This window comes from Polyodon spathula, chromosome 1 (genome assembly GCF_017654505.1).
Source record: "Polyodon spathula isolate WHYD16114869_AA chromosome 1, ASM1765450v1, whole genome shotgun sequence".
Lineage (NCBI taxonomy): Eukaryota > Metazoa > Chordata > Actinopteri > Acipenseriformes > Polyodontidae > Polyodon > Polyodon spathula.
Window position 1 is genome coordinate 64725653 of NC_054534.1, and position 144179 is coordinate 64869831.

Genomic DNA, 144179 nt, shown 5'->3' on the forward strand with positions numbered 1-144179 from the left:
TTTCCCAGTACAATTTATTTTTTTTGTTAGTGTTATTTTAGCTGTCCGTTTTTGATCGTTACAATAATCACTTGCAGGTATTTGCAGAGTTAACTCTGCAAGGCGATGCCGACACTGCTGCTCACTGAGGGAATGTTTTAAACTGATGTACTCTGTGTGTGTGTGTGTGTGTGTGTGTGTGTATATATACACACACACACACACACTGTATATGTCACGAGAAGGCAGTGTTTAAGATAAGAACCTATGCAATAGTTAGCATGCCCACAAACAGCCAAGTAAGATCAATTTATGCCCGTGCTCAAATTACTTTGAAATTGCAAACACATATGCATTGCATGCCCTACACCTCACACAAAAAATATATAAATATTATAATTAGTATACTATTATTATTATATATAACATATACACAAATAATAATACATATAGGTTTGTTTCTTGGAAATATAGACTAATTTTTAGATTTGTGCTGCTTTTACATTTTTTTAAAGGTAGTTTTTTTTTTTTTTAATTTAAAACGGACAACCTCTGATTTTCTTCTCGACCTCCTTCTACTCCGAGTTACACACATGCATTAGGGCATCTGGTTTTTGTCCAACTTTTTGCTTCTCCTTTACGAGTTTCACAATTAACACATTTCTCAGTTTTAATTCAGGAACCAAAACACATTAAACAGTGCATATTTTAAAAGGAAAGTAGTTAAACATGACAAACACAGAAAACCAGATGCTCTCAATATATATTATTGCTAACTAGCAGTTTAAGCCTCTTAGTTTGTCAGATTATATTTTGAAATAAAAAAAACAGATTTTGAAGTGTTTTGATAGTTAAGACTAAATTAAAGTAGCTATTTTAGAGGTATAAAACTAACGCAGCTTCATAAAGGCAGGTTAAAGCTTGTCACCGGCCATCTTCAATGGTTGGGCCTTGCGAATCATGCAAAGAGCCAGCTCACGCCTTTTGGTTACAATTAATATGCAACGCATTTTTTAATTCATTTTCTTTGATATTGACATGTGTCCTAGGTTTCTACCTAAGTGAAAGGTATACAGCAACAAATCCCAAATGTAAATAGTTTGGAAACACCAAATTGTCTTTAGTTTATATGTCATCTCTGATTAGAATAGTTGCCCCGCGTTATACCGCCCACTTTTATAACATCACCCTCGCATACCGCCAGCTATTCTCTCTGAATAAATGTCACCAATATAAAAACAGTGCTGTTTTTAGCCTTTATAGTGCCACCCCACATTCCGCCATCTGTCAACTTCCCAAGCCAAGCAAACGTAAATATAAGTGTTGGAGTTTCCCTCATTGTAGCGACAGCTTAATAATCATGGTCAATTAAAACAACAGCATTAACCTTTGACTCAAATTCCTAAACATTCCTGAACGTTCATACCAATGTCATCACCACTCCCAAAGCAAAACAGAAATAAATAGATGGCATCGTTCAATGGGGAATAGTATTCAGTAGGCTTACAGTCGTGACACAAACATTAAAGTTCAAACAACCAGTACAGTAAAAAAAAAAAAAAAAAAAAAAGGTATGTATGCTTTTTTGTTTTTATGGAATTATTGTTTGGGTGATTTTACACTAAATGAATGTTTGTTTATTTATTTATTTATTTATTTATTTATTTATTTATTTAAAGTATAAACTGTTCCTCAAAAGTAGCCATGTATGTTTCATACAGATGGGAAAAGATGATAAAACATCACTAGTACACCTACAGTTGTGTTGAGAACTAGTACTGTAGTTTAAAAAAAGATTAATGTTTTATTAAAATGGCCTGGAGACACTGTAGTTGTAGAACTGAAAAAATAAAACGTTTGAATTTATTGCAAACATAGAAGGTTGTGTGTGTATTTTTTTTTTTTTTGGAAGCCCACTATAACGTCACCCTTGCTTATTGCCTGTTTTTCCCCATGGCCCTTGCCAGCGATATAAAGAGGATTGACTGTATTAACAACTAGGGCACTGCTGAAAAGCTTAGGAAGAACATAAATCACCAGGGGGCATCAAGCCAATGCTATAGAAGCCTTGGCAGTTACAGTAAAATTACAGAAACCCATTGTTGTGGGTAATATGAAGAACCCAGTATTTTCCACCAAGTTATTCTGCATTGATAGTAATTTGGTATAATACGGCATTATGGGTCTGAGTGTAGTTAATGATAAACAAATGACCCACTACCAACTGTTAGTTTTCTTATAAAATAGATTACATTTTGGGAAACCCCTGATTCTGTGAGACGGCCCTATTTTCATCACAGTACAGGGAAGGGGGCATAGGGTTACCATTCATGTGTAACCAGATGTCTGCCCAGTTGTGGGACACAAATAATAGCTTATGCTCCTTTTAAAAGGTATTATTTTCGTGTAAGACAACCCTTTGTCTACCTATAATTTAGGCAATATTTTACAAATATAACACAGAGTCTAAATCGCAAAAACAAAAAGCAAAAGTAGAAAAGTGTGATACATGAAACAGTTTCACAATTCGACAATTTTACTAATTCACAATTTATAGATTTATAAGATAGATAGCAAAATATTGAGAGGGCACCGTGTAGTAATGGACTGTAGAAATACTTACAGTGGAAGAGCCTGGAAACTTCTGCCCCCTTGTGTATTGTCTGAGAAATACCATTCCAGACAAAATAAGTATTTCCAGTGTTATGTTTGGGGTAACCTCTTCTGCCACCCATTAGGAACAGCATGCCTCCATGCAACAGCTTTTGTGCAGACGTTGGACTGAAAACGTTTGAACATCTAGGTATTACTATATACTATAGTAGGTGCATTTATTACTGTGGTTTCTTTAGTTTTCATGGTTTCTGCTAACTTTTGATCCCTGATACTAGTGTTAAATGGGCCAGTTTGGCTTTATGATTTGCCTATTACAACATCATGTAACCAGAAATGACTAAGCATTTTAGTGTTTTATTACCATTTATTTCCATAACCCAAGGCCCAAGTGTACATGCTCAAATAAGTGTGCCATGCTAATGGGTTTTCACATTGAAAAATGAATGTGAACAAATCGGTATTTACAGCCAAGTCTAAATGACTGAATGCTAACCCCTCATATACTAGTAAAAAAGACAAGGCATTACCATGGTATTGATTACAAATCATAACTTTACAAGTCAGTGAAGTGGCTTGTGATGTTTTATCAATCTGAGCTCAGACATCACATCAACTTACATCACCCTTTTTTCTGAAACTCTTAAAGCCAGTGTCTTTTGTAGAGCTCAATTCCAGCAAGTTATCAATGTTTCCAGACAAAGAAGCATGAATAAAAGAGTTGGACATTCCCGTTTGCACTACAGTAACTTTGCTTCAGTGTGTGTCTGTCGTCTGGTTAAGACTGTTCTGCAGGATTCGGCTCCATAAACTAGAAACAAACCTGTCTTTGCAACATTAGTCAAGGTAATACTTTTCGTATAAAATATATATTTTCCTAGAATACATTACTGTATTTTCCTTAAATGTGTCAATAAATGAGAGTATTTCAACCTTTGGCTACACACACACACTATATATATGAAATTGGAGTGTGTGTGTGTGTGTGTGTGTGTGTGTGTGTGTATATATATATATAATATACATATATACACACTCCAATTTCTTGCATGTGCAAAGAACAATTTGAAATTGATGAGGCACATTTGTGCCAAAACTGGTAGATCGCTTTGTCTTTTTAGAAAAAAAAAAAAATAAAGAAACAAATATTAATATTTTGAGTGCTCCATAAATTTGTTCTGTGCACATACAAGAAATTGAATGTATGTTTATCCCACTTCGCAGATAATGAAACAAACTTTCTGAAGAATGCTTTTGTTGGAGAACACCTGTAGCACAATATATATTTTCTTTCTTCAAATGGAGAATGTGTTTGCTGAAAAGAAGTTGACCTATTATCTTATTTTTTTTAATGGAACAAGCATATATAAATATATATATATATATATATATATATATATATATATATATATATATATATATATATATATATATATATATATATATATATATATATATATGTATTGTTTAGTGTCCATGGTGTATTGTCTCATTTCACATTATGTTTCCATCACATTAAATTATTTCATTATAGGTTATGTAATAAACAGTTGTATATAAACAGCTACATCACTGTGGGTTATTTCCAACTTTTTGGTTTAGTAAGTTTCTCTGTAGTATGTTTGTCTTCCAGAGCAGGAAAGTTGCCGCATTCTTACCAGTAAATGGTGTTCTAGAAGAATGTACTGTGTTGTAATAGGGAAAGCAACATGTCTATATCTTGCTAGTTTACTAGATATAACACTTCTAAAGGTTAAGCTAATTCGCTGGTCCTGTTTAGAGGTATTGTAGAGATCACTGTTGTACTGTGTAGAGCATTATTGGACGTGCGTGAGTTCCTCCTTTTATTTTATATGTGTCAGTTACTCTGCACTCCCTGTTAATGCTTTTTAGAATGTGTGTTTATTTTGCTCAATGGACAAAGTTGAACAAAAAAAAAAGGAATTCAGGAAACACCTGTAACATGTAATCTTCACTATTATGTAATCAGACTGTCTGTCTCAGGGATTATATCTTCCATACATTTAAAACGATGTTCCAGGCATTTAGGAAATGCAGCCTTTTACTGAAAGGTAAGATCGGCTACAACATGTTAGGCTACATATAATCCTCTCTGGTGTTGGTCCAAGATGTCATTGTAATCTGATGCATGTGCAAGAGCACCCTCTTTGTTAAAACCAGGAGAAAGCAAGTGTGTTTACTTAGTCAACTCTTTTTCCAGTCTGGCAGTTTCTGATGTTTATTTTTCTGTCAGAGTGTGAATCTGGTCTTTGAAAAAGACTAAGCCTGTCATCATACCAACTATTCCCACTGCTCTACCAATGGACTTTATTTTAAGATGTTCATAAAGAAAAGAAAAAACTAAAATAAAACTATGTATTCAGTTTTATACCCGGGAAATGGGGACCCTGTTGATCACATTGGCTCTTTCAGCTTTAATTTTCTAAAGCGGTTGAGTTTTGAGTTGTACATTTACTGACTCACAGTTGTTTGGACACCACATAGAACTGAAAAATCTGCAGCATACTTTATGGTAATGAAAAAGGACAATTCCCCAGGCAAGACATATCTAATATACTGTTGTTTGTAAAACCAAAGAAATAGTAAGAATTGGCAATTAATTTTCTAGGTTTGTGGTAAAATACCATTTTGTGATTTAAAAAAGTTCTAGTATGATTATCTTCTTTAACCCAAAGGAAAATCTAACTTGTTTTGTAATACTTTGTTGTAACTTGTTGTTATACTGTGTACTTTTAAAAATATCAATAACTTTATAGCAAGTGTATAGGCTACATAAATAATCATTTAATGGAATATATTTGGTAATTAAGTATTACGTGTGTGCAGAGAAGCCTTGTACTCGTACTTGGAGGTACACATAGTATTTGAACTCCGGTCATGCTGAAAATTGGCTGGGGCTTAAACCAGACCTTCCTTAAAAATTAATTCCTGACAGGGTAATCAGACATTGTTTTAACATTATTTGTTAATTATTTTAATAGTGTTGCATTCCTAACATGTAGTTTTACAACAGGAAGTGGCTGAGTAAAAAGCACAGGAAGCTTTATACTCATAAATTAGATACTAGTGACACATGCTTGTTCATACTCCTTACTCGGCACACTCATAATGTATTACCAGTTTGATATATCTTTGAGCAGATTCCAGGAATGAAAAAGTGGATTCTGTTAATGGTTTATTTTATATAAAGTGCAAAAGGCTGTGTTATGTGCACTTATGTAGGGAATCTGCCACTGACTTTCTTTGTGCAAACTGGTGCACTGATAATGATGCGTTTGCACCCAATCTCCACCCTGTCACATGAGCTATCCATTTTTATATGATGTATTGTGTAATTTTACTAGTTTATTGACTCAAGTAGCAACTTTTATTCTAGATAATATGATACTGTAAATTAAATTAAATTAAAATATTTGGAATAATAACAACAACAACAACAACAACAACAAATGAAAATAAGATATACAAAGTGGCATCAATTTAGTAATATAGTAACACAATTACAGATGTGACCACACTTTGATTTATTACCAGATTACAAAAGCCACAGTTCAACCTTCACGGTGTCACACGTGCATTCTTTTTAAATTAAGAACAATTTTACCTTACTTAAAAAAGCCGCCTTGTTGTTTTTTGTGGTCTCTTGCCTTTCCATGTTTAACAGACCTGCCTTGTGCAGGGTGGTCTTAGAATTTCATTTGTGTATTTTCGTTTTCAAAGACGGAAATAAAATTTACACACTCAAAGTAGTTCTGACTTGTTTTCAAAATTTAAATGGCCTGCTCACCTCAACTGATGTAACATATTGCTAATTCAAGTAGTGCTACCTTGTCTGTGGAGGAGAACGACACTTGGGTGAGATGGAGAAGTGGTTTACCTAAACAAACTCTTCTCCAGCGGACTTTACAAGCAATACTGTAACTGTATTCAATTGTATAGAAGTTGATAAATAGCCGGTTACATGATACTGGCTCTTAAACTATATTGCAGCTTCACTGACATTCTGTTAAAATTACAAATGTGCATGAATTATATGTTGAGCTAGGGATTTCTTAAAAACCATAACTAAAAATGATTTCCACTACATGAGAGTAGATGTTGAACTTCTTGCTGATTTGAACTCAGCTCTCGCCAAGATAAGCACCAACTAAGACGTAGCTTTGCAGTAAACTAGTGTGATCCATCTGTGTCTCCATCCATTTACATTGTTTTCCATTTGATGATGTAGATATCCTTCTGTCTGGTGTTGATTGCTGAAGTGTAATGCTGGCTCCAGGGATCAGCTCATTTTGCCTCCCCAGAGCATCAGCACACACAACAGCTGCGATGCTGGCTTCGGGGATCAACCCAGTGCGGTCTCCCCAGCGCATCAGCATGACAACCGTCTGGATTGAGCTAAGTAGGGTACATCTCTGGGGTCTTCAGGTGAGCACCTTCCATCCTCTGTGTTTCGTTGACTAGCCCACGACACCTCAAGAGGGCTCAACAGTGATTCTGGCATCCCAGCATCGCCCCCCTCCATCCCCCACTCAGTTCAGCCCAGCTTACTTACCTGTACTTCAGCGTTGCTTTATTTCTATTGTGCTTGAGATCCCCATCCAGAATCTTTCCTTCTCAACCACAGCCAGTTGCTGCTCCTTTCTGCTGCTTCAGATAAGTTCTTCACTGTGCGACGCAACTCTTGGCCACTGAACCCGACATCTCTGAGAAACCGGGTTGTAGAGTGTGCCACAAATCCTCGACAACCTACCTCCACTGGGTAAACTCGGACTCTCCACCCTCGCTGTTCCGCTTCAGCAGCTAGTTAAGCATACCAAAGTTTCTTCCTCTCATACGTCTCCGTCCACAACATCTTCCCATGGCACTGTTAACTCTACCAGATGAACAAGGCATGCTGATCCAGACCACAAGACAATGTCTGGTCGAAGGTTAGTGGTGGCAATCTTAGTTGGATAAATAAGCCGTTGACCAACATCTGCCAGCATCTTCCAGTCTCTAGCAGCTTCCAGTTGTCCTAGGCGAGGCTTGGTTTTAACACCTTTTCTTAGTGGTTGCTCTCCTGGACTGAGAAATATTGTCTTTTGTGTGTAATGTTTTGATGGAACTGGTGGCAACTTATTGGTCAGGTTATGCTTGTCTTCCAATGCTAAGGCCAAACATCGCAGCACCTGGTCATGGTGCCAAGTAAACCATCCTTGGCGATGACCCGCCTTACATCCTGTCAAAATGTGCCTTAATGTTGCAGGTGATGAAAACAAAGGACATGAGGGATCCTAACCCACCCAGAGGTTTAGGTTATGTGGTGATGGGAGAACATCATATGCTGATCTGATGAGGAAACTGATCCTGCTCTGTTCCATTGTCCATAGGTCTTGCCAGCCGATCTTGCGTTGTTCCACACTCTCCCATCTTATCCATTCTCCCTGCTTGGCCTGGGAAATGGTCTTTACACACCTGATCCTCTCCTCCTGCTTTTGTTCCATTGAGCTGAACTGAGACCAAAACCTCCTTTTCCATGCTGAACTTGCCCCATAATATCTCCGATTCGAAGGGCAGCCTTAGCATCTTCCACAGCTTTCTTTGCCTTCCTTTTTCTTCCAGTTTTCAACTTAGGTGCTGCCTCCCTTACGCATTTGTTGCGTGAATCTACTAATGTCATTTCCAGTCGGACTTTGGCGCACTTAAACTACTTGTTTAGAGCAGAGACTGGTAGCTGCAGAATTCCTTTACCATAAAATCCCACTCTGCTGTTCCTGTCTTATACCAGTGAAAACCTCTTATAAATATACCATTTTACACCATGGTCTAGCAGTTATGAGCATCATTATATTTAACATCTATATAGTTTCAATATACATGTACAACTGATACACAGCAGTATATATTAATACAAAATAACTATTTTTAGGTATAAATCAAGAAATGAAGATCCATTCCTTGGTGCTTCTGCTCTTGGGTTCAGCTTTTGCTGTCCCAGTAAGTATTTATCTCATTGTTTTCCTTTCAGTTTACATGTTTTATAATGACAACATTTTTTTTTAACATAATAAACTTACTTTGTAAATTGATATTGGAGTATTTTGTGATAGTTTGGAATATACAAAAGTATTATCATTATTATTGTTTCAATATCAAGTTGGCAGACTAATGGGGATGTAAGCGGTTATATCAAGCGGTTATATTATATCAAAAACAAGGGAGCATTGCAAAATTACTGCATTATAAGCAAAATGCTGACAGTTATGAACCTTGTAGAATGCAAACGCCAAATGAATATCAAACAGATGTTAAAAGAAAAATGAAATACACAAAAAAATACACGTTTTATGTGGGACCAGGTAGCGGTTTGGTTAATTGACAATCTGATTATTCCATTTTGTACTGTACAGTAGTTCACATAACATAACAACTTTTTTTTTTTCTTGAGGTTAAAGGCAACCCTCATGGACGACATCATATTGTGTCTAGTCTTCTGCTGCAGCAGCAACACGAGGTAATATGTGTGTGCAACATCCTGTAAACAGTACACTCTTAGAGGTCTATCTTAATGATCAAAACAATCAATGCATTTACATGAGCATAAGAATTCTGATTTTTCGGAAAACTAATTCCGATATCAAAAGTCAAGAAAACACATTCTTCAGAAAAACTTTAAACACAACAGTGCCTCAGCAAACTTTAAACACAACAAACCCTCAACAACAAATCATTAGCTTTTATTAGTACAAGCCTATTTCTATCATTCCCATAGAAGGACATTCACTTGTTTGTACTGTACTTCAGGATTCAGGATTCAAACACCTTCTGCAGGCATTTAGGTTTTCTCTGTGTTGCTTTTAAGTAGGCATCTTTTCAGAAAGTCTAAAATGGTTTGCCTTTGATTTAGAATTTTTCACTTTTTTTTGTGTTGGTTTTGGTAAATGTTCGGCTTTTTTGATAAGCGCAACTTTTCTTTCAAGAGATTTTGTGGACATTTAGACATTTATTTGCTGTTAAACATCAGCACAATTCAAAATGGCACAGTGGCACATGTGGGTAGAAACGCACCATCCTGCTTTTGATTTTTTTTTTTTTACACTGATTTTAAAATTAGAAAAGAAATGACAGCACCCAGTGCCAGATTACAGTCAGAGATTAAAAAATCATGTCAGATTCCAGAATAAGCAGGTCCATATTGTTGAGGGTATCACATAATTCATTTCAATTTCAATTTGTCAGGACCCAAAAATGATGCGAATTATACAGAATGACAGTTTGCAGAGGGGCGGGATTAGATTAATTTGAGGATCCTCGACCCCGTGCGACAGGTTGGAATTACATCATCCACACTCTTGCGACGTGTGTCGTACAGCCTTTTCTCATGTGTGTGCAACCTGAAATCGCATAGGGTTGGATAATGTTGAAAAAGTTTAACAGATGCTGCATGGTCGGAGTGAAGCTGCACAGCTTTTATAGCGGTCTGCACCTGACATATCACATTCATCTGCGACAGAAGTATGAACCAACTATTTCTCACTGATATGGCTTATATAGTGTTTTTTTTTTGTTTTGTTTTTTTAAACGGGACTGACTTAAATTTAAGGACAGGAAGTTACAGTAAAATGATTTTTGTTTTTTATTAATTACCAATTCATTAATTTTCTTTCTGGAATCCATGTATTGTTGCTATCAGTTAAGACTTTACTTTTAGAATGAATTATACTTACCATATTCACATCTAATTCAGTTCTTGTTGCAGTAATGTTATAAAAACAAAAACATACAGTGAACACATTTATTTTGACATTTTACTGGAATGTATCTGTATTTTTGAACATGAGATTACTGACAGTGAAGAGTTAGAGAAACCTAACATTACATCACTGAAGAACAGTAGTCAAGAGATTGAGGAAGAAGAGCTTGGTTATGATGATAATGATGATTTCAACAAACAGGAGGAAGGTGAGCCACTAGCACCAACTGACCATTATGCACTGCCTGGTCAAACAGACAATAATGGACAACACGAGAGAACCCAAGATGAAAGTCTGCTTGAAGCTGGAGAAAACAGCAAGAAAGTCAATGATGATAGCAAGGGCAGAAATGAAAATGGCTCCCAAGAAAGCAGTGGCATTAATAGCCATGAAGAGGATTCTGATTTGACTCAATATCAGGACAGTGATGCAGGGAGCCAGAAAGTAATTTCTAGTGCGGATGGAGAGGAGGCCAGAGCAGAACACATCAATGACCAGGACTTTACATCAAAGGAAGAACAGGCAAATGATGAAATTCAACAAAGTGATGATTATACCTATGAAAATGTGATGAACAGTACTGATATACAGGAGGAAGATAATGAAAGCCAAGAAGAAAGTCAGGACCAAGACGATAACAAAGGAACCAAGATCAAGGTAGAAGCGCAAGAGGATGAAAGTGGAAAGCAAGAAGACAACAGCAGCAGCCATCAAGGTGGAGCAGCTCAAGATGTATCAGACAGTACACAGGAGAGTGAGATTACCAGCAATGACAGTGCAGACCGATCAAACGACAATGTTAGCAAGAAAAAGAAAAATGTACAAGCAAAAAAACCTACCGAGCAAGGCAATGGCCACCAGGAGCTACAGAAGAGTGATCAAAAAGAACAGCTGGAAGCGAGTGACAACACAGTCCAGAAAAGCAGAAAGAGGAAATCTGGAAAACAGGTAACTCCTACATGCAATGTTGTTATCATATACAGAACTATCTATCACTTTGATCACTCAATACAATTAGTGAGTTATGTTCATTATCTATATATATATTCTTATATATATTATATTATATTATATATATATATATATATATATGTATGTGTGTGTATATATATATATATATATATATATATATATATATATATATATATATATATATATATATATATATATATATATATATATATAGTTTTAAATAAAATAGAAGGATGGTTTAAGTGATTTAAACAATGATGTATCAAATGCTGTCAACATACTCCAATGCACAATTACTTTGTCACAGAAAGTAATTTTTGTTGCTGTTTAGTTTAGATAATACATCTTTTTAAAGAATGCGCTGTTACAGGATATCACAGTTCCCCCTTTTCATGTCTACCTTTTGTGTGTTTTGAAAAGGTCAGCACACACAATTACAGTACATATAATATTATTGCCACCCTGTTCCTATGTACATTTAGGTTTCAGTAATTGGCATGAATCCCGTACAGATCAGAGCGACAGAGGATCTGTATCCCCAAGGTGGCCTTGCCAGGACTGTAAATGTGCAGGAAGCACTTGTCAGTGAGTATCATATTACAGCAGAGCCTGCAGTAACAAAGCACATTGTGGAAATGTGGAATCTGCTGACGTGTTTCATTTCATTTGAACCATTTTCTCACTTCACGGACTACCAGTGCATGCTAATGCTTTTTAGTCTTACACCTCTCTCTATATATATGATCTTGGTACAGTATTGTAGTGTTTCTGATTTCCAAACATACCTCTTACAGTAATATATGACGGTGAAAACAAAAGCAAAACAGTGGAGGTATACTTCAATGTGATTTAATGTCTTTTACACTATTTCCAGATCCTTGTGAAGGCATTCGCTGCAAGCGAGGCAAGACCTGTAAAGCAAATGAAGAAAACGAGCCAGTGTGTGTCTGTCAGGATCCTAGCACTTGCCTTCCCAGTGTGAATGAGTTTGAGCATGTGGGTACTGATACTGAGAATTAATCTACACACATTGTGTTATATTCCACCTTTTTTTGTTTATTATCCTGTTTATATTTTTTTTTATTATTGTGTTCAGGTATATTATACCAGGATATTATTATATATTTATATTAGTTAATAAATAGGTTATTATATATTAACTAATCAGTTATGTACTGCTTGTAAGCTAGTCTGTAATAAACAGAAATTGCCCCATTAAAAACAAACAACCGCTATGGCCACTGATTGAATTTACCCATGTGAATCCTTAAATTTATCTTTTAACAAGTTCTTGTACAAATATATATATATAGATATTATATAGATAAGATTATATATATTATTTATATATATATATATATATAATATATATATATATATTATTTTAGAATCTTGTACTCTTTATTATTTTATCATATGTTTTGATAATAACCACTCACAGTAGAGTGACATTCTCTTCCTTATTTCCTTTACTTAGGTGTGTGGAACTGATAACAAGACATATGACACTTCCTGCCAACTATTTGCAACTAAATGCAGTCTTGAAGGCACTAAAAAGGGACACAGACTTCACCTGGATTACACTGGGTCTTGCAAATGTAATCTACAAATATTATGTGCTGTGGGGAAAAAAAAAGTACTTTGGCATCCATGCCATGAATTTGCATTGTTTTTGCAAGTACTTTAATAGTAGTATATAGTGTATTCTAATATATACTACAATACACAGTCTCAAGTTATTACAGATGAACAAGATTATTGTAGAGTTACTGTAAATGTAGTATTATATTATATAAAAGCATCTTGGCATACTGTAGAGTGTAGTCACAGTTTAAAATGAATGGTAAGGTTCAGTTAAGAAATAATTGGTCCAAAAAATGTATTATGTTGGTTTTTGTGGCTGAAAATGCAGCAGTACTACTGGCTTTAAGTATTTACATAGATTTATGTTGGTTTTGTAGTGTACAGACATTGCTGGTTTATGTTGGTTTTGTAGTGTACAGACATTGCTGGTTTATGTTGGTTTTGTAGTGTACAGACATTGCTGGTTTATGATGGTTTTGTAGTGTACAGACATTGTTGCTTTATGATGGTTTTGTAGTGTACAGACATTGCTGCTTTATGATGGTTTTGTAGTGTACAGACATTGTTGCCATTTATGATGGTTTTGTAGTGTACAGACATTGCTGCTTTATGATGGTTTTGTAGTGTACAGACATTGCTGGTTTATGATGGTTTTGTAGTGTACAGACATTTCTGCTTTATGATGGTTTTGTACTACACAGACATTGCTGGTTTATGATGGTTTTGTAGTGTGCAGACATTGCTGGTTTATGATGGTTTTGTAGTGTACAGACATTGCTGCTTTATGATGGTTTTGTACTACACAGACATTGCTCCCTGTCAGAATGATGAGCTGGCACAGTTCCCTCTCCGTATGCGTGACTGGTTGAAGAATGTTTTACTGCAACTGTTTGAGTTTGACATGAAAACTCCTGGCTTTCTAACAGCAAAGCAGCATCTTAGGGTGAGTAATTAAACAGGGGTTCACATAAATAAAGAAAAACATATTGCATATTGTAGGTATTGGTGCTCATTCTCACAGTAATTTTTAGTAAGTAGTTGATTGAAATTTAAAGCATTTATGCTAGTCCTCTTCGTATCTCCTAAATGACCATGCCCAGTCGTAAGAGTTTTATATTTGTATCTCGTTTGACGTAAATATTTGAAAGGATCTTCACCTAAGAAACCAAATCTCTAATTGTGATGTTCATGATTCTTTAAAATACCTGTTACAGAAACAAATGTGTGTGTTTTTTTTTTTTTTTCTGCAGCTGTTTCTATTTTCTCATAACCATTATATTTAGTTACTTATTTATGTTCAAGAAAAAAAAAAAAAAAACATTTTACAAAGAAATGTACAGTACATGTAATACAGCGTTGCTTTATGACACTTTATGATAACACATTAATTTAGAATTATGCCAGGGTGTTCTGTGCATTACTACTGTCTGGGAGTTTAATTGAATAGTGGCACATAAATAATAGGTCACAAGTAGGCTTGCTACTATTTGATTTTTATTTTTTTGCCAAATCGACGATTAATATCAAAATCAGATTTATTTTTGGAATAATTTACTGTTTTGGTTTTTTTTCTTCAATTTTCAATTCAAGCAGAGAATGGGTGAAATCGACCTTTATGCTTTAGAAACCCAGGCTTTTTATGCGATTTGATAAATGGCTCATTTAGCGAAACCCCTTTATCATATCCAACATGCAACAAACCATGGTTACCAACATTCTAATTGAAATAATGTTTGGTCATAGATGAGCTATACGTTTAAAAATTGTCTCAAATAAACCATAGTAAATGCAGCATATGAAAGTGTAAAATAATATGCACAGAACAAAACATTAGATAACTGAACAGAACTAGCACTTATTATTCAGAGTCTGAGCTCTCCCTCTCCTGCTTCAGCAGAGCCGGACTCAGACTCAATGGAAGAAACATCTCCTACGATACAAAATCTTAGTTTTTTTTGAAAAGCTAAAACTACCAAAACTGTCACTGGAAAGCCATTTCTGAGTTACCTAATCACAAATCATCTGGAAATGATGGTTTCCCTGCTGAAAAGGCGTTCAGGCTCAATGGAAGGCAAGGCAGTTGGGCCTGCTTCGTCCTGCCCTGGAGACTTCAGCTGTCAGGCAGGGTATTGTGCACAATATTTATTAAGTGTTTTTCTCTTGTGCCCCATTTTCAAATCAAACTAGTAACTGTCACAGTATACCTAAAGCAAATGCTTACATACACCTTAACCCGCTAATTTCAAAGTAGGCGCTTTGAATGACAGGCGATGTAGCTGACAAATGAGAGCATTCTAGCACTGCTTCAGTCAACGAGATCTGTCCGAACAGGGTGAAACTATAATACTAACGGATCATTGAGATGATTGACAACGACGGCCAGCCATTCAGAGCGGAACGGAAATGGGACTGACAGTATAAAAACTAGAGATGATTTCTAAATGATTATTTTTGGTAAGAAAATAAAAAATAGCGAGTGATTTTACTGACGTTTATGGTGTATAAATTTATTTCAGTCAAACTCATATTTTTGGGGAATTCGACGTTTAACAAGCTTTACCTATTTAATATCGAAAAGTAACAAGCCTAGTCATAAGTCATGCTATTGTATATGTTTTCAAATTCTTGTATGACATGTTCAGCATGCAGTTCTACAACATTTTACCTTTGCATTGCACTGTGGGAGGAGTATACTTTACCGAGTATTGTACTAAAAATATAATGGATTATTGTTCTCTTGGTGTAAACTCCCAAATGCAACAGGATATCTAACACATGTTCATGTTTTTTGTTTCATTATTATTGTTAACCTCTCATTTTCATGCTCAATGGTAATCATTATGGCATGATTCCCCCAAATCAGACTGAAGCCATCCCACGATGTTTAATTCAAATCAACATTTCATAAAAGATATAGAAAGTAGAATTCAACAGATGAATATTCAACATACTATATAAAATCCTACATGTAGCAACTTGTTGCACAGCCAGTAAGTAAATAATAATTAAAATAAATATATGATTGAAATGTTAGGATTCTGAGAATTATCTTGTGATCTCCAAACAACAAATTATTTATTTTTTCCCCTCAATGAGAGAGTACCTTGCTGACCCTTAGTCAATGAATAGTATTGCATTTGTACAAATTCTTTCCACTGCGTGCTGTTAGTCACATTTACTAAATGCATCCAAACTGAGGTAAATTAACCACAGTTACTTCTTTGTTTATTGGGGGGAAAAAAGCAGAAGTCTGTATTTAACTTACTGATACGTGCTTATAATTTCAGTGGCTTCGAACTAAGGAGTGGTTGTAAACCAAAGAATATTACACACAGCTAGCTTTCAGGTAACAGCAAGTTTGATCCCACCTTTCATCCACGACCATTGAGTGATATGAAATGCTTTCCTTTCGTTTAAAGCCAAATTGGTCGGCCTAGCTTGGTTACGAAGGGTTGCGTATTATTGGAAAGCCATGCTAATCATACCTCCCTGCCTTTATTACAATGAAGAATGATACGTTTAGTACAAGCAGTTCCTTTTCACAGCTAAATGTGTGTTGTAGTTTAAATCCCAGCATTTTACACACTTTAATTCTATGATAACACAATCAGTAGACATAACTATACAAACTCGTTATTCTTAATTCTATACTGTAGGCCAAAAAAATATATGAGAGCCAGAGGCGCCTTCAAGCTGGTGAACACTCTATTGAGATGCTTGCCAGGGACTTTGAGAAAAACTACAACATGTATATCTACCCAGTGCATTGGCAGTTTGCACAGATGGACCAACACCCAGCAGACAGGTATACCGTCAGCAATACCTACAGTTGTGTGAAACTTTACTGTTAGGGTAAAACTCAGTCAAGAAGAGATTTAAGCTGAGGGACAGTGTCATTTTCATACAGGGAAAGTATTAGCCAAAAGTTTGTCAACAGGTGCCTGCTTCTCATAGCTATTATTTGAAGAAATATATATATATATATATATATATATATATATATATATATATATATATATACACATACACACACACATATACACATATATACATACACACTTTAGTTAGATTTATGATCAATTAAAATGTGGTTATGGAAGAACTTTACTGTTACATGGTTATCAAAAATAACATTTTAAAGTAATGTGGTAACAAATGTTTTTATTTGTGTGCAAATGTATTTAAAGTTTAATCTTGTATATCTTGGGACACACTAATTGAGATGCTATTGACTTTTGGGTCTGCATTCTATTTAATGTGTGGGTGGACTTTATTCCTTGCAAGTATATAAACAGTGGCAATCAAAATTACAGAATTTGCCCCTGAAAATATTCAATATTTGAATGTTAGGAAAAATGAATAATACAAATCTCACTTATTTGTAGGCACCTCAGTCACTCTGAACTGGCTTCGCTGCGTGCTCCCCTCATTCCTATGGAGCACTGTACCTCACGGTTCTTTCAAGAGTGTGATGCTGATAAGGATAAACAGGTCTCTTTCAAAGAATGGTGCTACTGCTTTGGGATCAAAGATGGTAGGAAAAACATAAATAAAACAGAACCTCAGTGTAATGATATTCCCCAGTCTCAACATTAAATTGCATTTTTTTGTAATGTTATATGTGAATTGCATATTATATAGCATTCATAACACTATCACAAAGGCAATATAACATTAAAAAGCTTTGTGCATAATCCTTCATAATGCTTTGAAAACCAAATAGATATATCCATATCGCTCGGTCATAAACAAAAAAAGACTAATTTAAAATGAAATGTTTCTGTGACTCAACACTATTGCTTTGACTATTCTTGAAATTATTAGTGTAGCAACATGTTCTGACAACAGAACTTCACTACCCTTAAACGTGCATTTAACAGGGCGAGGCCTTGCTATTTCTGAGCCAATAGTCATGTTTAATAATGCTTGCATTTTTTCTGTGTTGTGTTTATTTACAGAGGACATGGACGCCAACCTCTTATTCTGAAGTGCAGCAAGTCATGTCGACACAACTGCCATTAAATACAGCTTTCAGCATTGAATTTAAACTGTGTAGCCATTGTACTATGTGATTGTCAATAAGTTTACATTCGTTGTGTGGTGTGATATACATGCAAAAGACGATCAATAAAAATAAAGAGTTCAATAAAGAGTGGATGTCATATATTGGAAAATGCTGGAGTAAGAAGAACATCTAATTTATAGGTATATATTCTGAAGTTTTTAAATGTGCAGTTGCAGTGTCAATGGCTTTGTATTCATGTTAGAACACTTTCATTTCTTAATTAACTATTATTAACTAACCTGAGAATGAAGGCTAATGATCACAGGACCTGCTCTATTGTTAACTGTACATTCAGTTCAGTTGATACACAGATCAATAATATGAAGGCATATTCTGCATCTATTAACTAAACACACGGTCAACAGAATACGTCAAAATCTAAGATTGCATACATGTGAACTGTGAAGACTGTACATGCTTAAAATGTCCTGTGCTATACTTGTTTCTCCAGTCATGCTTTATTAACACTTCTAATAAAACATACTTTATTTAAAGTGTTTCTTTTATTTTGATTTATTAATTCTCTGAACAGTAGCACTATTTCTATGATGTTTTGTCAGAGCAGTGACGTAAGTCTGCTCTTTATTGGGTATTATATAACATCTCTATGGAAGGTGCAGAATGAAATCTGAACCTTTGATACTGCAAGTAAAAATTATACAAAATCTTTACTATTATCATAAAATAATGTAGTACCTCTTGTAATCCCATTCATCATCTGCAAATGCATAATAATGGAAGAACCAGCAGAAGCAAGAACATGCATTGGTTTAAAACACACTAGTCTCAGTTGTTCTGTTTATTTAGATGATTAACATTTCCAAGATGTAAGATAAAAACAATATTGTACTATAAGATTATAAGAGGTACTATAACATGCCAAAATAACAGTAATGTCATTGGACTCCTTTTGGCTAGTAAAATATGTGCCTGTAAAACAGGTTATGACTTTGAAGTCCTTTATATGTTGTGACTAATGCCAACTGCTTTATATACAAACATCCTGATGGACGTTATGTGTCGGTAAGCTTTCTTCTGGTTTTTAAGGTGCAGGGAATTTACTGCTAGATCCACACTGTTCGATTCTCAGAGGGACCTTTCTGTAGGAGATTTGATTATAAAGGAAGGGGTGTTTTCTATCTTAAACACAGTAAATCTGATAAATGAAGGGAAGGAGTAACAGTTCACATTGCGCACACTCATTTCGTTTTCTGCCCCTACGCTTCCATGTCGAAATAGTTGGACTCCAGATCCCGATCCACAATTTCCCAAAAGACAGCCTTCCAACTATTCATGCTATTTTTTCAGGATTGGAGCTGCAACCACAGCTGCTCAGCGAAACGTTGCTGCGCACGTTATCAAAAAGCATTAGGAGCAATATTAAAGACATTCTCATTACAGCACCTGTATCCTAATGAAGGACTTTATTCCAGGATTCAGCCCTACCGTATTCTTTGTTGTATAATTTTTTTTTTGTATTTTTTTTAATGTATTTTGCTATATGATGCCACCTATTAGTAATATGTATACTGTAATTATATTATGTTCGTGCTTTTTCTTTTAGGCCTGGAGGGGAGGCGGCTGAAGGTCTAGGACCCCCAGAGATTAAAATTAGATATCACATACTGGGCCCAATTTAGCAATGTTCGCAAAACCCCTAGGGCAATCGCAAAAACACTTTTGCAGACAGCACACCAGAATCAGGTGCACATGTAGGCAAACAGATTTTGCCCACCTATGTGATTTAGCAACAATGTTTGAGTGCCCATCCATCAAGTCAGGGTTAGTGCTGGACATGGGCTGAACTTTAGGGGAGTGTCCTCATTTACATACAAATGTAGTGATTTAGTAAACCATCAACAGTGTTAGCGTTTGCGTTCCAACTGATATGTTGAAACCAGGTCTAAACTGTGCGCAAATTACATGGTCGACTATAAATACCAGTAAAACTACCAGGGAAGCAGGCAAAGAAAAGAGAGAGAGAAAAAAGAGAAATAAAAGCAATATGGAGTGCGCACTGGATTTCTACGTGGCCAGACAAAGAGAGGAGGAGGAGGAGACGTCCTCAAATATTTAGAAGTTATCTGTCTTTTAAGAGCCTTTCTGACACACAATGTATGCAGCAATTTCGCCTGAACAGACAAACAATCACTGACATCTGCCAACTGCTTCAGGCTGACCTGGAAGGAGACATGCAGACAGCACACTGTTTCCTTGCAGCACTAAAATTTTATTCCACTGGCTCGTTCCACTGTGGGCTATACTGCAGGCATGAGCCAGTCAGCTTTATCTTATGCAGTGCAAGATGTAACTTCAGCTTTAGTAAAGCGGGCAGGAGAATTCATCCATTTCCCTGTCTCTCATGAGCTCTTGGTGTATTGTGGGAAGTATGGGTTTCCTGGTGTTCTGGTAGCCAACAATTGCACACATGTGCAGCTGTGCACACCAACACAGAATAGGCACCTCTACATAAATCGTAAGGGGACCTATTTTGTCAATGTGCAAGTAGTGTGTGATCTGTGATGCCAACATGGAAGCAGAGTGGTCCAGTGGTTAAAGTCCAAGGCTTGTAACCAGAAGCTCACTGGTTCAAATCCCACCTCTGCCACTGACTGACTCACTGTGTGACCATGAGCAATTGTATTGTAAGTGGCTCTGCATATAATGCACAGTTCACCACTTATACTGAGCACTGTGTGCACCGAACACCGGGTTACCTCTTGCACCGAGCACTGGTTGCAGAGATGCACTGAGTACCATGCAGCGCCAGGCACCAGGTGCTAGCCTATATCAGTACAGCAACAATGGGCACTGTGTGCACCGTGGTACCAAAGTAGCACGGGCAAAGTCTTACACACTGCGGCATTAAAAAAACACCGGGGCAGCTGTGCACAGTGCCTACCCTGACTGCGCGTAGCATACAACAGGGGGACAGAGCCGAAGCTGCTGCCAGCAATTGACTTACCCACACAGTAATAAAAACAGTTTTTACAATACAAAAAGGAGTTAAATATTAAAGGACAGATGGGGGAGAGTACACTGTCTGTAGATTGAGTGACCTACACCAGAGGTGAAGGCCCGCGCAGCCCACTTATGTCTCAACCCAACAGCATGGGAAGCCTCGGTGAGGAGTATATGGCTGGCCCGGCTGAAGCAGCCGCAGAGCAGCTTAGTGCTCTGCGCGAGCATGGGGACACATAGCTAAAATCAAAACAAGGCCCAATCGCGGCTGGTGGGCTAACTCGACAACGGGGACAAGGCAAGCCCAGTCCCGTGGAGTAATAGTGCTCTCCAAAGCAAGAAGTTTGTTGTCCAAACCTTGCAAGCTTTCTAATAAATCATTATATATATATATATATATATATATATATATATATATATATAAATATATATATATATATATATATATTTTTTTTTTTTTTTTTTTTTTTTTTTCTTAAATTTTAGTAAATGATTAACCATGGTTTTCTCCAGGTTTAAACTTTACAGGTTAACATAAAATCAGAGTCAGGGTAAGCATTTAGTGGGGACCCGACTGAGGAAGTCACCGCTTCTGCTTGTTGCAAAAGGAGGCTCTACAGGCCCACCATGCAGCCGGTTGGGTCTTGATGTTGCAGCTCGGTGTGCGTCGAGACCTTCGGAATGTCGTTCGGGCGTCACGGGCCAGTCAGTCTTCCAGCGACCACACGTGTGCGGTTCCTGTGGGCCCTGATCCCCAGGAGGGGGGCCGCTCGGCCAGTTGTGCACACGTGACCCTGCGTAGCGGTTGCACGCCGTCAGTAGACTAGGACCTGAGACTGGTCGTTAGGGTCCAGATATACGGACATCCTGCAGTGGGAGAATCCCTCGTGAGCAGCCAGCAACCTCCAGGCTATAGGGCACATCCTGCACCTTTACTGGATGTGTCACTCGGGAGCCCTCTTTTGTTAAATATTGTTAAATGCTAAAACTGCTCCAAGCTAAATATTGTCTTGAAGTGTCATAACCGTAGGCTCAACAGCTTATTGTTTAACTCATGAAACAACCTTATACTACAAGTATTTGTTTCAATGGACCACAAACTGAATGGTCTGGAGTTGTTTATGATCAACGATGGAAAAACATACATACCACAAGGACATCCAATGTTTTAATAGTTATTAGTATTGTAGTACAATGAGCACTGTTGTCAGCGATGTAAAATCAGCATTTAATGTACATGTTGCATTTTTATAATCGTCAAACATAACTGCAATGATGCATAAAATACATTACATACATTACATGAATTAATATATTTGTTTATGATCCCTTTTGTGTCGATTGGCAACAGGTATTTCAGCTGTAACTATAGTTTCACAGGGTAAGAGCAAGGGCTGCGGTAGGAAGGAAATGTTTTTGCAATTTAGGATTGGAGGCCCGGCCTCTAGAACAGGAGAGAGAGAGAAAAGATGGGCTGGACTCCAACTGAGAGAGCCTTCCCAATGGAGTCGAGACTAGCCCTATCGGCCTCCGGGCCCCTGAAAACACAGAGTCCACTGACTTCTAGGAGAGTCATTGTAGGCGGAGCCTTGCAACTGGGTCCCAGTTACCAACCGGGTTTGACCCTCAGAGGACAGAACGGGTCATACAAAGCCTTGACGTAAGGAAGAAAAGAGAATCTGAAAGAACACAAATAATTATTAGTTATGGGACTCGAGCACTAAGAGTATGTGAGCCACATCCTGGGAGAATAAAGGAGGAAGTAGGACAGAGCCTTTTTCTTGAGACAAAATACAGCACATGAGCTGTGAGAGAATAATGTGGACGGTGGTCCCCTCTGACCACACAAAGAATATGCAGAGTTACTGGAACTATACAGAGACACGCAAAAAAAAACAGCAGGGCTGTGACTGGGTTTAAATAGGGAGTCTATGATGATAGGCACGTGAAATTAGGATGGGGTGACAACTTGCCATTAACAGTCTACTATTTTACCATAAAGTTCAGGGACATTTACTTTCCCACAGTTTATTTCATGCTTGCTATTCTTTGATCATCCTTACAAGCAGGCTGTTCTTCTTATCCTGGTGTTGGAATTTAAATCTTCAACAAACATTCTCCAAAAAATATATTCTATAAAAAAGCAGTAAACACTTGAGGCAAAATCTAAAAAAGTATATAAGCCAAGGAAAATATAGTAATGAATATTTAACCTACATTTCTGTTAATATATAAACATTGTAACGTCTTGTCTATTTATTTGTATTATTATTATTATCCTAAATTTCTTAACATGTGCATTGACTAATATTTTCGTCATTTAAAGTGAGAGTTACAGTTAAGTATGTATAATACAGTTTTTAAAAAATTCTCCAAAAGGTGGCACTGGTGCACTACTGAAAACAGCAGGACATCATTCCCCAGTCCAGACATAAATATTTGCAATCACTTTTTTCCCTAACGTCAGACTTTTCAATTACCCTCAAGTACCACCAGCAGTCCAGGTTTTTGTTTCAACCTGTAATTAAATACCTGTTTCAATCATGCATTGTTTTTCCAGTGGGCACAGGACAGTGCTTACAGACAGCCTATGAGTCTTTAAACAGTTTAAGTAAGACTAAAGCGATTGCTGTGTTTATCATCTAACAGTGGCAGATCTAAATACTGCCATCTTTTAAATCATTAAAAGAAGGTGACCAACATCTTTAACAGTGTGGTTTGCTCTCTTAACTGTACAAAATGACATGCAAAAGTAAGTTACATTCCATGTTTAGTCCTACATTAATAAAGGTTTTTAAACATTGGCAGTATTTAGAACATCTGTTTGGAACTTTTCCAGCCAGCTGGGTCATTCTTCCATAAGAGAGCCTTTTGCACCTTGCAAAAACATTGAAAAGCAACATGTATTTTTTTCAATAAACTTTTTTTTATTTTTTTATTAGAAAAACAACATTTAAAACATACCAGTACTTTTGGTATGAGCTTAACAGCAGAAAACCTGTGAATAACAAGCCATAAATCCCGGTCTAAACTAGATTTTTCCATCAACTATGTTAAGGACATATAAGTAACAATCTGATAAAGTGTTCAAGCTGTTTAAATTTTAAATCAAACATTTTTTAGCTAGATACCATGTCCCTAAATGCAGTTCTTGAAACATAAAATTAACTGTTGTCAAAGAATTCACTTTTTAGTTTAAATAACATTGCAGAATCTACAAACTGCAGTTTGAAGCAATTACATTGGTAAAGAAATGTGTTAGATATCAGTATAATTTCTAGGGGTGGGCAACGACATGAAAATTGTATATTGATATCATACATGTATTTGGATATCGATAATCGATATTGATAATATTGAAGTCTTCCAAAACAAAGACAAATATAATAACACAATTGCAATATAAAACATATATACTGTATCACTAATATAGTGGTCCAAGAACTATAATTTCTTAACAAGAAGCAAGAAAAAAATGTCTGTGTTATTTTAATGTACATGAACTTACTGTCTGTAGGTTAGTAATGTTATTTGCAATAAATGTATCTTTTGACGGGAATTTAAAAATACATGTTAGAAAGTGCAAAAATGCTACAGTTACTTATATATCAGTAAATCTTCAATACAATAACTGGAAAAGAGTGCAAAATCTTTGAAAATAGATGCAATATTTAACTAATTACTACTGAGTCACTCACAGCACCAAACAAACCACAATGTAACCCATAATTACAGTGCTTATTACTTCATCCCTATTTCAGACAATTTTGCCAAATCATCTGTGTATCCAGAGGTGTCTGCCTGCGTTTTATTTATTTTTTTTTGGTTTTTCCTGGGAGAACATTTTTATTTGTTAGAATTTATGGAAAAAAAAAAAAACACTTAATATATGCTAATGGTGTGTACTATTTCTTTATTCTGTATTCCTTATATTATTTACCTATATTTGTTCAACTCAGATACTATTTTTGATATTGTAATGTAGGCATACAGTATACAGGCAATATGTTCTGGATTTAGTGAAGCACTGGTACTGGTGTCAGTATAATTACTTTGTGATATTAGTTTTGCAAAGCTTCTCTTGGTGTTTAGGTCTGCTCAATAGTGATGCAATCCCATGCGCCATCTCTTTTTGACGATTGACGATCGCGAAGTGGCGAGTGTGTCAGTGAAAGCGCAGTGCATATATTAAAAGTTTGCACACCGCTGCCCTATAGTACTCTCTTTATTGATTGCAGTTGTGACCCATCCAGGTTTATTAGAACTTATTGTACATTATTGAAGCTGCTTTGCTTACGCAGAGTTTCTCACCCATTATTACTGGGTTCATTTTATGGGTTCAGCTTATGTTTGTTTCAATTGTTTTTTTGTGTGTTGCACCCATAACCTAAAACGAAAAACTCCCAATGCTGTGTATAATTTACAAAAAAAAAAACACCAAAAAACATCATAATGATGTGTCTGTAAACTACATAATATCTGTGGAAGGCTCTATGCAGATAAATAAAAAACCTTAAAATGCATTGAAAACCAGGTATGATCTCATTCAAAATTGATTTTCATAATCCTTTGGTCATCCACATTACAGCATTACGGATGTAATTATTTCTGTACATTGTTGTTAAAATCTTTGAAAATCAGAGAGGACCTGTCACTGAGAATGATGTGACTTATCTGATGAATCACCTTGCAGTTCTCGGCACTCATTGGTTAGTTACCAACAAAGAATTGCTTAAAAAGGTGAGTTTTAGAGTCAGTTTTCAAGATAGCAAGTACAATCTGTTTTGAACAGACCATCAATCCATAAAACAACTGGTACTTGCAACTTAAAGGCAATTTGGTAATATGATTTGCAAGATGGCTTCAATTAGAATAATGTATGGTATCTAGTTATGTTGTAATGATCACATTTTCTAGTTACTGAATATAGCTAACTTAAGAAAAATTGTCACAGATTCATAACGAATTCCACAACAGCGATAACAGTCTAACAGTGTAGCAAGGAAGGAACATATCATTAGGGCAATAGCATTCTATGTGTTGTCATAAATATAAATAGAGACTATTTGTGCTTCCTGCATACCAAGATTGAATGGTAGTTGTGATTGTTTTACAAACTGAAGGATGATGTTCTCATTCTTTTATTTAAAGAAATATTTAACAACTTTATAATTTGCTTTTGTGTTAAATATTATATTAGTATAAATGACGTTAGTTATGTTTTTGCCGTTGACAAGTGTTGTTTTTACCAGGGTAAGCCTAATTTATGTTTTAAGAAAACACACAGCAATATTAAACTTGCTGCCTTTTTTTTCCTGTTTAGCAAGAACTCAATTTGAAAAATGAAGTTTATGGTTTTTCTAGTTTGTTTCTGCAGTGCAAATATTGTCTGCCAAGTAAGTATTATTATTATTATTATTATTATTATTGTTGTGAAACCAAATCAATGATAGTCTACTGAACATCTAAATACCAGTTTTGATTATTTTAAAAGCAGTTTTCTTGTGTCTCCCTTTCAATGTTAGGTTTATTCGCGGGATATATCTGCAAGCAGAGAGGTTTGTGTGATTGTTTTATATCTACACATGGTGATTTTAAACTTTTTAAAACATATTTCCTTATAGTTTTACTGGAGCAGATAATGTGGTTTTTAGACCACCTGCTGCTTTGTGTTTTACCTATAGGCTATTTAAAGGCTAAATATGTGTTAAAATGTTGTGTTTAAAAGCTGGCTGTGTAAGTATGTGATATATGTTAGCTTGTTGATATTGAAGTGGTTACTGGGGCCTGAAGAAAAAACACAGTCAGTGTTCAATGGAGTCAATGTTCATGCCCTAAATGAACTGTGGCAGGGTTAAAGTGTTTTTATATTTTTTAAATGGCTCTGACAAAATCAGAAATGGCCTGAATTGTGCTTTTATGCTCTACTGGGCACCATGTTGTAGCTTTGTGAGGTGCCTTCCCAAACTGGTAACTTGCTTTGTTTAAACTGCCCAGGTCCCTCCACTACATACTCCACCACCCATACACTACAACTAACATCACTGACAGAGAATTCTAGTGGCAGCAACACAACCCAATAACAGAAAGGAAACCGGGACTCATTTAGCAGGGGGACCCTTCCAGTTAATAACACGACAGCATGCTCCCAGGGTGGTTGATATAGTTCTACACCAACCGAGCCTGACAACCTCGTCCCCCTTTGAGAACTGCTGTAGCTACAGCCTCGCTGCCCTGTCCACTTACAATATTTGTTATTAGGCCAAACACGTTCAGAATGTTAGGAGTCTTAATCACATATAACATTTATTTTTAAAAGTGTAGCATTCATGGGTTCTAATTAATTTTGTTCTTTCAGAAATTAGGATTAAACGGAGGCATGGTAAATGGGCTGCCTCAGATGCCACAGGTATGCCTTTAGTATTCATGCTTTTGATTATTATCCTCTGCCTCTAAATTTTCTAATAGTTTGGACAAAACAATGGTTAGCCGTCATACAGGTGAATAATAAATAAATACCTAAATACATCAAGAACATCACAATTATTAATATAGTTAAATAGCAGTAAGCACCTTTTTTTTGTCATACATATTATAATGTTTACAGCTGGAGTTGTTTTGAATTCAGTTGCTCCAGTATTTCTGTATCACAGTTACTGGTAATATTACCTTATAAATAATGCTGAAGCTTGAAACTGTATTACAATTTCTTTGCATTTCTAATGTATAGTTGGGTACTTGCTTCCTCGTTGTAGGTGGTACCCGGTGTACCATTATTAGTTTTCCAGCAGCCTGGTGCTCCTAATGGGCAGCAAGGTCTAACAGGTCTGCCCCTCACACCTCAACTGAATCCCAGTCAGCTGCCTCAGCAGGCACTTGGCGTTCCACAACTTCAAGGGCAGCTTCTTCAGATACCTCATGGGGTAATTTTGTTCTTAACTAAAGTTTATTTAAAAGAAATGAAATCGATGAATGAATACATACGCTTTTGTTAAGGTGATTTATCTTATCTGTTCCTGCATTCCTTTTTTTCAAGATGCTGACTCAGTTAGGCTTTCCTCAACAACCTGGAGCGGTAATTCCATTTTTTTTTTTTTTTTTTTTTTTGTACTGTTTTTATGTGTTCCACCAGAGGTAGGCAACTCCGGTCCTGAAGTGCTGTACTCTTTTAACAGGAAAAATGAAACGATTTGTGCTTTAGGTCCTGTTTGGAGTTTACATTGGTTTAATCGAATAATTAAGGATTTGTATTTATTTGCAAATAAAGTGTACATGTTTTTCACTGTCCATTAAAATGCTGAATGATATTTGTTTGACCCAATAGCAGTACATTTTTGACTGAGTTTACTAATTTTAACATCACTCCATAGTCCATCATTCAAATACTAGAATCTGTAACTGTCGTGCTGGAGCGGCACGTTGTTTAGCCGTTGGCAGGCTTTAATACATTCCTTTAAACACGCACTGTATTATTCTGACCGACAGGGTCTGCCATACTATGTTATATTACCTCAATCAAATGCAGCAGGACTGCAGCAACCAGCAAACCCGGTCCAGCAGCAGGTGCAGTTACAGGTACAATCATTTTGATTCACGGCCTTTAAGTCAGAATAACACCAGGTTCATTGCTTTATTTATTGATTTTTTGTTAGTAATGTATTATGCAAAGGGAAATGTTCTTACCAATAGTGTGTAGCCATGTAGTAAAAAAAAAAAAAAAATGCTACACAACAGTACAGTGTGTTGCACAGTTGTTTCAGGTCAGGGGCATTTCATTATGTGAATACAAATTGCACGTCATAACAAAAACACGATTTAAAGGTGATATTAGTTACTTTCATTTTTGTTACTCCAAATTATATATTTGTTTTTTTTTTCAGAAACAAAACTGTTTTTGTGTTTAAAATAAGCATATTTAAATGTTGAAGAATCATGGAAAAGCCATGCCTTTGCTTATGAATTCACTATGGTCATTATTATTATTATTATTATTATTATTATTATTATTATTATTATTATTATTAAACAAAGCTGATAGCATTTTGATTTTTTAATCAGTTTGTTTGTTCTTTTTCCAGGGTCTGCCAGTCAATGTTGGAAACTGTATCCAACAACTAGCAGTCGCTCAGGCAGCTGCAGTAGCACAGGCAGCACAGGCAGCTCAAGCACAGGCAGCACAGGCAGCTCAAGCACAGGCAGCACAGGCAGCTCAAGCACAGGCAGCACAGGCAGCAGTGAAATCTGGAAAACGAGTCAAGGTACAGTATTGTACAAAGACTGAGATGTTCCAAATTAATTCGTAGCATCATACATGTTTTCTTTAATCTTTCTAAAATATTAGCCAAACTGTATCAGGGGTGCACTAACACGAGTTCTCCAGGTATCAATAAATAATTAATTTGTATCAAATAAGTAATTTAGGGTTAGGGTATAGGTTGAAAGACCAGAAGGGCTGTTGCAGAATTTGAGGAAGTATAAACATACACATGGAATCTTCTATTCAGTGTTTTAGACTAGGACAGAACCAAGTAAAACAGTCTACAGTACTGTATTACAAATTGCTCAATTTCTCAAGAAGTTTGTTGTATGAATTTAGATTTAATATAGTATATATGTTTTTCTGGTAATAATTTTTTGATGTTTGTACTCACCTGTCCAGAGAGTATTAGCGTGGACAAGAAGTGCAAAAACCTACACAGACATGTAGCTGCAAACAGGGGACTGAAATGGGGTGGTAAACATCAGAGAAAGGGGTGCTGACATCTAATATAATAATAATCATCTTTATATAGCGCCTTTCATAGTGGACCACCATCACAGAGTCACTGCAGTCACTTATAGCAACGTCTCACCCGAAAGACGAAGCACGAGGAAGTTAAATGACTTGCTCGGGGTCACACAATGAGTCAGGGGCTGAGCTGGGATTTGAAGCGGGGACCTGCTGGTTACAAGCCTGTTTCTTTAACCAGTGGACCACACAGCCTCTAAAAAAAAAACTCTGCACTTCTCGGCCATCGTAGCAATCCCCACAACAACCTGAAATGTTATTGGTTTAACACCTTTTTTTTGTTTTTTTTAGCACTCAGCATCTGGAATGGCTTATCCAATTGGAGAGGTATGACATGTTTGCATATAATACTTCTTGTAGAACAATTCTTTCAAGAATAAAAATATAATATAACAAGAAAGTTCTTATTTATATATATTATTTGTATATATGGTGTCACATATATATATATATATATATATATATATATATATCTACCACACATATATATATGGGTGATATATGTGTGTGTGTGTGTGTATATATATATATATATATATATATACATATATACGTGTAACGTGTTTATATAGAGAATGACTTTACTCAAAAGCTCAAAACTATAACCCAAAAATGTTCATATTTCATAGACATGGCACCTAATTCCGCTTCCCCATTTTGAAACATACAAACAATTTGCTTCTAAACATTTATGTAAACAGTGCCTACAATACCAAAAACATTATGGTAAGTTTAACAGCTTTTATTTTTAAATCATTTCTTGTTTCAGAACGCAGCACCTGAAAGAACTATCCAAACTCTACCAGTGATAGAAGCCCAAGAGGTATGCTATTAAAACACTTCATCACACTTACAGTATGTGCTGTCCGAGGTATGTGAACTCCCTGCTGTAGATCCCCACTGTGGTAGCTAGGGTTCACTATCACACTGACACCACGTGTGGAAAGATGGACCGAGTGGGACAGTCAGACAGGCAACACACACACACAAATGAATTGTAATTTAAGCACAGGGTGCACATGTTTAAAGCTAAACCAAATTAAATAATTTATAAAAAATACAAAACAAAAGTCAGTTAACAGCAGTTCATGCATTTAGATTTGTACTCTCACACCTGCATTCCCACTGAACTGAACTTCTAGGCTTGCTATTAGCCTTTTCAGTCTTTTAAAATCACCTGCCTAATAATCACCTATATTGACTAACTAAGCAGGGAAAAGAATTGGGGAGCCAACACACCTCCAGGGTCAGGCAGCTGAAGTAAACACGGGGTCTATTTAAGTGATTGATATGTTAATTATATTGTAATGGAATGTAATAATAGCTGTATACCCTCTCTCTTTTAATTATAGCCAATTCCTGGAACTGAAATGCCTGCGGTCACCGGGGAAGAAACACAGGTCCCCACAGGTTCAATAGCCACTGGGCCTGCTTCAACTGGAGAAGCAATAAACCCATTTTCAGTCTAGGCCCAGTTCATACTGTGTGTATCGGGAAGCCTGCATAAACTTAGGTAACAATTTGTTTCTTTTCATTTTCAATTGTTTCAAATGTAATGAGGCATACACTGTCACCCGTGTACCAGTCAGGGTACTGTATACCCAGCATGGTAAAACAGAACACACATTCACCCAATATTCTCCTTCTCTCTGTGTGTGTTCTAAAATAAGGCCTAAATAATTATTAACTATATTCTTGACTGCATGTGTGGAACTACGGTATGACTGGCTCAGCAGTCTGCTAATGCCCTGTTAAACAGGCTGTGAATTGGATATTCTTTGAATCGGATATATTAAAAGGAATAAATATGTTCTCTTTTTCTTTTCTTTTATCTCCTATAGGTGAAAATACGACAGGACATCTGTTCAATGTTTTATGCAACAAAATATTATTATCTGCTCTTCTAATTGCATGTTGCCAGAAGAGTAATTAAAGCAAAATGTAGACTGTGTAGAAGATATGAAGTGATTGTACAAAAATGCTGTTCATGTTTTAAGTTTCTACAGAATTACAATATATGTGAAATATGCTTTCATTTGTGTAACCATCTAATTCTCCCTGTATTACATAATTTCTTTCATGTTGCTAATTGCTCACATTATAATAAACATGCTTTTAGAATAGATATTGTTTGATTTCTGAATGGTTCAGAGATTACAATTGCAGTCGGGAAGACTTGATAAAGGCTGAATACAGTAAAGGTTTAATTCTAAATTACAGATTTGGCACAGTTAGTTGATAACCAGCATAAATGAACTATAAAGTTATTGCATTGCTCTCTACAACATCTAAAGCTCCCCATAAATATCCAATATAATATAAAAATATACAATATTTTAAAAAAGAAGACTTACAGTTCAGTTTATTGTATTCATGTTCTTTAAAGGTGTCAAAGCGATACATCCTTTTCTGGATGGTGACTCAAGCATAAGGTGAGAGTGCAGTTTTCAAATCAAATTCTAAAATGGAGGTTTCAGAAAGAGTCTCACCCAAGGATTAAGTACTTTATACTAACAGACATTATATGATCACTCTGTCACTGATTGTGCCGCCTCAATACATTTCTCACCAGCCTAAAATGGAGGTGCCTATAACCCCAGTTAGTCCCAGTGACTCAGTAAAAATTATAATAAGACCCGACAAGGTCTAGAAAATGGTTGACCAAAATGAAATCTCAAGGATATCCATTAATGAAGGGACTGAGGAGTGTCTGGGGTTTCTGTGGCTTCGGCTTACTTCCTTTACCATGGTAACCTCACGTGGGATTATGACATACCAAGTTTGTTTACACAGCACATAAAAACTATATATATATTTTCAAGCATTCTTAAGAGTTTTAGGGGAAAAAGTTGGACAGTGTATTATTGCTTGCGTTAATTATTATAAGTGGTACTGTAAGGATATGTCTGGACCATGAATCTTGCTTAAAATGTGAGGGTGTTGCTGTTTTTAAATAGTACTATGAAACTGATGTAATGTATTTAATCATTATAATATTGCTGAGATGTTAAAACTCCAGGTATCCAACAGACGCAGTAATGTAGGATCTTTATCACACAGAATAAATACCCCACCAACTCTGTAGAACAAAGAGTTTTATACATGTGTAACAAAACAGCAGGAACAAGGTCACCAAGAAAAATCACCCAAATGCATTTAAAAGACATTTATTTATTGTAAAATCCTGAAGTAGACACACATTGTTTGCAGGGTACTTGTTTAAGAGACAATCATTCTGTCCACATGTAGGTAATGAGATTTCAAACGGTTAAACAAGGTTCATATTAATGAGGTTATGTATTAAAGTGAAACAACGCTGCTACCCAGCAAATAGAGGGAATATGTTTTTAAGGACACAGTAAGCTAAAAACACTCAATCCGCTCACGTTCATTATTCAACACTAGCATATCAGTCCAATATTTAGTCGGGATGCTCCATTTACTGATCCATTTCACTCTCTCTTACTCGCCGTTCCAAGCTCCAAACGCTGCGTTCCCACTCCTGCACAAACAAACACAAACCCCCGGATGGCATTCCAGTCTGTAAAAACATGTGCTATTTATATTCAGGTACGTAAAACTGATCAATAATTCAATTAGTCAGTGTTCAATAAGGCAGATAAAGGGAAACGAGTGGAGAGGCCAATATGTGATACAAATCAATTAGAAAGTGTCAAACAACATAAAGCGTGCACTAAATCAATAAAATAACATTATAAAAACAATAAGATACAAGTGTAAAAGAAATGTGAACAGGGCATTCTTCACCCTGTTACACGTGAACAACAAGCAGTCTTCAGTTCAGAATCCCAGTATAACATTAACTAAATTGCTTAACTTTATTTCAATTTTTTTTTTTTTTTTACTCCTTTAACAGATGTTTACATATACAGTAGATGCCAGATCTTTCATTGGTATGACAGAGAAGTGGGAAATACATGAAATATAAACATTTATAATTAAACAGCATGGTGGCAAATTGCACTGTTAAGTTATTTTTCAAATCAATATTCTGTGTTTAAAATATTCATCATTGCATTATATCCTGTCACCAGACTAGGCATTTTAGTAACCGAGGCAGGCAATCATATTTGGTGGTCGTTAAGACTGTTGCTAATGAAATGACACATTCCCTTTTGTAGTACAGAGGCACATGAGATCTTCTGACTATACTGGTGGGGCACTGACAGCTGACAAGTGAAAACACTGAGAACCGCAGAACAAAATTATTACTCGACTGGCAACGCATTTAAGTCATTTTTCCGCACCCCCCATGGCTTTTCGCCCTGGGCGGCTGCCCTGCTCATCCACCCTAGTTAGTGCTTTGCCTGTCGCTAAGGGTGTGGATTCATAGACAGAACTTGTCCCCTCTTACATCCTCCTTCCCTAGAAATAGGTCACTTTACCTTGTTACTTTGGAATTGGTTCAATGGCAGGGAGGAGTGAAACTATCATTCTGCAGTGTACTAATAACCGCATCTGAAAGCCCTAAGGTTGACAGAAGGTCCCGTTCAGGGGTCAGACCCACAGATGGAGTCTGTCCGCTTCTGGGTGCCAGAGGGTGCCTTGCGTCTGACTGAAAGTCTGAAGGCAGTGCTTCAGGTCATCACGCGAGGCAGAGGGGATTGGAAATGTCAGAGTCACCGTGCGAGTAAGGCAGATGCCAGCATCTCGTTCTCTCCCATACCAAAGTACAGGTGGGAAGCATTGAGGCTACCTGCCGAGACGCCCTGCGTTCTTGGTGAGAGCGCTGCAGCAATTCCTCTACCACTGGTCCAAAGGTATGGTCAGGGGAGGTATGAGGCCGCAATCAAAATCACATTATGGTCCTCCTCAGCAATGCTTACAGTCGGTTCAGTAACATCTGGGCTGACCACCAGTGAAGGCGGGGTCAGATCAGGGTCTTACTGAACTGGGGCCAGAGCAAGAGCTTGAGCCTGCTGCCTGGCCAGGGGCTCCCAACGCCGTGTACGGCTCAGCCGTGCTAGCAGGGGACATTGTGCAGAACACGCAAGCATGGAATTTAGCCATGCTTGATGTCTGTATGGCCCCAGGGATGTTGTTTAAAAACCAGAGGGTGTAGACCTGTGTATTGAAGCACTCAGGCACCAAGGACAGAGAAGCACCGAGGACACTGAGTGAGGTAGAATACAGAACTGGGGTGCTAAAGTACCAAAGGACGGACTGTCTAAGCACCGAAGGCGCTGAAGCACTGAGGCACCGAGACACTGAGTGGCGCCTAGCCCTAACCGCTAGTAGTCAACATGACTCAGGGTAGCGCAAAGGCAGTAACAGAAAAAGAAAATAGAGGCTCACACACACAGCAATTGAGCTATGGGAGAACAGCAGTCACCACGCCAGGCGGGTAAGCTGTAAAATTGTGTTATTATTGTTATTGCCAAGCACGCCGAGTAGGAAAGCTTGGTAATAACAAGCCAGCAGATTCAACTCAACAGCACAGCGCAGGTGAGCTGGTCCCGGAGGAAGAATAATGCTTATTTTAATAATGTTATTTTATTTTAGACAGCTGAAGAAAAAGTATGATATAGCTGTACATTTTCTGACACTGTTTGAAATAAATACATTGAATAAAAAGAAAAAACAGCTTACTTGCAACTATGATGATACAATAAACCTGTAGTACTGCCATGAAAGCACAGATTTTTTTTCTTAATTTTAAAATATTGCATTTACTTTCCAGTTGCCCTTTTATCAAGGTCTTTAGAAGTGCCCTCACCCATTTTTCAAGATTTCTTTTTTGCGCACTATTGTTTGATATCGCACTCAGGTAGACAAGATTAATCAATCAATAATTTTTTAATCGATCAAAGCCTACAGGTGTGATTGATCAATTAACCTCTTATTCATCGTTGTGTGTACACACAGTTGTAGTCAAAAGTTTACATACCCCAATGGAAATTTATAATTTCTAGAAATGTCTTGAAAACAAAGAAATTTTGTAGCAAGTTTTGATTTTGTGGATGAGGAAAAAAAGTTACAATAGCTGTCTGTGGCTCCTGAGTGGCGCATCCAGTAAAGGCGCTCTGCGTGGAGTGCAGGACGTGTCCTATAGCCTGGAGATCACAAGTTTGAATCCAGGCTATGTCACAGCCGACCGTGACTGGGAGTTCCCAGGGAGCGGCGCACAATTGGCCGAGCACTGCCCGGGTAGGGAGGGGAATCCACAACTCACCGCGCATCAGCGACCCCTGTGACTGATTGGGTGCCTGTGGTTCTGCAGTGGAGCAACCAGATCTTCGTTGTCCTCTGGCAATATAGGTCTGGTGGCATCGATGTGGATCTGCAGTGCGAAAAATGTCAGACTGGCAGGAGCATGTTACAGAGGATGAGTGACCAGCCACCATTTCCCCAGTCGGCAGGGGGGTTGTGAGCGGTGAGCCGAGGATACAGATATAATTGGGCCCCCGCTCCCCTGCATCGCACAGGCAGGATTCAAACTTGTGATCTCTGGTTGTATGACTCACCCTGCAAGCCATGCCATATATAGTATTTTAGGTGAGCCATTCAGAGAGATGAGAGAGAGAGAGAAGAGAGAGAGAGAGAGAGAGCTAGAGAGATTTTTCCTAGAGAGAGAGAGAGAAATTTCTAGAAATGATAAATTTTCACAGGGGCAGTCCTGTTTTTTGATGCATGGAATGGTTGTTACTCAATGGCTTATATTCCCACATTTTTAAATATACATTGTGTGTAAAAGGTAAGGCTCTATAAACACATTTTCCAGACCGCTTAAGCCTGTAGCTTATGCTTGCCAATCTTTCACCAGTTTTTAAGGGATATTTCATATCATTTTCATTTTCTGAATATTTAGTTACCGGTACTTATATTTGCATTGGAGCAATTAACTATAGCAGGCCATGTTGCTTTCACTATTCAATACTTCTCAATGGTAAACAGCAATTCAAATACTTGGACTAATTATAATACAATAAACGATCAACTCCTGTACGCTTTATTAAATAACAAAACATGATCAGCTGCAGGTTTTTCAGATAAAGCTGGGAAGTCTTTGGGGGAATTTTTTATTCAGGGGTGATTTATTTAATTACTATGTGTAGTACTATAAAATACAGTGAAATGAGTTGTTTAGATCATTAAAATAGATCCCTATATTTGCTTGTGTCACTACTGTAACTGGGTTGTGAAATTTAACATGAATGGTTGTTTTGTTTTCCAGATAGTAACATGTATATCAACTCCAGTAATGAATGTACTTATAATAATATAGTACCCACCCAGCAGACTATGTAGTAATGTGGGGTTTCTGTCACACCTAATGAATACCCAGACACTTCGTAGTACTGATTGGCTGAATTAGATTCAAGAGAAAGTTTAAAATGCTAAAGAACAAAGGAGGTACAGACAACAGAAGAAGATTTTCTGAAGTCAGCCTACAGGTCCAGGCACAAGAGCTTTTGCAGCACACCTGTAAGTCAAATACTGTACTAACGTTTTTAATTTGTTGTCTACAGATGTCTTGTGTTTAGTATTTGTATGGAAATCTATGTATAGGTTCTGGGTACAAACATTTAAAAAAATGACAAAATGCAAAAGTTTTTTTTTTTTTTTTTTGGCTGTTTACAAAATTATTAAAATTATTTTAAAAAATCACTAATTTTAGGACATTTCGGATAAAAGCGCTTTCTTTAGCTGTGTAGAAAAGATAAGTCAACACAGTGCAGTGAATTCTGTGGATGATGTCATGCTTCTGTCAGAATAGAATGTTAATTCCAAGAGGTTCCAAAGTTCCTAATCTGAAGATAAACTTGTGTTCCCTTTGTTTCGGAGCAGGATAACATTGTCTTAAACATGTGCGCTTACTAAATTCAGTTTTGTTTTGTCATTTTTTAGTAAAGTGAACGATGAAGATTGTGATAGTACTAGCCTGTTTTCTAGGCAAACACAATGCTTTCCCAGTAAGTATATGATTCACTTTTGATTATTTCCCATGTTATTAACTGTTTAATTTACAGTAAATTAATATCAGCCTAGTAAAATCAAAATAAGAAAATCCATATACGACACCATGAAATGCTATTTAAAAATGAAGATTCAAAGTCAGAAAATTCCCTTCTTTTAACTATTGTTATTTTTTGTCAAAATTCTAGTTATACCTGAACAACTATGCAAGCAACAGTGTGGAGGTAATCTGTTATGCTCATTTCATCATTTAGATATTATAACATGTCCCATGAAAACTTTTTGCTAATGACATATTTCTTTGTTTATACCTTTGTTTTCATTTTTTCAGTTTTTGGGGTACTCTGGACTTGGCCACAATGTTGTTAGTTACAGACAACAGGTAACATTCTTTTCTTTTAGTCATAAATATTAATCATTCCTTATATTCCATCTGTAACTATCTACAGTCCCAAAAAATCACTTTGCTTAGCTTTAAATAAAATACCAGTTTACTTAAATGTATTTAAAAGTGCCTCAGTTTAAATGTGTAATAATGTGTATTTTTTTTATTGTTTTTTTTGACAGGCATTGCCATATGTCCCCTCTTATGCACCTGTATACCAACAACAACCAGGCCTTAGGGTGACACAGCAGGTTGCTAGGCAACCTTCAATACTCATGCCAGCACACGGACCAATGAATCCTCAAATAGTAATGCCAGTGCAATGGCCGATGGAACCTCCTAGCCTAATGCCAGCGCAAGATCCAATGAATCCTCAAGTGTTTTTCCACAATCTAGGAAACCTACCCCCTCAAGTAGTCCTGACTCCACAGATCAATCTAGTTCCTAATGGACCATCTCAGCAGGATCAAGCACCTCAGTCACCAAATCAGCCTCCTCAAGATCCTCAAATGCAGCCACAACAACCGCGGCTGCCTAACCAGGTACAGTACAGTGCTGGCAACTTTTTAATGAAACAGGACATGAATCTTTTTCCAGTCAGTGGCTTTTCATTCACAAACTTGTTCTTTTTATTTCAGGTGTTGCCTCGACAACATAACCAGGTACACCTTTAATCAACTAAGTCAGGAATTGCTGTCAGTCAATGAGAAATATATTTACATTTTCCATTCCAGATACCTTAATTTCAGGTGCTCAAATACAACCCTTCATTAGTGGCCCCACAACAGACAGGACATGTGATATTATATATGAAAAGTATTACTTTTTTTTTTTTTTTTTCTCACAGGGCTTTCCATATTACTTTGCATATCAATTCCCTCAGCAGCAAAGCCATCTACCAAAACCAACTCAACTGCCAGGGGAGCAGCAGACACAACAACCAACCAATCAGCCAGCCTCCGGGTCATTACAGGTAGATAATAATAGAAATAATAATTGATACAGGCATTTTCCCCAATTACACTCTTCAGAGAGAGAGAGAGAGAGAGAGAGCAGGACAGTACAGGTACAATATTATATAACAGAACAAAAATCAAGTCTTCTATTTTACAGGCTATGGAAGGCAGGGCAGTCTGAGCTGTTCAACATGGGAAAGAGAGGGTTGCCATGCTTTGTAAAATGTATCCGTGGAACCCCTGAGTGTAAATTAATGTAAATTATTTTTAAAGGGTGACAGTAAGGTTCTTATGGAAAACCATACAAGTTTTCTTACAGAGTACTTGCCGTGAGTAATTACAGTAAATCTGTCAGTAAAGACACTGGTATACATACTAAAATTATACAAATAAGTTAATGAAAGTATTATCAAACATTTTGAATGATTCTTTTTTGCAGAAAATATCACCTCTAGAAGGACAGGGCATTCTGTCAGAAGCATCTGTTGCACCAACCACTCCAGCATACTCTGATACCATCTGATACCAATACTGTTACTGACAAGGTACAGATTGAAATGCAATGACTTTTTAAAAACACTTGGTATTGGTGATTATATATATATATATATATATATATATACGTATATAAATTCAATGACAAATAATCCTTACTAAGTTTATTTTAGCATTTTTATGATTCGCAAAGATATCTGAAGGAAGACAAAGTATAAGAACATTATTAAAAGAAAAAAGGTAAGGAAGAGAGAGTATCAGACCATTATTAAAAATTAAATAGTTTGGTTTTAGAATTAAAAATTAGGTTAATGTTGCCGTGGGGCAATTGAACAAATTTAAGTTAAATTCCCACCATAATATTTTATTATTTACTTAGATTAAGTGGTAGTAAATATATTTTAAAAACAAACAAACTGGCATTTCAAAATCACATAAGCCTGATTTTACTTTAGTCAATTTATTTTTTTTTTTTTAATTAAAAACTTGTAACTTGTTCTTTGCTGATATTAATGTTCAGCTTTCATATCAAAACGTGTACTTAATGCCATGTGAGAGCAGGTGCTTATTGTTTCAACCTATCAGCATCAAGCATTTCCCCGCTATAGAGATTATAAATCACATATGAGAAATCAACCAATCAGAGCAGCATTTCCAAACATTCCTATACCTCTTACATTGTGTGTAAAGGTCATCCCGTGCATAGAATTATCAGTATTTTAAAAATAAATGCTCTAAATAAAAACTTATAAAATGGCTTGGATAAATGAAGTGCTGTGATTGGCTTAACAAGATCACATGACTGTGTAGCAGACCAACTTACTTACCTGATCTATTAATATTACTACGCCTTGATCATCTAAACAGTGTTTCTGTAGGTAAAAATGTCAACATAAAACTGAAACAGCATTTAAAACACCCAAAAATCCGTTTTTTTTTTTTTTTTTCATCTCTGTCACTAAGAATTACAGAAAAAATGGCAAATACACTGTGGTATTTAGACAGAGAACAGAACAAAGAAAATCTCTGTTGACACAACCGCTGGGCTTTTAAACAAGGTCGGGCTCGGAATGGAATTCTATCGTGCTCGTCGCGGACGGGAAGGACTGCAGCACTGCGCAAACTGACACAAAGTCGTTTAGTCCGCATATCATCTAATGCTGGTTTACAATCTAGGGAAATTATGACGGTTATCGGCCATCGATGTGATATTATTGGTCAATATATTATTGAAGAAAAAAAAAAAAACACACTAGGAAACGAATCCCTTGATGTCAAGTGCCAGTGCAGTGTTTGGCTGTTCTGTGAATCCTCCATGAGAAATCAATTTACTATAAATGGGACTGTTCAATGTAATGTTTCTGACAAATAAAAAAGTACAAAATATATGTATTCAGGGACTATTTTTTTATCAGTGGAAGGATACATAATACATTTCTAATTTCCTTAAAAAAAGCTAGTTTGTGTAATTATTTAAAAAAAAATATTGCATTTCCTGGGTAGTTGAAGGTACTCAGCCTGCGGTCTCGTGCCTCACAACAACGCACCCAGGGCGTGGGTTATTTCTTACATAGCAAACTGGAAAATCCTGTTATTAACTTCGACCTTTGTTTTAATTTGGATGAATTGGACAGGAGCTTTTCTGAAGAAAATATGACAGAAATTGCAACTAAAAGCAACTAATCAAATCCGAACCATCCATGGAAAAAAGTAATAGTCGTTTTCCTACACTAAAACCTGACATTACTAGAGGGAGTGACAACCAAAAAAAACACAAAATATCAACAAACTGAGTTCAGCAATGTCTGATGACAAAATGTGAAAACATTCTCTTTGGCATCCAGCACTACATTTAAAACAAAGCCGAGCAAGAACAGAACTATCTTAACAGTTAACATGTAACTGTCAATATATCTATCAACAAACAAACCATATTATAACATTTTGTACATGTTATTGTTTGTTTAGCACTTCCCTTTAATAAGCTGCATGTTGGTATTATAGGTGCTGTACAGCATTGTGCAGATATGCCACTGGAACTGGCTCTGCCATTTTGTGCTACTTGTGTTTGCACTTAATAAATGCTCAGTTAGTAGATATTCTATATTTTATGCTGAAACTCCTGCCCAATGTTGTGGGTTTAGATTGAACAAAAGATTGAACAGTAAAAATTAGGTTTATCAGGGTGTCTTAGCAACAAAAAAAAAAATGTTTGCATCATTTTGCTCGGCAGTTCTTCTTTACCTTTGCCCCCCCACTTTTAAACAGTTAGGTGCCCCTGTACAGTAGGTACATTAGAGATATATTCATGCAGCAGGTGACCTAAAAGACTTAGGTCATCAGTAACTAAACAGGAATGTCACTGCTTTTACTGTAATACTGTTTGAGGCTCATCTTAAAAAGCAGCTGCTGAAACTAATTATTAATTATTATTTATTATAAAGTCATATCTAAGAGTAGTTAAGGTGAGATCATATTACTATCTGATGAAAGAAACCCAACACTGGACACCTGCTTCAAACTGCTCTATTTACCTGATTATTTGTTATTGTTTTTAGGCCAATGTCATGAGCTTTTCAGAGCAACATAAGGTGTGAATTGTATGTGATATATACAGTTAACCTTTTCAATGACATGTGTTAGTTTTTTAATGTTCATATACATTTTTTTTTATACCACATGTTACCATATTTGTAAAATGATATAAAAAAAAAAGTATTTGTGCACATTTTAAAAATTATTATTATTTTTTTTTTGTTTGTTTGTTTTTTTTTGTGTCGTAACTTCTTGAATGATTACTAAACCACGGAACAAGGCTTCAATGTTTCTGTTGAATGACGTTTCTTCAACACAAATATATCTAATTGCACGATCTATTTAAAACACGCCTATTTATACTTTACGTATGTTATTATTTTTATGTTTCAAAATTCTTGGGAATGGTTGTATACTGTATGATATTTCACAAAAGTGTCTTGCGTGTGAAACAGGAGTAATACCAAAGTTATGAACACCAGATTTCCAATAGTGCAAATGAGTCTTGTTAAAACAATGGTGGTGTTAAGATCAACCACCATTTAGATCAACTGAATAGAGATCGATTTAAGAAAATACAAGTTTATGTTAAAATAATGAACTGTATATCACATTTAACACAAAGTGTGTGGATCTTTTTGGGAAATGTACTGTAACTCAAAAGGTTTGTTTACCCTAATCAAACACACTCTGGACTAGATTCTCACAGCCTTTTATTCCAAATTGTCATTAGCACAATTTTTTCAGATAATAGAAACACACCCACTAAAGTTACCAACCCAGAAATAAACAACTCTGACATTTAGTTTAGGAGCTTTTTAGGAGTGATTAGCCTAACATTGTTTGTTATGAATTTTAGAAAATGCGAATTGTTTTTTTCTATCTGATTTTTTTTTTTTTTTTACTAGTGACAATTCAGAGTAAACAGCTTTGAGAAATTAGCCCTCTGTTTTAATTTAACACTGATTCTGTTTGTTTTTGCCTAATATAAACATTGTTTAAAATATATGTGTATTTGTCAATAATAAAATCAATATAATTAAATTTGCTTGGCAAATGTAAACTTTTTTCCTACCTTAAATGTGTACAAACTGTAATGAACTGTTTGCAGTACTGTGTATTCTCCAGCAAGCCTGTATCAGAGACAGGGAACTAGGCTGGAACTAGGGGTGTGGCTTTGCCGGTCTTCCATAATATACAGGAGTTACAGTTTTGTTCAGTGACTTTCAGCACAGTTTTGTTGCTGTTGGTAGGCTATAGGCTAACTTACTTTTACAGTCTCAAGATGAAAATTAAATGAATAACACATTCTGACAAATTTTATTTATAAGGGGGTGTGGCAAAGTGGTGAATACGTGCAGGTGAGTGCAGTGCAGAGTGGATAAATGACACAGACGATGATATACAGGTGCAAGGGTGTTTATTAAATTAATTCAATGTCCAGAGCCTTATAGCAAACCTGCAAATAATAATAATGCTGGAAGTGGTACAGCGGCATGTATCACTTCTAATTTATAATACCACGGGTTTGACCTGTAACCCAAAGTCCAGTTCTTTCACCCACACAAAACACAAAACACAGACACAATTCCGACAGTGCAAAGAGAAGGTTCCTGTAGTGGAAAGGTGAGTGGTGATATCCGGGTTTTACACTGGCCTGCGGCTGCAGCTCCGGATCGTGCGCAGTACTCTTAGTGAAAACAACACAAGACAAACAGTGTTAATACATAAACAAGCAGGACACTCGCGGTTTCGGTATACAAACGGGCTCCTTATGGGTTATTTAGTGTAACCATCTGCAAAGGAACAGATCACAAACCCACGCCCCCCTATTTATACCCTCGCCCATGACCCCTAGGTTAACGAGTGCATTCACTCCTCCAATCCTCAGATGCTACGCCGTTTACCGTCCGGGTCAGTGAGCTTGGGTGCCGTAGCTCCGCCCCTTTCCTAAATGGCCGACTTCCACCTACCTTTCGGAATAAATTGTCTTGCCATTTGTTTAAGGTTACTCTGTTCCTTCTTTCTAGTGCCCTCACCGGTCGGGAAGGAGATCTAACACCAAGAGTCATTCGATCTCTGTCACAGCGGGGGGGGGCAAAAAATTGATACTGCGGGTTGTAATGTTTTTTTCATAATCCATTCTATTATGTCGCCATTCTGTAAACAGGTATTTTACTGAAGTTGTGCCATACCCACACGACATGTGCATACATTTCATAATCTAGGTGTTAATGGTCATTCATTTTCAATGTAAAGCAGTACGGTTGTACAAAGGTTAAAATGTGTGGTGTATTGTAGCAACAGAAAATTAGCATTGTTGCTGAGAGAACATAATCTGGATAAATTATCTTTCTCCTGACAAATGTTCCAGACTAAAATTTGAAAAATGTATTCGAGTGATTTTAAAACAATAAGATTATATTGTTTTAAATATATTGCTGTGATAAAGACAACAAGGGATAGAGCAAAGGTAATGTCTTTCTTGTAAGCACTGCAGGGTGCTCTGTAACACTTTAATATTGTAGCGTTTGCGGGAAATGAAGGCAGGCTCATACAGGTATTTCAGGTTCTCGAATGTAGCGGTTTATTAAGCTGGGACTCTACACTTCACAGGCAAAGTGTGCTGCTTTACCAGCCAGTGGTACAGCTACAGCTGAGCAGCGTAGTGCTACTCAGACTGAAAAGTAATAAAATAAAAGAAAGTTCTCAGTCCAACCCAATGTTTTGACCATGTGCTACGCCCAAACTAAGTGCAGCTCCCTCCTTAAAGACCCTTGTACCTGAGGGGACCACCAAAGTCCTGAAGTGACGTGGGGGTCTGCGTTGGCGTTGGGGTCTTGGGAGGGCTCCCTGCATCTGCAGGTGGCAGACTTTTGAGTCCAGGTGAGGGGGGACTGTCAGGCAGGGCCAGGGCTGAAGTGTGACGGAGTAAGACTGTCATGTAAGGGAGAGGCAGGTGCTGCCGTGTCAGGCTCCCATCCTCGGGAGGGAGCAAGCTAATGCCGATGGAGTACCACCCACCATCCTCTGGGCGAAAGCTGGATCCTATAGACAACCTCCCCGATGTACTCCAAGACCTGGCAAGGTCCTAGCCAGTGTCTGGAGGTCAATATGACGCTCCTAATATCCGGTAAAGGACCTTGAATGTTATAGATTAAACTTAAATTTAATCTCTGTTCCAAATCAGTCTGTCGGAAAAAATATGTAAATACAGCATTCATGTATGTATTTTACCATTTTTCTGCTTAAATAAGCCACAAGCGGACATTGATTCAAATCAACGCTTCTGATGTCATCTTGTTCCCGCTCTGAGGAAAGCTAGAAATCGAGTACACACTGAAATTCAGCAGGATCATTGACTCAAGGCACAGAAGAAGGGGAATGGAACACAAAACAAATGAAATATTCACGCACTTTATGCCGTGATCAAACAATTATTCAATAGTGAATAAACAAAATAAATCATAGTAATAATCTAAGTGATACTAAATGACAAACAATATTGTGAACGCGCAAATATAAACACATTAACATAACACTGTTACAAAAACCTTAAATGTTTTTTTGTTTGTTTGTTTTGTTTTTTTATGCAGCCATTTTGTAACAGCAAATGGACCCTCATAAGAGGGCCTCACCAGGCCTTTCTCATGAATGCCTGAGCCGAACAAGGTTGGCCTTACCAGACAGTAAAGACCTCTTTGCTTAATTATTACCTTTACATTCTGGGAACAGCACCGCAATGGGAACAAACTGATCACTTAATTATACCAGTCTTTATGTCGGAAATTAATTGAACAATGAGACACAAACACACAATCCATGATGTGAGAAATGGAGGACACACTTAACTCTCTCTGAAACAGCTGACAAAATGACTCAGGACCTACAAGATTGATTTCGTTAATCAAAATAAGCTTTAAGAAACAGTATAACACAGCATTCCTGTTATGCTAATATACTGCGTCAGTAATTTCAAGGTTGGTTTAAAAGGTGTTTTTGGTACCCATCAGCACAAACAACGCTGCTTCTATCACATAAAACATTTTCTGTGAAATAATGTAACTATTCCACTGAGATTCTGACTGCTGTTAATGTTACACCATCTCCCCCTCACAGTGTTAAGTATCAACCAGACAGACTTATCCCTTGTCCATTAAGTCATTAAATTTAATGCCAGTACTTCATCTGTAATGCTAGTAAATTTGTGCTTGCAAACCAGTATTTACCACACACAGCTGTCAGTCTGGCAAGTTAACTACAAGGAAGGTAAGGGCAGCCACATTTATATCATTTTTCAGAGTCAGAGGTATCACACATGTCCTGTGACTATGATGACTTAGTGAAACGGCCCAACGGCGCAGTGACATCAGCAATAATTATTCTTTCAGGGAGTATTCCTCCAGGTGAGTATTATAGAGGATCAAGTACAGATGATCCACCTCAAACCACCCCTAACCAGTCTAACCACTACAAATTCCAGACAGCCCCATGTGCAGCTTTAATTTTCATTTGTCAGCTAAAATCATTGATTCCATAATTATAAGCCGACAGCTTTTCAAAAGAGTTCCTTTCACAACAGATGTACCACAAAGTCATGTCTTTAAAGCAGTAAGTCCTGGTTCATTTATTTATTTTAAGTTAGCACTACTGTATTTTCAGTGTCCACTCCCTTCATTGTGATAGCGTAGTATAGCTTAGCTTACCTCAAACACAGCTGAAGAAACATCAAATTGTTTTGCAAAAAGCTTCGTAAAATCTTTTTTTGTTCCAAAATGTTTTTACACCTGAAAGATGTCATGTTTTTCACTCAAATACAACAGATTGTTTTCAGCCTTGTTTTCGTTTGTACTGTAGCTACTGCTTGCTCTGTTGGAGGATGGGAGATATAGATTACCAAAACACTGAACCACTATAAACTTGTGCTTACAGTCAGTATCTCTCACAAAAAAAGCTCCATGATTGTCTAGATGACTTTATTACTGTATATCTAATTTACAAAGTCAATCATCCACCCACTCTTTTCACACCTCACGCTGTAATTATATGATGTTTTAAGCAATATCCACAGTTTTGCGATAATATGGACTGCAAGAGTGATTTGGAATGTTTCTGTAATTATAGATATTTAGATCCATTGCCTACATACACTAACAGTTACTCAGTGCTACGTTTCCTTCAATGTCAAGTTTCTTTCTAAACAATCTATGGTTTATTGTATAATGTTGGATAAACAGCTTGGCCTTGTCTTTTCTTGTTCTGTGATAATTACAAATTTAAACATTTAGCGATATGATACAAGTTATTCCAGAAAGAGAGAACATGATTTTCTTAATTCTTAAGAAAACTGCATTAAGCCTACTTTACTTTATACTAAAAGAATGATAAATTGTACTCTATCTGGAAAAAATGCTGCTCTACCAATGCGAATATTGGACAACTTCACATAGAGTCATATTTAAATTGAATCTTAGATTCATTTTGGTTAGGTCAATTAACCTAATAACAAATTAATGTCACCGTGTGTTTAGCCTGTGCCCATGATTTACTATAAAGTAATTAAAAAACCCAGAACTATCTACAATTTCTAATGTAAACTATACAAATAGCAGCAAAAAGAAATATTTAAGATTGTTGCCATTAACAGGAAGTAATTTTTGGACAGTATAGATTAAGACACAGGACACCAACATGCTCCTTCTATTTTGCCATCTCACTTATCACAAAACAATGAAATATTGAGAACCGTAAAATGAATGAAGGACCCTTACATGGTAAAATATAGTACTTTCATAATTTACTGTCAGCATGGTCTAGCAGTGAACTGCCCAGATTTGTGAATTATTAAATTGTGAAATTTCTAGGGAGCAGTGTATTGTGGACAGTATATTGTATGTGCCTTATGCAATATTGCAATTTGCCTCACATTTGCCCAGTTAGAGAAGCCCCAAATCCCTTTGTATTAACTGTGCTGCGGATTCTGCGTCCACCACTCCCCCAAGTTTGGTATCATCTGAAAACTTGACAATCTTGCAATCTTGGTCTGAGTTATTTATATAAATGAGGAACAATAAGGATCCAAGTACAAACCCTTGTTGTACCTCACTAAGTCCATCCCCAAATTTTACACCACATACAATTACTCCCTGCTTTCTGTTTTTTAACTAGTTCTGTATCCAGTTACATGTTCTCCCCTGTATTCCTGCTGATTTTAATTTACGTATACATTTTTCATGTGGGACTTTGTCAGGCTTTTTGAAAATCAAGATAAATTATATCACAGGCATTGCCATAATCTACATCAGCTGTAACATCCTCAAAAAAAAAAAAAAAAACAAGTAGGTTAGTTAAGCAGGACCTCCTTCTTCTTAACCCATGCTGGTTGTCCACTATAATATTGTTGCTGTATAAATGACTGTATTCTGCCTTCTGTTATATGCACAGTATTATACAAAGCTTTACACATTTTTTTCCCCCCAAAAGGAATCAAGTACCAAAAACCTAGATGGGGAATTTCAGAGCTTCAGCACACATTTTACTTGTGTCCTGCCAGTTCTGTAACATTTTCTTAGCAGTTGAATCATTTTTTAAATTATTTTAAAAGTGTATGCTAACACAATTTGTTTTCCAAAGACATGTCCCTATCTGTGAGTAATCTGAATTATTATCATGTCAATCAGAAGACTATCATGTTATAAAAAGCAACTGAATTATATTTTCAAGTTTTGAAATATCTGGAACTAGACTGAATATTTTGAGGATTCTTATTTTTACTTGTGGTTGTATTGTTGTGTTTATTCAGTTACACTGCCCAAAAGGACCAGGATGTAGTTATGTTTTAATAATATTGTTCAAGTGTCTGAATCCACAAGACCCGGCAGGTGGTATAATTTGGGGTTTATGTCGTACCTTATGAATCACATTGTGCTTCTTGGAGCTGATTGGCTGAATAAGGACAGCGTGAAACTTTAAAGAGCGACAGACGTGGAGGAATTTCAGGAGTCACTGCCACGGAGACGGGAAGCCTTGTACCAAGAGTTACATTTGCAGCATACCAACAGAGGTATTTTATTATATAAAAATTATAAGATAGTACACTGAAAATGAAATTTTGTGGAAGAAAAGGTAGGGAAAAGGCAAAAGATACATATTCATTTTGTCCATGGTCAAGCCAGATTTGTACAGTACTATATTCATTTAAACATAAGTTGAAAATAGTAGAAACTATATTAATTATGTATTTATTGAATTTTTAGGGAGTGTTGATGAAGATGAAGACATCAATTATGTTTACCTGCCTTTTGGGTGCATCGTTTGCAGTACCAGTAAGTCAATATAGCGTATTTAGAAATTTGCAAACTACTACAGCAACCTCAATAGAATTGTCTGAGAAGCAGAAATAGTACTGTATATTTCCAATTGTTTCAGGTATATCAGCAACGACATGGATTATCAGCAAGTAACAGCAATGAGGTAAGATTATTTTAGTGGATTTAATCATCAGTTCAAATGTTTGTTTTTTAACATAAATTACAATAGCAATTAACCATTTCCATTAATTATGCTAATTACTAATATTATATTATTAACATTTCTATGTTATGTTTGCGTATTAAATATTCTCTGTACTATGCTTTGTTATCTTTGTTTAGTTCATGCGGTACAATGGAAATGCATACAACGGAGTTGGATATGGGCAACCACAGGTAGATTATTTATTTATGTATTTATTTATTTAATTTATTTTGCTGTGCATATTTAGCTGCAACACTGCTCTTTTTTGAAAATGCGCCATACATAGAATCTTTTTTAATTTCTTATTGTATAACATATTTGTTGACAGGTGCCGTACATGCCTCCCTATGTTTACCAGCAACAGCAGCCTGACATGGGTCTGCCGTCCCAGCTGCCCCTTAACCCTCAGGTAGCTGGAGGAGCCGGACAAGGACCCATGCCACCACAGGGGCCTCAGCCTCCTCAGGTATTCCTGCCACCACAGGGGCGGCAGCCTCCTCAGGTATTTCTGCCACCACAGGGGCCTCAGCCTCCTCAGGTATTCCTGCCACCACAGGGGCCACAGCCTCCTCAGGTCCTGCCGCAGTCCCCACTGCCTCCTCAGGGAAACATGCCTCCCCAGGTTCTCTTTCCACCCTACCAGAAGGACCAGTCACCTAACGCACCACGGCAACCACTCAACCCATGGGACTCTAATGCTCCTCAGCAGCCACAACAGCCCAACCAGGTACCCTATTTCTTTAATCCCGAGATTCTGCCTTCATACTACCCTTCTGTAGTATTCCCTCAACAGGCAAGAGGACAGCTGATACTGCAGATCCATTGTATAAAATTAGAATTTCATATCTGCATCATTGCTGATGTAATCTTTGTCACTTACAGGGCATGCCTTACTACATAGGCTATGGTTACCCACAACCAAACCATCATGCTGTCTGGCAGCCAACACAGGAACAAGCCCAGCAGCATCTGGAGCAGCCAACACAGGCGTCTCAACAGCCAAAGCAGGTAGAGTATAGCAGAAATGTGCTAGACATCGAAAACTGTGTTGTCGATGTGTTTTTTGCCAATTCAAAACATCATCTGAAAAATGCAATGATACAAGTATATTTTCTCTCTGTCTTTATTTTACAATAGAATGATTCACCTTTTAAAGGTGAGGTGTAAAGCTGACAGTAGCCCACATTTTTTTTAAAGAGTTTTTTCTTTATTTATTTTTTTAATTAGGAAAGCACAGGCAAACGGCCTCCCGTATTTGGAACAGAAACTATGCTTCCTACAACTGCTCCTGGACAACTTGAAGGGGATGTCAATGCTGTTACAGAGAAGGTATGCATTCGCATTGTTACTGCTTATTTCAGGTGTTAAGTGGCATGTATAATATAATATGCAGTTATTTATACAATGACCGGATATTGAGTTCACCATTACTAACTGCTTACAGCAAATCAGAAAGAAAATAAACTTTCTGTTATCTTTGTAAACAGAAAAGACCTCTCTCGACCAGCAGGTTCATGGGGTCATCTGTTTCAAATCTATTCATTTCCATATCCTGGGAAACTTTGCTGCCTGTTGATTTACAAAACAATGTCTAGGAATTAAAATATTTGTGTTTAAATCTGCCCTAAATACTGTTATACATTTGTCTTTTCTTTGTTTTGGTTCTTAGACTCAACCTGGTTTTGTACTTCCTTTTGAGCCATAGGTAATGAAATAAAAAAAATACAATATGCGCAAGTAACCTCCAGGTATGAATTGGTGCATTATTATTATTATTATTATTATTATTATTATTATTATTATTATTATTATTATTAGTAGTAGTAGTAGTAGTAGTAGTAGTAGATATCATTTACTTTAATTTCAATTTTGCTACTTTGATAAATGTCCATAAAATAAAAACAGGCTTTAAATATTTATGAAGTTGTTAATATCTATACATGTAGAATGTAATATGTATTTTCTTTTCCATTTCCCAGAACAAAATGCTGCAGATTACTTTCTTCAAAGCAAGCCAATGCTTTTCTTACCTGACCATACATTTTTTACTATCAGTTTTAATATAACAATAATTTTTATATAACTACATGTTTACTATTATGGTATGTAAAAGGGCAAAGAATCTTTCTTTATTTTCAAATAATAATGTTTTTAGAATTCTTTAAAACAGAAACAAAATGATGTATGATTTACACTTATGATTTGTTTAGAAGTTGCTTGAAATGTGAGAACACATGATATAATTGACTTTTTACTATAAAGTGTAATAAACATACTATAAACACACTTGGATTCTATTTTCTATTTTATTATATCGATCTCTGATACTGTATGTACTATTTCTGTCTCCTTTCTGGGAAGTGGATTAAGATAAGGGTTGTGCAAGACTGCATTGTACCTATATATATTTTACAGCAGGTTAATTATGCTGACAGTTAAAACCAGAAAAATTAAGAAAAAAAAAAATCCACTTCACCCTGTCCTTAACGAGGAGCTATGCTAATATTTCAGATGCCACGCATCATAAGAACCATGCAATATATTAAATGTGCATTGCAACTACTTAGTAAGATTGTAAAATTATATTATTCCAGTTTACTTACCTAGTATTGGCCATCCTGATTCTCAACAGGTGTAACTGGTGTGTTTTACTGGTCTCATGGCTTTTTTTTGTGCTTTTATGACAGTTAATTATGGCACACCAGGACCAATGGGCACAGACAAACAGCCAATTATAGGGGAGACACGGACAGCACCACACGCACAGGTTACATTTACACATAGACACAGAGACAGGGTTATACAAGCAAATGGCGGGAAATACAGAGCGGAAAGGGAATACAATACAGTGGGAATTACAGCACGCAAAACACAGTAGGAACACAGAACAAAACATAATTGCACAAATCACTACATTGCTCCCACCTTAGTCTCTTTTTGTTCCCAAAAAGTTCAACAGGGTGCAATGCCCAAGAGTCCAGCTCCACAGTTGGACCTGGTAGACCACCTCGCCCACTCGCTGCAGTATAGTACACGGCCCCACCCAGGGAGCGTCCAGTTTGGGTGATCGTCCCTTCTTTCGATGGGGGCTGTAAACCCACACCAACTCCCCCTGCTCTCCTGCAGGTCATAGTGTCGCCGCTGTCGAAGCTGGTCCCGTGAGCGCTATCCAGGCAGTCTTGCAAGCACTGGATGTATTCCATTCCCAGCGACTCCTTTTTCCCTGGCAGCTGCTCACATGGGATCGCTGCTGGCATCCACAGCTCCCACCCCATCATTAGCAGGGCCTGTGGTGCAAGAAGTGGACTCCAGCAGGATTAGTGGCAAGTGGAGGTTCCAGTACAGTTGGTCATCGCTGGTGGCAATGGCCAGTTGGGTGCAGAGCAAGCAGTTAAAACACTCAACTAAACCATCGCATTCGGGGTGAAGGGGGGTGGGGCGGGTCTTGCCAATCCCCAGTCGTTTGCAGACATCACTGCAGACATGGCGCAGCTGAGAGAAGGCGGCCTTGTGTTCACAAGCCCACTGGAAGGACTGTTGTTTGTCAAGGAGGTGGTGAAGGGGGCTAGTGATAGTGGCCAATCTTTAAACAAACTTCCTTGTACTGCCTGGGGTTGGCCACTGCTGACCTGGTGGCAAAGGAAGGGGGTCTTGTGCCTGAACAGGTGGCTCTTGCCCGGGTGCATTCTCAGCCCAGTGACTTGGATCCTCTGCAGCACCTGTCGCAGGTGGAGCAAGGCCTCTCAGGAGGTCGTTCCATGTACCAGCAGGTCGTCCAGGTACACCACACATACTTGTCTGGGGATGCCATCCAGCAACTTCTCCATCAGCTGCTCGAACATGGCCGGGGCATTGCACAGTCCGAACGGCATGACGTTGAATTGCCTCAGGCCCTGTCCGGTGGATAATGCGATCTTTGTTTTGGCATCAGGGGTGAGCTCCACTTGCCAATAGCCACTCTGCAGGTCTAGGGACCTGAACCAGGAGGATCCAGTGATGAGGTCCAGTGACTCATCGATCCCGGGGTGCGGGTAGGAGTCCTTCCTGGTGACTGCGTTTAATCGGTGGTATTCGACACAGAACCGCAGGCTTCCGTCTTTTTTGTTCACTAGTACCACGGGCGTGGCCCAGGGGCTGTTGGATGGCTCAGTCACCCCGGCTTCTTGCATCTCTCGAATGATATCTGTAGCCGCCTAGCACCTGAACAGGGGCAGCCGTGGGGTGGTTTCCGACTGGTGGGGATTGTCCAGTATCAGTTTGATGTTTGACTATTCCTGCCTGTCCTCCCTCCTCTGGCCTGACCACAAAGAGGTGCTCAAACTCTTGTAGTAAGGCGCAGAGTTGATAGCTCTCTCGTTCCCGGATCGCTACAGTATGTATGTTCAATGAGAGTGACATTCATATCAACTAAAATCTTTTCACATAAAAAAATGTGTTTGTTACACAAATAAAATGCATTTCTTTTTTTTTTAAGTTTGCAATATAAACCCTGTGTGAGAATCAAACCCAAAACATGCTTCCAATGGAGCTTGGAATCAGCATTCCCTCTAAGGCTATAATGCGCAAATTTTTCGCAGTAACTGGCAACAACCTTTGCATCCAGTTTACTAACTTTCGCAAGTTATTATCATAAATATCAACCTCAATAAAGACTTCACCCTATTGAGGTAAACCTATTATTCTGAGACCATTCTTACAAAGCATTAACATAAGCATAGCTGTGGCTGTCTTGCAGCTGATTTCCCTCTGTAAAAATGCACGTCACATTAGTGCAGAGCTCGCTTGGGCACCAGCGAATCTACAGGGTGGGCAAAGCAGTTTATAGAGGCATCTGGCGATTATGCCTTTATAGTCGAGAGTGCTGCTCGGTGCTGCACATGAACTTTACAGATTTGAACTTGTCATATAATTGGAGACTAAAATCAGTGAAGCACAATCTTCCTGCATTATTTAGATGTATAAATACTCTGGTAAACATAAATAATTTGTTTTGTTTTATTTCCCTTTTGAAAAAACAACCATTTCAGAAATCATCTCAAGCATTTTGAAACTGGTAAAAATGTAATCAGCACATTAGTAGAAAATACACATTTAAGTGTATAGTAATTGAAGAAGACATACCATGTCCATTTTTTTTTTTTTGCGAGTTTATTCACCATGTGACTTCACTCCATATCTCTGCTGAAACTCAACATGGCGGCTGTACCAACGAAGAAAAAAAGCAACGTTTCAGTAAGACAGAGCTAAAAGAAATCTGATTATCTATATAAGGATGGTGGCATAGTATTCTTACAGTTTTGCTGTAATTCGTGTGATCATGTATGAGTCAGTACCATTAAATATCATAATGATAGTCGTAAACACGTAGAGAATGAAAGCAAACAAGATGGCAACTATGGCAAAGTACTGCACTCAAGGCGGAGCTTTCCCAAAGTAAGTAAGCTAAATTAGTTGCATATTTCGTTCTTGTTTAGTTTATTTCTTTCAATGCTCTTTGCCTTTAATGAAGCTATAATTAGTCATTTTAAGCCATGGCCATTTCTTAATTGAATTATATTTTCTGACGATGAAGAAATGAGCTCAAAACTATTTTTCTAGCTATACAATCCTTAAAGGAAATTGATCACTTTACTGTGTAAAGGATGTAGACTCTACACTACACACCGCTGGTTTCATAAAGACATTCTGTCTGGAGACACGCCTCTTTAAATCTTGCAAATAACACTGCAGAATTAGGAAATAAACAACTGAGAGGATTAATTAAGCATTTAGATTAAAAGGGGCTCTACTTAAAATTACAATCAGGGAAATACATAGCAGTCAACCTGTTTTAGAGCCAGTCAACATACCTTTATCAGTGTTTCATATTTTATCCTGGTTATTACAATGCCAGTAAAAAGCTAAACTTGATTTGTGGAGCACTGTATATAGGGTTACTCTCACATGACATTGCTGGACTGTTACTAAACTCTTTCATCTGTTTGATTGTAAACTACAAACACCTTTATTTGTAGACTGAACTTAGTGAAAGACTATAAATATGATTCTCACAACTGTGCTGGACATTTGGTTTTTTAAACTGTTGCAATATAATTATTAGGTTTTCCTGCTTATTTTAATTCCAGCAATGAGCTAAGTGATGTCTATAAACATTATGATAGGTTGAAAGTATCATACGGTGCTTTACTTACTATTAAGTTAACAAAGCAAAAAAAAAAAAAAAAAAAGAATTGTGGTAATATTTGTTACATTTACTTATTTTAATTAACAACATTATATTTATGTTCAAATGCCATATTTAATTATTAATATGTTGACAAAGAGTGGGAACAAATGGAATTGGCCATTTTTGAAAAACTGGATTTGGTATTCCCAAGAATGGAACAGTTAGTAGCCTAAAGATGGTTACAACTGAAGGCAGTGCAGACGCCAGTGTACTATGCAGTAGTATAATAGCAATTTGATAAATCAGAGGCAGAGCCACAATAAATGTCTTGTTTAAATTTAGTAAATTGTAAAATTGTTGAGATACTTGTATTGGAATATTGTTTCAAAATTGTATAATGCAACAAACATATATTAAAAGGGTTAATGTGTGGCTGAAGGTTTCTCACTGATAATTTACCCTCTCAGTCAAAAAACGACAAGTTTCTCAGTATCTAAAAATCTTAGAGCGAACGCTGCTTGCAATGCAGACGCCACAGCTTTCACGCCACAAAGTTTGTCCTTCCATTTCACAACATTTGCAAGTACTATAGCAGTGAAGTTACAGTTTTAACAAGTAACGAGACAGTCAAGATTTCACAGCACCAAAATAATAGCCTTACATTGAGTCTTGGCCCTTTCCCAATAATACAGAAATATAAATACATATAAACCTTTCTAACAAACGACTTTCACCAATAAGCAAAACATTTAAGCAATTTGCAGTTACCTGTATAATATATTTCTTAGATTCTTCTCTAATGTTTTGACAGGACCTGTACAAGCCTCCCTATGTATACCAGCAACAGCAGCCTGACATGGGTCTGTCGTCCCACCTGCCCCTTAACCCTCAGGTATCAAGAGGAGCCGGACAAGGACACAAGCCACCACAGGTGCCGCTGCCTCCTCAGGTACTGGTGCAACCACAGTACCCACTCCCCCCCGGAAACATGCCTCCCTAGGCTCTCTTTCCACCCTCCCAGACGGACCAGTCACTGAATACACCTGTTAACTAGCTCATTAGCGTGAGTCATATTTTTGTGGATTACCCAGAATGATTAGCTCAATACAACAATTAATCAGTTTAACAGTAATGTTTTATTAAACTTCAATATCAGCATGATACACAAAAAATGCATTAATGTGCATTATTACTAATTTCGGAGGCCATAGAGTATGCAGTCTTCATTTCTTCTCTTGTCTAACACAGAAGCACTAAATAAGCTTTTCAGTACCTAACCCCAATGTACCTAATACCCAACTCACAATGCATGCATTTGACACACACCCCTGCTAATAAGATATATTACTACAAGAGACACGACACAGGAAGAGTACAAGACACCAAAAGCCTCCATATAATCATACCCAAATAATGAATGCGTCCTTATCAACAACCTTACACTGAGAACTTACAAAATTCAAATAGAAGAAATCGAAAATACACAGACAAAGCATAGCAACTTACAAAAGTGAAAAACATTATACCCTAAAAACATCTTATCTTTAACAGTCCCATCTTTGTCCACTAGATGGCACCACATTTACATACCGGTACATTTACATCTTGGCTGTTTTTCTTCAATTTTTCAAATTGCCTTGTCTTCAAATTTTCGATAAGTATTGTAAATAGCAAATAACGTTTGTCATTGTTAAACCTGTTACAGATTATATGATATCAAATAAATTAATAAATCAGGATGTATTAAAATGATTGTGTTTGGTAGCCCTGTCTGTACCTTTAATTTTGTTTAAACAGTGTTTCTGTTGCCAATAACATGTTGAGATTATTTGTTATCAATAACACAACTTGAGATTATATAAATATATACAGTATGTTAAGCTCTTGCACAAGACGCTGTTACTCCCCTAGGATTTCCCATTGCTCAATATTATAGGGTGAATCCACAAATATTATAGGGTTTTCATCCAAAAATCTAACCTGTTTCTTGCTAAAAAAATTTTAAAAAATAATAATAAGAAATATATATATATATATATATATATTATATATATATTATATATATCTATATATATATATATATTCTTATAATATAACCAGTTGGTCTTCTGGAGGCAAATATGAATGCAATGTATTTGTATGTAACATAGGTGATGCCATAGGGAGTTGTGAATTAAAACAATGATGCAAAATGTGAGGTATGGCTAGAGGAAATACTTGTATTTTTGTATTCCCCTGTAGATGCCACTGAACCCTTAATTTCAAGTGTTGTTGAAGTTTTACTTTCAGTAAAACAAAACTGAAACATTTAGCACATTTTTCATTTGTTTTTATATTTCACAAAAGCAGGCCTCTGAATTTTCAGATTCTGCCAACATGTCGTGGACTATATACGCAGACAGGCAATTCAAGAACACACAGCTAGCAAAACGCACCATACAAAGAAAGCAGTTAATATCATTTATATTATAGAATTAAAAATAGCATGGGTAGATATTTGCGACTATGTGATGAAAGAATGAAATCTCCCACCAACTTTTTATTTATTTATTTAAGTTCAAAGTTGTAAAATACTACATCTTAAGCTTTAGCAAAGTAGCAGAACCTAGTAAAGAATAACACTACATGGGATATTGTAAGAACGTACGCTGCCCTCAACATTAAAGTTTTGCCGAAAGAAACTCAAATAAAATTATTTTCTTCTATTTGAGATTTGATCTGTGTGCGTGTGCATGTGTGTCAGAAGGTAGCGAGTGTGAACAAAAAAATGCTGATTAAGAAGTTAAATGCAAGAGAAGGGAAGGTCTGTTACACTGTCGTTTTTTGTGACAAGAGGTAGGGTGACAAAGGCAAGAGAAACAGAGGCGAAGGAGTACAGGCAGTCAATCAGTTGTATATTTTATACTGGCAAGTGTATTTTTGTAATAATAATAAACAGCAGATATACAAAATGAAGTACAACACATCGAGATTGCTTAAAGGGACATGCAATATAGTACTTAATTGTTTTGGTCTAGTTTTGTAAAATTTAAAAAAAAAAATTACATCATTCCAAAAAAAATAAATAAAGTTAATTGAAGACCAGAGCAAATGAAAATATGAGCAAATAAGAATTGAGTCTCAAGTGTTTGTTTTACAATTTTTAAAGATTAAAAAAAAAAGTTGGATACATTCAATTTAAAGTATTTTACCTTTACATTGTTTGCTGTGGTTCTTTGTCCATGTCATGGATGTTTATATAAGCCATTGCTGTATTTCTCTGCAGATTTAAATTGCCTTTTTTATTCAAAAGTCAAACTTTGTGAAAAAAGCCCTCTCTTGATTTATTGTTTTATTTTTTTCTTTATAAAAATAGGAACAATTAAAAGTAGTAGTTTCTTTATATATTTTGCAGACAAACGAACAAAGAATACTGTGTTAATACACTGGTAATGTTTTACAGATCAGAGGCTATTTCTGAAGCGTCAATTGTGACACTTCATAGTGCTACACAATCTATTGCTAATCGGCGAGGCTATTCATTTGGATAGATTTCAAATCCTTTTAACCGGCATGGGAAAGAAACAAACATTAAAAAATATATATATATTGAATAGAACAGAGTTACATTGTAATTCAAGGGAAAGGTAAGTTAATCAATAATGTAACACGTGAGTAGCAGATGTAGGGACTATGCCATAGGATGACCCATCCTGCTGCTGTAACGTGAGTCCCTGATTCTCCAGTTAATTCATACAGAAAGATTCACTTCCACTTAATTTAATAATACTTCTGTTGGGACACCTGATAGTTTCACAATATATTGCTAATAGGTGCGTAATCCATTAAGTTGGTATGGTTAGAAACATAAAACAATAAAAAAAAAAAAAAAAAAGTTTCCTCATTACTTATCCTTGTTTATACTGGATCTAGTTAATTTTACTCTGTAACTTTAAAAAAAAAATAAAATAAAAAAAGGATACTTGGGTTTTTTTTGGAACAAAATGATCTTCTTATCAATCAGAAAAAAAAAAAAAAACCTATTTATTCTTACTTGACACATTATCAAGTTAACCAGTGGCTTTTGTAGAGGGCGTTTTTGGTCAAGACGTGGGCAAGGCTGTTTGATTCAGTTTAGAGGTTGCCAAGCCAATACAATTAATACAGAACTTTCAGCATTTTCCAATTACTTTTTTTCATGACAATAGCCCGAAACGATCCCTGAAAGAGAAGACGACCAACAACTAATACTTTTGGGATATGCCTGCCACAAGTGAGGTATTTGCTGAGCATTTTATGTCAAAGCTGCCGATAGGCCCCTCCGTGGAGTGACGTCCTCGGTCCCGCCCGCCGAGGGATTAAATAGTCACTACGCGGAGATCTCGTTCTCTTTTGCAACGGACCTGTGAATGCAAGTGATGAGACCTCGCAAGGTTTGTTGGTCATCTTCTCTTTCAGGGAACACGGTTCCATCCGTAACCTATCTTTCCCTCTCAATTCAAAGACAGCCAACAACCAATACTTTTGGGAAAGTATATCAAAGCCGTCGAGAGGGAGTGTGAGCGGACAGCATACGAGGGACACCTCGCTACCACTAGCTAGTGCTGGTGGTGCGCAGATACAACCTGAAGCACCCTTGTGCCTAATGAAGGCATAGAGGGATCTACCACAATGAGTTGGTAGAACAATGTATGCAGAGCAGTCCAGCTAGCTGCAGTACAGATATCAGTATCAGTCAATGAGGCGCCCATGACGTAGCCACACCTCTGGTAGAGTTCACGGCCATCCTCCCAGGTGGGGTTAGGCAAAAGGGAAACAACAGACCAATAAGCCTGACTTCTATTATATATAAACTTATGGAAACTATAATAAGATCCAAAATGAAAAACGACCTATATGGTAACAGTATGCTGGGAGACAGTCAGCGTGGTTTTAGGAAAGGGAGATCGTGTCTAACTAACCTGCTTGATTTTTTTGAGGATGCATCATCAACAATGGATAATTGCAAAGCATATGACGTAATTTATTTAGATCTAGAAAGCTTTTGACAAAGTCCTGCATAAAAGATGAATTCTCAAAGTGAATACAGTGGGGATTCAAGAAAATGCATGCACATGGACCAGGGAGTGGTTAACATGTAGAAAACAAAGTACTGCTTAGAGGAGAAACCTCCGAATGGAGCGAGGCAACTAATGGAGTACCACAGGGTCCTCTGCTATTCCTAATCTACATTAATGACTTAGATAGGAGTGGCAAACACTGATGCAGCAGCAAAGGTCATCCAAAATGATCTAGACAGCATTCAGAACTGGGCAGATACATGGCAAATGACATTTAATAGAAAAAAGTGTAAGGTATTGCACAAAGGCAATAACAAATCTGCATTATAAATGCCATATGGGAGATACTGAAATTGAAGAAGGAATCTATGAAAAAGACCTAGGAGTTTATATTGACACATAAATGTCTTCATCTAGACAATGTGGGAAAGCTAGAAAAAAGACCAACAAGATGCTCACAATACGATACTTGAAAAGGTATCATGACTGCTAATAACAATGTTGTATATTGAATATAATATGTGGTTGAGATTGCATTAATGTTTGTTTCCGTGATTTGCTGAATCATACCTCTCAATAAAAAACATATAATCATGTACCATTTAAAATTGTGTCTCAAAATGCAACTACAGCACACAGTGATCATTCATAATATGCTTTTGTATATTAATAAGCACATTGGTATTGAAAACAAAATATATCACAATTAAGGCTTTAATTTGCCATTTTGGGGCATAGTAATGTAAAAGGAATCAGTGCAGGCCCTTTGAAAGGTCCTCATTGCACTGTATATACATTTGTAGCAACCAACAATGTGCCTTTTTACAAAGGAAAGAAAACATACCCTGTTGTGGTAGCTTTGTCATACCATGATTTATTTTAGGAGGGTTAACAACGAACTTGACTGTATTGTCCAGGTGGCTGTCATTGTTTTTATTGAGGTGGGGATATGCTTATAATTATAGAGCTATAAGGCTTTCATTATGCAAATGAAAGATGTACAATGAAATGCATAAAAACATTTTGTGATCAATCAATGTTTAACCAACATTTGGATAATAATGAAATATGAGGTATCAGAACCACGGTATTTTTTATCACCGTAACAAGCTTGTTGTGTTTTCAGAGTGCACAGAATCCAGCCTGTTATAAAATAAGTGGATGTCAAAGGTGGTATCATATAGCAGTGGGAGAGAAAGATTGTGTGGCCTTAATGTGCTTTTATGAAATCTAATGCAGATATACCTCATAGGCAGATTGAAAAAAAAAAGTATTCTGTATGTATCTTTACCACTGCTTGTTGCAACCCCAAAACATATTTATAAAACAGTCCAGTTTTAACTTCCGTTTTCCAGTACGTGTAGTTACCCTGTATGTTGTACAAACACACAGTAACACTTTCCGCACAGAACATAAAGGTAAAGCATAACAACATTTTTCAGTTTATAAATTAAGGCGTTATGGCACTTATTGTACTCTTGAAGACTGATTGTTTCCTGTTACACACAAATACACAGCTGGCATATATGTATTGTGATGACGTGACCCAGAGGTGTAGTAGGTCTTGCAGTACAACACAGGTAGGGGACTAGAATTGCAGTTCAACAACACTCTTCATGTTCTTTATTTATTTAATTTGCTATAACAAAACAAACAAACAAAACAAAAGCCTAACTCCGGCCCGGTCTAACCACCAGCCGTTTGCCCGTAACAAAACAAATATTAAACTTAAGTTCTTCAATAACGAGTTTGTTCTCTTTAGTTTCTCTCTTCAACTACGCACACGCATGCGCACGCACGCACGCACACACACACGCGCACACACACGCACGCACGCACGCACGCACGCACACACGCATCTTCCATACACCTCTCAAAGACAGGTTCAACCTGTCCCTTTTTAAAGGGCTTGTAATCATTTGATTTAAGTCCACCTGCCAACAATAAATCAATTAACTGGGCGAACAAGCCAAACCCTGTGGCCTTCTGGGCAATGTAGTTTTTTCCTGACTCCCTATTAGCCAGGCCAAGACCTCTAGTGGTTGTACAGTGAAATCACAGGGCATAAAGCTCTTTCCATCCTCAAGCTTATATAGTGCCCTTGAATGACTTTATTACAGTATGCATTTGGATGGTAATGACTTGCTATTTGAATACAAATGCTCAATTAAGCAATTGTTTTATTCTCATATTATGGAGAATAATAAAAAGTAACTTGGAACATAATTATCTTCATTGTTACATTAATTTAGTGCCTGATTCACAAACTGTTTTTGTTGTTGTTAGTACCATTTCTGAGTTAACATCAGTGTTAATATCCTTCTTCAGCAAATGAGCTAACTCAAAAAGGTCAGTCTGTGTGCTTGAGTGCTATTAACACATTTTCTTAATAGTTCTTTGTGCAATTGGCGCATTACCATGTTAATTATACAATCCATGCAATCGACTAAGATGTAAAACACTTTTTACTATAATTGTTGTTATATGACTTTTTTAGTGCCCCAAACAGTCTTTTCTTAAAGACGGCTCACATTTGTGCCCTGTGCGGGCAATTTTGTCTTGGTCTGACTTTCAACCACTCCCTGTTTTAATATAATTGTAGTGTGACATTGTAAACACTTTAAATAAATCAGGGATTGTTTAAATGCTGATACCGTCAAATACATTTCCCTTTCCCTCAACACATAAGTCAAAGATAATAATTTACATTTTAAATCTCACTATAGAAATGAATAGTCGCAGAAAATCATACACAGCATGTAATAATACATTTCATATTACTGTTGCTTGAAAGTAACTGAAATATATCTTGAAAAAAGAAAAACTTTATAAGTAACTGTGACAGACAGCAAATGAATCAGTCAACAATCTCCCTCCTGACCTGTGAGGGCACTGTATAACAGGAACAGTGTGCCCCGGACTGGAGGGTTTGACAATTCATTCCAGGGTCAGTTGGAAATGGCCATCCAAAAAAGGGCGAAGCCACAATACTAGAAGTCAGCGCCTTACTGCAGTAGGCAATGTGTCAGTCATGGATTGGAGGAGACGTTATTGCACTCGCTACCAAAGGAGGCATGACTAAAGGAATATCAGGGAACATGGCCGAGCGATCTGTTCCTTTGTTATGGTTATGAAAGGCCCTGTAAAGGAGTGGAGCGAGAAAAGAGCTGTGAGTGTTTGTGTTGTTTTGTATTATCTAATAACTGTCACGTTTGTCATTTGCAGACGGATAACTAATCCGGGGGCTGTCGCTAAAAGCCAACATCCACCCCAGACCACTCTACACCATTGCTGTCACCATTAACTATATTGAATCACCACTTGCAGAAGGAGCACCCACTATTGGACGTGTGAACGTGTGTGAATAAAGTGTGTTTGAACAGCATTATTATTTCAGGACTGTGCCCTGTGTTTTTAATCGCACAATACACATTGTTGTGTAGAGCCAGGTACTAATATTTAAGGTTGCCAAACCAGCATCCCCACTGATTAAAGACTGTGTTTTGAACATGAACTGTATTAGTGTCTATCATTCCTGAGCACCCCATCACCATTACAACTGCACATGGCAAACCACTTTGCCACAGTAACTCATGGAACAGACTTATATTACAAAATGAATGTTAAAATGTGCTCCCTTGCTGAGCCATTTTTTGTTAAAGCAATTTATTTGAAGCAGATAATAAGGGAAGAGTCCCACTACCACGATAAAAAGGGTGGTATTAACGCAAATTCATTATTTGTGAGAGCTGATCAAACACCACGGGAAAACTTCAATTTGGACAGTCGTGAATTACAGTGGAAGCAAGCAGTAAAGTTTGGAAGTGTGATAATAACATACCTCCAATTTTAACTCACATTTTACCACTGGGAGGTGAAACGGGTCCTTGGTGATTTTTAGATAACTGCCTCTCACACTCTTTTAAACTGTGAGAACATTTTAAATACATTTAAATTAAATCACCCTCTCAAGTACCACCAATCATTTGGAAATTGGTGCCTGAGTCTTTAACTCAAGGCAGGAATTTTGGAATCAGATTTCTTTTCTTTATATAGAAGTTTCAAACCACATGATACAAAATGGCGCATTAGGGGAATAACATGTACCATTTGGGCTTGCTAAAAGTCATCCTATACTTTCATCAAAATACCTTAGGACCATGATTATTCTATATTTCACAACAGACCTGGCCTAATTGGTGGTTTGATAGCATTATAATGTATTTTTCTTTTTAGTTATAGAAATCCCTGTTCAAATCTTGACCAAGATACAGTACATGTATTGTAACCACAAAAACAACCAAAGCACAACACAGGGTGATATTTTTATATTATCTCTAAAGATGTACGATGACTCCAAAACATGATTTGTGGCAATTACTTCATACCAGTCGTTGTAAATAACCTTATGCAATAGGTTGTTAACTCAAAGGCATGTTTAGTCTTGTATTACAGTTTGGGCTCTAAGCAACTCCTTAAAAGTCAAAACATCTCAAATATGTGAACATCTCTAACCCATATTCAGATCCTGGCATTTATTCAGCAAAAATAAAGCAGCTTTGTTTTATTTTTGCATATTTATCTAATATATTATATGTATTAGTTTCTGAGACATTTTAATATCTAGAAAGGTTCACGTTACATGACTAATCGCATAATCAAGAATTCACAATAGGATTTGGTAAGAGTTACAAAATATATAATTGCTGGAGAAACTAAATAAATCCAGTTAAAATAAATAAAAAATATTTATAATTAATTGTGCTGTAACATTGAAGTATAAAAGCAATAAGACCTTTGACATCAGGCATTACCAGACAGTTTAAACTTTACCTTTAACTTTACCAGTACTCTCGTATGCAGATGTAGCTGACATAGCAATGTATCTGATTTAATACATCAGTTATAAATTGCTGCTTCTAATCAGGTGAGTGTTGAAGTACTGTAAAGCAAACATGTGTCAATTATATCTAATGGCATCCTTTCCAAATAAATGCCCTAAGAATTGTTAGATGGTATTTTCTTTTAAATTTACTGTAGCGTTCTCTGTTTTTACTACTGCAGTCTCAGTTTACCCAAGCAGTTTACATATTTTATACTTCCCTGCAGCTCCATGCTATCCTCAGCGTTGATCCACTTCAGGGATGTTTGAGGGAAGTCAAAAGTAAGAGGAGTTCCAGTACAAACCTACAGAGAAGTTAGTTTGATCGACTTTGTTAATTAAACCTCTTCTACACCATGTAAATACATTTTCATTTTTAAAGGTGACTAGTATCTGAGTCATTCTTGCTTAAGCTGGTAATAAAGTGTGGGGTAATCCTTAATATCACTTGCACAAACAGGTATCATTTATGATGCATGCAAACATGCTGTATTATTATTATCATTAATAATTAATTATATTATTACATTTAGAGCTTATTTTGTTAATCCCGCCAATTGAATACCAAACCTTGCTAAAGGCTGCAGACTTTAAATTGATGCAGGATAGTATTTTACAAATATAAAGACAGAGAAGTAAAGAGGTGGTGGTACCATACAATCGTCTTCAGGGTTCATATCTCTATTCCTTCAAGACTCAAGGTAAATCTTTTACTTTATATATTACTGGATTTTTTAAATATTAAACTGTTTGTTTTTTTGTTTTGTTTTTTTTTATATGACTATATCCAGTTTAACAGAATGAGTTGGGTTTTTTTGTTTTGTTTTTCAATAAGGTTTTCTCATTTATATTTATTACTGCCCATTTCAGACTGTAGAAGATGAGGAGCGCACTGTTCTTCATGTTAATTTTGGGAGTTTCACCTGGCTCTGTAAGTATTTTCAATACAATGTTAAACATGCATTTAAAGCTTAATTACCTTTACACAATAGTATTTATTATTTAAATTAATATAATTATTTAGAATGAAAAAAAAAACAGTACAGAAGGTTTACCAAGTATGTATAGTAAAATTAGGACGATTGCTCACTTTTTATTGTTTTACATGTGAGGTGATTATTTACTTCTGCTTATTATCTATTTAAATAATGAAATACACAAGTTATATGTCAAATTAGAGATAACAAAGTGTTACTAATTTATCGGAAACACTTGTTTACTGCTTTTCCCTTTTGAGTTGACAAACTGTCTGACTCACTTTGATGAAGAGATCCTGTTGCAATTTAAATGGAATCATTTTAAGATCAAATGGAATCCTTTGAAAACTGTGTGTGGTGAATGGTGGAACATGAAGCAGTGAGTGTAGGACAGTTGGAGGGAAAGACCAAGTGAAATAAAACAATATGCAAAAAAAGCATAGGAAGAGTCTGCAGAGTACACAATCATAAAACCGGTGCTGAGAATCAAGTTTAATGATGTCTTTATCTGGTGTGTGTTTTGAAAACCCTGAACAGTGAAAAAAAAAAACAACTTGATAAGCCCTTGCATTATGTTACTTGGTTATTTAGTTGATTAAAGACTACAGTAAACACTTTTAAAATATGCCCCAGAGCATTTAAAAAAGAGAAGGTACAAAATATACACTTGACATATCAACATGTATAATTATGTTGCCAGAACATTTCTATTGTTTGCATTCTCTATTGTCTTTATATTCTTTACTACAATTCCCTTGCTTTACCTTTACTACAGTAACACTCTTTAAGGGTGTGACAGAGATCGAATGACGCTTGGTGTTAGAGCTCCCTCCCGACCTGAGAGGGTACTAGATAAAAGAAGCAGAGTACCCTGGACTAAAAGGCATGACACTTTATCCCAGTGGGTAGGTGAAAATCAGCCAGATAGAAAAGGGACTGAGCTACGATACCCGAACAGGAAACAGCGTGGCATCCGCGGATTGGAGAATCGGATGCGCTTGTTAACCAAGGGGTCATGAGCGAGGGTATAAAATAAGGGCGTAGCAAAGTAATCTGTTCCTTTGTAAATGGTTAGAAAAACAACCTAAAAGGAGTCCCTGCATTTAAAAGAAATTTGTTTGGGTGATAAAACTGGACTTTTTGTTGCGGGTCAAACCCGTGGGATTATATAAACTGAAGAGACACACGCTTCCATCATTTATTATTTACAGGTATTCACCATAAGGCTCTGGACATTGTAAACCATTTCAGTAAACACCCTTGCACCTGTTCGTAATTGTCTGTGTGATTTGTACCTGCATTGCACTCACATGTATCTACTCACCACTTTGCCACAAAGGGATACAGCATTTTTTGGTAGAGACCGTCACTGTAACTGTACATCTCTATCATTTGTAGATGGCTAAACTCAAAACAACTCGTTCTTATAGTGATGAAGAACAAGTAAGTAATGTTTTTTTTTTGTTTGTTTTTGTTTTTAAGTCTCCCAATGTCTTTTTTATAGCAAATAAAAATACTGATAAATAATTCTTAAGTTATTCCATTCTAGTAGGGGACAGGTGAAAGCTAACAAGCCTCAAAATGTCATTGTTCAGTAGTTTTTCAAAACACACACCAGCTAAAAACTGCAGAGACCAAACTCATTATTAAACTCAATTCTCTTGCATATTGTTTTATTTTTCTTTGGTCGTTCCCTCTAACTGTCCTGCAATCATTGCTTCATGGTCCACCTTTCATCTGTACTCTGCCAAAATGGAATACTTTAAGAATTATTTATCAGTAGCTAGAATCAGATTGTAATGTTATTCTTTTCAGTTTGCTTTTCACAAACATTTTTTTAAAGGGCTTAATCCATCCATATTTAAACTGGTATTTGGGGTAAAATTTAAAAAAATAAAAAATACTGTAAACAAGCTGAGCGTCAACGTGTTGAGCTGAAAGAAAAGGTTGCCTTTTTACAAATGTTCTCTTCAGCTTCACAGTACAGTATGTGCAAGTAAAAAAAAGTGGAAACATTTTGAAAATTATCCCCATTCTCTGGCTCAAATGTCATATGTTTGAATGTTTAAAGTAATTGATGACCATATGTGTTACACCTTCATAAACTGTACATCTCTATAATAGGTGCCTGATAGTCATCATTGGGAAGTTCATTCTGATGGTGATGAAGTGCTTCCTCAAGTATATATTAAAAATACTAAAGACTATTCTAGGATGCAAAAAGTACTCAAAAGGCTCTTTTTTAAAGATGGGGTAGATGGTAAATGAATATTCATGCACCTAAGAGTTGTGGTAGTTTGATACAAAATAATTTATCCCTCAGTCACTCATTCAATCTTAGTATAGTGTACTCTTAATGTGGACAACTCAGGACAAAGCATATTGTCCAGCCACAAAAAAAAGTGCTAAACTGAAAGCATTTATGCATGAGTTAATGAAATAAGCACAATATGCATATTTTTGACCTGGGAGATTTCAACTGGGATATGCGGGGGTGGGGGGGGGGGATAATTTGGAGTAAGACAAATGTCTGTGCTATCTTGCAGTGTTGAATGTAAAACAATCTGTCTGACAATGAATAAAAAGCATTTGATGGTGCCTGCTCTGCTTGACTCATGGCAATGTTGTTAATTATATTACTGGGGTGAGTTTGCAGTGTAAAAGAGCTGATGGGAAATTATTCCCTTAGGGGGTAGATAAAAAAAAAAACATATATACAGCACTGCTTTACGAAACACATTATTTACCTGTTTTATAGTGACATGCACAAAAGCAACATGTTTTCAATTAAAAGCTTTTCAAATGTAGAAGCAATTAGTATTTCTCTGTTAGGCATGTGTTTAGAGCGTCTATTTATGTATTTTATTTAATCAACCCCTTCACATGGTATTCTCAGGTTTACGAGAGTCAATACTGAATTCCTATTTTAATCTCTTTTTTACAGTCATATTATGCATATTTCATGCCACAAAGAAGACCATGTCCAAGGCCTGGCTCTCAATACCCTGATTTGATTCTTCCATTTTTAAAATTTTTACCCAGTTTTCCTCGTCTACCATTTTTTCCACAACCACCTTCTCCAGCCCCACCCCCAGCTCCGGTACCACCGCCTCCAGCACCTGCACCAGGTCCTGCACCAGGTCCTACCCCTGCTCCAGACCTTCCAAGAGGAGATGAAAAATAGTGCTGTATACTTAGTGTTCTGCATTTCCAGTTTATTCTGAATTTTACCGAAAAGTTACAGGATTTTTTTTTTTTTTTTTTTACCAGCTGGACGTTGAACTGATTTATACCCAATTTGTATCTATTATTCAATATTATCCCAATATTATTTCTTCAGAAATACACAATAATTTGATTAAAATGCTGTTTTATTTTGACTCCGACACTGTAATAAGCAGCCTTGAACTGTATCCTAGGATACAGCAGATGTCCAGATGTCACAGTGTGGTTCTCAGTCACTTCACAAACATGCTATCACCACACTATCACTTGAAAAAGTATTTGCTCGCTGTCTGATTTTCTGCATTTTTTTGACACTGAATATTATCAGATCTTCAACCAAAATCTAATATTAGATAAAAGGGACCCTGAGTGAATAAATAACACAAAAGTAATCACCCCCTTAGACTCAATAACTGGTTATGCCACCTTTAGCAGAAATAACTGCAACCAAACGCTTCCTGTAGTTCTCTCACAGAGCCGTGGAGGAATTTTGGCCCACTCCTTCATGCACAACTGCTTCAACTCAGTAACACTTGTGGGTTTTCAAGCATAAACTGCTTGTTTCAGGTCCTGCCACAACATCTCAATGGGGTTTAGGTCTGGACTTTGACTAGGCCATTCCAAAACTTAAAATTTCTTGTTCTTCAACCATTCTGATGAGGACTTGCTTGTCATTGTCTTGCTGCATGACCCAGCTGCGCTTCAGCTTCAGCTCACGGACGGATGGCCTGACATTCTCCTGTAGAATTCTCTGATACAGAGCAGAATTCATGGTTCCTTCAATGATGGCAAGTTGTCCAGGTCCTGATGCAGCAAAGCATCCCCAAATCATGATACTACCACCACCATGCTGGGCCATTGGTATGAGGTTCTTACTGTGGAATGCAGTGTTTGATTTTTGCCAGACATAACGGGGCCCATGTTGGCCAAAAAGTTCCACTTTTGACTCATCTGCCCATAGAACATTGTTCCAGAACTCTTGAGGATCATCCAGGTGCTTTTTGGCAAACTTGAGATGAGCATTCATATTAGTGAGCAGTGGTTTCCGCCTTGCTACTCTGCCATGAATCCCATTTTTGCCCAGTGTGTTTCTGATGGTGGAGTCATGAACACTGACCTTAGCCAAGGCAAGAGAGGTCTGCAGATCCCTGGATGTTGTTCTAGGGTTCTTTGTGACTTTCTGGACGATTTTATGCCTTGCTCACGGAGAGATTTTGGCAAGACGGCCACTCCTGGGAAGATTCACTACTGTCCCAAACTTTCTCGATATGGACCATATAGCTCTGACTGTGGTTTGGTGGAGCCCCAGAGCTTTAGTAATGACTTTGTAACCCTTTCCAGACTGATAGGCATCAACAACTTTTTTTCCAGAGGTCTTCAGGAATTTTTTTTGATCGTGCCATGATGCGCCTCTAGAACCTGTGTGCTGACAACTCACTATCACTCTGATGATAAGGGCCAAAGTCAGATTTATATTGGGCAGGGCTGGCCCAAATAAGGCCTGATTGTTAACCAAAGTATTCAAACAGCTGACCCTAATTATCCCTTTAACTGGGTTGAGTTAACTAGGGGGCAATAACTTTTTCACACCTGAAGATTTCATGTTTGATTACCTTGCACACCAAACAAATGAAAGAAGCACCAAACTTTGGTGTCATTTTTTTTCTCTCAGACTCCCTCTATATACTACTACAACCCACAAAAAAATCTGACCAAATTCAATGTGAAAAATGTGCAAAAATGCAGAAAATCAGACAGGGGGCAAATACTTTTTCACAGTACTGTATACTTTAAAGGCTGTGGAATGGATGCAAATTATCTTTATCTGCATTCACTGCACAACATCAGTATCTGGTTCAGCACAAGAAAGAATTTAATAGTATTACACAAATGTGAGCAATATCTTTATTTTGAACTACACAGTTAATACATTAAAATGAAAACTGTATAAATATTACGTTAAGAAACGTAATTTGGAAGAAATAATTATTGCGTGGCTCCCACACTTTTCTTAATGAAAAATATGAAAATATAATCATTCAAGTATTTGCAAAGTTGTAACTACTGTTCATAACATGCACTACAATGCATTATTAATTCAATGATTAACTGCTAACCCCAGAGTATAAAAATCCTAGAAATGTCTATAACAGTTCTTGATAATGAATATTTGATACATGGCATAAATGTTGTTCTAGTACTGTATTATATGTAATTATCTCAAAACCTGATCTATATAAAGTGACTTATTCAGATTTCAGTAAATTTTTAGTCTGCTATTTGAACTGTGCATTTTATGATGGAAATCATCCAACTGATGTAAGATTCTACTATGCTTGTTTGCTGCTATGTTGTTAAGTCTTTTCCCACCACTCCCTAATACACCTACTCAAGCACACCAAGACACCTCTTTCAACATATATAATTTAGGGTATTACAATGGTTGAAGATTAGCTAAAGATTAATTCAAAATGAGCAATCTCTTAGTCACAAACCAGGGAAATATGTTTTTTGTTTTTCTTTTTTATTATTGCAACCAAATAAATAATTTGTGTCACTTGATATTTATTTGGCGATTTTTTAAGTTTGCTTGAAAGAGATTCCCAGTCAGAATGTTATTAAAGTCAGTTGTAAGAAAACAAGCCCTACTGTTTCCTTAACATCTATTGAGACCCTGAGAGTAGAAGCATCAGGCATGACAATTTCAAGTCACAGTAATTAGGTTTTATTATTAACATACAGGGAAAATTATACAGAGAAATTCACTACTGCTAGAGTTTATGAATTAACCCTAATGCAGAGTAACAGATAATAGAGTAATACTTTCCCATATCATAGGCAATACTTCCCATTTGCTGTTAGTTCACGACAGTTGGTGATGTCAGCTCCTCTCTCTCTTTTTTCCAACTGTGGATGAGTGCTCCAGTATGCCAACATAACTTACACCCCACCCTCTACTTGGCACAGCCCTCACATTCCCCAGACAAGGGGAGGAATCTTTCTCCTTATCTCTCTGTTCTCCAATACAGACCCCAGATATGTCTTAGCCTTGGCAGAGATCTTGACTTGGCAGGGAGTCAGCAACTCCTCACTTAACAAAGAACAGATGTCACCTCTCCTGACAAGTCTCAGACATTACATGTATAGAACATGTTCAGTTCTCAGCAAGAAAGAGTTAGTCAAATAATTATTCAAATAATTAAATAATTATTAATTCAATTAATTAAATAATTATTAAAAGAATATTAATATGCTAAAATGGTTAAGTGCTAGATGTTACACATTCCTTTAATTATTATGAAATAAAACTGTTGCTGGTCACAATGTACAGTATACAAAGGATATTAATCAAGGAGACACACAAGCATGGTTAGGACTACTAGTGTGTAGGCACAATATACTGTAAGTAAACAAATGTTTTAGTTCAAAACACTATACCTGCAAGAGTATCTTCAGTGGAACTGTTCTTCCTTGCACTGGAAATTCAGGTCTTGATAATTAACACACACACACACACACACACACACGCACGCACACACACACACACACACACACACACACACACACACACACACAATGTCCAGTATACAGTGCCTATAGAAAGTCTACACCCCATTTCAAAATGTTCACTTTTTGTTGCCTTATAGCCTGGAATTAAAATGAGTTTTTTTTTTTTTAATTTATCTACACATCCTGCCCCACAACTTCCAAGTGAAAAAAATATTCTAGAAATTTTTAGAAAATTAATTAAAAATAAAAACTGAAATAGCTTGGTTGGATAAGTGTCCATCCCCCTTGTAATAGCAATCCTAAATTAGCTCAGGTGTAGTGATTCACATGATTTCAGGATAAATTCAGCAGTTCCCGTAGGTTCCCTCTGCTGGGTAGTGCATTTCAAAGCAAAGACTCAACCATGAGCACCAAGGCGCTTTCAAAAGAACTCCGGGACAAAGTTGTTGAAAGGCACAGATCAAGGGATGGGTATAAAAAAATATTAAAGGCCTTGAAAATCCCTTGGAGCACGGTCAAGATGATTATTAAGATGTGGAAGATCAGGCCGTCCCTCCAAACTGGACCAAGCAAGAAGGAGACTGATCAGAGAGGCTACCAAGAGGCCAATGGCAACTTTGCAAGAGCTACAGGCTTTTATGGCCAAGACTGGTCAAAGTGTGCAAGAGACAACAAAATCCCAAGCACTCCACAAATCTGGCCTGTATGGTAGGGTGGCAAGAAGGAAGCCATTACTCAAGAAAGCCCACCTAGAATCCCATTTGAAGTATGCAAAAAAACACCATGTAGCCATGTGGCACAAAATTTTTGGTCTTACGGAACTAAAATGGAACTTTCTGGCCTAAATGTGAAGCATTACGTTTGGCACAAACCCAACACAGCACATCACCCAAAGAACTCCACCCCTACTGTAATGCATGGTGGTGGCAGCATCATGTTATAGGGATGTTTCTCATTGGCAGGGACTGGGGCACTTGTCAGGATAGAATGGAGCAAAGTACAGAGAAGTCCTTGAGGAAAACCTGCTGCCCTCTGCAAGAAAGCTGAAACTGGGACGGAAGTTCACCTTTCAGCATGACAACAACAAAAGCACACAGTCAAAGCTACACTGGAGTGGCTAAGGAACAAAAAGGTAAATGTCCCTGAGTGGCCCAGTCAGAGCCCTGACCTAAAACATGTTGAAAATTTGTGGCATGACTTGAAGATTGCTGTCCATCAACGTTCCCCAAGGAACTTGACAGAGCTTGAACAGTTTTGTAAAAAAGAATGGTCAAATATTGCCAAATCTAGGTGTGCAAAGTTGGTAGAGACCTATCCCAACAGACTCACAACTGTAATTGCTGCCAAAGGTGCTTCCACCAAGAATTAACTTTTTTCTCAATAAAAACTTTTTTCCCCTTAATAGTGTGGAGTATGATATGTAGATAAATGGGAGAAAAATCCTCATTTAAATGCATGAAACTCTGAGGCACTGACACAACAAAATATGAAAAAAGTTCAAGGGGGTGTAGACTTTCTAGAGGCACTTTAGCACAGAATAAATATCTATTAAACATGAATTACTTAAAAGTATCTGTACCAGTAAGTCAGTATTAAATTTCATAAGTAATGTTATTCTAAAGCAGGGCTTCTCAAACTCGGTCCTGGGTTCCCCTCTGTCTCTTGGTTTTAATTCCAACTAGCTCTCAATTACTTAACTAGACCCTTAAATGAACTGATATTTTGCTTAATTAGACCTTTTTACTTTTTTCAGCTTTTGAACAGTTGCATATTTCAAGTTATCTATAACATTTTATAAGTAACTTGAACTGAGCTGTATTATTGGCATAAAGTTTGTCCTGCAAGCGAGTGTGCTGATTGCTGGGGACCTGTGTGTTTTAGGAAACATGTTTAATTTCATATTGCTGACTGATGGCAGGGGAGAGACCGATATTGGCAGTCATAAGGGCAGTCATAATATTAGAAGGTATATATACAATATGTTCATCCATTATGCACCCACTATCAGGTTACACTGGGAAGTGTAAATATGCCACAGCAATGATTGTGTTTTTCAATTCAACAACATACTATCACACGTAAGGTTAGCTACTCCCTAGGGATATATATATATATATTATAATATATATATATATATATATATATATATATATATATATATATAGCTCTGGAAAAAATTAAGAGACCACTGCAAATTTTTCTTAAATCAGCATCTCTACATGTATGGCAGCCATTCCATTCCAGTGTCTGTTGAATTCCAACACAGGCACACTTCATTCTACTGAATGAGGTACTGATTAGGGGATCACCTGAACCAAATCTTATTTAACGAGGAAAAGTATAAAAACCACTCCTGTGGTGATCACTATCCTCTTGCAATAGGACCAGCTAGATGGCAAAACAGTGCTAGTGGTACCTCAAAGGTAATTGGAATAAAAAAATAACTATTGACCATGCCCAAAGAGTTGAAAAGGAAAGTTTTGAGTAAGGAAAAGAAGGGTTCAATTCTGGCAGAGGGATACAGTGAGCGTTGGGTTGCTTCCATCCTTAAAATTTCAAAGACGGCGGATCATAAGAACAAGGTCAAGCAGCACATATTGGGGACAGCAAAGCTACAGACCGGCAGAGGGCGAAAACGACTCTCCACTGACCGGGATGACCGCCAACTCATTCGAATGTCACTCAGCAACCATAGGATGACATCAAGTGACCTACAAAAAGAATGGCAAACAGCAGCTGGGGTGAAGTGCACGACGAGGATGGTTCGAAACAGGCTCCTAGGGGCAGGGCTGAAGTTGTGCAAAGCTAGAAAAAAGCCCTTCATCAATGAGAAGCAAAGAAGAGCCAGGCTGATGTTTGCAAAAGACCATACGGATTGGACCGTAGAGGACTGGAGTAAGGTTATCTTCTCTGATGAGTCCAATTTTCAGCTTTGCCCAACACCTGGTCGTCTAATGGTTAAACGGAGACCTGGAGAGGCCTACAAGCCACAATGTCTTGCACCCACTGTGAAATGTGGTGGAGGATCGGTGATGATCTGGGGGTGCTTCAGCAAGGCTGGAATCTTTGTGAAGGATGCATGAATCAAGCCAAGTATAAGGTTGTCCTGAAAGAAAACTTGCTTCCTTCTGCTCTGACAATGTTCCCCAACTCTGATGATTGGTTTTTCCAGCAGGACAATGCTCCATGCCACACAGCCAGGTCAATCAAGGTGTGGACAGAGGACCACCAGATCAAGACCCTGTCATGGCCAGCCCAATCTCCAGACCTGAACCCCATTGAAAACCTCTGGAATGTGATCAAGAGGAAGATGGATGGTCACAAGTAATCAAACAAAGCCAAACCCTACTTGAATTTTTACGCCAGGAGTGGCATAAAGTCACTCAACATCAATGTGATAGACTGGTGGAGAAAAGCATTCCACCAAATATTGATTTCTGAAGTCTTCCTAAGTTAAAACATTAGTATTGTGTTGTTTAAAAATGAATATGAACTTATTTTCTTTGCATTATTCGAGGTCTGACAACACTGCATCTTTTTTGTTATTTTGACCAGTTGTCATTTTCTGCAAATAAATGCTCTAAATGACAATATTTTTATTTGGAATTTTGGAGAAATGTTGTCAGTAGTTTATAGAATAAAACAAAAATGTTCATTTTACCCAAACACATACCTATAAATAGTAAAACCAGAGAAATTGATAATTTTGCAGTGGTCTCTTAATTTTTTCCAGAGCTATATATATATATATATATATATATATAATATATATATATATATATATATATATATATATATATGTAGCGTGCACGGGGGAAGGCAGCAGCAGGGCTGGTAGATGACGTAATCATAAGCCCAATATACGCTCCTTGCAAAGGAGCCGTTTCTTTTGTACAGCGGTATCGGCGCTATGCTTTAGTGTGAGAGGTCCCGGGTTCGCGCCCGCCCTCCGCCTGTGTGTGGATTGCCTCGCCCTGTGTGATGCGCCTGCCTGTGTTAAAACTGACAACGACTCTATTATATAATATATATTCTATAGTTTTTCCTTTAAAAATTAAAGGCAAATCAGGTGTCAAAATGAGGTGTCATTTTCAGTTCAATTAAAATATGGATTTATTAGGTTTATTCATGGGTGTATCAGTCAGATGCCTTTTTAAAGTTACACTTTTACAAACACAACACAGTGGTGGTTGCCATTATCTTGCCAGACCCCTTAAATTGTAAGATTTACATTTTATGTTGTGAACACTGAAAAAAATTTAAAAAATACAAGAGAAAACAACTCAACTATTGCATTAGTACAGTACTATACAGAAACTTGGTCATGCAATGCCACCTGCTGGACGTGTAACACATTACAACTCGCTTTGTGAAATGAATTAGCATACTGTAAGAGTCAAATTCCAACAAATAATCACATTGACTGGTTGGTTGTTTACTTGCATTATCTGAACTAAGTTCTATTTCCCCCTAAATGTTTCCTGCCAGCTAACAGGTATTAAAACTGATGCAACAAGATGCAAGTGTTTCACAACTGATTTCCTTTGTACAAGAATTAAGCTGTATCAATGTACATTATTTAAGTATCGAGGTTCCAAAAATATAGCGTTAAACGTACCCACATGATGCTACAACTGTTTAAGTAACATACCTGTATTTTTCCTTTTCATTGTTAACATCCTCACAACTTTTTACACATAACTTTAAAGTCAAAATGTCCACTCTACTACACTGGGGTTTAAGATTTGCAGGAAGAGCGTTTGAAAAGAGTTTTGAAATAAGACTTATAAGTGTAAAAAGTTGTCAAGATGTTAACAGAAATATTTGGGTGGCTGGTCAAAAGGTTTTTTAGTGTGACCTTTAAAAGGTCCAGTAATCTTTCAACTGGCAACTTTTTAACATGATTTGAATTCAGAAAATAGGTGGTCAGGAACAACGGTGGTGCCATGTGTTACTGTCACAGCAATTTGACTCTTTCAGTGTTAAGTTGCATCTGTGACTTGTGTATGAGGCACAATGTCATGGAAAAAAAGCTTATATCTTCAATAACAAAACCTGTCTGAAAAAGTATGTGCCTCTAATAACATGGTAAGCAACTTTCAAGTTGCAGCTTATCTTTTTATCATGGCATATTTAACCGCAGTTGATGTCTAGTCAGTACAAAAATCATTGTTTTATGTTTTCTACTTAAATACTGGTGTGGCTTTTATAGTGCAGCAATCTCTTTCAGAAATAACAGTGTAAAAACAACAAAAACTTCCTTATGCATATGTGAAATGAACACCACTGCATTAGAAAACAGACTGCATGTGTCTGGATAGGTAAAAGGACATCCAGGAGAGACAGGTTCCAGAGATCCCAGCATACTTCTGAAGGCGGTCAAGAAGAATGCCATGATCTATGGTGTCAAAAGCAGCTGTTAGGTCAAGAAGGACAAGCACTGCGAGACCACCAATATCAGCACTGAGCAGGAGATCATCATATAGGTGTAAAAGGGTCATTTGCTGACAAATGGTGAGAGACGCGGGAGGTTGACGTTGCAAACACTGTACACGTTGCTCTTGTGTTTTTATTTTTTTTTTATAAAACTTGTTAGGTCTACAGTAGTTTCATTTCTCTGTGAAAAAGTACTCAACATCAACAAATAATAAGACAACCATGTAAACCTGTGTTTTTAAAAATAACAGTTTAAACAGATAGATATATGTATGCATTGGAACACAATGCCCAACTCCACTATATTCCCCAGTAATATAGATTAAACTGAACCAATAAACACAAATTTCACAAAATACCTGGATAATGGTTTGTAAACTTGGGTGTAGTTAAACTTTAGAGAATTGCTTTTCTTTTGCTTTTACACGCATCATTACAGTGTTGCAAAAACATGCAGAGCTATCAACAACTGCAATTTTAAGCAAACCGAATAAGGTAACACATCTAGTAATAACATATGTGATTAGTATACCTAACAATCGTCTGCATTTCTAATGTGATTAAAATGAGTGCAATTGATTTTAGGATATGGTCATGGCTTGTCCCGTGCTTTACAGGAACTATCTAGACATGAGGTGTTTTTTAAATAGCTACATGCTCTTTTATGGTAGACCTTTTATGTAGTTTATCATAGACAAGCACTGACTACTAATGTGAGTTTGTGTTTAAACTGTAATTGTTACAGTACATGCATGTACAAGTTACAAAAAAGGTTGCAATGTTGGTTCTTATTTGCCATTAAATTTGGCTCATAAACTGTTTCTTATTCATTACATTACTCAGGCAAACAGAGGTACATTTAAATGAGGCTACTTAAATAAAAATCTATAGATTAACCCACCAAGGGTCCTATACATAAAAGTACTTGATGACTCGCATCAAATCTCGGCTAGAGTTTGCCAGAAGCCATGTGGGAGACTCTGAGACGAAGTGGAAGAAGATTCTATAGTCTGATGAGACCAAAATAGAGCTTTTTGGCCTCAACGCTAAGCACTATGTTTGGAGCAAGCCTAACACCGCACATCATCCTGAGAACACCATCCCTACCGTGAAGCATGGTGGTGGCAGGACCATGCTATGGGGATGTTTCTCTGTGTCAGGGCCTGGAAAGCTTGTGAAGATAGAGGGAAAAATGGATGCAGCAAAGTACAGAGAAATCCTGGAGGAAAACCTGCTGAAGTCTGCAAGAGACCTGGGACTTGGGAGAAGATTCATCTTCCAGCAGGACAATGACCCCAAACATACAGCCAAAACCACACTGGAGTGGCTTACAAACAAAAAGGTCAATGTCTTGGAGTGGCCCAGTCAAAGCTCAGACCTCAATCCAATTGAGAATATGTGGAAAGAGTTAAAAATTGCTGTTCACCAAAGGTCCCTATCCAGCTTGACAGAGCTTGAGCAATTTTGCAAAGAAGAATGGGCAAAAATTGCAGTGTCCAGATGTGGAGTCATGGTTGTAATTGCTGCCAAAGGTGCCTCTACCAAATACTGACTCAAGGGGGTGAATACCTATGCAATCAATTATGTTCTGTTTTGTATTTGTAATTAACTTAGAACAATTTGTAAATTTTATTTTTCACTTTGATATTATGGAATTTTTTGTGTTGATCAGTGGCAAAAACTCCTAATTAAATCCATTTTGATTCCATGTTGTAACACAATAAAATGTGGAAAAGTCTAAGGGGGTGAATACTTTAGAGAGCCACTGTATGTCGGCCAATCAAGCCTGATTACTGTAGCAATTGCTGGGCGTAGTTACTAGCTTCATCAAAAACTAAACTGAATTACTTACACGAAAGTATAATATTAGTGGCTGTGGACATTAACCTTAATCATAAACCAGAACTGCTATGCATCATATTCCACATGTAGTGTGTATACTGAGATTTTTTTCCCCGATGTTTCAATTAAAAACAATTTTTTACTGATTTTTATTCCTAATTTAATATGTGTAAAATAAACTCTGAAAACTTCCCGGAAACATTTTTTAAAGATAAAAACTGAAAATGCGGAACACTACTTACCTGTAATCTCATTTGTAAATTCTCACACGGCGATGACAATGTAAAAATAAAAGTTCGATACACATACAAAATAAAATAAATCCAGCACCACATTTAGCTGTCAACCAATTCGCGCAAAATAACGACCTTGGCGATGGCATAGTCCTGGACAATATGTTTGTCTTGTTTGTTTATTTGTAATGTTTTGTTTAGTTTTATTTGCATTGTAAGGGTTCGAGGCATGTCATTAGTGTGTGTGCATGCACATGGTGGGCAGAACCCTCCCCTGAGGCTATAAATAATGGGGGAGGGGAGCCACGAGTGGGAGAAGGCGCACAGACTGAGACTGGAGTTGTTGCTGTGTCTTTGAGGGACAAAGTGTGAGGCTGGAAGTGAGGGCCTCACCTGAGAAGCAATGAGACAAACCTGAAGTGTGTCTGTGAGTGTCTGAGGAAAGAGAGGAAGCAGTGAGCGTGCGTGTGAGAAGATAAAAACGAGTTGAGTTGAGCGGTGAGTGAAGGCATTAGTTTTATTTGATTATTTTGGCGTGAACCCCGACCCAAACAGGGATTCGCTGTTTGTTTTATTTTAAGTTCAGTTATTAAAAGCAGCAAGCTCGAATCCCATCTGGTCTCCACGAGTCTTGTTTCCCTCATGACACACTTGTTACACTGGTGTTCGGAAGTGAGATCATGCAGCGCCTGCCACGAGGGGTGAAGCAAGAGCAGGGGGAGAAGATGGCGGACGAGACAGAGATGAGATGAGACAAGCTGCGAGCCAGACTGGAGGAGCTGGTAGCTGAGGGTCAGGAGCGACCCGAGAACAGAGTGACGGAGAGGTGAGAGCCCTTGGGTCAAAGAAAAAAAGAGGGGTCAAGATGGCAGAGCTGGGAGGACAGCAGACTGCCCTGCAAACTGAGGGGCACTGTGTCATCTTCATCGAGGGAGAATAAGGGACAGCGGGAATGGCATTGTGCACAGTGATGGTGGAGCGCAAGTGTGCAACAAACAGGATGCAACGTCATCACCGGACAGACGTAGCTTGAAAGGATGTAAACAGCCAACTATAGTATGATGGTAAGGCTGATTGGCAAGACTTTTTTTTTTTTTTATCAATTTAGTCGTCGCCATTTTTTTACCCCGGTTTTATATCCAAGTTAATATGCCCAATTATTATTTGAAATCCCCAGATCACCGCTTGCAAATGCCCCCGTCGACTCGGGAAATGGCAGCTGGAGCACGCGCCCTCCGAAACGTGCTCCTGCCAGTCCGTCATTTTTCGCACTGCGGATTCACAGCAAGGCCACCAGACCTATAGCGCCGGAGGATAACACAGATCTGGATTCAAACTTGCAATCTCAAGGCTATAGGGCACATCCTGCACTCCACGCGGAGTGCCTTTACTGGATGCGCCACTCAGGAACCCTTGGCAGGACTTTCTGAAACAATTCAAAATAATGGCAATGATAAATGAATGGACAGATAAAGAAAAAGCCAGCAACATAATCACCTGTTAAAATCAAGAGACCTTGCCTTGTTTAAAAATATTCAACATGAATTGTTGTAGTAGTTATGTTAACCACAGCTACTGGCAAGTGGCTTTGTCTCCCTCTGTGAGACCCAAGATCGCCTTGGTGTTTATTCGTGAATGAATTCAAGTTGTATGAAAACTTTTATCAAGTAGACTTTCAGTCACCTTTTTCTGGCAACAGTTGAAGCAACTATTTGTACATTACATTTATATGCAAGTTGCTTCAGCAGGCTCCACTACTAACTGTATAGCAAAATAAGCAATTGCAGATAATTATTTAAGTCTTGTATGTTCAGCTTTGGTTGTCTCTTTTAAGAAACCACAACAACCCACATTTTAATTTATAGAACTCATTGCTAAGAATTTGGAGTGAACTTAAGGATCAAAAAGGAGAACAGTAAAGTCATTAAAAGCTTGCAAATCAACAACTGTTTAATTTTCTTACATCAATGCCATCAAAAATGGAACTAAACAATTTAACACAGTATAGGATGTATTTTTTTAACAACACGCTATTATTTTAATGTATGTTATAGCAGTTTCTTACCTTACCAGACTAGTCAGAAACCAGCTATGGACCATTCACACCCATCTCCTGCTTGTTGAGAACAAATAGTATAGCATTGTATAGCATGTGGCCAGGGTTCATTGATAATCAATCAACCAATTATAATACCTGGCCACATTCCACACCTTTCTTATTATGAAGGGATATTTTAAACCCAGCCCTGATAGATTAAACACAAACTTATACATTTCAACAAACTTTATTTATACAACTCAAATCAACACACTATTTGCAAGTGCAGTTCCTTAGGTCAGCCACACCATCAACACAAAATAACTCACAAATGAAAGCTTTGTGAATAGGGTCCATTCAGTTTTATAAAATCAGGTTTAAGGTTAAACTTTCTATCAAACATTTTGTTTTTATTTGTTGTTTTTTTTTAAATAACAGGATCATCTTGACACTTGATACTGGCTATACCATTGGTGTTATCAAACCAAAAAGATGTGTAACTGTGAATCACAGCCTGTTCATGCTTAGAGAGAATTCCCCTAACTTAAATAATATGCTATTATGGGATTGCTTGCATCCTACCCGTCAGGAAGAAAGTAGGACCAAGTAGAGGTAATGTCTGTTCGAAGTCAAGCCTGTTAATGATGGAATACCTCAAGGCTCAATTATGACTGGTTTTGTATGTTATTTTCTGTCTTCAGTGACATATTTGTCTGTCCCAGTTACAAGCATGCCTGAATAAAACAGATATCTTTTTAGTCAGGTAAGCACAAATTTGACAGGTATTACAAAAAAAAAATCACTTACCAGACTTTATGGGGCTTTTCAGCCAATGCACTATTTAAATATCAAAACAACTCTGATAATATTTTCTGGCTTCAAGGTTGATTGCCCTCTGTCAATATAATAATTTTACATGGAAGACATCACCACCTTTATTATTTACAAGGTGGTTAGTCTTCTGTAGTAACTTAAAATTAAGCTTGTTAGACGTTTTGTGCATCTAACAGTGTTTGTGCTATTGTGTGTACGATCACTATTGAGATGTATTGTACTTGTTGATGCCTAGATGTCCCAGGCACAGTATAGTCATTCATATTAGGGATCTGTATTTTCTGAGAACAAATGTAATATAAGTTTCAGATTCAGAAGGATAAGGAGCCTAAACATTATTAAAGCATAAAAAATCTGTTATATCAGCTACCCTGATTCAGCGGTAAAAAATTACCATAAATTATATTTTCTAAAATTAAATTCCCATGGAACCTGAGAGTTATACTTCAGAAAATAGACTTGTCCTATGTCCCTTTTTGAAGATCGTAGCGTAATGAAGCTCAGAGTTGTGAATACTGATAAAAAATGTTAATCCCCGGACAAAAATAATTAAATTTGTCCTGGTTTTTCTCTGTGTTTTGAACTGTATCTGCTTGACTTTGAGAATTCAAAATAAAGCTCAACATTCCCAGGCCGACAGGTCATAGTCCTGAATTAGGCATTAAGGTTTTGGAAGTCAGGGGCTTAGAGAAAGGTTTTGTTCAGTCAACATATTTGGAAAAACTTCTCTTACCTCAGTCTCGCCATTAGCCTTTATTACAAAGTGACATCAGAACCACTGTATATTGTATTTGGAACAGGGCTTCAGTTCTGCTGTCTAGATCTTCCTGTCACCCCTTCTTTAAAGTTCAGCTCTTCCAGGTTGAACTAACCAAAACAGACAATGAATCTGCTATGCTTTCCACGGGATGGTAGGTAGTACTTTCAAGTGAAATACAGATTATAATGGTTAAATCAACAATTCTGTGGCAAGCACCCTATAGAAACCGACCAGGGATAAAAATAAAGATAATTATAATAATATTTGATTTATATTTTTAATTTGTAGTCCAACTATGCTAGGGTGTAATTAATACCCAAAATAAAAACAACAAAAATAAACAGATTACCTCAGCTCAGGTTCTTTTTATTTGGCACTGGAAGGGGTAGAGGGACAACACACAAACAGTCATTAATCGCAGAGTACATTGAAATTATTAAGTACATTGTATTCATTAAACCAGAAGCAAAACAGGAATAGGAGAGACAATGGTACAACAATAATTCTAAACTCGCAAATCTTAAAACACTAATAATCTTAAAATAATTAAAATACCAAGCAAGTCATAAAGTTAAAACATAGACAAGAAAACACCATGGTCTTTTATAAAAACAAAGAAAGTAGGGCAGTTATAAGACTTAAAATGCCAAGATGGTTTCTCCTTTCTTCAAATAAAAGAATCAAATACAATAAATAAATATAAAACAAATGACGAAAAGCATACAAGGGGAGGGGTAATATTTACACTATTTATCTTTCTACCCAGACAAGATTCACACACACACACATTGGTTTTCTACTTCATCACAAATCTATATATTGACCCAGCGTCTTTTTAGAAGTCCTAATACACCGTTGCAAGCAAGGCTCCGTAAGATCAATGCCAGCAAAAAACACAGCAAAAAACACTGGACCACGAGAGAACAGCAGCAACAGATCAGCACAAAAAGCAGTCTGTCTGCCAGCTGTAATCCAGCTCAGTTCACTACTACCACCCCTGCGCTGACTCGGGAGCGGTGAAGACCAACACATGCTGTCCTCCAAAGCGTGTGCTGTCAGCCAACTGCTTCTTTTCACTGTGCTAGCCTGCTATGCTGCCAGCCCAGAGCTACAATGTCAGAAGACAACACAGCTCTGGACAGGCAAGCCCGCAGGGGCACGGCCAGTCTACAGGGATCACTGGTGCATGGTGAGCTGAGGACACCCTGGCCAACCTAAGCCCTCCCTCCCTTGGCGGCACTTGGCCAATTGTGAGCTGCCCCCTGGGAGCTTCCGTCCACAGTCGCCAGTAGAATAGCCTAGATTTGAACCAGCTATAGGGTGCATCCTGCACTCCACACAGAGCGTCTTTACCAGATGAGCCACTCAGGAGCCCCTGTAACATCAAACGCCAAAGTTGCATTTCTCACTGAGAGTGGTGCAAAATACTTTGCTTATGCCCTTAGTTTCACCTACAACAGCAAATTCAAAAGGTTTGTGGTAGCATTCCCTCTACCCAAGACAAGTAATTATAACTTTTAAGCTTACTCAACCTCTAATTTGAAGGAAATGACTTAATCATCTTGTGAATCTTAATTGCTTAGGTCTGCATATGTTTACTATTACATACTATATGCACTATTCATTTTTATTATGCCTGGTATCATCCATATAGCTAGACAGATGCTTACTAAAAATACAGTAAATGGCATGAAGGGTATACCAAGTCATAGACCAATACTTTGGCAGTATTCATCTTTATATTGTTTAATTCTGAAGTATTGAAATGTGAATGCAAATGTCATGCCTTTATAAAAAAGAAACATAGGCTGGGACCAAATCAGAACTTTGACAACCCGCTAATCACACTTAACAAAACTGTATTTAATAGCATTTTCTTTTCTTTCTTTTTTTTTGTAAGTATCTTATCTACTCATAAAAAGAAACACTATTAATTAGCAGGTTGTCAAAGTTTTGATTTTATCCCAGCCATAATTGAGCTACATTTTGCTTTGTTCGCAAGCATAAAAATGTGTAATTTAGTGAACCACATGCTACCAAAGACAGAGAGGTCAATTTATCGAAACTGTCAATTTGCTTAATAACGTGCTATCAATTTGCTTAATAATGTTGTTATTAAACAAAAAGCCTCATTTTCAAGTGTATGTATATGTAAAAACGATGTATACTATAGTTGTAGAAACATTGCACTGAAATACACGTCTTGGTTCATTAGTCTTAAAACATAAACACTTAAAACACCAAATATCACAAGAAAGACCTGTTTACTAACACTACAAGGACGTGTAAAACAAAAAAGTACACACGGTACTGTACACATAGTACAACAACAACGTACTATCAATATGCTTAAACAGTAGACAAACTTGGTATATAGTACTTACATTTAATACAGAAGCATAATTTTAAAATAAGTAGTTGTCCAATGTTTGTTTTTTTTATGATTCGCCACCTCCAACTGTAAATCACTCTCAATTTTGCGTGCAACTTCGTAGCCAATTTCAAACACGTGCTACAACAGATTTTGAGCCGCCAAACTTTTCTGCTACCCGTATTTGTTTAGCACCAGGTTCAGTTTGGGTTTGGGTAGGGTTAGAGTTCGGGTGAAGGTAAAAGTTCGGGTTAGGGTTAGGGTTAGGCCTTAAATGTTTTTATTTGGGGGGTTGGGGTTAGGGTTAGGGTTTACTGTCAGGGTCTTATTTTATTGATTTATGCAATGGCTATATTTATATCACTGCTTGCCACATTACTCCTTGATAAAAGAAATCCCCCAAATTATCAAAATATATATTACTGGTAATAAGATTGCAATGACTGTTGTGCAAGCAGTTAAAGTTGTATTTACAAATTTACATCTACTCTATTGAATCTTTTTATTCTGCAAGAAATTTGCCACCAGAGCAACTCAGGTGTCACCTTCCAATCAGTCCCAGAATACAACTTCAAGTGGTTGAAATTTTTCAGTTGTCATGTTTAAGACTTTTTTCAGACACCTGTTGTAATGCAAGATAAGACATGATGTAATTAAGTATAATCAGAGGTTGTCTGTATCAGAATCCCTGCATGTGGAAGGGAAAGTGTCTATGAGGTCATATTCTTCTGCTAAATCTGATTGGTTCTTCTCTCTAGGAGACCGGGTTTAAATTCCTCTTGGATTGAAGGATTCTCATTCAGACTGTAAAGAAGCTTTTTCAATCGAGTGAACTATTTATCTCAAGTCTTTTTCCAAACTTCCAAAAAAAGGTAAACATTCAAAATGTGTATGCGTTAGATTATGATATACAACTTTAACTATTGATATATTGTAAATTAGAACACATTATTGTTTTCAAATAAACCTGTTCCATTTCAGAAATTTTACCTGTGAAGGTTGAATAAATCAAAGTTGATATCTGTACAGAAATGAGCTGTAGGCATATCTATTTCACAGTAGTGTAGTTGCTGTTATAGAAATGGAAGTGTGGTTTAAATTCTGATCTCCTCATGGGAGATAAAAAATATCAGAAGGAAGTTTCTAAAACGTTTGTTTCATTTGCAATGCTAAATATTTTAGAAACCTGTATAGTTACATTTGCCAAGAGATATTTTATTTTTCAAGAATCATTACAAAATGAATACACGTCTACCTCTGAAGTTCAAACCTTCTTTCAGTGTTGGCCTAATGCATCGATTTTATTTCAGTTGAACCACAATGAAGGCCGTAGTTATCCTAATGTGTCTTTTAGGTACAACATGCAGTGTACCAGTAAGTACTTTTTGTTTTCTTCTTTTTTTTAATTGTATCAGTAAATTCCAATGAGTTTTGCTCCCAGAAAAGTTGCCAATATAACGCTTTACATGTTTTCAGCTTCAAGTATACCACCAAAGGCATCAACAGATCCAGCAACAGACACAAGCACAGGAGCCACAGCCTGGCATTCTGAGATATCCCAGCATCAGCCTTGAGGTAAGTATTAAAAACTGTCCAGATTAAGCTGTATATTAAGAACTCAACCAATATTTCCACACCAATAATGTGTTGAAGTAAGATGATAGTGGCCAATGGCTCAACATTTGTAATAATAATAATTCTTCCAAATATTCATTACCAATCATTTTAATGGCTTGATTACTTGAGTTTCTGCTGATGGCGAGAACCCTGTGATTAAACTCAATTGAAATAAAGTGATGGTTTAGCAAGCAAACGTGTCTTTGCAAAATCATAACACTGTTTAAAATACATGCTTTTTCTTCTTAGATGATGCAAGATATTGCTCGTTATAAAAGGTTTAAGCAACAGCACCCTCAGGTAAAATATATACCCTTCTAATCCTCCAATTCACAAATTTATCGTAACATTTGATTAATTCCCTCCGTGCTTTCAAAAAGTTGATTTGCATTCTGTAATAAAGTTATCAGCAGGCAAATAAAGTAATACAATTAACGGCAGTTCAGATATACTACTAATATACAAGTCTAGAAGGGTTTATGGTACAGTAAATATCAACGTGTGTAGTTCAGTGGCCGTGTATGATTGAATTTTGTTGATATGATATTTATGAATTGTATTTCTAATAATAAAAAATGTCAACTTTGTTTCAGATGTTCCCCTCATTGAACCTCCCAGCACAGCCCTTACCCCCAAAGACAACATGGCAGTCCTGGGGTCAAAGCTCATCTCTGAGGCTTCCACAGTTTCCTCCTCTGTTTCCCCCACAGCAGTACCCTCAGCAACCCCCACAGTTCCCTCAATCATCCCCTCAACTACCTCCTAAAGTTCAACTAGCAGAGTTCCTGCCTGGACTGCAACAGGAGAGGCTGATAAACAGGAATCAACAGGTAGGTGTGCCTCTTAACAATATGACCATATGCAGTTTTCAGGATCCTAATACACATATTGGAAATATGATTACATTACATTAAATATGAAACATTACACCCCCTTACCTTATCCATTCCCTTTTTACAGTATGAATATGAATCACCAGTCTTGTTCCATCAGGTTCCACCACAGCAGTCAACAGTAAGTTTAAATCTTTAGTAATAAAGACATATTTAAACTGGCCAACTATTTAGACGCATAAGAAACAATCACTTTATTGGTCATATTTTGAAGTATTTACCAAAAGTGTCACTTTGAACAGCCTACATCTCACCAATCCTCAAACAATAAGGGACAGTAGACTGCTTATCAGTGCAAATAGTGGCAGGGATTAAAATAAGACTCTGCATAGCAATGTCACCTATTCCAGGTTTTAATTGGTGCTTGAGTAGACCCGGTGTATAGGGAACAAGCTCAGATGTGTCTTATTAGACTCATAGTAAAACCAGGAGTGGATCAAACTGCTATGCAATGGGAGTCGTATTTCCATCCCTATAGTGGGAATGTACAGTGGTATTATACAGTACATCCAGCAGAAGGGGGTATAGACATAAAAACAAAAAAAATTCAAAACCAAATACCAGCTGTACATGTATTCCAGGCTGTTCCTGCAGCTAGCAATGATCCTGCTACACCTCAGGCATCAGTGCAGCCTACACAACAGGACCAACAGCCAGGACAACGTGGAGATCAACCAGAGCACCAGGTCCAGATCCCAAATGCTCAAGGGCAGCAACCAAGTCAACAGGACCAGCAACTCCAGGTAAGTCTTTGTGGTTCTTAAGGGGATTAGGGGCACTTTCGTATTTACTTTTTCAATGACACGGATTGGAATTTTACCAGCTTGATAGAGTGGTCTGTTTTGTTTTTTCTTATCTTGAAATTCAACAGAAAGATTACCAAACTCAAATAAAAAACAGCACAGTAGTAATGTGAGTTATTGGGTTTTACGCACACAAACAAACAAACAAACAAAGTCTGTTTTTTTTCCCCATACATTTTTTCACAGTTATTTCCCACTTTTGGATTTTTACCAATGATGCCCTACCAGCCTGTTCTTCAAGGCCAGCCACCACAGGTAGTCACCAATGTGCTGGAAGATATTCTATGCCCTGTTTATTCAATAGTTTAATATATAGTATACAGCAATCCAGGGCAGAGTGATGATTTAAGGATTTCAGTTTTTTCTTTTCAAGATACGGACCATATCTAACCAGGAGATGGCAGTACCTGCTATAAAAGAAACCAAGTGCTCTGATTGGCTGGAAGTGATTTCAGCCATGCAATTTTCTCAGTACAACTACATGCTCCTTATATTATATTATATTATATTATAGACACTTCAAGGTGTGCAAATGAGCTATAGTTTATCTCTGTAAAGATGTAGACTTTCTCGTGTATTTTTGCTTCGAGCCCACAGCACATTCGATGCTTCAGTTTACCAGCAGGTGGTGCTCATGTACTGTTCTTCAATCTGTAGCTCATACAGCTGAAAAACCAAACTTCACAGCATTGCTGAGAAACACAGTATATTTTTACACACAATGTTTTGCAGATTATTTTTTCTTTTATTGTGTGAAAAACACATCATGTTACATATTTGTTTGCAAGGTCTAAAAACCCTTTTTTTGTTTTAGTTCCCTGGTTACAGTTTTCTAATGCCTGCTGCATTCCCACAACAACAGGCACAGCCAGGGCAGGAACAGCAACAGCAGGTATGTTTAATCAGCAAATTCTTGGTAAATGCACCTATAGGAATTTAAATGCACAATATTACTATAATGATTTTAATCTGAAACCTTCTACTTTGTCATGCAGATGTATCCACAAGTTGTTTATGTACAGCTTCAGCCTGGAATGGCGGTAAATGATTTTGTATTTTCATAGTGTAACATATGAAGTAACCAAAATGCATGGATTCTATGCATTCACATGTTTTGGGGATGAGCTTTTACCATGCATTTAAGTTTAATAATTATGCAATAATATCATTATTCATGACAGTGCGACTGATAAAGCCGCTATTTTAAAGACAACCATATATGAAACTACTGACACTAGTCCTGGTTTATAGGTATTTTTTATCTATCTGCTTTAAAGGACATTAATTAATTAAACTTTTTATGTTGGATCATTTTTTTACAAATAACATGGGGCTGTTATTAGCAGATAAAACAAGCAGCTAGTAGTAATAATGAACCTGTATTTGTTCCTAAATTCCTAGGGTGGTGCTTTTGGAAGTGTAAGCTCTGAAGAGTTACAGGTATTAAAATTTCTCTCTCTCTCTCTCTCTCTCTCTCTCTCTCTCTCTCTATATATATATATATATATATATATATATATATATATATATATATATATATATATATATATATATATATATAAACAAAGAATATCCTTATGAAAGCATAATTCTTGGGAATTAAGAACAGGTTAGAGTATATCTCATATCAGTTCTTAACAACACACTACGTCTGGCCAAGCAAATCAATTCCTGCATTATAACACGTGGTGTGAAAGGAATCTGTGTAAGTTAGTATTTACTAAACATTCTACACTGCAGTGTTGAAGGCTGTATTCTTGTTGTGTTATCTACAGGTCGCTGGTGGCCTTTTACCTGGTTTTGCGGGATTCATCCCTGGCTTTGCTGGACAAGCTTTTGGAGGGGGCATTCCAAGCTTTGGCGGAAGTGTACCAGGAGCAGAGGGTAGCATACCATTTGGTGGAGTTGTCCCAATAGGTCAGGGAACCAACCCAGTCGCGCCTGAAGCTGGGCTGCCAACAGCTGAAATTCTCCCAGCAGGCCAGGGAGGAGGCCCCACTGTCCCTGAAGTTATTCCTACAGGTCAAGGAAGCCCACCAACCATGTTTGAAAGAGGCAACCAGCCAGCCCCTCAATCCAAACTACCTACTGTAGGATTGACCACACCTGCTTGGGTTAGAATGCTAACACCAGGCAACTCACCAGCTGCATAGGACACAGTGAAATCCATAGCCCCATGAACCACACCAGCTTCTGCAGGGAAAGAGCCAACCACAGCAGCTGCCGAGCCCTCAGAAAACAAAATGCCAGAAGTCAACTACTATACTACCAAAAGCATTCGCCCCTAAGAATGAAACTCTTTTAATCTGCACACTAACACTGATGCAGTCTTCAAAGTGCAGGGCTTTAAACAGGTCGTGTAACTCATTGTAAGTGTTCAAATATGAAGTTATTAGACATCTCAGCTCTTTGCAATATTTTCATATTTTTTGTAACATGGTGAAGCTGATATTTATTAAATGTTAACTTTTACATCATGTGTAATGAAAACTGTTTGAATATCGAAGTTATTCTCTTTTTGTATGCATGTAACATAATTTACCTTGTGTTATTTAAAATGTATTTAAATACAATTTCCTGAAAGCACAACTTGTTTTTTTTTTGCTTGTTTTTTTTTTCTTAATAAAAAAAAACGACATTTCACTTCATAATAAAACTTGAAAAAATAAAAAATAAAAATGCATAAAAGCACAAAAAATGGTTGTGACATGTGTAATGTCTTTGAAATTCAGAGTTTATAACCCACAGCATGCATAAACCAGCATACTGGATTTACAGATTTAGTGGGTTTAAGTTGTGGTCATTAAAATATTTATTGAGTTGACCAATATTGATGACATTTAAGAAAAATACACTTACAAACATAACTGTATTATAAATTACAGACTATATAGACCAGGGGTCTCCAAACTTCCTGATCCTAACAGCCACATAGCAAAATGTACATATGGTCCAGAGCCACAAGACACATACTGTAAAACATGAAATGTTTGTGAGCAAGACATTTTAAATACTAGCATTGTTTATATATATATATATATATATATATATATATATATATATATATATATATATATATATATATATATATATATATATATAAATAAAAAATAATAATTCCCTGGAACATTATAACGGAATTTTACACTTATTCAGTACAGTACAGTAGTTGTTGTTAGGCTATCTCTTGATGGCAGCAAAACACACAAGAAAATGGAATACAACATTACAGAGCCTACACTGTTTCTGTGTATTTTTTTGTACTGTAGATCTACAATGTATTCAACTTTAAATGTAACACTGGTGTTTTTCCAGTATTTGTGTTTCTACTGTATGTATTATGTACTTTAAATAAAACATATTCAGTTATTATGAATATATTTCACAAAATTATTCATAGAAGTGCTTGCCGACTGCCGTAATAAAATTAATTTCATTTAAAACTAACAAAAGTCATCCATATTGCTATTCACAAAATCATCTGAGCAAACGGACGACTGTCGCAAAGCACTTTACGAATGGGTATACAGTCGTTCGAGAACGAAAATCCGCCTCTTTTTGATGGCATCATCGACATTAATGTTCCCTGGGTGATGTCGGCAGCGGTTGCAAAAAGAAAAATGGAATCCACCGACTACTGCAGAAACTCGAGTTTGCAGCTGCCAGTCACGGTCAGTCTGCAAAACCTGATTCCGATGCCCCTGTCACTTCTGCCAGTAATTCAGGACATGTTATAATTTAGAAGAAAAAAAAAAGTATTTCTTAAATAAATACTTTGTATTTTCGTTTTGTTTGTCAGATGCCTTTATGCAAAACGATTTACAGAGACTAAGATGTGTGAACTATGCATCAGCTGCAGGGTCCCTTACAACAACATCTCACCTGAAAGACAAAGCACAAGCGACTTGCTCAAGGTCAAACAGCGAGTCAGTGATTTAGCTGGGATTTGAACCAGGGACCTCCTGGTTAGAAGCCTTTTTTTTTTTAACCACTGGACCCCACAGCCTATATACAGCAGGAATAAGGAAGGCTTCTATTGAAATAGGGTGTAACCATGGCAATGGATTCAATTGGCTCAGCAGTAGATGGCGATGGAATGGTGCTGGCCACTGCAGACTCACAAATGGTGCAGAAAACCAGGTGCCATGTGTTATACACAATAATACCTGCAGCACAGGAGAACCAATTTTACTACCATTTAAGGCCAGGGAGATATATTTTAAATCCATTGTGATGTTAACTCACTTTAATCTAGATTTTTTTTATTATATATATATATATATATATATCATATATATATATATATTATATATATATATATATATATTATTTTTAGGGAATGTAATTTAAATATAAAAAATTTTTTTTTTTTTTTTAAAGTAGGTGAACTTTCTTTTCTACATTTTGTACCGCAAGCAGAGATGCAAAATAACATGGTCATGTTTTCTCTCTCTTTTACTGTATACTCATGAATACAGTGCTGCCCTTAATTACAAATGTTGTGTTTAAAGTTGTGACGTTGTACATTCTATTGCAAAATGCATTTTAGTCCTACTTAATAAATATGCATACAACTTCATCAGAAATGGCCTGGTTGTATTCCATATAGTAATTTGTTCATTGACATAGTTAAACCTGAATGAATACAATGTATTTGTACTGTATTTCTAAAAACAGCTTGAAAGACCAAACAACTGCCAGTAGAGCTGTTGTAGCTATCAAAATTATTTCATAAATCTTACCAGTTGCACTTCCATACGCTATATTGGTCTCAAATGTGCAGATTAGTATAGTAAACATGCATATTACATTTGGTGAAAGAAATCTGTTTGCAAGTGTAACGGGTAGTGCTGTGTTGGAATAGCCATGAGTCACACACTAATGGTGAGACAGGATAGGAACATACCATTAAGCTGTGTATCATCCATAATCACATAGTTTTTACGAAACCTTGAATCATTGAATATATATATATATATATATATATAATTGAGGTAAATTGTTTGCACATAGCAGCCAATGCTAAAGACTTTAAACAGATATGGAGTGGAGCTTGCTGTGTACTGTATACCTGTCTCGTGGCCACAGCACGGTGGAAAGAAAACTTGAAGGACACAGACAGGAATAGAGTATGATGTGTCAATTTATACAAGATACTGTTTGAGATTTAGCTTTTGGGAGGGAATTATAGAAGCTCAAACGAGCAGTTCATGAAACTTCCCCTTTACTGTAAAAAAAAAAAAAATTAGATAGATTCATGAGAAAATTCAGTCAGACCCACTGTAAAATTCAGTCTGCTGCTTAAGGGAAAGTTGTCATACACTTCAAACTAACTTTTCCCTTCACCCTGCACTCAATCCAGTGCTTTTACTGGGTATTCTGCCAGGGACTCCCTGGGAATTAGGACCCTGTTATCCACTGTGCTGTAATGAATGAATTGTTTCATTTAGTAAGGTCCAACAATTGTGGTATAATCACCTTTATATAATTACATCTCTTATTTATTTTCCTTTTACTTCTAAATCGCATTTTGTTTTCATAATGCATGTACCTTAAACTGAGTTAAAAAACCGAAACGGAAGAGCATTTTCAACACCCTATTAAAGGAAGTGAAAAAACTACAAATAGTAGGATTATTCAGAAAAGAATGTCAATTAAGGCTTTGTACATATTTTTAACCAAGATGATCGTGTTACCATAATGGCCAGTGGATAATTCAATAGGGAGCTAACAAGGAAACATGAAAGAGTAGGGAACTGGAATTTCTTCCTCATTCAAAACCACTTTATAATGGCTGGTTGTCTGAAAAAAACACTGGAACACGTAATTACATGTCAGTATAATTTCGTGACAAGAGGTTAGACAAATTGTAAATGAGGCATAGAGTTTATTGACTTGGTAAATGGTAAATGTCTCATCTGATGATGACTATCTTATAGGCATTGCTCCTGATACAGTCTACATATAGAGCAAAGGAGCCAGAGAAGCAAACAGATACTGCCTCGAGGTCTTTGGAAATTAGCACATTTCATTCTGTTTCCCTTTGTCTCAAAGAAGGTAGGCATTATAAAAGGTAATTTATTTATCTGAAATACCAGGTGCATCATTGTGTATTTATTTTTATTTTTTTATTTTATTTTTTTTGTGTTTGTTTGTTTGTTTGTCTACTTTAAGCAGAATCATTGGGGGTATCCAGTGATTTAGTTGTCATGATATTGTACTGTCTCCATTTGTGTTTTGCATACAAAACACTTTAATTTAGAAAATTACTCTTTTCTGTACCCTTTACAGTACTTAACATTTGATGTTTGTAGTGTTGGCCTTTATTTTATTTCAGTGATTAGTACCCTACTGATCATGAATGTTTTAACAGATTAGATTTTCAATTGCAGCTGCATCAGAGAATGCCAAGTAGTCAACATTGTGTAACAATCTATCTAGATATATCTGTCTTTTAATGTTTAAAAAATATATATAAAACAATTGCTCTAATAAATTATTTACAAACTTAAATAAGTGAAATCCTACAACACGTGTATGTTCAAATTTAAGTGTAAAGAACTGTATCCCCAAAAATAACAATTTATAGTATTGATTGTTTGGTATTAAAATGTGCCTTTAATGTACAGTAACCTAAATGCATTTACTTACAGATAAAGATGTTAAAGTTGTTGATTCCAGTGACCTTTCTTCTGTGTACAATGAGTTGTTTACCTGTAAGTATACTTTTAATTTCGGTTAATATCAATACCTGTTTGATTTTTGGGGGTTTTTTTTGCCTGGTTTGTCCAGAAGGATTCTCTCATAACATAAACAATATAGTTGTATTATATTTTGTAGAGGACTGTTTTTCCAGCGCCTGTTTTGATTAATTAAGTTTGCAGCTGTTTTACAGAATGTTTATTCTCTTCAAAAAAACGTTTTATAAAGACTAAAAAAAAACAGTTCTTCATAAATAGTCCCTAAAATGTTGTGGATAAATCCTGCAAGTGCTGGTATTAGATCACATGATTGTCTTTTATTCGTGTGATATAGGTTTTCAAATCCCAGCACCGCCTTGCAGATAAGTCAAGCAGCAATGAGGTAATGACAAATACAAAGACAAGATAAATACAAAGATTTGATCAATGTTTTATTTATGATGTATTATTTACATGACATTTGTGTTTCATGTAAATTACTGCATTTATCATTCAGATCTTATTTTTTTTTTTTTTTTAAACAAACCCAAGAACTTTAAAAGTGTATGTGGCAGATTTATGTCAGAAGTTGATTTTTTTGTTGTTGTTGTTTTTTTTTTTTTTTTTTAAATAAATGTTTCTGAATCATTTGTGTTATGCTTTTTATTAATTTTATGTGAAATGGACAGTTAGAAAAAGGAACCAGTGGTAACAGCATGTACGTTTACACTGAAATAGTGCACTGTAAAAATATTGTATTACCAGACCTGTCACCTCTCCCTTATTTGCTGTAACTTTTTTGGACACTTCTGGACAACTCCCGGGACAGGTTTTCTCCGGATTTTGCAAAAAAAAAAAAAAAAAAAAAAAAAGAAAGAAAAAAAAAACCTTAACATTAAGCACCTTTAATGTCAGCGAACCGTTAATTTCTGCAGAAGTGGTGTATGGTCTGTGGTTACTGTTCTTAGCAGGGTTTAGGACCCAGGGGAACCCTGTGGCAGGCATGCCTTCAGTGCACGAGGCTAGTTCAAATACTAATCGACGATGCCTTTGCGTGCGATAAGCTCTCCCAGTAAAAAATAAAATATAAAATATGAATGCAAACTTCAAGCTTCTTGGGCAACAACGTATTGTCACATAATCCTAAACAACGTTGGAAAAGGAATACTTTCTGTAAACTATGCAGGACTGATTTTAACGGTGGGAAAAGGGAGCAAGAATTATGTTTGTTGTAAGCATGAGCGATCACAAAAACACCAAAAAGCCAGTGACGCTCAAAAAACCAGCGCTTCAATTCATAACATCTTTCGTTGCCAAAGTAAAAACGGAGATGAACAATGTTACATATGCAGAGGCCTTTTCATGATGTGACTAGTTCAACAAATCTGTAGACATATTCCCAGACTCACAAATTGCAAAGTATTCTGCAGGAAAGTCTACGGCCTGATCACACGAGCAACTTCAGTCGACGTCAACAAGAGGTACACATTTATTGGCTGCGTTTTGCCTTGCAGTTTGATGTGATCACACGGGAGACAAGCTGCAACACACAGGCAAACAACGTAATATAACCCAATCATAATGCACGTTTTTGTCAGGAGACGTGAAAACATGCTGCGAAGGAAGACTACCATATGAAAATGTACTATTTAGATTATAACAAACAAACAAACAAACAAAATAAATAAATATCGAAATAAATTCCATCTATGCACGGCAAATTAATTTAAAATAAAAAAAAATACACAACACATGTATTTTATTATTGTAGAATTGTATTAGACATATCTTAAATGTGTTATTGTAATTGTGGATTATAGATTTTGATAACGTGTTTAGTAGTGTATTAATTTAAAATAGAAGATTGACAATTAAATGTTATTCACAGTTATTGATTTGCCGCAGAAGTGCAGTTTAGTGAGTAAAGTTGCAATACCACGTTGTTGTGAATTTTGGCTTTTTATCATTTTTATGATGGACTCACTAAATTTAAAATTGTTTTTCTAGTTATAAAGTAGGTGCGATAGCTCGTCTTTTGATGAGAGAGTATTGGCTGTTGCCAAATCAGCCGCCTACAACTATACTACAATAAGAGATACAGGGGCCAAGAGATAATTTGATTGTTTTTAATTAGTGAGATAAGCAGCTGGCTTATCTTTAAGATAACTGAAACAGCATGTCCTGTAATGCCCACCGCCTTTTATATATGTTTGTGGCATCTGTTTGAAATGGTTTGTTTTTTTAATCAGATATGTTTATCAATACTTAGCTTAGATAAGGATGTGTATTACATAGCTAGTATATTTATTTTGACATCTTCTAAATCAGTACAAACTTGGCATGTGTGATCAACTAGTTAAGTCGATAGACGTGTTGATAAATGTGCTTAATATTAAACTGGAATCCTTACTGTATGTAAGGATTTAAACAATATAACAAAAATGTACAGTAAAATCAAATAACATGCAACAATAAAACACATAATTGTGTCAATAATAATATTTTCTTTAGCTGAACAACTTTTGCTATAAGTTATTTAGTTTTCCCGACTACTTAGGTCTCTCTGCCAGCTGCACAATACATTAATTATATTTAAGTAAATATAATTATTTTTTTAATCATTTTCTTGCAGTTTTTGCCATGTCGTCCTGTTCACAAAGGCGCATCACAACTACAAAACTGGGTAAATGTAACAAATGAACAAATGAGCATTACTTTAACCCCCCCCCTCCGCCCCCCTAGGAGCTTTTTGTTGAATTGTACTGGCTTCTATAATATCGTTTATTACTGTTTTTTTTGTTTGTTTTGTTTTTGTTGTTGTTGTTGTTGTTGTTTTATAGCGTTTCCCGTTCCACTCCTCATACAGATTTAAATACCAACCTGGACAGGTAAAATAGACTTACTTTCAAAAATATGTAATTTACAAATTATAAGTAGAAAAGGCAGATTCAGATTATTTTATTTTTATTGTGTTACATGTTCCCATGTATTGCTACAGCTGTTTACGTAAGGTGTGTGTAGTTTTTTACATTTTGACTTTTTTTATACTTTTAAATGGCATTCCCTGCATCTCGCATGGACCTCTCAGAACTACATTTCCCATCATCCTCCTGTTCACATAGGTAACCGAGACAGATTTAGGAAATGTAATTTTGAGAGGTCCATATGTGGGTACGTGAGAAGCCCATCTTGAGGCAGGGAATGCAATTTAAAAGTTAAAAAAGTGATCAAAATGTAAAATAAATAAATAAATAAAACAATACTCACACCTTACGTAAACACTTGTAGCAACACATGGGAACATGTAACAATAAAATAAAAAGACCCTTATGTACCCTAAATTACACTGCAGCAATATATATATATATATATATAATATATATATAATATATATATATATATATATATATATATATATAGATAGTAGATAGATAGATAGATAGATAGATAGATAGATAGATAGATAGATAACACTGTATAACAAAACAAACAATAATGTCAGTAAATTAACAGTAAAAATTATTGACATTCATGTCAAAACAGTTTGTTTAAATGTTTTTTGTTTCAAAATTTCAGGGTATTGTTCTCTATCGGCGTCCTCTGTGTGTAAGTATATATTGTGCCGTAGAAATAAAAAAAAAAACTACCTGTAAAACAAATGTACATTGTTGTGACTATTTTAGTGTTTAATCTAAGATTATCAATGATAACAATAACACTGAAAATGGTATTGCACTCTCAAAGATCAACTTGGTACGGATCTGAAATATCAGTTATTTTACCAAATGTATGACTATTGTAGTTTAAAATTACTTTGTAAGCCATTTACTATTTCAGTTTTCATATACTGGTGCCTTCTGAAAACTCAGAAGTTAAAAGCCTGAATAGAAGTCTCAGAAACATGTCTAATCTCAAAGTAAACAACAAGCTCCCCTGAATCATACTCCATGGGGTATTTTTAAGGTCCAGATGGAGAAATGGTTACACTTCGGTGTAGCAGGTGTACTTAGAAACCAGAGTTCTATTGAGGCCACTGGGATGCACTGAACTTAGGGTATGTGATAATGATATACAAGAATCTAAACAAGAGAGTATTTCATACCCCAAACAAGTTGCTCTTTAAACCTAGTAAACTGCTAATGCATGTGTTTTAGGGTCTCAGATTGCTCAATCATATATTTGTAACTAACACTATGTTTTTAGCTCACTCCTTGAAAACTAATAATACTAAGAAGACTGAAGTAGACCTTATTCGTGGTTGGTGAAGTAGGAACGCATTGCAGTGTTGTAAATGTTTAAAGTTGTGTTTTGAACTGATCTTTGTTTTAGTTTTTGCCAGTGCCAGGATATGTATTTGAAACGTTACAGTAGGCTATTTGGTAACCATATACACGTTGAGACAAACCAAGACATAAAGCGTAGGCTGTTCTGCTATTGGACCCGAGACTCGCGGAATCTAGACGAACTGGTCCAAAAAAAAGCCACCCCATTTTTGTTATTTCAAATATATTTATTTATATAATAATCTGGGACAAGTTAAAAAAATATATATCCTGTAATGTATTGTAAGGCTGCATTAGAATAAAAATAGAAGTTTTCAGGTCAAATGCTTGGTTTAATATTTTACAGCCCATAAAACCTGTTCATACTTCAACATCAAGACCATGCACCAAAAGGACCAGAGCCAGACCATGGACTTCAACCAAGATGACTACGTTGAGCACTAGCATGACATCGGTCTTGCCAACACTTTCTGCTGTTTCCTTAACTACAGGCAACATAGCAGTTACAACAACTTCATCCATTACATCATCAACACCCTTGTCTGCCACCACTACAGGCCCTACTACAACCACAACTCCTAGAACAGTGTCTACTACAACCACACCTACAACGGTGTCTATTACAACCAAACTTTCTACAACTGTCACTACAAATACAACTAATGGAAGGGGTGACAACAGAAAGTGAATGTATTAATTACAATTATAAACCTGTCAAGTTGAGTAGAACCCAAATGCTGTCTTCTGATTGGTTGCTGTACAGGGCATTAACTGCCAGGAAATGCCCTCAAAATGTCCACACAACAGTCACCGATAAAGTACAGTAAGGTATCAATCTGCCAAAAAGAACATCTAGTAATATAACTGTCAGCTGTCAGAAACACAACATAAAAATGAAAGAAAAAAAAAAAAAAACACTGTACAAGATCCAACACTGCAAATTCTTTCAGAAGCAGATGGTCTCCAAACCCGTAAAATAATGGCTATAACAGGTCACAAAAACGAGTCCTCTATAAAAAATTACTGGGCTCCATCTCTATCCAACAAACGAGAATTAATGTCCACCAGCCATCAATAGTTGAAAATCAGCAGCTGCCCATTGAAAACCCGAAGACTCAATGTCTTGCTGCACCCCCAGAAAACTCAGCCCGAACATACCCGCTTGAAATGAATAACCTTTAAAAAAACAAAAAAATAAATAAAAAGAATTAACTTTACAAAAGGAATAACTACAATATTTAAATTACTAATTGCATTCCTTTCATTTAGTAATAAATTAATTTGTTTAATAACACTTTTAGCTATATAATTTGTTACATTTACTTATCTAAAGCTGTTACTGTCCTTTACTAATAGCAGATGAAACACAACTATCTATTTTATAAATGTTTTCCCTGTCTTAGGTGAATTAAAAACTAAACTGCATTTAGGTTTTTTAATGTTTGGTGTGTTTGTTGAGATTACAAATCTTGATGTTAATGCTGTTAAAAAGTTTAAACGGTGTACAAGAGTATTTCCTGCCTGCCTGTCGGTCACTATTGCTTAATTAGAAAACTATTCAGCACCATCAGCCAATCAGCTTCCAGTACTAGCAGGCTCTAATAGACGATAGGTGCCCGCTGGAACGTCTCAACGCCAACTGTGAATCAAATTTAAAATCAATCCACGCAAGTGCTGGCTTTTTCTTTTAGACTTGCTGTGTTTTTTAAGCGTAGTTCACATCTATTGGACAGTAAATACTAAACAAAGACACAGTCGGTCAGAGTGAATTTTATTATCCACCAAAACCAGCCAATCAATACTTTGTATCGATGAAAGCAACCAATCCTGTACCTGCAACTGCCTAGATCAATCACATCCTGTCAGCTCGACTAGAGCACAGACAAAACATCTTTCAACAACAACAAAGCAAGACCAGACAGTTCATTAATATTGCTCCATTCATATATAAATTCAGGAGAGAAAGGTTTTGGCTGAAGGTGGAAACATGATGAGTTAGAAAGCATTTTACAGTGGTATTTAATGAGATTGTACTGGTAGTTCAGACTGTGGTACACAGACTGTTCAGTAGTTGCTCCATTCATTCCTCAGGCAATGTCCAGATTATAAATACAGGTTTTAAACCCTAACAAGTTAATACAACATAAAAATGGATTTACTAAATAAAAAATAATTGTGTTTCTCTTTATATGTATGTCATCCTTGTTTTTTGTTTTAAAAAAATGTTCTAACGTCTTTACTCAGCGGAAAGGTACCTGACAAATCAGTACAAGTTCAAGGTAAATCTAGGTTTAGGGTTTTATTTTTTATAGAAAACAATGGTAAAAACAGTTTTCTAATAACAATAGTGCCCTCTTAATGATGACTCTATCATGTGATAGTTGACCTTGACTTTCATTAGCGCCCACACCTTCGGCTCGGGACACATAGCTCCCGTCACAGTCAATTATCACACAGTAGAGCCATCATCAACGGTGTTGCGTAAGAGACAGTCAAATCAAGTTATTTTCTGGATAGTAATATGCACAGTTTAAACTTGTTTTTGAAAGTTGCAAGTTAACGTTTTTTTCTCTTCCCCCTTTCTCTTGGTCAAGCGAGCTTAGATGCAGCTTTGAAGCAGAGTCGTAAAACTTATCTTGCATTATCACAAACTGAAAACTCTGCACAGACCATTCTGGCAGACTTTGACGAAACACAGACACAAGGGGGAGTTTCTTCCCCCCAAGAAAGCAGAGGGGGGAGTAGCTATCAATCACCTTTGACAAGACAAAGGAAATTTGGTTGAATTGTCAATCATGAGCTGTGGGCAGGAACATAAGAACATAAGAAAGTTTACAAACGAGAGGAGGCCATTCGGCCCATCTTGCTTGTTTGGTTGTTAGTAGCTTATTGATCCCAAAATCTCATCAAGCAGCTTCTTGAAGGATCCCAGGGTGTCAGCTTCAACAACATTACTGGGGAGTTGATTCCAGACCCTCACAATTCTCTGTGTAAAAAAGTGTCTCCTATTTTCTGTTCTGAATGCCCCTTTGTCTAAACTCCATTTGTGACCCCTGGTCCTTGTTTCTTTTTTCAGGCTGAAAAAGTCCTTTGGGTCGACACTGTCAATACCTTTTAGAATTTTGAATGCTTGAATTAGGTCGCCACGTAGTCTTCTTTGTTCAAGACTGAACAGATTCAATTCTTTTAGCCTGTCTGCATATGACATGCCTTTTAAGCCCGGAATAATTCTGGTCGCTCTTCTTTGCACTCTTTCTAGAGCAGCAATATCCTTTTTATAGCAAGGTGACCAGAACTGAACACAATATTCAAGATGAGGTCTTAGTAGTGCATTGTACAGTTTTAACATCACTTCCCTTGATTTAAATTCAGCACTTTTCACAATGTATCTGAGCATCTTGTTAGCCTTTTTTATAGCTTCCCCACATTGTCTAGATGAAGACATTTCTCAAGGAGCCCAAGGAGTGGCTCCAAGACGAGCTAACCAGTGTTTAGACATGTTGTGTGATGTTAAGCACCACCCATGAATTCAACGATCCAATTAAGATGGATCTTAATTCAAAAAGACTGGGACAGGCAAAGAACAAGGAAAGTGGTTCTGAAGTTTAAAATGAAATGGAGAGCTGAACTGCTCTGAAGAAAGTTTCTGAAGCTTGGAGAAAGCAATGGGAAAGACTGAAGACTGGCTAAAATCATGTTCTGAGGAGGCTGAAATCAACTTTGAAGAGAGGAATGCTCTTTGCTCTACAAGAGACTGAACCAGTGAACAGGAGCCTGCATTGAGCTGAAAGCGGGTCTTTATTTCTGTGTCGCTGTACAAAATGAACTGAAGCATAGCCAGCAGCTGGGCCTGAAGTCATGTATTAGCCATACAGAAGAATTGCAACAAGAACACTTTTACAAACAACATAACTTTTTCAGCATGGAAGAGGGGGTCTTGGTCTCAGTACAGCTCCTCCTACATGGCACAAGGCAGCCCCAGCTCAATGGAGGAAGCTGGTAGTCAACGAGATGCAAAAGCAGAAGATGAGGTGCGTAAAGGCCTTTTCCCAGGCCAAGCAGGGAGAGTGGATGAGATGGGAGAGTGTGGAACAACGGAATATCTGCTGGCAAGACCAATGGACAATGGAACAGAGCAGGATCAGTTCCCTCATCAGATCAACATCACCACAGAACCTAAACCTTTGTATTCATCACCTGCAACATTATGGCATATTTTGACAGGATGTAAGGTGGGTCTTAGCCAAGGACGGTTTACTTGGTGCCACGACCATGTGCTGCAATTGGCCTTAGCATTGGAAGACAAGCATAACATGACCAATAAGTTGCCACCAGTTCCATCAAAGCATTACACACGACAATATTCCACCATTCAGGAGAGCAACCACCAAGAAAAGGTGATAAAACCAAGCCTCGCCCAGGACAACTGGAAGTTGCTAGAGACTGGAAAATGTTGGTCAACAGCTTATTTTTCCACCTGAGATTGCCACCACTAACCTTTGACCAGACATTGTCTTGTGGTCTGCATCAGAATGCCTTGTTCATCTGGTAGAGTTAACAGTGCCATGGGAGGATGCTGTGGATGAGGCATATGAGAGGAAGAAACTTTGGTATGCTCAACTAGCTGCTGAAGCGGAACAGTGACTATGGAGAGCAACTGGCTGTGGTTGAGATGGAAAGATTCTAGCTGGGGATCTCAAGCACAATAAAAAGAAAGCAACGCTGATGTAAGGATAAGTAAGCTGGGCTGAGCTGAGTGGGGGGTGGAGGGGGGTGATTCTGAATTACCATCAAGCCCTCTTGAGGTGTCGTGGGCTAGTCGACGAAACACAGAGGACAGAAGATGCCCACTTGAAAACCCCAGAGATGTACCCTACTTAGCTAAATTCAGACAGTTGTCATGCTGGTGCGCTTGTGAGACCACAATGTGGCTGATCCTCGGAGCCAGCATCGCAGCCATTGTGTGTGCTGATGCGCTGGGGAGCCAGAATTACACTTCAGCCATCAACATCAGTCAGAAGGATATCAACATCATCAAATGGAAAGAAACGCAAAATGATGGAGATGCAGATGGATCACATTAGTTTACTATAAATCTACATCTTAATTGGTGTTTATCTTGGCGAGAGCCGAGTTCAAATCAGCATGAGGTTTTAACATCTACTCTCATGTAATGGAAATCAAATCAATTGCCATGCACTCTTTGAACTGTGAGTTTACTTCTGATCAGCAGAACTATTTCCAGTCAGAAACCTTCCAACAAGTCGAAGATAATGTTGCAAGACTATTGGAAATCAACAAGCTACTTCCTTTGAGAAGAACTATTGTTTGCTGAGAGCCGATGCAACACAATGCCTACGACAAGAACGACTGTCTCTGTTACTTTCAGTGAACTTCAGATCCAGAGAAAGAAGAAGCTGTAGTGTTCATCACCAAGAAGATTGACTTCTTTGATGAAAATTGATAAGTATTCAACAAATCAAATATTAAATATTAGCAACTGTAGCAAATGCTGTCAAGTTAGTGGATACATTGTACTAGGAATAGAATTCAGCTTCCTGTTTTAGAGTGTGTAAGAATTGTATTAAGAAATCGATGAACTGATTAATTCACGCAACTCAAAGGAGTTGCCTTTCTGTAATAAATGCAGAGCATTTTTCCCTTAAATAAATTATTGTTTTGTATTTCTGACACGTTGTGTGAATGTCGATTATTGGCAAGGGAATCCGGTCCTGAACTCAAATAAGTTATATCTAATCATTGACGTCCCATTGGGCGACCAGAGATTAATTTGAATATATAATTGTATACTGTACCTAATTGATAAACGGGCATATTAAGAAGTTTGGTAGATCACGGCTAAACTAAATTAACACAGTACCAGGATCACCTATCATGCTTATGTCATTATAATTAGTTTTAACTGGTTTGAGTCTATTTGTAATGATTTGTAATTTGAATGAATATATATATATAAAGTAATGTAATTTAATGTAAATGTATGTCTCAACATACGGTTTATATCTTGTTAGTATATATGTTGGCATTAATTAAAATCTACCATATAATAAATATAAAACAGAAAACAACCTGTGTATGTCAACAGGTGAGCGTGCCTTTTTGTAATGTCCCAGGGTTTGTTTGTTTAGTTATCAAGATTCTAAATTACCATATATATATATATATATATATATATATATATATATATATATATATATATATATATATATATCTAAAGATTCTGTAACTTTTTATTACATATTGTAATAAACATTATTAAAATATACGTTTTAGTATTTCTAAATTCAACACTATTGAATGTTTTATATTTATGAATAAAACAATATAGTCTAGATTCTCAAAGATATTTACTACTGATAGTCATAAGCACATAGAAATTGCACTAATTTAAATTACCAAACCAGAAATAAACAATCTAGACATTTCATTTGGGGTTGTGTAAGTAGTCTGAAGTTATCTCTTGTTCATTCGAGAATTTGAGTTCTAAAATGAAAAATGCTTTACCAGTAATGCAGATTTGCAATAAATAGCTTTGAGAATCTATGTGTATTAATTAATCAATATAAGTTTGTTTTTTAACAGGTATGTTTTATTTTTTTATTTTTAGCTCTGTTCTACAAAATAAAAAAGATGGATAATGTATTTCTCTTTGTCTGTCTTTTGACTACGACTTTCTCCTACCCAATAAGTCCCCAAAGTCATAATTGCTCTAAACAAATTTCAGACAGTACACAACTGCAACTGCAGTTTTTGTCAAATGTAATTTTATTTTTGTTTCTCATGCAGATTTCTAACCAACGACACCACAAACTAGTCAGGAGGGATAATTCTGTAAGCCACGAAGTAAGACTTTTCTTTTCTGTTTATCCCAATATAACATAATACAATATTTTCAGTTATGGAATGCAAATTGTAGTGTGAAAACTGCATAATGTTTAAGAAAACTTGTGTTCATATTGATTTGGTAGAAAATTGTAGTGTAATTTCAGTATACAGGTCCTTGTAGAATAATCCATTATTGTACCAACTGTACATTGTGTTCCCCATCACCCACTATACATCTGTGAAATGTCAACAGTTTCTGTCTGACATAAAAGCTCTTTAGATTCAATTTAATTGTAAATGTATTTCATTAAATCACTTTCTAGTTCCCAGATGGCATACTTCTATCAATAGGTAAATACAAGTCATAAGCACTACATGACAGCTACAAACAAACATATTTACATTTCCATTAAGTTATGAAGGATGTGGGTTGACACGCTTTCACCCGGACAAAATGCTTGATGGCCATTCTTAAGACGACGAAATAACAAACAACACGCCTGCATGAAGGTTTGGCTTCCGCAAGGAACATTTTTATTTATTCTGTTTAGTCATGTTTTTGTTGCTTGCGACACAGCACGAGCCAACATGGATGAAGAAACATTTGCTCTAATCAACATTTGGGCCGACGGTTCAATCCAGAGAATGATGGAAGTGTCAGTAACAAGCTGCTTCCGGGGCATTGATACGCGCATTGTTTACTTACTTCTGTCACTCAGGTCAACCCTGCTTTATCAACCATTTTCTGTAGATTCGTATCACATACTGTGGATTTGTTAATCAATGATATAGCTGCCCTGCACTGCCCCTTCTCTTCAAAGCCACAAAATTAGTAGAATGAATCAATCAAAAGATCAAAGGGTGACGTCACAGAAATGTTTTACATACAAAAATTAAACAATAGGATATTAAGTAGGTAAGAAAAAGAAAAAGATAAAAAGGCAACTATGCGCTAACTGCAAATTCTTTACATTGAAGCGTAGCGTTTTCTTTTCACTATAATTAACTTAAGTACACCTTTGTAAAATTGTTTTGCAAAGGTATTATTATTATTATTATTATTATTATTATTATTTATTATTATTATTATTATTATTATTATTAATAATAATAATAATAATAATAATAATAAATAAAGATATTTCCTGGTGTAAATTCCAATCATGTTGTTGATATTAGTTTAAAAATAAGTAATGTTAATTATATTACATTATTTTAATTCTGCTATATATTTTTTTAATCTTTTCAAACTACTCTCTATATAACCACATTGTTGGATTGCTTTAATTAGACCAGCTATAAAAAAACACGTTTATAGCTGCAGATTAAATTTTGACACAGGTAAATTTTGATGAAGTAGCAAAAGTTGGCATTACAGGTAGTAAATAATTAAATAATAAAGTTAGGTTTTTTTTTTCATTGTGAAATTTCTTAATTGTGATATAATTTCCAATGTCTATGGTTTCAACACTATAAAAATATTTTCTGTTTGAATACTGGGATTGTACTGTCATAGAGTAGCTGTGAAATATCCCCTCCTGTCCTCTGAAGAGTGAATTCATGACCGCAAATGCGCCAATCTGAATTAAATGAATATTTATTTTATTAGTATATTCCTCAGCTACACAAACTCCCCCCCCCCTCCCCACACACCAGTTACGACACTGCTTAGAATACAGCACTGTTACAAAATACTTACAAAAAGTGAAAATGTTTAGTAAAATGACATGATCAAAACCAGTAGTGTAACTTAGTGCTTCTTTAGTAAATCCTTAAGTCACAGAATGGTATCTATACTTTTTATACATTCTGCCGATTAAATCAACAATCTGATTTCAACTTCTTCTGATTTTAACTGCTTTTTTTTTTTTGTTTTTTTTTTAAATAGGTACCAGCTGTTAACCCCTTCATTCCACAACAAAATCAGGTAAATGCATTACTTTCAGTTAGCAGGAATTCATTAACATATAGTATTAGGCCTACTAAAGATTTCTCCAGTCTCTAGTCAAAGGCTTTGTGACAGAATTGTCTTACTATTTACACTGCCTTTTCGTAGTTTATAGTTATGGAGCAAATGTCTTAATGCATGTATAACCACACAAAATCACACAACAAAACGAGAAGAAACACTTTGTCAAAGCGTTGTATCTACACAGCCTGCAAAGATCTGCTTACATAATGATCTTATTGTGCCTTTAGACAATAATTCTAGGAAGCACTTGTTTGCTTTACATTGGCTTGAATTATTTTTTTTTTCGTTGGATTGGTGTATATATTTATGTCAAGGAAAGTTTAGTCCTTTGTTTACACACTTTTGCATGTGTTATCTTTTTTTGAATTTTACAATGAAAACTTTCACTTTATCTTTCAGCTTTAATAAGTTGGCTAAAATATTTGTGCTATTAATTTCATATTTTATGTAGTCAGATTCAGTATTACTCTATTGGATATAATCAGCCTGTAAGTCAAATTCATTATATCACATGCTTTCATAAGATTTACAAAAATGTGTTGGCATGGTTACAGTCAAACAGTTATCATGAAGCACTTGATGACATTGCTCTTTAATAAACAGGGTGTTCTCTAGCCTGCTTTTTTTTATATGTATGAAATAACATAGTGCTTTTTTTATTTGACCATATTTGGTGCAATTTTCCCATTAATTCTTATTGATCTTTGTATTTACTCCTTCGGTTTCATCTGGGTTTGCTTTCCAAAAAGGAAAGAGAAGTCACGTATACTTCCTAACCTATATTCTTTGAAAGCATCAGGTCTGAGAACGAAGAAATCCAGAAGTGACATCGAGCAGTAATAATTAAATATACTGATACAGCATTTGAAAAACCTAAACTGGTGCTTGATGGAAAGGCTCTGATTCTATTTTATCTGATTACAAGGAGATCTGGATGACATTATTGGGCAATAGGCTACATACCTGTAGCCTTATTTTTATCAACCCATTCAATTATCCAGTTTGTATCAGTCAGTATGTCCTTACTAGCCTGTTATCATGTAGACTAGGTTGTTATCCACAGTTAGTATGTATGATCAGTACTGCGACCGAGTTAATGCACATACTTTTAGTTTCAGTAAAAAAGCAAAACTGTCTACCTCCTCCACTTCTGTTTTACTTGCGATTTTAAACTCTTAGTGGGAAGTACACATGTATGATAAAAAGTGGGTTTATTCAACAGAGGCTACACTATGTAACACAATTTTTGTTCCTGGGTAGTAAGTGTTATTTCCTAATTGCTTATGCCTCAAAAGTATAGAAAATGGCTATTATTCCCCACAAACTTTGTATTTACAGTATAATCGTGAATCTCAAAAAACTACTCACTTCTAAATCTTTTGTAGTCATTTTTGTATTACTTTAGTATAAATACATGTTAATTTGGATTCATATGTTGTTTTTTTCTGACTTTATGTGAACGAAAAGCCACACATTTGCCCGTTCTCCCATTGGAAATAGTGATATTTTGAAATATCACTGTCCTGGTCACAAAAGCAAAGTTTGTGGGGAATAATAGCCATTTTCTATACTTTTGAGGCATAAGCAATTAGGAAATAACACTTACTACCCAGGAACAAAAAAAAAAAAAAAAAAAATTGTTACACAGTATAATTATCAAAGCTTTTTTCTCCAGATCATCATTAGCTTGGTTTTGTTTGGGAAGAAAAACAGAAATAAATAACTGTTTTTAGCCTCATGTTGGGTATTATTTGAACTGTATTTGTTGTTTTTCTTTTTAGAAAATAAGTGGGCTCGTATGATTTTAGAGTGAAAAGCTTGGATATGGCTGTGTATAGATTATGATACATCAGTTTGAATCATTCATTGCAACCTATTCATAGACTTGTAGATACCTACCGGTTCATACCAATTGAATCCTAGATAATGTTCCACTGGTGGTGCAGATAAAAAATCTGATTGGCTACAACACCAGGTAAAATTGTTCAAGCACAGTCTGACAGACTTTGCTCTTAATACCATATCTTTCAGTTCATAAAGTAATCTGTTTAAGAAAAAAGCCTGAATAGTATATCTTGGTAATAAGTAAGACAAACTTTTTTTTTTTTTTTTTTTAAAGAAAATAAATTCATAATGTGTCTACCCTTGTTTTTATAGGTACTGAAAATGTATTATCCTAATGGATATTTGCAGGTACATCCACAAGTAGTAATTATTATTATTCTTTTATCATAACTGTTAGAGGATCGAGTCAGGATTTGGATGAAAAACAAAACCTGTTGTACAAAGAAGATTTAAAAAAAATAATTGAGACTAGAATATAAAGCAGAAGCTTCCAGAAAATATTTAATATGCTGCAAAGTTAGAAAGTGAGTACTGCAACATTATTGTTTAATAACTTGTTAACTAATTTAAAATAACAATCGTGTTTTGCAGGACTATGTGTTATATCAACTATATGTAAGTTCATACTGTTGTAATTAAATATAAGTAAGACCTCTACAATTATTTGGTGACCCTTTCCAATGAAGTCCTCTGGTGCTGTTGAATATTTTAATATGTATAAGTAAATAATAATAATCTTTAGTGTTGCAGTACATACATGATGAGTTCTACACAAGAAGAAATCCAACTCTAAGTTATTCCTAATGACCAACCTTACCCTACCACTAACCCTAACTGTACCCTAACCTAACCCTAACCCTACCGCGAACCCAAACCCAAAGATTGTAAAGATTATATATTAAAAATACAAAACTGAAAGATCATAAGTTAATACTTGGTGGAAGCAACGTTGGAGTCTGTTAGGATAGGTCTCTACCAACTTTGCACACCAAGATTTGGCAATATTTGACCATTCTTCTTTACAAAACTGTTCAAGCTCTGTCGAGTTCCTTGGGGAGAAGTGATGAAAAGTAATTTTCAAGTCATGCCACAAATTTTTGATTGGATTTAGGTCGGGGCTGACTGGGCCACTCAAGGACATTTACCTTTTTGTTCCTTAGCCACTCCACTGTAGCTTTGGCTGTGTTACAATGGTACCACACTACAGTACTGCTATGTAGTATCAAACGTGGAATTGCATTTCAAACTGTTTTTTATTTTTTTTGTTTGTTTTTAACATTAAAAACCTATCGTGTAGTGTTGATGGTTTGTATTTTATTTCACTTTCTAAAAAATAGATGCCTTTAATTTACAAATTATTTAACAAAATAATCTGTAATATTGTACTATGCTGTACAATATCTGGTTTAAAATGTTCATAAATAAATACCTACAAATCTTTCCTTTCTATCAAGTTGTTTTGTTTAATTGTTTATTAACTTTGTTAATGTGTAAATGCTTGGTCACTCACATGATTGAATAATGTAAGGCATACTATTTGAATAAAATGTAGTCAAGCTGCACCTCAGTGTTGCGAGTCAGTTTTCAGTTTCAGCCACAACTTTGAGACATGATTGAGGATTGGTCACCAAACCATCTGAAACAATTAAAAACTTTACAGACCAGTCATATTAAATTAGCACACATCAGTATTTAACTGGATGGTGAATGTAAATACTGCTATCATAAGTAATTAATTGGGCTTGTCTTTGTGGGTTTTGAAAAGCCAATATCTGACTGGGCAAAGGAGTTTATTCAGCATACAGATAAGTAAGACACCTGCCTTGTATGCTGTTTAAATTTTTAGATTACTTTATATTGAACCAATTTCTATATAGTCCTGATTCAACACCAACAAGAGAAATAGACAATAGGTATGCTCTGGCAAAGATGTAAACATGCTGGCAGTAATAACGTGTGCATTCCATCCTTGTCTACTATTAATATCATTTATGATCAAGATTTAGAGGCCAATGCCTTTTGAAATTCACTAGCCTGTTTTTGGGATGCTTGTCACCTCTAACAATATTGAAAAATAGGCTAGTGTCTGTATACTTTAGTCTGACAATTACAATTACTAGTTTATAAATTATTAGCTGTTAATATCTTTATAAATACCTGGTCTAATCAAATGGAACGACATGTAAAATAATTGTATGTTTTGTTATTGGCTCGTTTCTGGTTTCATTTCAGACTCATCGTCTGTTTACAGAAAATAACAGGTCATCGTTTTAAATGGCAGATACTGAGATGACACATATTATAACCTCTTAAAGCTGTACCTATACTTTAATTAAACACCTGTAATTTGCTTCCCAGACTTGAGGGGTTTAATTCAGCATTTTGATGATTGTGGAGAGAATGACATAATCAAGGGCATATTTCAACATTTAGAATAAATAATACCTTAAATCACACAGCTTCAACACAGACCAGACAGTAGAACCTACTTGTGGTTTGAAAACAAAAGCAATGTGCTTGCACCTAGACGAAGGTTTGTTAATTAATGTAGTCAGGAAGGAGCACCTTCCTCTAATCCAGTGGATCAACTGGGGAGGATGGTTGGTCAAATGTCTATTTTAAAGGATGAGGTAAGTTTGTTATATCTATAGCAACATTCTTGAAGTGTAAACAATTCCCACTGCAGCTTGTCATACTGTTGCTAGGCACTATTTAAACTATATCAAAAACAGGCGTATTTTCAAAATGGGGTGCTTTGGAGTACATTTACATTACTGTTTTATCATTTTGTAAACTAACAGCTTTGGTTCTGTATATTAATGTGTAAGTTGTTTAGGTATTAAACTTAGCTTTTAAAGCAAAGAGGGATAGGGGGGTAGTATGATCTGTATGTTCTAATGCAGTACACCAGTCACTAACACTACGCTGTACAACTTTCTTGTCTGTTCAGTGTATCATTAAAAATCTACTGTACCTTGCATACTGCAAGTGACATACCTCGTTTCAATGACCTACACATTGTGATGTTTACAGGTAGACAGGACTGAGGGACATCAAGTTGAAATGGCTTTTCCTAAAATAAGAACTTTTGCAGCATTATACCAAAGTGGAGACGATGAAGAATATCAACTGGTTATCTAATAGATTTGTCACAGAATAAAAGCCTTGCTTACAGCAGTCAAAACTTCTACCTGCTACATTATTTTGGTGTTACATGGTGTTGGCTCCAATGGCCAATAAAAAGTACTTCTTATACTGTTACAGGGACTGAGCGTTTTGTTATAATCCGCATACAGCACACAAGAATCCGTTACACATAATGCACCACCATAGGAATATTCAAATTAACAGAAGAAATAATAAAAAGCCTGTATTTAATGTTTTCAAAAAAATGTTGGTTACTTTTTAGCAGTGAACCCAAACTTGCAGGACAGCTCCATATGCCATATTCCTTCTGCACGAACCAACAAAGAACTGTTTTTAATGAACTTCCTAAATCCGTTAACCTAACCAACAACTGGCACTTTAGTAAGGCAGTCCATGACTAGTGCTAAATCAGGGTATGTGAAACTAGATGATAAACAATCATCTATAAAGAAAAACCTGACACTATTCAACCTAATAAAACACGTCAAGTGTTTATTTCTAAAACCTTTAATAAATGTCTTAATATTCACAATTGTTTTAGTACAAGTATATTCTTTCATGTTTTATTCCTCTTGGCATACAAGCCGATAAATTACATAAATGATATACATTTCATTCTTAGGGATACATCTGAGCTGCTACAATAACTTATTTGTAGAATTTCAAATGGAGGCATATCAAAGTTCAGCATGTAGTTGCAGAGGTGCACACACGTGTTGTGTGTGTGCGTATACAGTGTGTATGTTGGTTTCTGACATTGTGAGTTATGCGTTGTACAGCCAACTGTATAATGCAGCTTTTTAAAAGAAGGCACACTTCATGTACATATTCTCCCAAGAACTGGCAGCGCTCTTTATTTTCAATGAGACTGTCAATTCAAGGGTCTGGTATAGCCACAGTTACAAATAAAGAACAGGCGTTTAGAAGCTTTAAATACTCTTTTCCTAACAGCATTATTTGCATCCAGATTTGCCTTCAGGTAAATCAAAGTCATTCTTTACTGTTGCATATAAAAATGCATTTTAATACCTGTGATATGACAAAAAAAAGAGACCATTTTTTTTTTTCAGATAAACATGAAATTGAAACCTTAAATGAGATCTGTAAACAACTTGCTAAAATGAATCTTTTACATGGAGGGCAATGGAAAAAAAAGTGTGCTTTTTATCTTCTATAAATGGTTAGATTAATTTCTTTCTATTTTGCAAAGTTGTCTAACTTAAAATAACATCTACAATTAAAATAGTTAATGAAGTGGATAATTTGGTGTATTTTTGCAACCATTCAACAACTTTAGCTGAAGAGCCACCTCCTGAGTTCTCTTCTTTACTGTGACGCAGTTGTACATTTTTTAAGAATGTATTTTTCTTCTCACAGGTGCCCTTAGTACGAAAAAATTAATCGTCATCTTCGTCATCTTCATCATCATATTGGTCTCTAGTGTCTAGGTCGTCATCTTCCTCAATCTGTGTACAATAAAAATACCATTCAGGTACAAGTAATGCCAAATAAATGCTCTTCAATATATGAAACTTTTTTTTTTTTGGTCCATCACTGGATAATTCCAAAAGGTCAATCTGAAATTTGACTCTTAATTTACTGACAAATCATAACAAATTTGCAAAACATCTCTGAACAGAAACAAGTCAACTGTCACGGTAAGTACCCTTATAAAATATAATAAATGCATAGAAAAGTGTCACAAAAGCACAGACAAGAATGATATGCCAAATCACAGAAATGTATGGTAAAGCATTGTAAAAATCATGTTAAAGTACGATAAACTCCAGAATATCTGTCAATTTTAAATGCAACATGTGAATCATCTGCATTGTAAATGTTGTGAATTATTTTTAATTGGTTTGCATTGTAAATGCTCTGAATTATTTGTAATTGGTTTGCATTGTAAATGCTGTGAATTATTTGTAATTGGTTTGCATTGTAAATGCTGTGAATCATTTGTAATTGGTTTGCATTGTAAATTCTGTGAATCATTTGTAATTGGTTTGCATTGTAAATTCTGTGAATCATTTGTAATTGGTTTGCACTGTAAATGCTGTGAATCATTTGTCATTGGTTTGCATTGTAAATTCTGTGAATCATTTGTAATTGGTTTGCATTGTAAATTCTGTGAATCATTTGTAATTGGTTTGCATTGTAAATGCTGTGAATCATTTGTAATTGGTTTGCATTGTAAATGCTGTGAATCATTTGTAATTGGTTTGCATTGTAAATGCTGTGAATCATTTGTAATTGGATTGCATTGTAAATGCTGTGAATCATTTGTAATTGGTTTGCATTGTAAATGCTGTGAATCACTTGTAATTGGTTTGCATTGTAAATGCTGTGAATCATTTGTAATTGGTTTGCATTGTAAATGCTGTGAATTATTTGTAATTGGTTTGCATTGTAAATGCTGTGAATTATTTGTAATTGGTTTGCATTGTAAATGCTGTGCATTATTTGTAATTGGTTCGCATTGTAAATTCTGTGAATCATTTAGAATTTTTTGTTTAGCATTTTACCCTTCTCCCCAGGACACTAGTGGGAGTCATGAAAACCACTGTCTGACCCCGGGACCAGAATTTTGTAATAATGGACACAAGTTTATTTCAAAGCTCCAGCTAAAAGTAAATATAACACCCTTATAATGCCAGGGTTTTGAAGTTGTGGCACTTACAAGGTAGTAGGGGGCACCAATGCCACAAAAGTGCATTGCAGCGAGGGGGGATCCTGAAAAAGGTACAAATTGTGCATTCTGGCACATTACTGACTAGTATAAGCAGGTGCTAGACTAGTAATGGTCTACTTGTAGTCTGACAAAGTACTCCATTAGTGCAATGAAGGCGTTTTATTTCAGTACTGCTCACAGCAAGCAAAGAAGAAAAATCGACTTTAGGATCATCAAGGCCCCTGCAATACAAGAACTAGTATTTGTTAAGAAAATTGATGAAATACTCTGATGCAAAATATTCTTTCACTCAACTTAAACATACCCCTACTGCTTTAATTCACATGTTACACAAAAGTAGTGTGCAAAATGATGGGACTACCCCACTAAAATTACCTTTGGAAGCTATAAACAAACTGGAATGTAAGAAAAGTCTGCATTCTAAAGAAGTTGAGTGCACAGAACTATAAGAATGCAGTAAACATCCATATATAAATGATCTTTCAGCGATTATCCTTTCTACTTAGTTTATTATCTTTTGATACTCTCTTGTTGCATACTGTAATGGGTAACATGACATATTTATTTAGCTGCTGCCTTTATCCATTTATTTGATTATTATTTATTTATTTTGCTTCAGACTCAAATAACTTAAGATATTTAAATATATAGGCGGTAATATTTATAATGTTGATTTAAACAACACTGGGAATTAAGGCTTAGGCTATTTGAATAGGAACAGAATAAAAAAGAGAAATCAGATTTATACTGTATAGAGGGCAAGTAGCTGAAGCTGCTTCTCAACAAAATAAATCAATACTGTACTGTTAACTAATGCTGGAACAAACACAGGGCTTACATGTTCAGATATTTGCTCATAATTCAAATATTCGTTTGTTTTCAAAAAGTACTAAAAGCCACTATATTGCATGGGGGTGGGGTCGTGGCCCGTGTGTATGCCTTTACTTCACAGCAAGACATTACAATATGTAACATGTTAAAGCAGAAAAACAAAAGATTATTAATTATTTATTTTTCATTCCTTGCCATTGTCATTTCTTCACAGTAAACAGTGACCATAGACACGTTTTCATACAGTAATAACATGAGGTTACCTTGTGCTTTATTTGCGTCTGTATTTTTCAATCTCTTACACAATAAAAATAAAAGCAGATAAGTGTTTTCTCTCCGCCCCTTTCGCGGATTGGAAATGGCTGGTTTTGCTTTCGGGATAAAGAAAATGCGATATGGAAACTAGCAAGGGTTTTGGTCTGGCCCTAAGGCTGAAATTTAACTTTAAACACTTCAAATAAAACAAAACGTAGAAATGGCGTTGTAAAATCAAGGAGAAAAAAAACTCGTTTTGGTTTTCATTTATTACATTTCACATAAAAAGTCGCAACAAAAAAATAAAATATATACAATCTATATATAAATCACTACACATTTCCAGCAGGTTGGGCACTGTTTAGCAAGGCATTTTAGAATGACTGTTTGCCTTTTTTATGTCCCATGAGATTCTGACTCGCTCACAGCATACGCTTTTTTGACCCAGATGGCCTTCCATAGAGATCACTATGCGTGCGCATAATCTGGTTTGTTTACTTTTTGATGTCTAAAACTTTTAAATAGAGGCTCAAGAGCTGCTGTGTTGATCCTGCATCTTTTTTTTTTTTTTTTTTTTTTTTTTTTAATATATTAAATCTCACACATCACACAGAGCTCTTTTTCATTTTCCACTTTTTAAACGTGTCGTGCAACTTCCAGTGAGACGGTACATCTGAATATGTCAAAAAATATGAATTTGAATATTTGGATATTTGTCCCAGCACTACTGTTAACAGTAAAATAAACCCTGAAAAAAACAATGCTTTAATAATGCAAATGTTTGATTTGTATCAAACAAAAATTGAGAACCCTATCCCGACCTTCGAAAAAGACTCCAGTAACGATTGGTGTTAAAAGTATCTTAAAATAATAATTATTATTATTATTCATAATTATAAATCAAAAGCAATATTTACAACAATTTGTGAATTTAATGAAGACACTAGACTTCAAAAATACTATTATCAATTTATCCATCTTTTTTATGGACTAACAAACCTACCGTTGGATACAAATGTGGAATATGCAGAGTTAAAGAGATTCCTGCATCAAACCAGTATTACAAAGACAAAATTTAAAGGATTGTCGTATAATACTGGATTACGGTATTAATGAAAAGTATGGACATGTTTAACACAAGCTGTGGTACGGACATATCATTCTGACATTCACGCAAGCAGGGAGTAGTTAATTAAAATGTTATTTTGGATATAAATAAATTCCATTTAACGAGAGCAGAGCAATGCATATTTACACATCTTAATTGAAGGTACATGTCACAAATACCAGTTTGTTCATGACATGTGCATGGTGTTTGTCAAGATTTCTAAATAATAAAGCATTTATGTTTGTGTGTATATAACGTACCAAATGTATATATATATCTCAATAAAATAACTTTTCATAACAAAGATAAACTTCAACAAATGTTACAGTGACAAAGGATCAGCTGAAATCCCAGCATGCCATTCTTCTTAAAGGCGACAGCCTCTTACATGACGTAACTTCCTCACATATCTCATAACAAAAGGAATATGCTTTTACAATACCCCAAAATAATCGTAACATTTTTAAATAAAAAATAGTCGCAGATATGGTTTTCGATGATGGATCACACCAGTCGCTGGCCTATTTTGAAAACCCTGTAATGCCCTGACTTATCAGGTGTGTGTTGCTGCCACCTATAATAATTTTTGAGGCATGTGGAATCAAACAAAAAAAGAAAAGAAAAAATAATAATATATATAGTATCATACCGGCTCTCCCAATTCTTTTAACTTTTCCTTCAGTGATTTAATTTTCTGGTCTTGGTCTGCGAGCAGCATAAGAAGGTCGTCCTGTTCCTTTTTAGATTCTGCTACTTCTTGCTGAAGTTTGCTCTTCTCATTCTGTAGAATAGCTACTGAACTGTTTGCTGTGGCTACTTGCTGCTCCAAATCCACTTTTAAGTTGGACCAGATCTTTCCTTCCTCCTAAATGAAAAGGCGTGACAGTATAAATGAGCTATGAAGTAAAAGGCTGAAACTCGAAGCATAACAGGTGTAAAGGAAATGCTGAACATTATTCAAAACCAAATTTAGTTAGCAACAAAAAAGTAAAAATCCCTAATGAAATTAAAAGATGAACTTCCAAAGCAACAAACTCTGCTTTCATAAGCTAAAAATATATTTAATGATTTTAAACCTGGGAAAACATCCTTAAAAAAAAATAAACACACACATATATATACATATACATACACACACACACTCGTGTATGTATATACACACACACATATATATATATATATATACACACACACACACACACACATATATAATCATTTTTTATTTAGTGGTCACCAAGTTTTCTCCCCAATTTAGTAAATGTCCAATTAGGAAAAGCCTGGACTCGAACCAACGACATCGAGACTACAGGGCGCATCCTACACTCAACGCTGACCACCTTTACTGCATGCGCCACTCTGGAGCCCTAAAAATAATTTTTTAAACAAACACTTTCTCAGATGATCGAGACAAAAAGTCTTTCAATATGATGAACAAAGAAGTTTGATTCTTATTATAATATATCGAACTGTTGTTGGTTTGCATATCTCAAAAAATGCATTCATGCTTTGTGAAAAGGTCCCATGTTTAAATGTGTTCTTGATCAATCCTTTGATTAGTTCTAAAACAAAGCTAATGTGATTTCACTGGGACCTCTCTGCAAGAAAGTTTACTCAGACAGTTTTCTGTGAGTTATTGTGAACTCACCTTTATTTTTTCTGTCTCTGCTGTGACTTCTGAGAGTCTTTTCTCCAGTTCTGTAATTTTAGCTGCTGCTGCAGAACCGTCTGCGTTTCCTGGTGCTGATGCCATACCCTGAAGTAGATATTGCAGCGACAAAACAATTAAACCTTTGGCGCAGAAATAACCACAAAACCATAGCAGACATTTTTTAATTAGTCATTAGTTGGTCCACTGCAGGGCCAGACTACATAACAATACAATAACAGATGAAGCAACAGATATCAATCTTGCCTCCAGTATTTTACTTTTCACACTGGAAACAAGATTGTTCCATCGTATGCCCCTGAACAGATGGTGTACCTGTTGTTAACCACTACCCACACAAACTGCATTGAATCATTTGACAACTATCGACAGTCAAGCCTGTACATGGTTGCATTAAGCACAAAGCTTCTCTGCTCCCCTCAGGTCTGACTCACTGAATCTCCATACGATTGAGCTCACCTTCTCCCCCTTGCCCCGCCCCCTGTGAGTGTTTACTGAAGGGATTGCATCTGTGCAGGAGCCTTCAAAGTAACAGAGCCAATTAAGAGCGTTGTGCTAGAATTACAAATACTGTAAATCGAACGAGCTACAATGCCTTCCGATGTATGGAAATTATTTTCTAAAGTAAGACGGCAAGAAGGAAAAGTAAAGAAAGTAATGTTTGGGATACTCCAGCAACACAACTAATTTACGTGACCATTTAATGAGATGCAGAGGTCGCGCTAGCCTTTAAAAATGTGCATTTGTTAAAAGCATACCAAATCAAAATCTGCGTTTTTAAAACAGAACATCTGAGTTTTTACATATTGCAACATAGTTATATTATTTTCCAGTGTAACTATTTCATATTAATTAAGTTAATATGCAAAAAAGTACACAGTATAAATCACAGTGGTAGAAACAGACAAAGACAAGCTTATCATAAAACATTTTCTTTTGAAAATCCCCCATTCACAATGTAAAAATCAGTGTTGTAGAGCATGTACCAATGTCTCTGCAGGTAGCTGTCAACATCATAACTATTTACAGTTTTACTGTTTAAAGGTTCTTTAAATTTTCCTTTTCATCCAACATGACCTGTGCTCTTTCAAAGCAAAGCTTTAATAATTTTCAGCGGCTTCCATTGAAATTGTCATGTTTTAAATGATCCTCACATAAACAAGAGTGTTTGCTGGTCTGCACTCTGGGGTTTAGCTGAGTGTCAGAACATTCTGCTGGTACACAAGATACAGGTTTTGTAATTATCGACTTCTGCAGGTTTTTTTGCACCTTTGCAACTGTAAATCATTGTCTGTCTGTTATTTCTACCCTGCTGCACTGCCTTCACCTGCACTCACTTACCCACTTGTCCAAAGGACACTATCATGTTCCTTAACACAATTAAAATGTAAGCCATGGACAACACTTGTTACTAAACTTGATATGGATTTAAACAACTTTTTTTTTTGCTTTGACCCCCAACTGGTACAAATCAATATATTATATATTATACATAAACTGATTTAATATGCATAATAGTTTTAAAAGCGTTACTAGCAATGTTACACAGCAATCCACAGCTTCACATGTATTACTGCAATTTTTTTTAACCTTTCATAACGATGATGAAATGAATCGGCTTTTTTAGAGAAAGATATCGACAGAGAAAAATCTGTCATCGCCCCAGCCTTACAAACTGCTACTAAAAAGTGGCTTACCAGTGTTTCTGCTTTTTTCAAAAGCTCCTGTCTCTCAGCTTGCAGCTGACTAATTTCTGCAGACTGGGACTGAACTTGGGCCCTCAAAGTTTCCAATTCCTGTGAGGGGGGGTGGGGGGATAAATACATAAAAAAATAATTCAGTACATAGCTCAAATATCAATTTAAACACAAGTTAAAATCTGAATTTATTTAAACCTGCTGCCACTTTTTGCTTACTTAAATTAGTATACAGCTTTTTAAATAGTTTATGAAACCATGGTAACTGTTGGAATGGATCTGGAGTTTAAAAGCAATGTTTAATCTAAGAAAATGATTATAAAAACACACTTGAATAGGTATTTAAAGTTAAAACTGCAAAGTGTACAGAGATTGAAAAAAGCATGTCCTTGGTCAGCACCCCAGACCCCTTCAACAAACCATGCTATAAGCCATTAGATCTTTGACCCAGAAGACACTGCAATTGCCTAGGAAGTGCACGTGTAACAGTTTCCCTGCGAGTCATGCGTAAGAACTGGGAACTTTCTTTAAGTTTAACTGTGTCGTACCAGATATTAAGTTTGTGTTTCAAGACTGCCCATTTGAGAGATATGTAGCTAATGAAGGGTACGAATTAAGGAACTCTATTAGCTACAATCAATTTAAAATACCTTAAAACATACAAAAACAGCTCTACAAACGAAATATGAAAGCTGATTTATTGTCAGGGCTGCTGACACAGAAATACACCTAAAGTCTGTGCGTTCTAAACACAATAAACATGAAACAAAGACTTCCCGTCACAACATTTTTACTAATTTTAGTACTCCCTGTAAAAGTTGACAAGTATTTTGTTCCTCCAGTATACAGGTGTTCTCAAATAATATTTTGTGTCTTAGAAGAAAGTGACTATTAACTAATGAAACTTTCAGCTTTGGTTTAAACAATCGTCCAGTCTCAGGAAACACAATGTAATTCACAATCTAAGGAGTGCAGTACCTTCTGTAGCTCTGAATTGTTTTCAGAACTCCCAGCTGTTCCCTCCACAGGGTGTGCTCCTTCTGACTTCTACAATAAAACAAATGTCCAGGAACACACTTTGATTAAAACCCAAAACTGTTAAAACAGCTATGAAAGAATGTTTGATATTTTACTGTCAATGCTTTATACTTTAAATGGAATATAATATATAAGGTCTCTTTCTTTACTTGTTAAACCTATTGCTAGGATTTTCTTCAAGACGAATGTATGCTAAGAAACTTACTTACAGTGTTTGGACTAAAATATAAACTTAAGCGGTCTACTTGGCTAACCTATCTGTGGTTATGCTGGGATTAACCCTATGAAATAGGATTCTAAGTTGCTGTAAAATGCTCTATCAAAATCTAGTAACATACTGTTTTAACACTTACCATTTTTTCAATCAGAGAGTCCTTCTCCGTCAGCTGGCCTTGTAACACTCCATGCTGCTTCTTCAGCTCTTCTAACTCTTCCCACAACCTGCTCAACTCCTCTGACTGAACTCCATTTACCTGAGCTCCCTCGCCATGGGCATCGTGTTGTTGGCTATCCTTGCCTGGAGATCACGCAAAAAAAAATAAAAAATAAAATAAAAACCTGACTACTAGTCTTTAATTCATATAAGCACAACCTTACATCCATACTTCTATTTAGAAACCATCAAGCCATAAATAAGTTGAACAAGAAATATTTAAATTATTAATAAATGCCATTCATTTTGGCCAGTTTTGTGTTATTTTCTAGGTAAAAAGTATAATTTGTAAATCATTTTCATTGAAGACTTGAGACCAGTTTTTAGAAGAAAAAAAAAAGTTTATGTACTGTACCGAGCTTCAGTTTTAGAACATTGTATTGATCCTTATGCTGTTGTAGCTGTGATAACTGCTGTGTCAGTGAAGCTTGCAGCTGTTCGTTCTGGGTTTTCATAGAAGAGACCTGCGTCTTCAGCTCATTTATTTGTGTATCCTGTAGGAGAAAAAGAGGTGCTCAATTACTATTCATTGTAAAATAAATATTAGTATACTAATCATTGTAAAAGAATGATTTTTTTTTTTGCACATTATTCCTTTTCTGTGCCATGTCATATATCGTATCATCTAGAATTTTAGGACCGAGACATCAAAAAAAAAAAAATGAACAGAATTTATATATTTTATTTATGTAAATCAAATAAACTATACAAATGATATCACAAAAGTCTACCGGAAACCATAGCAGTAGTACAGTATTTCATGTTAGATTTCAAAAGGTCACATTTTGTAGGGAAAACTACAAAGCGGTATGTAATTGAATATGTTAACGTAACATTATTCAGCAGGTTTCATTTGACTTAATGAAGCAAAATTAGTTCATTCTATAGGGTGTTGCAAAACTTGTTGCTAGCTCTGTACATGTATTTCATTTGGAGAGACACTTGGGATTTCACATTGCATTTTACCTTCTAAAAGCACATGGAAATTGCAATACAACAAGTTATGTTAGTACCTGTTCCCTAATGAGTTCCTTGTATTGTGTCACTATACTGTCATGCTGCTCCAGTGTCTTCTTTACTTCTTCCTCTTTCTTCTCCTCCTCGCTGGACTTATGTACAGCCTTTGTTATAACAGCTGCAAGCAAATTACACAAAGTTGTTGATAATATAACCAGAAAACCCACAAGAAAATATACACTTTGATGTGTAGTACAAGAGCTAATGGACATATGCTGAAATAAGGGTTTATATGTCGATGTATAAAGGAAAGCATCTACAACAAGCTGTACATCGAGGGTGGACAAATATAAAAGCAATCACAACAATGTCATCTTTGATGTTGTGACACTTCAAAGTTTTTCTTTTTGTATTTGTTGTGTAATGCAGGGCCACACTACAAGATTTTTGCTGATCGCGGACGAGCTGAGGAGTCAGCGACTAATTTCTTAAAATCTGGGACAAAACGGTCGATAAGTGTGAGAGGGTCTACGATGCCCCATAAATAGCTTCTGCAATCTCCCGACGCTCTTACGACATCCCAACAAATTTCTAACTTGTCAGAAAACTTTAGCCCCGAAAAAGCAATTCTCCCACGCCAATCTTTTAATCTAATAAATAGTTTGTACTACGAGAGAGTGTTGCGCTTTTTGAACAGATTTGATTTTTTTATTTTGGGTGCACCTCGACTCGAGTTGCATCATCAGTCCGTACTGGCCATGTCTATTAAGCCAATTGTGCGTCCAAATGGATCTTCTCCGCGTTTTCTTCTTTTTTTCTGTGCAAAATAATGCACAGACAACAGTGATAGCCTCCTCGCTTGAGTCCACGATTCTCCCGAATGATGTCTACGATTCTGCAATGAAAATAGGCGCAGTCTGCGACAAGATATCTTTTGTAGTGTGTGTAGCTCTACAGTGAGAAATCATAGTTCAGTCAGTAAGTGTAAGTGGTGCTGCGTCTCCTGATTGCAAAAATCATGCAGTGTAAGCCCAGTTTAAGATTAATTCTAGAGTCCTTATTTTTGAAAGGCTCACCTTCTAGTTCTTTTACCAGTTTGGTAAATTCATGGTCAAACAGCATTTGATCTGGACTGGAAAAGACTGGCTGTGGTTTCTGAGCTGCCCGCGAATACAATTCATGCTTGCAGATAGATCCCAACTTCTCAACAAAGTTTTCCTTCCCGATCCTTTTCTCAATCAGCTGTTTCAATTTTTCTCTGTTGGATTCAGAAAAGACACGTGCCAATCAATTAATTACACAAACATATTGGTAATAGGTGTTAAACTCTGTGAAGTTACTCAATATAAAAACCTTATGAGCTTAACTACTGTCACACTTGGTTACACTAGGCGATCTTCACCATACTTATATTGCAGAGCACTGCCATATTTTGTCACGTTTCACAAAAAAAAAAAAAAAAATACAATGGTAGGCATAATTCCAGCACATATTTTAGGTTTTCATATCATATTAGTTTTCTAACATTGGTTATAGAATAAGGAAGCACGTACTTGGTATAGTTTTCCAATGAGTTGTCATTGTAGTAGATGCAGATCCCCAGCAAGAGAGCACACAAGCCCTGGACTAGCTGTTCATCTTCCTCAAGGTTCTCTGAAATCTGACCTGTTAGCTGAGAAATGCTGTTAAGGAAATACTTAAAATAGTCAAAGATCACTTCAAAATGAGAAGCAACATTTAATACATCAATCACTTTGAACTGTCACCATGGCAGAGTATGACTTTTATACTCGGTATAAAATTGATATAAAAAATACTTAAAATTTGAACAGGCTTACTGTACACCATTTACAGTGCGTGTCAATAAAGGATACAAAGGGAATATTGGCTTGGTTGTGCAAGAAGTGAGTGACGGCAATAGGACAGTTATTTATCCAGGTGCAAAGCAGCATGAGCAAACCGACTCTTGTCTGAACCTTGCTGCCCTATAAAAAAAATGAAAAAATAATACATTATCAATCTTTGTTTTGTGACCAACATTCTGAATTTCTGGAGATACAGTACATTAAAAGGTATTGTGTTGCTTAAGGGGTATTCTATTCCATTTCCAAACTGCATGCACACCAACCCACTGCACCAGAATACTTTCTCAATTTTGCTTCGAAATGACAATATTTTTTTTTATTATTTTTTATTAAATCAATAGATAATGAAGTATGCATTAAACAAATACACAAAAGCACCAAGATAAACCAGATTTAGCATACTGCAGTACTTTTAGTTTGCCTTTCACTTAAATAAACATACATCACATACACATTCGGTACTTTCTCGATTTTGCTTCGAAATGACAATATTTTTTTTAAATGTTTTATTAAATCAATAGCTAATGAAGTAGGCATTAAACAAATACACAAAAGCTCCAAGATAAACCAGATTTAGCATATTGCAGTACTTTTAGTTTGCCTTTCACTTAAATAAACATACATCACATACACATTCAATATTCACCTATACAGTGTGTTGTGCATGAATTACATTTTTTGCTGAAACAGTATACCATTTAAAAAAAGAGAAATCTGGATCTCATACTGAAAGCTGCTCATGAACACCCTATCACACTGACAGTTATTTTAGAACAAAAATTAGTAGTTAACACAGTAAATTCATTAGTGTGACAAACATGGTGTTCATGTTCAGCTATCCGTACAACTTTAAAGCATCCCACAAGTAAGAAGAGGTTGCGAAGCTCTTACTTTACCCCACCAAATGAACAAAACAAGGGATGACATAGTAGCTGAAGTTAAATGTTTTTTTTGTGTGTTATTTTTTTTTTTAATTTATTTTTCGATTCCCTGCCATTGCCGTTTCTTTGCAAAAAAAACAGTGGCCATTAGGGATGCAATTCAGTTATGATGAATTTTTAATTTCTATCAATTATGTAATTTCTAGTAGACATTTTTGCCTTCAAATACTTGTCAAGAAATGTTTGTCAGAATTTTCGGATGCGTGTCCCATTACAAAAAAATGTCCAAATACCTAAAGCACAAGCATTCAAACAATAACATTCAATTAGTAAGGGAAGAAACATGTAAATCCCTTATTAATGCTCCTTCATCAGCCCAGGTTGAAAGCAGAAAGTTAGATTAAGGTCAAACATATATATATATATCACATACAGTCGTCTCCAGCTAAGACCTCAAGAAGCAAGCAAAGACAGAGTTGACTATCAGACGTAATATTAGTGCTGGGACGAACACAGGATTTTCATGTTCGGATATTCGCTCATAATTAATGTTCATTTTCAAAAAGTAATAAAAGCCAACATATTCCTCTGAATGCAGGCAGAGACAGCATAGCAGCAGGGGCAGGGGGGCATGGCCCCTGTGTGTGTGCCTTTATTTTACAGCAAGACCCTACGATATGTAACACGTTAAAATAGAAAAATATCCCAGGAGTAAATAATAAGTTGTGTAGGACTTACTTTTCCCAGTGAATTAACTATAAAACAAAGGATGCCAAATAGCAGTGCAAGTTAAAAGTTGTTTTGTTTATTCCAGAAATAAATGATACATAAAGATGATACTGCATGTGTTCTTCTTTCTTGCCATTCCTTCACAGTAAAGTGGCCAGACACATTTTCAGAAAGTACTAACATGAGGTTTACTTGTGCTTTTTTGTAGCTGAACAAGCAAACGAAAACTGACATTTAACTAAATTAAACACTAAGGTGGAAATGGCATTGTAAAGAAAAGGGGAAATAAAACTCACAACTCACTCACGTTTTGGTTCTCATTTATTACATTTCACATAACAGAAAGTCGCAACAAAATATATTTAATATATATTCTATTTAAATCAATACACAACATTTTCAGCAAGTTGGGCACTGTTTAAGCAAGGCATTTCAGAATGATGTGCTTGCCTTTTTTCTGTCCCATGAGATTCTGCCTCGCACTAAAGCAGCACAACGCATTTGTGTCCATAGAGATCCCTGTGTGTACACGTGCATAGGGTTTGTTGTACCTTAAACATAAAATAAACTTGATTACACTATGTTTTTAGCAGAACTATCAATAAAAAGTATGTCTCTGCAAGTGTACGTGAATTCGATATTGGTACCCACCCCTAATATATATCGCAGGTCGCGTTAACACAACATATTGCGTCCTAGGCACAAAATAAATCCATTGGACGGAAACATAACCTATGTCTGTCTTAATTTTGTTTGTTTTCCTGAGAGAGGTTTTCGTTTGTTTATCCACCATGATGGCCGATATTAATATTCTATCTTGGAACTTCCGTGGCTTAAATACTCCTGTTAAACGCACAAAGTGTTTAGATTTTTTGCACCGTAAAAGGATATTGATTGCATTAATACAGGAATCTCATCTTAAATCTGAGGACATTCACAGCTTTCAAAATAAACACTTTTGTGTTGCAGCATACTCTTCTGCAAACTAATAAAACTAAGGGGGTTCTTATATTGGTAAACAGGAAACTAAAACTTTCTGTTGAAGGCTCTGGGGGTGACGACTCAGGGTGTTTTGTTTATTTGCTAGGTTCCTTGAACAATGTTAAATGTGCTTCTGTTTCTATTTATGTCCCTAATGACTATGATATTAACTTTCTTCCTGGTATAGCGAATGTTGTCTAGATTTCTCCGAGCACCGGTTAACAATAGGAGGAGATTTCAATATAGCAGGTAATCCGGTTTTAGGTCGATCTAATCCCAATTCAGCTGATAATTGCTTGAATTCGTCAGTGGTTTTTAATAATTTTATTAGAGATACTAATTTGCGGGATATTTGACGTTTGAAGAATGAGAATGCAAGGGACTACACCTTCTTTTCTGCTCAACACAAAACCTATTCTCAGATTGACTATATTCTTGACTTCATCTACATTTATGGAATATGTGACAAAAACTAAACTAAAAGAATTTATTAAATTTTATCTCAGTTCTGCTAGGAATCCTCAGGTTCTTTGGGAAGTTACTAAGTGTTTTCTGAGAGGTAATTGCACTGCATTTTCTTCCCATACACACCTCTAGAAACAAACAAATTATTAACCTTCAAATCCAAATTCAAATTTTAGAGAAAGGACAGAAGCAGGCTTTTTCTGATGATAGAGCAAAACAATTAAATATTCTCAAAACCAAATTTAAAGCCCTGACGTTGTCACGAGCAGAATTCCTCATTCATCACACCAAGCAAAATTATTATTACCATAGGGAAAGACCTAGTAGATTACTGCCTCTGAGACTAAAGCATAATGAATGTTTGGCAGCATTTAGCCTAATTAAAACTGTAAATAATGTATTGGGTTACAAAATCTAAAGAAATTAATAAGCCATTTCAAGATTACTATTCCAAATTATATACATCAGAGACCACTACATATCACGCTGCTTGTAAAAAATTTCTAAGCGAACTAAATCTACAGAAACTGGATCCTGATCAAAGTAAACTTTTTGATGCACCTATTACCTTAGAAGAATTAAAACGGGGAATTAAATCTATGCAAAAGCATAAGTCTCTGGGCTTAGATGGCCTTCCCCCTGAGTTCTTGCTAGCAATATGGCATATAGCTGGTCTTCTTATATTGAACTCTATAAACTATTCTATTGAAACAGGCTTTTTTCTTAGGGACCAAAATACAGCCTTAATTTCACTATTGAAAAAAAAATAAAGATCCAAATGAATGCTCCAGTTATCGTCCAATATCCCTTATATGCACTGATGCAAAGCTCTGTGCTAAGGTCATGGCTTCTAGATTAGAACAATACATACGTAGTTTGATCCACTTTGATCAAACAGTCTTCATGAGAGGACGTCTAGCTTCTGACAATATTAGTAGATTACTACATGTCATTTGTGATGCTGCCTCCCACTCTGAATCTTGTGCAGTTTTTTCCCTGGATGCAGAAAAGGAATTTGATCGAATTGAGTGGCGCTACCTCTGGATAGCCACGATTAAAATGAACATGTTACCGAGAGTTATTTTTTTTATTTTCTATGTTACTCCTATCCCCATATCCTACTTTTTTTAAGGAAGTCAATTCTATTATATCTAAATTTATTTGGAATGAAAAACGTCCCTGCATTCGTCTAACAGTACTGCAACGTACAAAGGTCAGTGGTGGATTGTCTCTTCCTGATCTTAAACTATACTATTGGGATTTTCAAGTTAGAGCCTTAAAAACATGGACCAACATAGACTCAAAGGTCGCCTGGTGCAATTTGGAAGCAGTTATAGTTCATCCACATAGACTACAGGACTTATTTACTGGCATCCTCAAGAAAAAAAACTTACATTTCAAATTTGGCCCTATTGTTGCAAATTCATTAAAAACTTGGTACGAAAAAATTTATGGGAGGTCCATTTAAGTTTTCTCATTCGTCTCCTATTTGGAATAATAATTATTTACGGACAGGAGGTAAGCCTTTTATATACCCTGTCTGGTCAAATAATGGTGTGCATAGTTTCAAAGATATTTTTAACAGTGAAGACCTTCAAACGTTCCAGGAACTCAAGGAAGACTTCTCTCTCCCAGGTTTCTCTTATTTTCTATATTTAAGACTAAGGTCTGCTTTACGTGCCTATGGGGTTCCTTGGGACTCAGATGTATGTCCTCTTCCTTTGATGGACTGGCTAGTGACAGACAGCTGTTCACGAGGGACAGTCTCAATTATCTATGGACACTTGCTAAAACAAGCATGTAATACTCTGCCAGTTACAAAAATTTGGGAGCGTGAAATGGAAATACTTGGCTTTTCTCCTGACTGGGACAATGTATGGAACAATATGTTTTTCTCTTCCAAGAACCCAGTTCATCAATTAATACACTTTAAACTTATCCATAAAGCATATGCTACTCCATACATACTTTTTAAAATGAAAAGGTCCCCTAGTCCGCTCTGTGCAGTTTGTCAAATTGGTGCAGTGGGCTCATACCTACACATGTTTTGGGAATGTCCGATTGTGGCTGCGTTGTGGGACAGTGTAGCTTAAACTATTACTGAGCTGAAGGAGGTTCAGATAATAAAAAATCCGTCTGTATTTCTATTGAATGTTGACTCCTATGCTGATGTTTAAATGACATGGGCTTCCTTTCCATTACCATCATACTAGCTTCTATTTTTAGTATATAATTTTATTTTTAGATAACAACATTGTAGTAACTTTTTCTTAGTTACTTTATTATTATTTTAATATGCATGCATTGGAAATGTTGTAAATAGTTTATTTTTTGTTTTGCTTTGTTTCTGTTATTTAAAAAAAAAGAATAAATAAAAAAATAAATAAATAAATGTGAAACTATATAGTCTCTCAAATGTAAACTTGTAACCCGTTACATAACCTGTAAATGTAAACAACAGCATTGTTTGTACAGGTTTTGTAACTGGTTACCAAGCTACAGTTGCGCAGACACTGCAGACCGAACAATTCGTTTGACCACTACCCTTATTAAACTCCAGCCATCGGTAAATCTTCAGCCAGTTTGACTGAAAAAGTCTTTAACTTTCCCTTCACTGACACTGCTTATTTGTTCTGTTGGATCACGAATGCTGTATCTAAGCCTCCAGTCTAATCTATGTATTAGTCAGTGGTGCGTGACCGAGTTTAGTGAAACAAATACCCGAATACTCTTTTTTTTTTTTTTTTTTTGCCAAACTACCCTTTGCATTTTTTTATTATGAAAGTTTGTTCTTTTTAAATTTGATTTTTTTATGCCATTTTATTTCTACAATGGAAAAGTAATCTATATTTTATTTTTGAAAAAATGAGTGTGCGAGTCACTCAGAAAACACGGATTTGTGTTTGTTTGAATTAAAATTGCATCAACATAACAGGCTCTCTGTATTTCTTTTTTGTTGTTTCATGAATGAGTATGAAATCACTTTGGTGCCCTTGGGTTGGATTTATGTTTTGCCTTTTTGTCCCCTAGAACTGCCTTGGTGCCCCTGAATCTTCACGCCCAACGAAGGCAACATTGCCTTGCCCTTCGTGACCTTAACTTTATGCCCTCTCAAAACATTTTACAATAACAAAGTGCCACCCGATGGCAAGCAGGAGTATTCAGATTCCTCTCCCACTACCCAATGTTTAAGGAATGAAACCAGTTTGCCTTGTTATCCCATTGAAGATAAGCCCACAGAACAGATCAGGTTAGAGTTGAAACTGACCGGTGAGTAAAAATTAAAAAAAAAATAAACATGAGTGCAATCAGTGGACACAAAACCACAAAGAAGCCAGAACCAAAACAAAAAGAGCAGTCTGCTGATGGCAAGCGAACGCTCACTGTGCTGTCCAAACAATTACTTACCCTCCGGTTGATCTTATTTCCCTGTAAATTATATAGCAAAAAGTTTGAAATTCACAATGGTGTACAAAACCATTGCATTGTATGTATTTATTTTAATTGAAATGTATTTATTCATTGCTATCTGTCAACTAATTTAAGCTCATGCAAAGACAGCAAGTATCTATCTAGCTAATCTATATATATATATATATATAATATATATATATTTTATATATATATATATATATATATATATATATATATATATATATATATATATATATATATATATATAACATATTCAAAATCTTGTTTCATTTGTATTCATATCCAGTTTGGTGTACTGCATGGGACAATCTACTACTGATACTTCAATACTGATGTACAGCCATGACTTCTAAGTTTGCAAATGGCTGATGTGAAAAGTTTCCATGAAACATGCTGAACAGTACACAACTCTTTGTGCTGTAGTCATATCTTGGATCTAGGGAATACTGCAGTCTGCTCTGAACCCCCCTTTATACACAATACGTAAGTTTGAGGGTAAAAGTCTTGTAAACACCTTTTTTCTGTAAAGCTTTAATATGGTTCTTACTACATTTTAAATCACAGCTCTGAACAAGGTTCAACTTCAGAGGAATACATTCTTAATGACAGTCTACTTTCCAAACATTTGTGTTATTCTATTTTGCTCCTTTCTGAAAACCATGTCATTACCCCTGGATATATCTTGCAACAAGGTATTACAACTCAGTGGATCTCTTCCTGGCTGAACAATTGACAAAAGCACAGAAAACAGATAGAGCTGAGACACTACAGAAGAGGCGGGTAGAAAAGACATGACTGATGATTGACCTCTCACATTGGATGTCTGGTTGCTAAACCTGAAGCTTAAACCATAATAACTGTTTTGATAAATGACTAATGACCCTGTTTTTTTGTTTTGTTTTTTTGTTTTTTTAAATTAGTAGTCGCCAATTATTTTATTATTTTCTCCCAATTTAGACTATCCAATTATTTTTAGGCTCAGCTCACTGCTACCACCCCCGTGCTGACTCGGGATGGCGAAGACAAACACACGCTGTCCTCCAAAGCTCTGGTTAGACTACAGGGGTCACTGGTGTGCGGTGAGCCAAGGACACCCTGGCCGACCTAATCCCTCACCACCCCGAGCAGCGCGCCTCCCCCCTGGAATAGCCTGGACTCGAACCACCGACGTCCAGGCTATAGGGCGCATCCTGCACTCCATGCGGAGCGCCTTTACCGGATGCCTCACTCAGGGAGCCTAGGGTGGTGGTTGTGCTAGAATTAAAAGCAGCATTCAGCCTTGAGGCAGAAGGGCAGACATCAGGATCTGATGCAAGTTTTAACAAAATGCGGCTGGCTCTTCAATTTACAGTCTGCCAAGAATTAGCTCACTATAGAAATAATTTTTTTTCTTAACCAACTTTCTCCAGACTTTTACTTGACACACTTTTTAGATCATTCAGCTTTTGAGGGTGTTACACACTTTGTGTGAATAAAATGTGCCTCCCCACCCACTGAAAACACACAAGACTTTCTTGTCTAATACAGGGGTTGGGGGGTGAAAAAAAAAAAAAAAGTATTAAATACAGGTTTTAACCCAGCAAGCCGTGTAGTGGCAGAAATGCAACTTAACTGCAAGTTAACTGCCTGCAAAGATAATTAATTGTATTACTCTGAAAAAGTACTGTTTGTATGTCTGCATTTCTGTATATTCAGGTAACTACTACGTTTTCTCAGCCACATACCTGCGAGAGAATGTTGGTACACTGCTGCAGTAGGGAGACTGGAGGGTTGCCCAGGCTTGTTGCTAGCTGTACCCTCAGCAGCTGTTCTTTCTGTGTCATGTTGTCTTGCAGAGCATGGGCCAGAGCCACAGCCGCACACCAGTTAGACACCGAATCGGTGGAAAAGAGGCCACCACACAGCAGCTGGCCCGCAGATATAGAGTTGGCTTGAAAACAAGAATTCAAAAAGGTAAAAGCTCAGTTTTAATTTGATAGAATACTTTATGATTTTAAAATAACTTTAGTTTATTTAACTGCCTCAGTTTAAAGTTGAAAGATTAAAATCCAATAATGGGCTTTAAACATGTGGCGAGAGACTGGTACAGATGTTTTCTGTGATATTAGGTAGGTGGTTATCTTACTATGGAGTTAAACTGAAGGGCTCTGGATCCACATGAGTATAAACTTCTAAGGGCACCTGCATTCAAATTAATATTTAGTACTAACACCATATGCTACAAAAAAAAAAAAAAAAAGATTGCTTATGAAACTACTTTATATAAACTGATAGTAGGAGATGGACAATAGACTTTTCAAATAAAGAACTGATTGTTAACATTTTTCAAAGCAGTTACGTACCATCTATAGTTGATGGCAGTAAAGTTGCAACAATCTCTCCCTGTCCCTTTTGATTCTTGTACAGGAAGCACTGGAAGCAGTAGAGAACAGCACAGCGCAGAACAAATGGCTGTCTTTCATTCACCATGGACATTAACAGAACTACTATAGCAGGTCTGTTTTAAAAAAAAAAAAAAAAAAAACAGCAAGTTATACAAGAGTTCAGAAAATGTACTGGTAAATGTTGACAATTACTGTGATAGCAGTTGGTTGTTTTACAGAAACAATAGCTAAAATAGGTCAGAACATTTTGTATTCATTCTCTAACTAGGAATAAACCCATTGAGACCGTGGCCTCATTAAAATAAGGACTTTAAAAAAGAAATGCGATTATAGGATATAATGGTTTTTAAAAGAATATGCAAATCACCCTAGTCACACCTGACATTATGAAAACGAAACGCTGGATTAACACAGTGTTTCAAATTGTAGCTTCTGTCTGGTGCACACGAGTGTGCGAGCATGCATTTGTTTGTAAATGAATCAAACACAGAGCACAGTTTTATTTCCAAATACATAAAGCAAAGCCTCACCGTGGCGGGTTGGAAGGGGCGTTTACTGAAGCAAAGTAGTCCTGGTTCACCTGGGAGCCTCGGATGACCTCAGACACTGTGTTAATTGTCTGCAAGGGAAAAAACAAAACAAATCATATTAAAGAATTTATTTGTTTTTATTTTTATTTTTTTGCTGTTAAGTCTAGAAAAAACATTAAATTATTGGCTGCAGCACCACAGGGACCGGGGGGAGGAATTATGTTTTTTACCTCCCCAACTCTGAGTCTCTTAAGGCATGTAAGAGAGTATAGCTGTATTTAACCTGAGAAATACATACCGTATTCTTTTAATTATTTTACCTTTTTTAGCTTGATGAAAGAAAATCACTGTTCTAGTAAACACCCTCGGGCCCACCAATCCGGCCCATGAGGGGTATAGCCGTCAAAACAGGAGCGAATAAATGGGAATCTACCAAATTCACGATTTTGTGGAGTTCACAAAAATCGGGAAATTGAAGGGTCACTACAAAATTCACCTCCTTAGGGGCTAATTCCGCAGTGGCGGCCTTACCTGACAATTTCCTGTCTTTTTTGGAATTGTCCATCAAGTAAAACATAGTTTTTTATGTTTAATATCCATTATTTTTTCACTGAAAGCCTGATTTTAAAAGATGATACTTATAGGCAATGGAAAGTAGATCTCTCCATTTAAATTGTAGTCCTCTCTGTATATCTTAAAGGAAGTTTTTGGTTGGCTATTTACTTTTTTATTTATAGTGCAACTCTATTATAACAAACATTCCCAAGTAGGACCACATTTTACATACATTATACACATATACACAGACTTCTAACACATAAATTAATATTATTTCTGCCTTGTTTTAAATGGCACCATTAGGAGGAGAACAGCACATTTCCATACCATCAATTCAACCATGTCATCAATTAATATAAACAAGATAACAGCCTAATAATCATGAACAACAGGATCTCCCAGATACTTGTAACAAAACGCTGGGATAAATCATATACAAAAAAAAAAAAAAAAAAATAGAAAAACATTTTTAAGCACTTTTTTTTTGTTCAAATGCAGCTACCCGAGTGTATTCACACCTGTACTGTAAGTACAAAAACCTGCAGCTTTGGCTGAACAAGGTTAGTGTGTTCAGAGGCGAAGTGAGAAACGCGAGTCGCGAGATAAAAAGAATCATATAAAAAGATATTGCTAGCCATGCTGGTTTTCACCAGCACGATACTTGTTTTGTTCTGTGTTTGCTTTGTCTATTTGTTTTGTGTAAAAGTGTTTTGTTTAAATCTTTTATTTATTATTACAATTTGGGCAGCAGCGCATTCAACCCCAGTACTGTATGTCCGGCATTTCCGGTCTGACGTCCCCCACAAAGCCGTCTCTGTTACAGGGACATGAATGAAAAACGTTTTACCATCAAGTGCATAAATCTGGCATTGCCCTAACAAGCCGTCTCACTGCACTCATGGTACGGTAGACATTTTGATTTCAGTCCGTTTTGTATAGACGACAAAAAATATTGAAAAAGAAAACAAAAACTAGAAAGCCCTCAGAGAAATTTTAAATGACTGAACTGGTGTTTTTGTTTGACAAAAAATGACAAAAATGCATTGACAGATAGCAAAACAGGTCTCTAGAATTACTTAAATTATTTATACCAAGTAATAAGACATAGATTCCGACTTCCTGTATAGTATACATTAGTGTTAATGTTTTATAGGTGGCATTTCACTGTACTTGCCTTATGGTGCAAAGTATTTGTAAATTATGTTTTACTATTAACTGAGGTAGTAACTACAGTAACTGGTGTATAATACTGCTAGGAGCAGTAGCCATAAAGCAGTGGTAGTCAATAATTTTTTGTCAAGGTCCAAATTTCTTGGTCAAGGTATAGTCAAGGTCTGGACTCCAGAGAAACATTTTTTCATGCTGCAATTGCCCCTGTTCAACAAACACATACAATGCTGTGAATTAGTAATATACACCACTGTTTAGATTTTTAGTCCATTAAAAAAATTTAAAAAATTAAGATGCAATTAAATCTGAGACTTTGCGAAAGTACATAAAGTACATTAAGCACTTCATCCGCTTGTAAATCAATAAGCTCCAGCTGTAGTTTTGCTTTTTCAACATCTGGAAAGGACACTTTTGAAGAAGCCTGCCCACAGCTGACACCATCTGATTCACATCTGTAGTGTCCCGGCAGCTTATCAGCGTTGGGAAATGGAGCATCGCTCCAGTTTCCAAATCACTTTTGAAGAGACTAGGTTTGTTTTTAAATGAAGTGGCACTGCTATGGAGATCCACCGCATTGCGATTTTGCCCTTGTAACTTTAAGTTGAAATGCTTGCGACATCTCTCAAAAGTGTAGCTCTTCTGCCTTTTTCCCTGGAATTGTATGTTCATATTCTTCCACATGAACTCAAATTTCCCACAGCCACCTTAGTACTTGCCCTCTGCTCAGCCAGCGGATTTCATTATGGACCAACAGGTCATCATAATCGGCAGATACTTCAGAAAGAAAGCTTTTGAACTGCCTGTGTTGCAGTGCTGAAGGAAATTGACAAATTTTATCACCATTGACATTACATTAGAATAGCCATCGCTAAGCTTTGCACAAAGTTTGGTGGATTGCACAGTGATAGGAAATTGGGGTTCAGGTCTTGCAGACGTTTCACAAGCCCCCGGTGAGTACCGATCATGGCAGGAGCGCCATCTGTTGTAATAGACACAATCAGAGTCAAAGCCTTCCTTAGACAAAAAAAAAAAAGTTTGAATAGAATTAAACAAATCCTCACCCGTCGTTCGATTGTTATGCGGTATAAGCGACAACAAATCCTCCACAAATTTCTCTCCATCAAAAAATGAACACAGCACTAGCTGAGCTGTGTCCCTAACATCACAGGATTAATCCAATGCCACGGAAAATGTTCCCATTTTCAGTTTCTCACTTAACTGCTTAAAAACGTCTTGGGCCATTAGCTCAGCACATCTAGTAGCTGTTGTATCTGAGACCTGTAGTTGTGTGAAGGCTTCAAGAACTTCTCTGCGAAAAGGGTTTCAGCTGTAGTAACCACACATTGCTTAATAATGTCTGCATCTGTAAAAGGTTTCCTGTGTTTTGCCATAACCCACACACACCTCAGTGAAGCTTCAGTTGCCTTTTCCTGAGAACAAGTAGCCTATGAAATAATATTTGTGCTATGACAATATCCATCTTTTAATGAAGCGATCTTGTCTGACCTTAAATGGGAGCCCAGTGGATATTTGTGGTCAAAACCCATGTGCTTAATTTCATAGTGCCGTTTGATGTTCCCACTTTTCATAACAGCAACAGCTTCTGTGCATATTAAATATACTGGTTGAGCATTTGGTCACTGTGGCAAAATAAAACAATAAGTGTTTGTCCACTCTTCTGTAAATGAACGATTTTCGGTGTCAACTTTCCTTTTTTTTGCTGCCATGTTTAGACACACTGCGGTTAACTGTTGACATTGAAAGCGCTGGAGGCAGGACTACAGCGTTCAACAGTGCATATGAGCGTACAGTGGAAAGTGTAATAATAATAAAAAAAGTAACTTGTTCGTTTTTTTATTAGTGGAAACTGACAATAGCTCAAATTAACAGTATGCTGTATCTGAGATCGCATTATGAGGGAATGACATGGTAAAAATAATAATTTAAAAAATTACAATAATGATGATAATAATAATAAGTAAATAAAAAGATTCCGCGGTACGTTGAAAAGTGTCTGGTGGTCCAGATTTGGCCTACGGGCCGCCTATTGATTACCCGTGCCATACAGTATCCATGGACTATTTTTATTTTTATTTTTTAAATTTAGCCAATTATTATTTTTATTATTTTCTCCCCAATTTAGTTGTGTCCAATTATTTTTAGACTCAGCTCAAGCGCTTACAGGCGCCTTGCCAGACCACAGGGGACGCTGGTATACGTTGAGCTGAGGACACCCTGGCCAACCTAGCTCTCCCTCCCACTCGGCCGATTGTGCGCCACCCCCTAGAAATTCCCGGTCATGGCCGGGAATGACATAGCTTGGATTCAAACTTGCGATCTCCAGGCTATAGGGCACAGCTGCACAGAGCACTTTTACTGGATGCGCCACTCGGAAACCCCCTCCATGGACTATTTTATTTGAGCTGGTGTCTCTTCTATTTCTAAAAGTTTCAATGATAAATGAGGGATAATCATGTGTGCACAGCTCTTTTTAATAGTTTTTTTTTTTTTTTTTTTTTTTTTTTTATAATATTTTCAGGTTTACCTTAAAAGTTAGTTGTGAATTTATCCACTTCAGGCAGCCCTGGAAAACGCCACCTGTGCTCAGCAACTTTTCTGTTCGTGGTTTATATGAATGTTTCTTTAGATATACTGTAGGTAAATTTCTGCACCGTTATACACTATTATAATTGTTTACCAGGAAGCCCATTGAAATGGTATCTGCAGTAACCATAACATTTTAAATCTAGGACTGAATGAGTTAAAAAATAAAATACTACTAACAAAATAATTAGGAGTACCTAAAAAATACATGAGTGATTAGTCTTGCCAATACACTCATTCACAAATTACTCATTTAAATCATCATTTGTATTGTCCCGTTTCTACTCGAGATATCATTATTCACCAATGAATCTGTCAGCTTTCCGTGGCTGAAGCAAATGAAGGACTGGTGCAGTAAAGTTTTTAGTTCACATTCCAAAACAAAAGCATGGGCATGTTGACTGCACTAGGTTTGGGACCTAAAATTAATATAAACATATACTGCAGACAATAATAAAAAAAAAAATCTCTCCTACCTCAGTAAGAATGTCAGCTGGTACACCAGTGGCCATCAGAATGGTACAGAGCTGCTGCAAAAGGCCACAATGATACATCGACTTTTGACAGCTGCTTGTAGCACCAGGAGGGTTAACTGGTGAAACCATCACTCGAACAAGCTAAAAAAGGCACAGCGATGGAAGTTGTTGTGAATCTTCATCCTCACACAATGTTTCCTGCCTATATATTTGTATTAATGTTTTGTTTTTTGTTTATACTGTTCAATTCATACTTTAGTTTATTTTACTTTATTAAATAATTACTTCATAATTCAGAGGCAAAAATATGCAGTGTTATGTATCATCCACTAGATGGCAATGCAGCTTTTTTTAAAAAAACAAAACAAAAAAAAACAATCTAGGTTAAATTTACGAAGTAAACCATTCCGTTCTACATTATAATTTGAACCAGATTATGTTACAATAATCAATTAATCAATCATTTACCTGCAACATCAGATGGAGATTGGTCACTTTCTGTGCCGACCAGCCGAGGTTTTCATCTCCTACTTCAAACCAGGGCTTCATACGCTGTATGTAGGAGCCCTCCTTGAAGAAGTTCTGATTAGAACTGTTGTTCTTCAGTAGATTCAATAACAGAAGAAGACAGTCCTCAACAACAATGCCTATAGACAAAGTAAAAAAGCTTGGAACTTAAATACAATATTAACTCGACATTAGTCCACTGTGGCAAAGTGCGAGACACTTAAAATATCAAGTCAAAACAGTTTTCGCCTATTGCAGAGTAGGCAACCATTAAAGCCATTAAAGTTTTAATTTATATTCAGCATGGCATTTTAAACATTTAAGGATCAAAGTCCTGCAATAGAGTGGACTGGGAGTGCCAAGGTTTCCTACCCCCTTTTGTAAAAGTGAAAACATGTCAGAGTAGCAAGAAACAACATGAGTGTGTGAAGGAGCTTTTAAGTAACCTCATGAATTACCAGTTTGGAGCCCCACAGTTTTATTTTCTTATCACTGGGAAAATATGACTTGTAAAAATGGCCCCACACTAGGTAAACATCTGTCCCTCTACCTCATCTCATGAGGGTCTGCTCACCTCCATCACTATTCCCCTCTTCCGTAATGATATCCAACAGTCGCTCAAATGCATTTTCAAAAGCTACTATTTTCTGAATGGCTGCATTGCATTTAGTCAGATGCTGCAACAGCAGCAGTCCCTAGGGAGAAAAAAAAAAACAGTAGTAATGCAATTACTTATTGTTTCTTTAATGTAACAGAATGCTACTAAAAAATTGAATTAGGTATATATATTTTTTTTTCAGCACTTTGAACTGTTGGCACAGTGTGTACCACCATTGTTTTATAAACACTTACATCATTACGGATAACTTCTCTGGTGTCTGCTAACAAATCCATCAACCTCGACACACCTGTAGGAGGAGAACGGAGATCCATGAATGGGTAAAGTTCCAGCTGCAATAATGGTATCTAATAAAGGCATTTGTTGCTTTGTTTTAGTGACTATGGAATGCAAGAATATCTTGTTATTTACATACTAAAAAAACCTCCAAGTTAAAGAAAAGGTATCTTAAAATTCAGAGCATTCCAATGTGTTTTTTTTTTGTTTTTTTTCCCCAAAGCATATCATACTTGGTTGGTTACATAACAGACATAAAAAATAACATTTCATAATTTTACACTTTTGTAGTGCCTCAATGACTAACATAAAAATAAAATAAACCATTTCAATGCGTGAAAACAATTAACAGAATTGAGGTAAAACAAACGATTGCATATCAAGTGCACCATTTTAAATTAGGTATGTTACTTACCCATTGGGCTTACAAGAATGACTGCCTGGACCTGAGAACACTGGTTCTTTAAGAGAGCTGTGAGAAGTTTCACTCCTGGCCAACGCACATGGAAATCAAACTCCTGAAATGAAAATATTCACTTTGTGAATGTTTACTCTTACTTCAGGGTGGAAGTAAATCTCCAAAGTATTTCGGATGAGGCGATTTATAATAATAATTGATGCAATGCCATGGCACTTCACATTAGTTTATTTGCTACAGAATCCGGTCCTTTTTAATGAATCAAGTGTGTGCTGAACTTCACCTTAAATGACACAAGCAAAGCATTTGTGCTACTACTACTAAAAAATAAATAATAAAAAAACTGCAGCACCTGCCTGTAGCATTTGTTTGTCTACATCTTCCAGAATATGGTTAATGTTGTGTTTACTAAGACATGATTGGTAAAATTATATATATATATATATATATATATGTATATATATATATATGTGTGTGTGTGTGTGTGTGTGTGTGTGTGTGTGTGTGTGTGTATATATATATATATATATTTTTTTTTTTTTTTAAGGAAATTTATTAGCGCATGCAAGTTCTATTTCTTAGATATAAAATTATTCAAGAGCTATAAAAGAAAAAATGAATAAGTATGCCCATCAGGAAAAAAAAACCTAAAGAATCATGTTAAA

The 144179-nt window shown here is 36.3% G+C and overlaps 8 protein-coding genes across 13 annotated transcripts in view; 7 read left to right on the plus strand and 1 right to left on the minus strand.

The window, feature by feature from the left end:
- Positions 1-8535: 8535 nt before the first annotated feature.
- On the plus strand, positions 8536-18406 carry sparcl1 (SPARC-like 1). Its single transcript, XM_041262659.1, has 9 exons — positions 8536-8589; positions 10434-11294; positions 11801-11903; positions 12193-12314; positions 12796-12916; positions 13709-13845; positions 16559-16707; positions 17288-17436; positions 17861-18406. The coding sequence occupies exons 1-9, from the start codon at positions 8536-8538 to the stop codon at positions 17887-17889; spliced, it is 1725 nt and encodes a 574-aa protein (XP_041118593.1). The 3' UTR covers positions 17890-18406.
- A 7294-nt stretch (positions 18407-25700) lies between these two features.
- Positions 25701-31819, plus strand: LOC121297895 (nuclear receptor corepressor 1-like). 2 transcript variants are annotated; one of them, XM_041224553.1, is made up of 12 exons: positions 25701-25768; positions 26252-26324; positions 26454-26486; positions 27287-27337; positions 27684-27851; positions 27965-28003; positions 28414-28503; positions 29007-29186; positions 30008-30043; positions 30486-30539; positions 31069-31229; positions 31558-31819. In XM_041224553.1, the coding sequence occupies exons 2-11, from the start codon at positions 26271-26273 to the stop codon at positions 31183-31185; spliced, it is 822 nt and encodes a 273-aa protein (XP_041080487.1). In that variant the 5' UTR covers positions 25701-25768; positions 26252-26270; the 3' UTR covers positions 31186-31229; positions 31558-31819. The 2 variants fall into 2 exon arrangements, with proteins under 2 accessions (XP_041080487.1, XP_041080563.1); XM_041224629.1 differs by lacking the exon at positions 29007-29186.
- A 5286-nt stretch (positions 31820-37105) lies between these two features.
- Positions 37106-39534, plus strand: LOC121298018 (activating signal cointegrator 1 complex subunit 2 homolog). Its single transcript, XM_041224760.1, has 8 exons — positions 37106-37162; positions 37586-37650; positions 37843-37878; positions 37986-38036; positions 38222-38581; positions 38678-38701; positions 38887-39012; positions 39435-39534. Exons 2-8 carry the CDS (start codon positions 37597-37599, stop codon positions 39516-39518), a joined length of 735 nt encoding a protein of 244 aa, XP_041080694.1. The 5' UTR covers positions 37106-37162; positions 37586-37596; the 3' UTR covers positions 39519-39534.
- A 9493-nt stretch (positions 39535-49027) lies between these two features.
- LOC121298067 (endo-1,4-beta-xylanase C-like) lies at positions 49028-51288 on the plus strand. The gene is made up of 8 exons (XM_041224893.1): positions 49028-49088; positions 49282-49350; positions 49454-49498; positions 49678-49731; positions 49869-50267; positions 50423-50548; positions 50768-50869; positions 51210-51288. The coding sequence occupies exons 2-8, from the start codon at positions 49291-49293 to the stop codon at positions 51243-51245; spliced, it is 822 nt and encodes a 273-aa protein (XP_041080827.1). The 5' UTR covers positions 49028-49088; positions 49282-49290; the 3' UTR covers positions 51246-51288.
- A 14962-nt stretch (positions 51289-66250) lies between these two features.
- Positions 66251-69871, plus strand: LOC121298130 (vegetative cell wall protein gp1-like). Its single transcript, XM_041225028.1, has 4 exons — positions 66251-66328; positions 66498-66558; positions 68003-68047; positions 69549-69871. Exons 2-4 carry the CDS (start codon positions 66508-66510, stop codon positions 69786-69788), a joined length of 336 nt encoding a protein of 111 aa, XP_041080962.1. The 5' UTR covers positions 66251-66328; positions 66498-66507; the 3' UTR covers positions 69789-69871.
- A 17793-nt stretch (positions 69872-87664) lies between these two features.
- LOC121298185 (glutenin, high molecular weight subunit DX5-like) lies at positions 87665-92744 on the plus strand. 2 transcript variants are annotated; one of them, XM_041225164.1, is made up of 12 exons: positions 87665-87725; positions 88164-88227; positions 88330-88428; positions 88720-88770; positions 89064-89300; positions 89431-89484; positions 89945-90106; positions 90353-90421; positions 90981-91058; positions 91162-91206; positions 91568-91606; positions 91942-92744. In XM_041225164.1, the coding sequence occupies exons 2-12, from the start codon at positions 88174-88176 to the stop codon at positions 92317-92319; spliced, it is 1266 nt and encodes a 421-aa protein (XP_041081098.1). In that variant the 5' UTR covers positions 87665-87725; positions 88164-88173; the 3' UTR covers positions 92320-92744. The 2 variants fall into 2 exon arrangements, with proteins under 2 accessions (XP_041081098.1, XP_041081185.1); XM_041225251.1 differs by lacking the exon at positions 90353-90421.
- A 3407-nt stretch (positions 92745-96151) lies between these two features.
- LOC121298291 (cell wall protein DAN4-like) lies at positions 96152-102284 on the plus strand. The gene is made up of 7 exons (XM_041225377.1): positions 96152-96223; positions 96820-96882; positions 97202-97249; positions 99479-99529; positions 99687-99734; positions 100423-100452; positions 101476-102284. The coding sequence occupies exons 2-7, from the start codon at positions 96826-96828 to the stop codon at positions 101815-101817; spliced, it is 576 nt and encodes a 191-aa protein (XP_041081311.1). The 5' UTR covers positions 96152-96223; positions 96820-96825; the 3' UTR covers positions 101818-102284.
- Positions 102285-115404: 13120 nt separating this feature from the next.
- The window catches only part of LOC121320842 (general vesicular transport factor p115-like), a 39767-nt gene continuing 10992 nt past the window's right edge, over positions 115405-144179 (minus strand). For 3 of the 4 annotated variants that reach the window (XM_041259573.1, XM_041259565.1, XM_041259547.1), the window contains 20 exons: positions 143512-143614; positions 143054-143109; positions 142776-142896; positions 142163-142341; positions 141695-141835; positions 136887-136975; positions 136315-136469; positions 135697-135902; positions 133946-133966; positions 127491-127601; positions 127170-127288; positions 126693-126874; positions 125673-125794; positions 125015-125153; positions 124580-124743; positions 124167-124235; positions 123189-123287; positions 121471-121578; positions 120475-120690; positions 115405-116405 (listed from right to left, as the gene is read on the minus strand). In XM_041259573.1, coding sequence (XP_041115507.1) covers positions 116337-116405; positions 120475-120690; positions 121471-121578; positions 123189-123287; positions 124167-124235; positions 124580-124743; positions 125015-125153; positions 125673-125794; positions 126693-126874; positions 127170-127288; positions 127491-127601; positions 133946-133966; positions 135697-135902; positions 136315-136469; positions 136887-136975; positions 141695-141835; positions 142163-142341; positions 142776-142896; positions 143054-143109; positions 143512-143614 — 2469 coding nt within the window. In that variant the 3' untranslated portion in view covers positions 115405-116336. The remainder of the gene's footprint in view (positions 116406-120474; positions 120691-121470; positions 121579-123188; positions 123288-124166; positions 124236-124579; positions 124744-125014; positions 125154-125672; positions 125795-126692; positions 126875-127169; positions 127289-127490; positions 127602-133945; positions 133967-135696; positions 135903-136314; positions 136470-136886; positions 136976-141694; positions 141836-142162; positions 142342-142775; positions 142897-143053; positions 143110-143511; positions 143615-144179) is intronic. The other variant, XM_041259555.1, reaches the window with a different exon arrangement.

Bases quoted from the DNA above. Each gene is read 5' to 3' on its own strand.
- sparcl1 (XM_041262659.1), top strand. From the start codon at position 8,536: ATGAAGATCCATTCCTTGGTGCTTCTGCTCTTGGGTTCAGCTTTTGCT. The intron at 11,904-12,192 runs GTGAGTATCATA...CACTATTTCCAG, and splicing joins TGTGCAGGAAGCACTTGTCA to ATCCTTGTGAAGGCATTCGC. The intron at 16,708-17,287 runs GTATACCGTCAG...ACTTATTTGTAG, and splicing joins GACCAACACCCAGCAGACAG to GCACCTCAGTCACTCTGAAC.
- LOC121297895 (XM_041224553.1), top strand. From the start codon at position 26,271: ATGAAGTTTATGGTTTTTCTAGTTTGTTTCTGCAGTGCAAATATTGTC. The intron at 26,325-26,453 runs GTAAGTATTATT...TTTCAATGTTAG, and splicing joins GTGCAAATATTGTCTGCCAA to GTTTATTCGCGGGATATATC. The intron at 28,004-28,413 runs GTAATTCCATTT...TCTGACCGACAG, and splicing joins TTCCTCAACAACCTGGAGCG to GGTCTGCCATACTATGTTAT.
- LOC121298018 (XM_041224760.1), top strand. From the start codon at position 37,597: ATGAAGATTGTGATAGTACTAGCCTGTTTTCTAGGCAAACACAATGCT. The intron at 37,879-37,985 runs GTAATCTGTTAT...TCATTTTTTCAG, and splicing joins ATGCAAGCAACAGTGTGGAG to TTTTTGGGGTACTCTGGACT. The intron at 38,702-38,886 runs GTACACCTTTAA...TTTTTCTCACAG, and splicing joins TGCCTCGACAACATAACCAG to GGCTTTCCATATTACTTTGC.
- LOC121298067 (XM_041224893.1), top strand. From the start codon at position 49,291: ATGAAGATGAAGACATCAATTATGTTTACCTGCCTTTTGGGTGCATCG. The intron at 49,499-49,677 runs GTAAGATTATTT...ATCTTTGTTTAG, and splicing joins CAGCAAGTAACAGCAATGAG to TTCATGCGGTACAATGGAAA. The intron at 49,732-49,868 runs GTAGATTATTTA...ATTTGTTGACAG, and splicing joins TTGGATATGGGCAACCACAG to GTGCCGTACATGCCTCCCTA.
- LOC121298130 (XM_041225028.1), top strand. From the start codon at position 66,508: ATGAGGAGCGCACTGTTCTTCATGTTAATTTTGGGAGTTTCACCTGGC. The intron at 66,559-68,002 runs GTAAGTATTTTC...TATCATTTGTAG, and splicing joins TGGGAGTTTCACCTGGCTCT to ATGGCTAAACTCAAAACAAC. The intron at 68,048-69,548 runs GTAAGTAATGTT...TCTTTTTTACAG, and splicing joins CTTATAGTGATGAAGAACAA to TCATATTATGCATATTTCAT.
- LOC121298185 (XM_041225164.1), top strand. From the start codon at position 88,174: ATGAAGGCCGTAGTTATCCTAATGTGTCTTTTAGGTACAACATGCAGT. The intron at 89,485-89,944 runs GTAAGTTTAAAT...CATGTATTCCAG, and splicing joins TTCCACCACAGCAGTCAACA to GCTGTTCCTGCAGCTAGCAA. The intron at 90,107-90,352 runs GTAAGTCTTTGT...ATTTTTTCACAG, and splicing joins AACAGGACCAGCAACTCCAG to TTATTTCCCACTTTTGGATT.
- LOC121298291 (XM_041225377.1), top strand. From the start codon at position 96,826: ATGTTAAAGTTGTTGATTCCAGTGACCTTTCTTCTGTGTACAATGAGT. The intron at 99,530-99,686 runs GTAAATGTAACA...GTTGTTTTATAG, and splicing joins CATCACAACTACAAAACTGG to CGTTTCCCGTTCCACTCCTC. The intron at 99,735-100,422 runs GTAAAATAGACT...TCAAAATTTCAG, and splicing joins TTAAATACCAACCTGGACAG to GGTATTGTTCTCTATCGGCG.